Source organism: Meriones unguiculatus, chromosome 11 (assembly GCF_030254825.1).
Source record: "Meriones unguiculatus strain TT.TT164.6M chromosome 11, Bangor_MerUng_6.1, whole genome shotgun sequence".
NCBI classification, from domain to species: Eukaryota; Metazoa; Chordata; class Mammalia; order Rodentia; family Muridae; genus Meriones; species Meriones unguiculatus.
In genome coordinates this window covers 15,269-144,132 of record NC_083359.1, presented here as the reverse complement: position 1 = coordinate 144,132, position 128,864 = coordinate 15,269, and the positions used below count along the sequence as shown (strand labels likewise).

Sequence of the window (128,864 nt, the reverse complement as noted above, 5' to 3'; positions counted from 1 at the left end):
GGACGGACGTGCTGCGCAGCCGGCAGTCTCCGCTTCAGGCGCCAGACCTGTGGACCAACTAGCTGGTGCCATTTAATGGAGGGAGATGAGAATATAGAGAAGAGGGGACATAATCCTGCCAAAGGAGAGAGGCATTCATTCATTCATCTTGCCCTCAACAGAGCTATGTTTAGTACTTGTTGTGCTAAGTGCTGTTTGGAGCACCAAGACAGGAGGGTGCAAGGACCTCATTCTCAGCTTCCTTTGGGGAGTCTTATCCATGCACCACAAACTGCTTCTTAGATTTTATGTGAGACGTGGCTGAGTCCAGATTCCTGTACAGTCCGCTCTCCCCACCCATGCTACCTTGCTGGTCATGGTCAGGCCTAGGATGGCTGCTTCTGTTCCAAACATGGAAACCATCAGTACACTCTGCACTATACAGAGACCAACTCTTAACGGCATTTACATTGTGTTAGGTGTTGCAAGCAATCTATAGGTGAACTAAAGAATACGGTATATGCAATTACAACAAATTATATGAGACCAACCTCTGCTCCCACTTCTGCATGCCCAGCCCTGCCACCACCACAGGGAATTACTGTACGTTCCACCTTTCTCAGCCTGTGCTTGTACAAGGCCCTAAAATGGAGCACACATTTGTACAAAGATCTTGACTGTGTTACCTTTCTCTTAAGTCTGCAACTGCCTTCTTTAGGCCTTCTTTTTTGTTGTTGTTTTCATTTGTATGTATGTGGCCTTGGGCCCTTCAGAGCAATTAACACTAGACATCTTGCTTTGGTTTTTGTTTGTTTCAAGATTTTATGTGTGTGAGTACTTGCTTGCATGTATGTATACGCACCATTTGTGTGCCTGATGACCCAGAGGCAGAAGAAGGTGCCAGAGCCTCTGGAACTGGGGTAATAGACAGTTGAGAATCACCATGTAGGTTCTGGGAACTGAACCCAGATCCTCTGCAAAGAGCAGCAAGTGCTACTCTTAACCACTTGAGCCAGCTCTCAGGCCCCTTGGAGTTTTTATTTAATCTTGGTTTTATTTATCACAGTGTGTTACTCAACATCCTTTAGTAGGCCTTATCCAGGGCTTGCACTCATAGCTTCCTCTCCAAGACACATGATGTAAGTCAACCATTCCGTTGTAATTCAAGTGCTTTAAAGAGGGTATAATGTGTGCTCTGAGCTAGATGCCTGAATCCATATTTTGTCACTGCGTTCCTGTTGTCTTGGTGCTATGTCTGAGGTTTCCATTCTGGATTTATCTTCTCATAAATGAGAGAATCGTACCAATTCTGAAGACCCCCTAGTCAATGCTCTGAGAATTTAACAAAGTGCTGTGGCCTACAGTCAGCAATTATATGGGACACACTGTGAATGTCCTTGGGTAAAAGATCCTGCAAGTGTGCCTACAGCTTCATAGAGGAGGCAGCATTTGAGTGGAGACTTCAAGGCAAAGAATTTGCCAGAGAGCAGAGCAAGCTAGTCAAAACCACCATGGAGAGTTCTCTCAAACATGGAGTTCAGATTTAAATTATATATGTATGTGTGTGTGTTTACATATAAGGGGCTGTGAGACAAGAAAGACCCTGTGGAAGAAAGAGTAACATAACATGACATAAAAGTAAAAGGAAGAAAACCCATCAAGGAGACACAAAGAAGGCCAGTGGGAGAAGGACAAATGAAAGCACACCTGCATGAAGATGCATATTGAAACCCATTACTCTGAATGCTAACCTAAAAATTAGTCAAGAACAAAAAGCAGTTGCCCAAGGTAACTCAGCACTATAAAAAAGTACAGTGCCACAACAAAACACAAATGAATGAATAGTTTATAGTGGGTACATGGACAAGAAGACTACCTATTATAAAAAAATGGCTATCCTCAATCTATAAATTAAATTCCACTAGAACTTCAGTAAGATTGTGTGTGTATATACACGACAGAGTTAAACTGTAAGTATCATTCCTTAGGAACCATCAAACTTGTTTTTGCTAGTAGGCTAGGCTGGCTAGTCTGAAAGCTCCAGGGCTATGCCTGTCTCCATCTCTACCACACCTAGCTTTTACAGAGGTACTGTGGACCAAACTCAGGTCCTTATGCTTGCACAATGATCACTTTACTGAGCTATATCCCCAGCATCCCATACCTGTCCCTGCAAAGGACTTTTTAGAATATTCAAGCAAAATAGTAGTCAAGAATGAAGATAATTTTAGAAAAGTGGATTTTATAGAAATCTATCTGAATCACTTGATTCAATTTTAATCTTAAAACTATTAAAATTCTGTACAAGAGCTTTAGAATGATGTGTTTCATCAGTAGTAGATAGAAATTGACAGATTTCTATCAGATTTCAAGAATAGCAAAATATAATAACTTGTAGAATTATTAACTATTAGACTAATAGACAATAGAAAACAAGAGTATAAATAAAATGAACTTTCATGGGAATGATAACAGGAGAGTACAGAGATAGCCTATGCCTCCATTCAGCTGCTTGATTTAGTAGGTTTTTAGCAATACATTCTTCCTTTACAAAATGTGCTAAACGCACATAGGAAAACTTGACCATGATTCCTAATAAGATAACTTCTGAGGTTTTTTCTTCATGAGTCCTAAGTATTCCCAGAAGTGATCAGGGACTTCATCAATTAATGTCTCTCCATTTCCCAAAGGGCTGCTCCATCCTGTCCTGTTTCACAAATAAATCTGGCTGTTCTTTATGTTGCCGCCTAACAAAAGCAGAAATAAAATGGCTTTTCATGACAATTTATAAAATGCATAAATTACGTTGCATCTCTGTTGAGATTTGATCTGATGCTGTATTTTCATGCTGATTATTGGTTACTGCCTGGATACACCTATCCTTGTTGTGTAAACCTGCCTAAGACATTATATCTAATTGGTTGATTAAAAGCCTAAAACCTGGGCAGGACAGAATGAGGTAGGCGTGGTTAAAGTTCCCTGGTTTGGGGAAGAGGATGGGAAGAGAGGAGGAAGGAGGATGCCATGATGGGTTAGTGTGGAGAAGGAACCACGTGGGCCAGGAGGAAAGACTCCAAGCATGGCATGGATGGGAAAAACACCAAGTACAAACAAGTATTCATAAGATTATGGATAGAAAGTAGCCCAGATTAGGATAATTAAGGCAGATGGCATTGGATGGAGCTTGGGAGGTAGACGGTGAGGTTATTGAGATGGTGTAGGTAGAAATATCTGCCCAGCTCAAGGTAAACAGACAATTATAAAATATAACAGGTGTCTGTGTCAGATTACTTGTAATAGCAGGTTAAATAATACCACCACAATAATTATAGGGCTAATATTATTAGCCCTATAGCCAACACCATTTTTTTAAAGATGTATTTATTATGTATACAGTGTTCTGTCTGCATGTACACCTGCTCCTCAGAAGAGGGAACCAGATCTCATCTTAGGTGGTTGTGAGCCACCATGTGGTTGCTGGGATTTGAACTCAGGACCTTTGGAAGAGTAGCCAGTGGTCTTAACCTCTGAGCCATCTCTCCAGCACTTCTTAATGTCATTTAAATATTTTATATTTATTTTAAATCATATGTACATATATGCTGGCCCGTGTGGGTGTGTGGACATGAGTGCAGTACCAGAGGAAGCCAGGAGACCTGGAACTGGACAAGTGGTTGTGAGGCACCCAAAGTGGATGGGAACTGAACTCGGGCTCTCTGAAGAGTAGCAAGCATTCTTAACTGCTGAGCTATCTCTCCAGCCCCTCACTCTCAACTTAAAAAACGTAGTCCTCAAAATATGATTCAAAATTAAGATGAATTTATTGAACTCACAAATAAATTATTAACTGAAAATAATGTTCATGATGCATTGTTTAGGGATATTTAGTTAATGATTATACAGAGTGATAATTATCACCCCACCTGAATTATTTTAATCTTAAAACTAAGATATCAAAAATCTACTGTTAGCACAAGAGCTTTAGAATGAAGTGGTCCATCGGTTTGGCTTCAGCTTCAATGTGTAGTTTTTACTCTATGGTCAAAAGAAAATCAACATTAAGTTTTTGAAAATGTACTGGTCAAAGTGTGGACTTCTTATAAATAGGGACGGTGAAGAAAACAGAAAGTAGGATGCTCTTGACACGGTAAGGCAGCAGATGGACTTCTCCAAGGCAATCTCCAGACTAGACACACACCCAACAAAAGCTTTCAGCTCCACAAAATACCAAATACAAAAAAATCAAACACAGACACTCTGCCATCTAACAAAATCGCTAGCATACAAAACCATCTATTGAACAGAAGCATCAAAGCATGAAGCTGTCTCTAAAACGCCTGCCTGTTGATTTTACATGGGGAGAGTTGAGACTCTCAGCAGAGTTAAGAAAGCCTGATGTTTCCATGTGGCAATGCAAGTCTACTTTGGGAAACCTTACAAATTAACATCGCTGCTGGAAGGATCATGATACTTGATTTCAAGCTGTACTGCAGAGCCAAAAAAATGACATGGCAGTAACACACAGACATACAGATCAATGGAACATTATAAAGGGCCCAAATTAAAAAAAACAAACAAACAAAAAAAAAAACCGAAAACAAAAACCCATGCAGCAATTAGTCACTTTGTTCTTGACAAAATTACCAAAAACATCCCTTGGAGAAAAGGTAGACTCATCCACAAGTGGTGTTGGGAAAAGTGAGTATCAACCTGTAGAAGAATGAAACTAGACTACCCCCTCTCTGTATAATAAGCAGACGAAAATAGACTAATGTAAGACCTGGTACTTTGAAACTATTAGAGCAGTGGTTCTCAACCTGTGGGTCAGGACCTCCTTGGCAAACCTCTATTTCCAAAAATATTCACAATTCATAGCTAGCAAAATTACAGTTACGAAGTAGCAACATAAATCATTTTATGGTTGGGGATCACCGCAAGATGAGGAACTTATTAACGGGCTGCAGCACTGGGAAGGCTGAGAACTAGTGTGCTAAGAGGGATGTGGGAGCAGAGGAGACCCTGAGTGAACCTGCGCTGCTGGTTGGGTCCAAGTGTGAATGTTGAGAGTGTGTGCAGAAATGTCCACCACAGCTTTTTGCCCCCAGATGTTTATGAGCTGAAATCTGATCCCCTCAGGGGCTGCTCCTACCCACATCAGCTAAACCTTTCTCCTCCATCCAGATGTAGACCCTGAGTGCTGCTTCCTTGTTTCTCTGTATGTAATAGCCCAGCTACCTCACCCAGCTATAACCGATAATCTCGCTCCTCTCTCTGCAAGTTTATATAATAAACACACTGAACTTCCAGAGTGCTGAAGCTTCTCCATCAGAGAACCCAATCTCCCTGATCCCATCTTTTCTGTGTGTCCACATGGCTGTGTTTTCCTTCATTTTCTCAAAGCCCCAAGCATGACTGTCCCTGGAGCTCTGCAGGATTTAGCAGAGGAAAACACAGGGTAGACATCCTAAGAAACAGGCTTGGGTAAACACTTTTCTAAGAAGACTCTAACAGCTCAGGAAGTAGTAGCAAGTGCTGACGAAAGGGAGTACACAAACTTAAAGTTTCTGCACCATACAGGGAGCATTCTACCGGTCTCCCGCTCCTGCAGACTTGCTGCCGCTGGGAATGTAAACTGTTACAGATGTGCTGAAAACTACGTTGGCAGGTTTCTCAGGAGGGTAAGCATACACTTACCACGAACCCAGCCGTTCTTCTCTTTGCAAATCCCACATAAACCTCTGTCTGAATGTTGTTGCTAGCTTATTTATAACAGTTCCAAAGTAGAGCTAGCCCAAAGGTCCCTGTCAAGGGAGTGAATGGGTAAACAGGCATATACACATTAGGGATTTCCCAGCCATGAAGGGGCACATGTGTATGGACTGTAGCAGCCCTGAAAAGTACAGAACTGAGTAAAAAGGCCAGTTTCAAAGGGTTACATATGATGTTCTTCCATTTATAGAATGTGCCACAGGTGACAGAATTAAAGGGAGGCAAAACAGAGCAGTGTTTGCCAAGAGTGAGGTTTGGAGGAGAATATTAAAAAAAAAGTGTGGGCTTTTTGTTTTGTTTTATGAAGGACAACTAGAGAGGGACTCTGTGGTAACCAATCAGTATTATGGCCTGATGGTGGTGACCAATACCCAAATGGGTATGTGTGATGGGATTCTAAACTCCCACGCACACTTACCTGCTGCATATGGAAAATCATCAGATCTAAGCATGACCCTGAGATGAGTTGTAGTATTTTATCAGTGACAATTTTGGCTTTATTTTTAAATTAATTTTAACCATTACAGAAAACATTAAAAAATCATATATTCTTCTGGAGTACCATGTAAAGTTTCAATATATGTACACATTTTATGATGTTTAAATAAGGCTACATATATTTTTTATTTTTTTTATTTCATCTTAGTGAGGACCAAAAATAGACCTGCTAAAAACTGGTATACCCTTTAATACCCAAAATATCTTCTATAGTAAAATTGATGTAGTGACTGAATTTTTTGACAAACTGCTGCCAAAGCTTCATTAATTATCACTTATTCACTATGTGCAAATGGGCTGTTAATGAAGGGGGATCTGGAGACTGGTGTGTGGGAATCAGTGTATTATATTTTTACTCTTTGGGCGTCAAAATAAAGTGCTTTTTTGTCTTCATGAATGAATAAGCTTCTGCATGATGAGTCCTTTTCAGTTTATAGTTTGTGTTGACATCTGGGCCCCAATGATAAGCCTCATCTTATCGTTGATGAGACTGTGGCCTGTAAAGACACACCAGGGAACATAGCAGGTAAGTGGATTCTCCTGTACCTTGGGTGTTTTATTTGTGCTAGTGTATGCCTGCTTGGTCGTGACAGCTTGAGTATGTGCATGGGTGGACTGCTATAATGGCTGGCTGTCTTACTACCTCTGGGCTTTAACTTGGAAATGCTGTTATTTGTAAACAAACTCTTGTTGCTTGAAAGTCACACACTGGACTCAAAGAGAGTATCTGTCTGTTTTCCCCAGGCTAGACCTGCAACAGAAAATGTTACATAAAAACAGTGTTATTAGTCAGGTGGGGTCTAAGACGGTGCTCTTGGTTGAAGGTGGTTGAGGAGCAGCTCCAAATCCGTCTTGTCCTGGACAGTGGTTGGGCTTCACCCAGACAGAGCAAGGACTCAGAGGACAAGTGCACAGGGGGAACTCACAGGCCTCTAAAATCCTGCACTGCCAGCAAACACAGCACACGCTCGCCATCCCAAATCCACACTCTGGGGAAAACACCATCTGGGGAAAGGAGGCAAAGGCACTGTGAACCACTGGCTCCACCTACCATCCATGATAGATACTGAGTTCTGACCAGCATGCTTGCTCCTCTTCTGAGCGATGTGTACCGAAATGGGGCCAACTCACATGTGTCAGTTGGGTTCAGACAGTTGTCACAGGAATACAAATATACAGACATTCAAAATGGAAATGAAACTGCCCTACTTTTTCGATAGTCTGATTCAAATAATTAGACTGGTAATTAAGAGTAACTTGCCAATTAGGTTTTATAACCCATGTTTCACATAAATTAACTGAACTGTTTATAGCTCCAAGGTTCTGATAAAAGTGTATTTGTAGTTCATGATGGGAGAAAAATCGTTGTTATTCTATCACTCAGTCTCTGATTTAATGATCTATTTTTAATTATTTTGTGTGTTCCTATGTGTATGATTGAGTGCATATGCTATAGCACACATGTCTTAGTCAGTGTTCTGTTGCTGTGAAGAGACACCATGACCATGACCACAGCAACTCTTGTAAAAGAAAGCATTTTACTAGGTCTTGCTTATACTTTCAGAGGTTTATTTCATTACTGTCATAGCAGAAAGCATAGTGGCATGAAACCCCAAAGCCCACCTTCAGTGACACACTTCTTCCAACAAGGCCCACCTACTCCAACAAAGCCACACCTTCTAACCCTCTCAAATAACACTACACCCTAATGACCAAGCATTCAAATATATGACTCTATAAGGGCCATTCCTATTCAGAGTGAGGTCAGGAGACAATTTTGTGGAGTCAGATCTTTCTTTCCAACTTCACTTTGTTTATGGAGATTGCACACAGGTCATCAAGCTCACACTGTCTGGTGGCAAGTATCTATCCACTGAGCCATCTCACCAGGACACACTTCCCCACTTAACAATCTTAGCAAAGCCTTGTTGACATGTAGAATAGTCTGGGGGGCTGCCTCCCAGATTTTATTTGTTGTTTGTTAGTTTGCAGTACTGAGGGTGGGTCGCAGCACTCGCTGAACCCCAGCTCTCTGCTATGGGGCTGTTATTTCCATACTTTATATACTAAGATCCTAACCCCAAGGTGAAGAAGTTAGGAGGTGGAGCCATAGAGGTGACTAAGGCATAGGGTGGCACCCCTTTGGATAGGATTGGCAGCTTTACAGAAGACCCTAGTAAGCTAGCTTGCCCCTTCCCTCATGTGAAGACCCACTTAGAAGGTGCTATCTATGGCCCAGAAGGAAGGCTCCTACCAAACACCAGTTCTGCCTGCTTTGATCTTGGACCTTTGAGGCTCCAGTACTATGGAGAAAATATCGTTTTTCTTAGGATATCCATTTTATAGTATTTTGTCAAACTAATCAAACCATACTAAGACTGTGCTTCCCGAAGGTAGAATGAATAGCTACTTTGAAGAAAGAGCAACAAATACTTTTCCAAGTCAGGTGATTTCTAAGTATTTGTGAGGGAAAAAAAAAAAGGACAAGAACTCAATTGAGTTGCCAAATGGTGCAGTAAGAGAAAGAAACACACACACACACACACACACACAAACCCTCTGTGACTAAGCATTATGTGATAAGGTGTGTAATTTGGGGAAAGTTCAAAGATTTGAGAGATGATACTTTAAAAAGCATCTTCCACTCTTGTGTTTTCATTTACATGGAAATATTTCTCCAAGGGCACATTCACACCATGACATAGAACTGGGACAAGCTCAGAGTCCTGCTTCTAACTAGTGACAGGAACCACCACCCAGGACCTTGTGGAGATGCCCAGTCCCCAGCCCAGCTGAACTCCCCATCCAAACTAAGCTTATAGTTTATATATACTAATAATTTGTCCAAATATGTGCTGCTACATCTGTGTCACTTTGATCAAATACATGCTTATGCTACTTAATTATGACAGCTCAAAGCACAGAAATTGTTCAAACTTAGATCCTTGTTGTCACGAAAAGCTTGAAAAATTAATATTCAGTTTATCACATAATTTTACTGTGAGAAGATATGAAGGGGTGACAGTAGAAGATTTTAATAAAATATACTAATGGAGCTATTGATTTTTTTTCTTTAGGGATCCAATTCAAGCTCTCATGCTAAGCTTTGAGATGCCCTCCCAGCCATTAACAAGTTTTATGAGTTAAGTAGAATAGAAATATAAAATAATGAGAAAAAGATTAAATTACCATGCTGTTTAGGGTTCTTTGGATACATTTTAAATGGCAAAATATCTAATTTATGTTCACTTATTTTTAATTAAACATTTTTAAATTGCAGGCTGAATGTGGCCATACACATCTTTTGTTCCAGCACTCAGGAGGTGGAGGCAAGCAGATCTCTGTGAGTTTGAGGTCAGTCTGGTCTACATAGAGAGTTCCAGGCCACTACAGAGCTCAGGCTACATAGTGAGACCCTGTCTCAAAAATTTTCTCAAATTGCATTAGTTATATATGTTGTGTAATTATATATGTGTGCATGTGCATCCAAGTGTATGCATAGAGCATGTGTGGAGGTCAGTTCTCTGCTTTTACCCATATAGGTCCTGGGAATGAACTCAGCTTGTTAAGTGGAGCCATCTCACTGGCCTTTTAAGTTTATTTTAACAGTTAGGTAAACACCTTAAAAAACGTGTATCTGTATTAGTCAGCATTCTCTGTTTGAACCAATAAGATATAAAGAATTTATTAAGTTAGTCTGTTAGAATAACAGCTGTTTCACACCTGCGAGGCAGAGAACCCGGTAGATGCTCAGTCTTTGAGGCTGAGTACCTCGGCAGTTGGAATAGTCCCACAGTGGCTGTGACACACTGCAGTAGTTGACAACCTGCTGGTGGCTTGGTTCACCAGGCTGAGTGCCTTCGTAGTTCCAATGCGATGCTGAAACCATGGAAGGTTTCTGGACAGTCACTAACCTTTAGTCCATGAAGGTACTGATACCAATGAAGAAATCAGTAGTGGCCACAGTAAAAACAGCTCAGAGGAAAGAGGAAACACAGACTGGGCAGAGCAAAACGTGAATGATCTTCCTCCTGTGTGTGGAGCCATAAAATGGCTGCTTGATTCTAGCCTGCTTGGAATCCATGATGCACAGTGTGCCCAGCATGACATGGTGATTTTTCACCCCTGGACCACAGGTGTTCTTTGTTCTTTAGATGTGTACTCAACCATTTAGATTTGGCAGGTATCCGCATGAGAACTTGCCTCCTGCTTACCTGAGAACTTTTCTCCTGCTTTTAGAATTTCCTTGAGAATATCCTGCTTTTTTATTTTCACTGAAACTAGTTCCCCCCCCAAATTGCCCATTCTTACCCCTTATAAGCTGTAACCTAAAGAACAATAAACAAAGACTTGATCAGAATTTTGTCTTGTCTCCATTCTTCAGGTCTCTTGTCCCATCCCATTCTCACCCTCTCTGTTAGGGTCTCGTTTGACTGGCCTGCGGGATGGGTCACTCCTGCAGCATCCTCTTTCCACCTGCCATGTCCTGTCTCCACTGGCCTTTCCACCTGGGCCTCTACCAGAAGGTGCTACCCACACTTGAGCTGGGGTTTCCATTGTCAAGGCAGTCAGGACAGTTCTTCAGGTGAGGCTTCCTACTTAGCTGATTCTAATTTGTGGCAGGCTGATATTGAAACCAACTATCACAATATCCTACTGGAATGCAGTGTGCTCTTTTCTTATGTGTACATTTTATTACAGTGAAACATTCATCTGCTCAAACATTTCTTTCTGGTATAAACTTCTGAGACACTTCTAGCTTTGAAATCCGTGCCCGTATCTAGATACCACATATGCAATAGCCCACCAGAAAATGGCTGCTGTGTTTCTGTGTCATGAATGAATGGCTTCATCTCTCCCCAGCTTTACATTTAAATATTTACAGTAATAGGAAAAGACAGTCACCACACTATCAATCCAAATCATATAAAATTGTTAATTTCAACCTGTAAATATCAATTTAATGTGCTCAAACTAATACTTAAAAAAATAAAAAATAAAAATAAAGAAGTTGGATCTCCGCAGCAGCTGCAGCAGCTCAGTTCTTCTGTAGCTCTCTCTATCTCCCTTTCATTTCCAGAAATATGGCCTCTGGTGTGGCTTTCTCTGATGGTGTCATTAAGGTGTTCAATGACATGAAAGTCCTCCATGCCAGAAGAAGTGAAGAAACACGAGAAGGCAGTGCTCTTCTGTCTGTGTGAGAACAAGAAAAACACCATCCTGGAGGAAGGCAAGGAGATTCTGATAAGAGATGTGGGGTAGACTGTGGATGACCCCGATACCACTTTTGTCAAGACACTGCCAGATAAGGACTGCAGGTATGCTCTCTATGAGACAACCTTTGAGACCAAGGAACAAGGAGGAGGACCTGGTATTCGACTTCTGGGGCCCTGAGGGTACAAAATTATCTATGCCAACTCCAAGCATGCCATCAAAAAGGAGCTGACCATAAGCATAAATTATAAGCAAACAGGGACTGCTGCACCCTGGCAGCTCCATCATCTCCCTGGAGGGCAACCCTTTGAGAGCTGCCTCCAGCCCCCTGCCTGGAGCATTTAGCAGCCCCTGACCTGCTCTTGGGTATTGCAGGCTGCCCCTTTCCTGCCAGACGGGAGAGGCTGGGAGATCCCATACAGAGAGGACAATCGCTTCACCCCAGTTGCCACATGTTCCTCCTACCCCCTCTTCCCTCCATCCCTGATGGTTCTGGCCTTCCCAAACTGCTTCTGATCTTCTTAGTCAATCTCTTGGGTTTGAAGCAGACCAAGTTCTGTTTCAAGCACCCAGTTTGGAGGGGGAACCTGTGTTTTTTTTAACAACACCCCTACTCCTCATCCCTCGCCATCCCATGCTGCCAATTTCTTAACACAATCATGACCCTCCACTTTTTTGTTTAGTTCTGTGTATGAGTGAAATGTGGAATTGACCCTCCCTGTGCTGGATGGTTGTCTTCCCCTTTTCCTTGATTTTGGCCACTCATGGAAGCAGTACCAGTAAAGGACCTTCAATTAAAAACAACAACAACAATAAAAGACTAACAAAAATATTAGAAACAAAAAAGCATTTTAGATACTGTTGAAAATAACCACTGAAAACACATTTTTAAATTTTTTAATGATTTTTGTATGAGTTTCACATCATACACCCCAATCCCACTCATCTGTTCATTCCCTCATATCTGCATTTTGCCCTTGCAACCTCCCCCACAATATAAAAACACAAACAGCAGCAACAACAAAAGCATAGAAAACATCTCATTGCGGAAGCTGTAGCATGTCACAGTGTGTCTCGCGTTATGTCCCTTTGTCCACACATCTTCACTTGCAATTGTTCATTGCAATGAGTCATTGGTCTGGTTCAAGATCTCTGGCTTCTGTGACCCCATCAATGTTGGTTCCTCACTGGGACTCCTCCCAGTTATCGCACTTCGCCCTTTATCATGGAGATCCTGCAGCTTTGGAAAAGCAGGACTGGCCCTTTCACCAACCGTCTGCAGATGATATAGATTTTGGGATGGGCCAATTCAGAGCTCTGGATCTGGACCAGGGTAGCTGAGCTGATCAGGGTGCCAGCTCTAACTTATCTGTACCACTAGGGTGAGCTCTCCAGTGCTGCTCCAACTAGCCCACCCACAGCCACCATCTGCCTGAGGCAGGGCCAGCTCTCCTGTTCTCATGCTCTCGGGGTGGCTCACCAGCACTCACACCTCCAGAGCCAGATCCACTGTGCTGCCAAGTTAAGGTTTGGGGCCCACTCTCTTCTAAGTGCTTCATCATGTGAGGGTCTGGGATAGCTCTCACACTCTTGGGGCTGGCTCACTGGTCATTGCCATCAGGGCCAGCTCCACTATATTGCCCAGGCCAGGTGCAGGGCCTGCTCTCCTGAGTGCTACAGCCAATGAGTGGACAGGGCTAGCTCTCCCACTTTCATGACCCCAGGATCCGCTCTCCTAGCTGCAGGTGGTGGAGGTAGGGGGGACACAGGAGTGTCCCACACCTGTGTTCTTAAATGGCAGATGAGTGGCAGGGCCAGCCCTCTCATACTCTCATCATCAGCGCTGGTTCACCTGTACCCCATCCACCAGGGTGTGCTTTACTGTGCTGCCCAGAGGAGGTACAGTGTCCACTCTCCACAGTGTTGCATTGGGCAAGGGGTAGGGCCAGCTCACCCACTCTCATGCCCCAGGGTCAGTCTTCCAATTGCCTCAGGTGGTGAGGGTCAAAGGGGCAGAGGGCATCTCCTCCTCCCACCTCATGGCAGAGGGGCCAGCTCTCCCACATTCTTGCCCTCCAGTCCAAATGAAACTTCAGGGAAGCAGGGTACAGGGCCCTCTCTCCCAAGTGCTGCAGCCAGAGAAGGCAGGCCAGTTCATCCACACACATGACCCTAGGGCCAGTTCTCCTGACTGCCTCAGGTGATGAGGTGGGGAGGGAGGAATGCATCACCCCACACCCAGTGTCATCTCACAGCAGACAAATAGCAGAGCTAGATCCCCAAAGCTCTCAACTTACCTACCCTCCCCCACCCCCAGCCACCAGGGTCAGCTCTGCTGTGCTGTCCAGGTGAAGTGCAGGACCTGTCCAGGTGAGTGCTGAAGCTGGTGAGGAGCAGGAATAGCTCTCCCAAGCTCATGACCCTGTTGGCATCTTTTCTGACTGCTGGAGGTGGTAAGGGGCAGGAGTTGGGCATCACCTCTGTGCCAGTGCCACCCCACAGCAGATAAGTGGCAAGGTCAGCTTTCCCACACTCACATCCTGGGGGCTGGCTCACTCAGGCCCCCAGTACCAGGACCAGCTCTACTGTGCTTCCTAGGTGAATCACAGGGCCAGTGCTCCCAAGTGCTTCCATGGGTGAGAGATGGGGTCAGCTCTCCAGAGAGCTGGATCCAGTGAGGGGCAGGGACAATTATACACAGCCCCTGGATGTCTACTTGGCCCCTGGTGGCTGCACCAAGCAGGGACATTCCCATGTTCTCTAGTAAGCCACGACATCAACACTGACCCTGCCAGTGCATGGCCACAAACTCAGGCATGGCCCTCAGTGGCAGCTTGGTCAGGGACCTCACCATGGCCTTAGATGGTGGTGTTGGCCACTCATAACAGACTACTCCTCTCCACCCTCGAGTGTCCAGTTCCATCTCTCTTCATAATGCTCAAGCTACTCCACTTCCCTTTTTCTCCCATATGATCACTACATACTTGCACATTGTGGTGGCTCTCACAATGCAGGCTGGCCATGTGACTGGCAGGGCCCTGGGCAACATCCTCCATTGTGCTAAGTGGCATGGTGGACAAGCAGGTGTCTACGGCCCCCGCCTGTGCCATTTGCTGGAGGGCAGGCTTGTAGGTGGCACAATAGTTCAAAGGTTTCTGTCTTCCTCCTTCTGGACTGTGCTGCCTGGATTTGATTTGATTTGACTTTTATGAGTCCTAGGCATAAGACAGCTTTGGCCACTAAGCCAGGCATCAAGTTAGGATGAAAAAAGGACTGCCATCTGCTCTGCCCTGACTGATATAAGAACAACACCAATGACAAGGTATCTCCACCCATTGCCTGGGATGGAGGGTGTACACACACACACACACACACACACACACACACACACACATATATATATATATCTTTAGCCATAAATGACAGCCAGGGCTGCATAGAGGGATCCTGTCTCAACAAGAAAAAGAGAGAGAGAAAATTGGCAAAGAACAAAGACACTCCTTTTATGACTTTTTGGTCATGGTGTTTTAACACAGTAAAGAAAAGGAGCAGCAATACCCCATTCCCTGGTACCAACTTCCATCTTGGTTTCTACAACTATGAAGAGACACCATGACCATGAAAATTCTTATAAAAGAAAGCATTTAATTGGGGCTTGCTTAGAGTTTCGGGAAGTTAGTTCATTATTGTGTCAGGGAGCATGGCAACACTCAGGCAGACGTGGTGCTGGAGAAGTAGCTGGGAGTTCTACATTGAGATCTGCAGGCAGAAGGAAAAGTGAGATTCTGGGTTTGGAATGGGCTTTTTGAAACCTCAAAGGCCAGTGACACACTTCCTCCATTAAGGCCACACTTCCTAATCCTTTCAAATAGTGTCATTTCCTGGTGACCAAGTATTCAAATCTATGATTAATGACCAAAAAGCATGGAAAATCTAAATCTTAATTCATAGAATGGATGGATGGCTTGGTGCACAGTTGTATAAATTATACCTTTCTAAAACTTTGTAAGATTTTTTAAAAAATGTGTGTCTTTTGCCTGCATGTATGTCTGTGCCCGACATGTATGCAGTGCCCTTGGAGACCAGAAGAGGGTACAGTTCTCCTGAAACTGGGGTTACAGTTGGCTGTTAGCCACTATGAGGGTGCTGGGAATCAAATCAAGGTCCTCTGCAAGAGCAGGCGATGCTTTCAGCCACTGAGCCATCTCTCAGCACCTAAATGGATATCTGACAGAAATTAAAATGAATAAAATAGAGTTCTAGGTCCAGATGTGGACAGATCTCAAAAACTTAAAGCTGAAGAAAGAGGCAAACTGCAAAGAGATGCAAATATTTTCATTTCATTTACAAAAGATTGAACCATACGCAAGAATGGTATTATGTAGTTAATGAATCCACACATATGAAATAAATATTTTAAGCCATATAGAATAATAAACTCCAAACTCAGGAGAGTAATTAGATGTGGGGAGGCAAAAATACTGAAATGAAAAACATAAGCGGCTTTTATTACAAAATTTTGTTTCTAAAGCTACAGGTAGATAGATATTTTTATATTTTATAATTATATTTTTACTTATAAATGAGAATAGTTCAAAACTGTAGTTAATAGAAAAATCGTGTTTTACCTATTTTTTTCTCTTTTAAAATTTTTTATTCACTTTACATCCTTGTTGTAGCCCCATCCCTCTCAGTCCTATCCTCTCTCCATCCCTCTCCCTCTTCCTCCCCTTTTCCTCATAAAAGGGGAGCTACCTTTCCCATTCAGCCCAACTCACCAAGTTGCATCAAGACTGAGCATGTCCTCTTCCCCTGTGGCCTGGCAAGGTAGTCCCGCCAGAGGAAGTGATCAGAAAGCTGGCAAGTGAGTCTGTGTCCAATGCAGTTCCCACTTCTCTTTCTAGAGGACCCACATGAGGTCTAAGCGGCTACAACTTTGTAAGGGGCCTAGATCCAGTTTGTTCATGGTCCTTGGTTGTTGCTTCAGTCTCAGCAAGCCCCTCTGGGCCATGGTTAGTTGGCTCTGTTGGTCTTCTTGTGGAGCGCCTGTCATCTCCAGGTCTTTTTCTCTTTCCTCCCACTTTTCTACAAGATGCCCTATGCATCGCCCAAATGTTTGGCTGAGTCTCAGCATCTGTTTTGAGGACAATTCTGTCAGGCTTCTGTCTGCAAGTTTAGCAGAGCCTCATTCACAGTGTCAGGGGCCAAGTACTTTCCGATAGGATGGTTCTTTGGCTGGGCATTCCCTCAGTCTCTGCTCTATTTGCTCTATCTATATCCCTGCACATCTTGTAAACCAAAGGTTTTGTGGGTGGTTTGGTGTTCCTCTCCCTGTCCTAAGAGACTAGTCTAGGTCCTGGGTGTCCTCTTCAGTCTCTATGGCCTCTGCAATTAGGAGTCTCTGCTTGAGAACCCCTCATAGTCTCCCAAAAGCCTACCCTGACTTAGACTGTCACAGAGATACCCCCATCCTCAGTTTCACTTTTCTTTACAGTCTTTCTGTCTTCTTGCCCTTGTTCTCCCCCAGGTCCATTCTCCACCCTCTTAACTCTCCCCTCTCCTACCTTGTTTCCTCTATTCAGCCACTACCTCTGCCTATTCTATTTCCCCTTCTGAGTGAGATTTATGCATCTTCCCTTGGATCCTCTATGTTACTTATCTTCTTTGAGTCTGTGCCTCATAGTATGCTTATCCTGTACTATATGGCTAAAATCTACTTATGTATTTCTTTCTGGGTCTGTGTTACTTCACTCGGGATGATCTCTTCTATCATGTTTTATTTAAAATAGAAAAGAACTCATGAAAATCAGGTCTCTGCTTAAATACATTAGAATAAAAGTATAAGGATAAAGGAGAAGATATCAAAATCCAACTTCCATTTACAAGACATCAATAAACACTCTAGTTTTGCTTAAATTTAACCAAAAAGGACATTGGCCTGTACAAGACTATACACAGAAAAATAATCAATAATAAATTGCAACAGAAAGGGAATTATGCAAGCAGGAGGCAAGATTTCCTAATAGGCTAAAATGACTTTTCTTATAATTCCAAAAGGATGATATTTGACTGGTGTGCAAATTGACAGGTATGGTATACAACATCTCCCTGGGATTGGCAAGCATGGTGAAGGAGGTAAGGAAGGTAGTGTGGGAGAGTTTAGGATTACACATCTATCTGATAATTCTCCAGGATTCTGTGATTGTTCTTCCTGCCCACCCAGCTACCACTGAGATAAAATAGGCCAACATGGCCTGCATTGCCTCACTTGCTGTTCCCATCAGCATCCTTATGTGCAATGTCCCTGGAATGGAAGATGGTGGTCTCATCTGGCTGATACAGGAAATCACCCAGGCACCCTGTTCTTTCCATTCCACTTGAGTTAAGAAGGTCTACACCATACCACCCTGACCATGCTTGTCTGATCTTGGAAGATAAGCAGGGTTGGGCTTCTTTAGTACTTGGATAGGAAAAAATTGAGATGGCCCCAGAAAGGACTCAGAGGTCCTTCAATAACCTTCAAAGCAGGTTATTATAACAACAAATGACTCCCTTTTCTCCCCTGCCTCTTTCTACTCTTCTCCAGAGGTAAGCACTTGCAACAGGGTTTTCCAGAAGGTTCTTCCAGTATTTATTTACCTGCATGTTTCAAAACAAAATAAACTGTAATTTTGCAACTTCTCAACTTTAGATACTGTTTGTTAGCTTCCTCTCATAAAAGACAAGCACTTGGTCTTTGCATTTCTCCTCCCATTTCCCTGCATCCACTCAATATATCTTACCAACATTTTCGTTAAATTCATGCTCAAATTCCTAGAACTGTGATCTGTTGAAGCAAGCACTGAGATACTGAGTGCTTTCCCGACCTTTACATTTTTCTTGGGGATAGTGCCTGTCTTCTACTCACTGAACTTTCCAAAGCACCTACTACTTATTTCTACTTTTCCTGCATCTCAAACAGCCTTTTACTATGATTTCCCACATGGTCTAAGGTAATTTATCACTGTTTCTTTGGATATAAAAGTAAATAAGTCCTTGAACCATCTGTTCTGCTCCAGTCCAAACCACTTGTCCTCTAGACCTGCTTGCACAACTGCTATCTGGGACTTCTCTTTGCCAGCAACCCAAAAATTCCCTTTGCTTCCCCTCTGTGGGGGTTCCTATTTCCTGAGCCTATGCTATATTCCTTCTCGGTTTATTTACTCATCTTATTGAGATGCAACCAACACTGGCTTCCCAGGAGAGTTAGTGGAGCAGGTGGAAATGCCCCCCGGACTCAGGTTGGGTATCTATAGGATACTAGATGGAGAATCAATATCTGAGACATTCAGCTTATAGGAAAGATTGATTTTGGCTCACAGTTTCAGAGACTACAATTCATGATCAGTTGGGCATATGACAAGATAGATCATTATGGCAGGGCAAAGCTACCCACTATACAGTAGCCAAGAAGTAACGACAGGGAAAAGAGGAGCCGGTCTCAACAGGGCATGCCTTTCCCTACAAATAAACTAACTTCCCTCCCAATAGATCTCACCTCCTAAGATCACTTCTCAATGGTACTGTCAACTGGGAACCAAGCATTCATATACACCCTTTGAGCAACATTAGAGATCAAAACATAACATCTCCACTTGCATTTTTCAAAGTACTCATTCTTCTATTTGGTGTTAGTGTCACTGTGACTGCTGCTAAGTCCTGATTTTTCTCCCAGAAAGCTTTGAGGACTTTTTTTTTAACCCATTGATTTGGAGTAACTATTACCTTAATACTGAACTTGGGATTTTGTCCAATTCATGCTGAGCACTATAGACCCTATCTGTAGATCTAGTTATGAGATATTTCTTAAATAATTATTGTATTTTTACTCTAATTTCAGTTCCACTGTAATCTTATAGGTTCACTATCTTATTATGTACAGCCCACTGCTGACCAAATGTCACTCTGTAACATGACTGTTTGAAAATGTTATCTACAGGATTTTTCACCCCCTCCTTTTTTTTTTTTTTTTGAGACAGGGTCTTCTTTTGTAGATCAGGTTGGCCTTGAACTTAGATACTTCTGCCTCTGCCTCCTGAGTGCTTGGATTAAAGGCATACCTAACCAGATTTTGTCATATTTTTTTCCAGCTATATGCAAGGCTGGAGATTGACCCCAGAGCAGAGTATATGTTAGGCAAGTGTCATACCACTGACCTATATCCTAACCCCCTTTTGTCATTGTTATTCATCTAACTAACCACAACCGGCTTCTTCCTATTAAAAGAGCAAACACAAAGAAACCAACAACCACCTCTTTTCTTCTAATTCCATTTATTAATTCTGGGCGTGTGTTGCCTTTATTGGAACTTGGCTTCTTTTAGTATCAAAGATTCAAGGACTTAAGCCAACTAATGCAGTTATTCCTAAATGCCTGAGGCTATGGGTACTTCCTCAAGAACAGGCATACATTGACATGATAGCAAGTTTTGCACACATATCTGGGAGCACCTAGACTCCTAAAAATGCTCCGGGGCCCTGGTAAGTTTCAATAAATAAGGAAACACAGAAGCCTAGAAAAGCTGAGGCATCTCAAGCTCCTAGTTAATTATACTGTCAGGATTGGAGAGGGCTCTTATAGAAGCCAAGACTGCCTCAATGAAGGAGCTCTGAAAGCATCACCTGGGTGGAGGATGTGGCTCAGTTGTAGAGCACTCCATCTACAACCAGTGTGTGTGTGCAAGGCCCTGAACAAAAACAGATAACTGAGTAAATAACCAAACCAAAACAAAAACCTTACCTGGAGAGGTAAGAGGGACTTCCTAATGACCCTGAAATGTCCTTGACATTGTGCTTGGATTGTAGATAGCCTGGGATGGGTAGGGGTGAATGACAATGTATTTTAACTAGGAAAAGGACTAGGAATATGCAAAAATCGACCTACCACAGGAGTAGATGGAAAAGCACTGAGTGCCTGGAGCTTCTGTGTCTAGCCCATGGTACTAATGACCAGGTTATTCTCCTGTGTTTGCCAACTATGCAAGATCTGTCAGGATATTCTCTGACTTCAAGAACCAGCCAGGCCTGAAGCCTGCCCCAAACATAGTCACTGATATCCCCAGGCTTGAATTCTATTGAGACTAGTCATTTGATGCAAACCACATGTAATTACGTGTTTTGAAAAATCAACTCCCCCTCAAACATGTTGCACTCAAGGAGACTGCAATCTCTATGATCACATCTCCCAGAATACAAGCCCACTCTGGCCACATGGCCCTTCCTTATAGCTGACAGGAGCGTGTGCAATTCCAGTGTGTAATTTTTGTCTTGGAAGTGGAACACCTCTGTCCTTACATGATTGTCCTTAGCCTTGAAAGGATTAGGCCTTATAAAGACTCCTATCAAGGCCAGATATACTAATGTTATTTGAATGTGCTTTCTTGTCCTTCACATTCTTGTGTTCACACAAAATTTTTTTTTATTGTCAAACCAACACGTCAAAGTATGTATTATTCCTTCATGCCAACCCAGAATTCTGGATCCCAGGAAAAGCTGCCACATAACAGCCTGTCTGAATCACATCTCAGGTTCCCTTTGCAAACCTTTACAAGTTCCCTCCCCTCTCCTGACCCACAGGCCTCACACAAAGTGACTGCAAGAAACTCCAGAAGAATGCCAAGCTGCTGAGCATGTGGCCACAGTGTCCTAGAAAGGAATTCTAAGTTCACAACAGAGTGATTCTCCAGCGTGTATATGGGACTGGATTGAGGAGGGTCAGTGACTGGCCAGAGATGGATAACAGAACAATTCAGTCACCCAAGCCCCCAGCTGGGCTTCAAGTTATGTGGGAATGGGGACAGGATTTTGTGTCACCCATATTATGCCTGCATCCACACTCTGGCTAAAAATAGTAATGGCTCAGGAACAGGTATGGTGGGCAGAAAGAATTTTTTTTTTATCTGTAACATTCCATGTTCTTAAAAAAGAACATATAGTCATGCATACTTTCATAATTATAAGTTGTCCTCAAAAAGTCAAAAGAAGATGGTTTTTGTTGCCACTTTGAGAACCCTTGCATTCTAGAGTGTTGTGTGGGTGGAGAAGATTCCTAACATACTATTTATCTCAAATACACAACCATCCACATCTATTCAAGTCAGCTAACGTGTGCCTGCCACTATTGTAAACCACAGTTAAGTTAACTGCCTTCCAGGCCCAAGGCACATGGTCTCTTCAGAAATGCAGGTTATAGACCAGCAAGGGCTTCGCTAGTCAGCTTCCTATTAATGTGATAAAATACCTGAGGTTAGCAATGTTTAAGCAGCAAAGGCTTTTTTTGGCTCAGGTTTTCAGGGGTTTCAGATCTTTGAAAAAGCCATTTGGTATCTTTGCTTGGGCCTGTGGTAGCACATGGAAGAGAAGGACTATGCATTTCATGATACTAGGAGGCACAGAGGTAGACAAAAAGGGGCCAGGGTTCTAATAAGGGTTCTAATTAAGGTCACACCTCAAGTGATCTAACTTCCTCCCACTAGGCCTTAGGCCTAAAGGGTCTACCATCTTCCCCCATAGTTCCCTAAGCTAGGGACCAACCCTTCAACACACAGGCCTTTTGGGGACATTCAAATACCAAACTGGAACAAGTTTGCTCTCAAGTCACCTACACCTGTGGTTGGTTGAGATGAGCCAGACAAAAAGTACAAAGCTAAAAAGAAATGGGTCCTGTATCAGAAACAGTAGAGGACTCCCTCATGAAATCCAGTTTAAATTTTGACAGTGAAGGGAGGGATAAAGCAGGACAGAGGTATTCTACAAGAAGTAAAAGTCTGGGAAGAAAAATGAGGTTATAGGTGAAAAACAACCAGAAACAAACTACATCAAAAGCTGCATAGTCAGAAGCACAGCAGGGGCTCTTAGGATAACTTCGTGCTGATCCCAGCTCTCCTCTTTACAGCAACATAACTCAGTCACCTGTGTTTTAAATGGAGTGACAATTGCAGTCATCAGCACTTAAGGACAGGAATACATCTTGAGAAAGGGGTCCTTGTAGGATTTTGTGGGGGTCCTTGTAAGATTTTGTGGCTGTTAGATTGTGTTTAACATTATCAGATGGTGGAGGTCAATAACTCAATGGGAACTTTATATAATCAAGACACACAGTAAAACACAGAAGTGAGAGGCTGCTCCAGGGGAACTTCCTTTTGATGTGTACAGAACAGAAGCATATCTGGAGAGACCCCCTACATATTCAAGAGTTTCCAGAAGACTTAAATTTCACCTACTGAAGCATTCTTGTTATCAGACACATTCATGTCCATAAACTGTCTGCCTGATTAACCTGGTAGGATTTAGAATCAACATGAAAACAAATCTCTGGGCATGTCTAGATTAAGTTGAGGTGGGAAAACACAGACTAAGTGTGAGAAGTAGCATCTCTCTCTCTCTCTCTCTGTATGTATGTGTGTGGGTGGGGGGGGTCCTGTACTGAATTTTAAAAAAATGAAAGCAATTAAGCACAGCACAGCATTTAATTTATCGCTCTCTGATCTTTGCTTCCTGACTGTTGATAAAATGTGCGAACTTCAGCCAGGTGGTGCGCGCCTTTAATCCAGCAGAGGCAGGCGGATCTCTGTGAGTTCGAGGCCAGCCTGGTCTACAAAAGCAAATCCAGGACAGCCAAGGCTACACAGAGAAACCCTGTCTCAAAAACAAAACAAAACAAACAAAAAGAATGTGTGAACTGCAGAACAGCCACTTCCATAGTGCCTGGCCATGATGGGCCGTATCTCCTGAAACTGTAAGCCAAAACAAACCCATTTTCCCTTAGGTTCATTTTGTCAGATATTTTGTTGCCACAGTGAGACAAGCCCTCGGTTTGAAGGGTAGGATGGTTATCTTGTCATTGTGACTGGGTTTGGAGTCACCTAGGAGATAACCGTCTGGCCCCAGTTACCAGTCAACTCTCCTACTGCAGATCTGGACAATCCTCTGCAGTGGGGTGGAGACCTTTCACATTCCTTTGCAGTGGGGTGGGTCTTGTCTCAACTCACCCGCTTCTCCTACCTTCTGGAAAAGTACTGGGAGAATTTAGTTTAACATAGGGTATAAAATTTATAAAGAAACTTGTAAAGTTAACTTGTTCCTTTCACCATCACGTGGGATGTGGTGACTGATAAAAAGAAGGAAGTGAGCTGAGCACCAGCACTCATCTGCTTTCTCACTCAGACTCATTGTGACCAATACCTCATGCTCCAACCACCATACTTTCCCCCTCTAGGACAGACTGTATCTTCAGTGAACCCATTATCCTTTCCTCTTCTCAGTTGTCAAGTGTTTTGTCACAAGGAGAAGGTAACGTACACAAAGGGACACTGACCCAATGTGGTGGGGAGGCATGGCAGAGAGCAGGCCACAGCTGTTTGTTATGTGGCACAGGGAGCAGAAAGGGGTCAGGCAGGAATCAGGGCTGGGCTATAAACCCCTTATTGACCTGTTTTCTCTAGTCAGGCCCTGCTCCCTGAAAGTTTCACAAACTCCTAAAACAACACAGTCAGCTAGGGGACAAGTATTCAAACACAAGTCTGCAGGGGACATTTCACATTCAAATGGTAACACCCCGTCCTTGGAGGACCATATTATTGGGAAATGGGGTGTTAACTTGTTTGTGCTCCTGGGGCATCGTCTTTCAAGTTGGCTCAGAACAAGCCAATTCTTCTTTCAAGATTGTCATTGTTTTATTTATATCAATAGTAAACACTGGAACTTCCTAATTATTTTCTTTTAACCATGCTAAGGATTGAATCTAGAGCTTTGCAAATGCTAAGCAAGTGCTGTACTTCTAACTATTTGCCCAGCCCTGAGAGTTTGCTTACAGATGGAGTATATATTCTGTAATGACAATAGGAAGTAGAGTAAGTTCTTAAGCAGGAAACATAGCTGTCTATTGTGATAGATACCTTACTGTTGGAAGTTGGTCTGATGCGGGTTACTGGCCCTTAAGATCTGGTTACACCTATCTTTTGTTTTGCAAACCTGCCTAAGACATTTATGATTGGTTGTTTAAACAGCCTATACCTGGGCAGGGCAGAATGGGGTGGGCGTGGCTAAGGTTCCCAGGTTTTGGAGGACAGAGAGGATCATGGGAGACATAGATGGACAGGAAGAGAGGAGGAAAGAGGCCACCACTATAGGTTAGTGTGGAGAAAAAAGCATGTGGGTGAGGAGGAAGGACTCCAATAATGAAGATGAAGAATAAAAACAAGTACCATGGGAATATGTATGGAAGGTGGACCAGATGAGGATTAGGTGGATGGCACTGGATGGGGCTGGAAGATGGTTGGTTAGGATATTGAGAAATGTAAGGAAATATCTGCCTGGCCCAAGGAAAATACGGCAATTATAAATTTAAGAGATGTCTGGGTCTTATTTGTGATAGCAGGTTAGATAATACCTGTGATAATTATAGGGCAAATAATAATAAACATTATATAGCCCAAAAGCCATTTTTTATTATACTACAGCACTGTACACAATATTCAAAACATTTACTTTTTGTGTGTGGAGGTCAGAGAACAACTCAGAGAACCTGAGTTGTTGGTTCTCTCCTTCTACCATGTACATCCCAGGGACTGGACTCAGGGTGTCAGGTTTAGTGGCAAGTGCCTTTATCCATGAACCAGCCCTGTACAAAATGTTGTGTGCTATATATTTTAGTTGGCATTTCAATATATGTTTATAATACAACTTGCTCATATTCACACACCCTCTGCTTTCTTGCATCTTGCATTCATGCCAAGGGCAGCACAAGTCCAAGTGACTCACTGCTGTGACACTCAAAAGGTGGCGCATCACTGGACGACAGGACTTCAGTTTTTCACGAGTAAACCTATGTGGCTGCTGCTTTATGTACAGTTCCACTGTTGACAAGGTGTCATTATTTGCTGCACGGCTGTGTTTGTGAATAGCTCAGTCACTGAGGTATATTATTTTGTGTGTGTTAGGGGCCAACCCCAAAGCCTTATGTATGCTAGGCAAGTGCCCTACCACTCTACTCCAAACTCCTCTTGTCCTTTTTATTCATCTAATGATGCCCTGCTTCTTTCGATAAGGGAAAAAAGAAAATGGACACAAGAAACCAGCAACTGTTCTATATCCACTTGATTCCTTTATTATTCCATTGTAATAATTTTGGACATGAGATGCCTTTAACAGAATTTTTCCTTGAGCCTCAAAGATTCGAAGACTTGAGGTCAGCTAGTATTGTCGGTCAATTGCCTGGGCCTGTGATCACCTACCTGAGAACAAACATATACGGACATGGCAGCAATCTGCCCTGCAATTTCAAGGAGCACCTGGACCTTAAAGCTCCCAAGGAGCCTTCATGTAACCCAGTCAGCCAGGAAATAGCTTCCAGAAGGCTGAGATGACTCAAGCTCCCCGGAGATCTGACTGCAGATTCTCCCCCACCCCCTAACCCCCTACACCCCCACCCCCACTGTGGGTGGCTGTGGCAGAAGGGTCACACCTTGGGCCATGTTGCCTGGAAACTTGTGTCAGTTATTCATGCCCTTGGTGCCTTCACTTTACCAGCTGAGGATGGGGTAACAAGGCCCCCTCATGGTATCTGTCACCTTGGGCTTATATCTGTGTTTGCCACCACTGTTTTTCAGTGGAGGACAAGCTCAGGAGACAGTTTTACCTGGCCACTCCCAAAACTTGCCTCAAAGCCTGTAGGCTAAGCATCCAGCATTCTGCACTCTCTGCCCTGTTCTTCACAAACCTTGTTTTCAAAGTCTAGCAAGGTGCAGGTTAAGCAGGAGCTGCTTCTTCAGGGCGCTGACTCAAGCCTAACAGGAGCGGGGGGGGGGGGGGGGGGACACCAGACAGAAGCAGAGTGGAGAAGTCTTGTCACAGGTTTAGAAAGGGGCGGAGACTCGGGTGAAGTAAAGCCAGTCAAGGCAGGATAGGGAGGAAGGAAGGAGCCTGGACGCCTTACCTCCACCCTGGAGGTCACAGTCACAGTAGCACAGGAACAGCACCAGATGAGAGACATGACAGGGGACCAGCTCATGCTGCAGAATGGCCTTCTGGGAGTGTGCAGCTGTAGGGACCTAGCAACCTCCCTGAGCTGAGAATTCTCCAAGTCCCCTCCTCCCAGCTGCTCTCAGTTTCAGTTTTGTTTTCTTGTGTGAAAAAAGAAGAAGAAAAATGAAAGTCTACAGAAGTACTCCAAGGAGCAGACCATGGAGGCTGACTTCCAGGTGTGCAGGAACTGGTAAGAAGGCATTTTCTCCAGGGCTGGCCAGAGAGGGGCAGAGCAGAAAGAAAAAAAAAAAAAAGCTTTTTGAGGTGAGAAGAATGAGGGAGGGACACTCCAGAGGGCACTGAGCCTATGGTATTGCATGGAAGGAGCCAAACATTCTACTGATCTATAGTATCCCCAGCTCTGTTTTTCCTTTTCATTTTGAGACAGGTTCTCACTAAGTTGCCCAGGCTTATCTTGAACTCGCTCTATAGCATAAGTCAGCCTTGAACTAGCCATCGTCTGGGCTCAGTCTTATGAACAGCTGGGATTACAGGCCTGAACAAGCCCAGCTAACTTGTACATGTTCTAAGTACACACTTTGACATGTTATCTGTGAAACCATCTCACAATCTAGGAAATTTATCATCACTTTCAAAAATTGCCCTGTTGCCCTGGTAATGCTTTCTTACCAGTCTTTCCTCCTACCTTCCTGGGCAGTGTGGTACTTATTTTATGATAATGAATTCTTCTTTTTTCACCAGCACAAGCAGGGTAGGAGGGCATGATAAGCATTAGTGTATTTCCCATGCTGCAGGCTGGGAATTGCTTGCCCTAGCTAAGCAACCAGGCTTCGTGTTTTATACCAAAACAATGAACCTTTCTCCCCCTACTTTATCCTGAAGCAAAAGAAATGTGCCCTCTCTCCACTTCACCCTCCATGAGGCCCACTGCCTGCACTTCCTGGCCCTTTGCCCAGAATGTGAGGAGCCCATCTTACAGTCAAAGATGAAGGATCATGTAGAAGCTGTGCACCAGCAGGTGAGCAGGTAGCGGGTGGGACAGGGGCAGGGGGCAGCAACTGGAGTTCAGCCCTCCCTGGCCCTGTGGGTAAGTTTTTTAGCCCCTTCATGTTTAGTCTCCTTTTGGGAAAAGGTATTTTTGTTTTGTTTTGTTTTGTTTGTTGGTTTTTTTGTTTGTTTGTTTGTTTGTTTGTTTTTGGTTTGGTTTTGGTTTTGATTGGTTTGTTTCGTGCTACACTGAGGCTGTTCCCGGTTTTTCCCTTTGTACTCTCCACTGAAGGACTATGGGTCTGGCAGGACAGCAGATCCATTTTAAGAAAGGCTAACCATTCTTCAGAGACTTGTAAGGAGGTGGCAAGCAGGCCCAGCTGAATCTTCTTTCCTACCTTTTTGAGTCAGTCTCTCTTGTGGCTTTATCTTTCTGAAAATTAAGCTCAGGCAACCACTTAGATTTAAGCTGGTCCAACAAACACTTCTTGATCCCTAGACTAGGTGCTAGAGGAAAACAGAAGCAGCCATTTTTGGTCTCTGCCCTCTAGGAGCTAATGGACCTGCATGTGAAGTATGGCTAGTGATGTAAGAAGAGGCCAGAGGCTGTAACCCATATTTCTGTATATAGTTAAGGCTACTGCTTTGATGAAACCCTGTGACCAAAGCTACTTGGGGAAGAAAAGATTTGGCTTACATGTCTGTATCACTGTTCATCATCAAAGGATGTTAAGACAGGAACTCAAAAAGAGCAGGAATCCAGAGGCAGGAACTGATGCAGAGGCCATGAAGGGGTGCTGCTTACTGGCTTGCCCCATGGCTTGCTCAGCCTGTTTTCTTATAGAACCCAGGACCACCAGCCCAGGGATGGCCCCACCCACGGTGGGCTGGGCCCTCACTCATCAAGCTCTATTTAAGAAAATGTCCTATAGCCATTTTTTAGAGAAGCATTTTCTCATTTGAGGTTCCCTCCTTTCAGATAACTCTAGTGCCTGTCAAGGTGACATAGCAGCCAGTGTAGTTTGGGTATTCTGTACTATGTCAGAAGCATTTTGTAAGCCTCCCCATGCTGGGGTTGGAGTGAATTCTCCTCTATAGGCAAGTGGGAAAAAGAGGCAGGGAGGGGAGGATATGCTAGTCATAAAGATTCCCCTAACCAGTTCCCTCCTGAGTGGCTAGGAGAACAATGAAGAACCATCCCACCCAGAGACGAAGATTCTTCTGCACATGTACATACTTGCATACATGGCATGTGTACATGCTTGACAGGAGAGAGTCCCTTGGTCCAAGAGTGGTTACTTTTTGTCAACTTGACCCAGGTTCTGGTCACCTGGGAAGAAGGACTCTCAGTTGAAGAATTCCATCAGCTTGGGTGTGTCTACAGGTGTTTTCCTGATTAATGTCTGATGCAGGAGACCCCAGCACATTGTGGGCAGTACCATGCCTGGGCAGGTGGTCCTGGGCTGTAAGGAAAGCAAGCTGAGTAAGCTAGTATGCAGTATCCCTCCATGGTTTCTGCTTCAGTTCCTGCCTCCAGGTTCCTTCCTTGAGTTCCTGCCCTGACTTCCCCCAGTGATAGGCTGTGAGGTAGCAGTGTAAGTGAAATAAACCCTTTTCTCCCCTGGTTGCTTTTGGTCATGATGTTTATCACAGCAACAGAGAGTAAACTAGGACAAGGAAACAAAGAGAATTACTAGTTCCCAAGGGCAATCTCTTGCCAATACTTTCTCTAATTGGCTTCAATTCCCTAGGGAGTTGGGGTTGTGTCTTCCATCTTCCCCGTGACCAAGGAGAGCCAACAACACCCTGCCAAGTGCAAGTTCTGTGAGCTGGCTGTTCATCTCAGCAATCTGGATATCCATGAGTCCCACTGTGGCAGCCGGACAGAGCACTGTCCACACTGCAACCAGCCCATTACACTCCCAGCACTGGCCCAGCACAAAGATGTGTGTCAGAGTTCAAAGGGCAGGCCTGAGGAAGGTGAGCAGCAGGGAGACACCAGGGCAGGATGCAAGGAATGGAATCCTTGCTGGCACTGGAGAGATGAGTGTCCATTCTGTATGCTTCCATTAAACTGGAGTAGCCTTCTTGTGTATCTGTAGTGGCCTTCAATATCTTAACCAGGGAAAACAAGAGGCCAGGAATGGGGGTGTTAGAACTGCACAGAAGAGGAAGAGAAAAACCATGGGGAATCCTAAATGTGAAGGGCTTTCTTTGCATTCCAATGACATAACCCTAGCCTGGTAAGGCACATCTGAATGATCCTATAGGTGAAAAACATACGGAGAGATTAGGAAACAAGACTGTACACTCCAGCTTCCAGCACTATACCTAGATCCTAGGCTATTGCTCATTTTTATCGTTCTGTGATTTAAAAATGACGCTGATAAGTAGCAGCAGCAGCTTAAGGAAGGAAAGGTTTATTGTGCTCACAATTTGAGGAAATAACAGCCTTGTTATGTTGGAGAAAACATGATAGCAGGAGTGTGAGGCACTGCACTGGCCACGCAAAGCCCACAGTAAGGGAACAGAAAGCATAAGATGTGGAACTGGGCTAAGAAACCTCTAAGCCTGCACCTAGCACCCCACTTCTTCCAGTGAGGCTCAACCTCATAAAGGTTCCATGACTTTCCAAAACAGCATTAGAAGCTAAATGTCCAAGTGTTCAAACACATGAGCTCATGAGGAGGGTGGAGGGTTTTCATTCAAACCATACCAATTAGCAATGGCCAGACGGGAGGCTGCTGTAACTCAAGACTGAGGTTTGTACTGTCAGCTTTCTAGTATCACTTCATATTCTCCCTCTCTCTTTCTCTGTCTCTCTCTCCCTCTCCTCTCTCTACATCTCTTTCCCTCTTTTCCCTCTCCCTCTTTCTCTCTTCCCTCTCCTCCCTCTTCTCCTTCTCCCGATTTCCCTCCTCCCCCTCTTCCCTCTCCTCTTTCTCCCTCTCCTTCTCCTCCTTCTCCCTCTCCTCCTCCCTTTCCCTCTTCTCTCTTCCTCTCCCTCTCCTCTCTCTCCCTTTCCTCTCTCTACCCCTCTCCTCCTTCTCCTCCTTCTACATCTCCCTCTCCTCCCTCTCTCTCTCCCTCTCCCTCACCCTCATCAGTTCCATTACTTTGAATTTGAACCTAGAGCTTCACACATGATGTACTCTACTACTGGTCTCTGTAGTCTATTGACCCAATTCAATGGCCTCTTTAGGAGTGTTTGCCAAGTTGTCAATGTAACGTATCTTTTGTTGACTACATTGGTTGTTTTGACAATGGGATAACATGTAGAGAAACTGTGAAATCCCTCAGTAAGTCCCAGGTCAGTACTCTACCCAGGGTCAAAACTGGCTGATGGAAAGCCAGGAACTATGAGATTAATGTACTTTTCCTTCATTCCATTATGCCTGGGCTCCCACACAACCAACAGTCTCCAACACAAGTCCATTGACAGCTTCAATACAACACAAGTTTGACGCAGTGATGTTTCAACCCAACATCTGGTTGGATCACATATCTTGGAAACTGGTAGAATAGCTCAATTAGGCAGGCTGGGCAACTGTGTATATCCCCTTTGATTGTTTAAAAGACAGTTTTGTTCCGGTCATCTGATGCCCTGAGGATCAGAGTAATACGAATGGCCATCCAGCCAAGCCTTTTCAGTATGGCTAAGGCTGCTGGCCTTAGCCAGCAGGTACAGAGAACCCAAGACCAGGCTAGCCTAGGGGTGGCTAATGCTCATGAGTATAAGCCATGGGAGCAACCAGGGGGGAGATAGGCTAGCCATTGCCAACAATCATTTGTGGTGTTTCTGTGTTTGCTCAGGGAAGAGAATTGTATCTCCTGGAAGAAAAATCCATTGTGATCATTGCAAACAAATGATTCCAGAAAATCAGTATGTCTCCCACATGGTGAGTAGCAATTACCACTCTTTAACTGTGCTAGTAGCCAGTTCATAGGCCAAAAAGGCACGGTGTGAAAAGCAGATTCTGGATAAACGTTGCATGGCAACAGTTATCAAAGGTTTGAATATTTGTTATTTCATTTTGTTTTGCTTTGCTCTCTTCCAAGGTTTTCTTTGGGCAAATTTGGCATGCATAGTAGTTTTCATTTGTGCCTAACCCATCAAGGAGCAGTCCTGATAATTCCTGATGACCCTGATCACCTCTAATCATCACCATCCTTCAAGGCCAGGACCCTGCAAAGTACTCAACTGGGTCTGCCTTCTTAGGCTCTCTGCCCACATGGTATTTAGGCTGTGAACTCCCTGATGAGACTAAAAGGGCTTTTTTTCATCTTTGCAAAATAAAGCTCACTGCACACTGAGTATAAAAGGGGACTCCAAAGAGGTCAGATGATGTAGTTGGTTGACTGACTGGTTTTACTCAGGAGCACTCCCAGACTGATCCCTCCGTAACCTTAAATGCTTTTTAGTGCATCACCAAACCAAGTTGCCCTCCTGTCTTATGGAGCTTTTTCCTCCTGAGAACTTCCTACAGCTTCTCTCCTAAGAACTTGCCTCACCCTCTAGGACAAAGAGCTGTTCATCTTTCTAAGCAATTCAGCTATTTAAAACAAACAAACAAAGAACACCCAGAATATCCCAGCACTCTGAGGCCATCCTGGTCTACAAGGTGAGTTCCAGGCCAGCCAGGGCTACATAGTGAGACAGCAGAACTAGACGGACCTAGCTCTTTGGTTATTGCAACAGCTGAATCATGCCATTCCTGGCAGTGTGGTAAAGTTTTTCCTTCTCATTCATCTTTCACAGCTAGGATTTTCCTCTCACTCAAGCCCCTGAGTTATAAGATCAACAACTCTTGGCTTCCAGGGCCTTGGTCCATTTGCACTGCTGTAATGGAAGACCACAGGCCGGGTAATTTCTACATGACAGAAATGTATTTCTCAATGTTCTGAAGCTTCAAAATCCAAGTTCAGAGTCTAGGGAGGAGGGTGTTGCTGCTGCCTCAAATGGCAGAGCAAAAGAGCAAGCTAGCAGCTAACTAGGCTACTCAAAGCCTCTTTTATAATCCCATTTGTGTGGGAGGAGCCATCGTGACCTTCACCTCCCAAACAAGCATATGTGTAACATACGGATTTTAATTTATTTTCTAGGAGACAAGGGGAGACAAGATTTCTCTACATAGCCCTGGCTGTGCAAAACAGGGTAGCCTTGAATTTACAGACATCCACCTGCCTCTACCTCCCCCTCCCCAAGTGCTTGGGATTAAAGGCATATGCCATTATGCCTTATTTTGAAATTTATTTATTTGTATATGTGTGCGCCTGCTTGTCTGTATGTGCACTATGTGTGTGCAGAAGAGTGTGTCATATCCTTTAGACCTGGAGTTGCAGGTGGTTGTGAGTTGCCTCACATGGGTGCTGAGAACCACCAAACTGGGTCCTCTGTGAGAGCAGCAAGTCCCTTTGTAACTTAGCCACCTCTCCAGCCCCCAAACCTGGAATTTACAGGAATGCATTCCAACCTCCATGCATGGAACCTGAGTCTTCTTTTAGCCAAGTCAGCTGTAACACTGAATATCTACCTTATATTATTCAGCACTGTATGTGTGTGTATTGTGTAAAGGCCTGTGAGGATAGGTCTTTTCTTTCTACTATTTGAGTTCTAGAGATCAAATTCAGGTCTTCAGGCTTGACAGCAAGCACCCTTACCCACAGAGTCATTTTCCTGGCCTTTATTCATCGTTTTCTAAGTGTATATAGGGGGAAGCCTTTTGGGTTATTTCAACTGCATTGTCCAACTATAACAGTGAAGTAACTGCTTGTTTAATTTCACACATTACTAGAATATGCAGAAACAGTCCTTGATATACCTTCGGAATGGAAAGCCAATAATCCTTCCTTCATCCCTTGCAATTATGGAGACTGAAAAGCAAACATCCACATTGAGAAAAGATGTTCGTCCAAAGACAAAAATTGGAAACAGTTCAAGAAAGCAAAAGACAAAGGATCAAAGTGACACAGCAGATCTGCCTTTGATGTCTGTGCTCCAGCAGGGGGCTGCTCTTCCTGCAGGAGATGAGGATGCCTATGACATCCTTCGAAGGTGTTGTCAGTGCGGAATCTTACTTCCCTTGCCCATTCTAAATGAACACCAGGTACCTTGCTCTCCCCTCACCCCTCCTGTCTCCTCACCCAGCTGGCAGCCTGCTGCACAGTGTCTCAAACTCACCCCACCCTTGAGGAGAGGGGGGCTTACCAGTGATGTGGCTGGGCAGCTCCTCCCCTGCCTCCTCCTGCTTCTGTGTGCCCATGCACATTCTCCCCAGCTACCTGGCTTGTATTACTTCTCAGTCACTGGGTCACCCTTGAGGGTAGAACTGGATCTCTGCTCTGTGTCTGCAGCTAGACCAGGCCCTGTATGTGGCAACACTCCAAGGCGGTAGAGCGAATGATCGAAGCCCAGGGCTGTCAACAAGATCCTAGTGGAGATAAAGCAGCTTTAGGCCTGAGAGCAGAAGGGCCTGGCTCGACCTGTGAAGGCAACGTGTGGCTTGCCTCTAACATACCCAGAGCTTGCGCTCTCATCCTGAGTTTTTCATCCAAGACTATCTTCTTTTTTGTTTTTGCTTTCATTTTTCTAAGACAGGGTTTTCTCTGTGTAGCTCTGGATGTCATATGGAACTCACTCTTTTTAAAATATTATTATTATTATTTATACAGCATCCTGCCTGCATGTGTGCCTATCTACCAGGAGAGGGCACCAGATCTCACTATAGATGGTTATGAGCCACCATATGGTTGCTGGGAATTGAACTCAGGACCTTTGGAAGAACAGTCAGTATTCTTAACCTCTGAGCCATCTCTCCAGCACCACTGGAATTCACTCTATAGACCAGGCTGGTCTTCAATTTACAGAGATTCATCTGCCCCTGCCTCCCCAGTACGAGGATTAAAGGCATGCAGCACCACTGCTCCACCAAATGTTTGTATTCTAAATGATTGTTTTTTTAAAAGCCATTTTGGAGAGAAAAAGGTTTATTTCAACTTACTGCTTGGGGAAGTCGGGGCAGAGACCTGGAGACAGAAACTGATGTAGAAGTTATGAAGGAATGCTGCTTACTGGCATGCTTCCACATGGCCTATTCAGCCTCCTGTCTTATTGCACCCATGACCACCAGCTGACTGGTGGTGCTATCCACAAAAAACTGGGCCCTCCCCACAGCAATTATCAATCAAGAAAATGCAACATAGATTTGCTACAGGCCAATGCGATGGAGACATTTTTCTCATTTGAGGTCTCTCTTTCCAGAAGACCCTAGCTTGTGTCAAGTTAGCAAAAACCTAACCAGCATACTCAGTGAGGTTTAGTGGTGAATTCCTGTAATTCTAGCACTTAGGAAAAATAAGGCAGGGGCTGAGGAGATGGCTAGGTGGTTAAGGTGCTTACCATGAGGATATGAGTTCAAGTTTGTAGCTACCATGCAGAAGCCAGGCACAATGACTCGTGCTGGACACCTCAGTGTGCTAGAGGAACAGAGACAGGTGAGTCCCAGCCAGCCAGTCTAGCCAAGCTGGTGAGTTTGAGGTTCAATGAGAGACTGTCACAAAACAAAGCAGAGACATATCAAGAAAAGATACCTCTGGTCTTTACATATGGGAGCATGGACCCTTACACACATATCTGCACATAGGTGCCAACACCACACAACTTTTAAAAAGGAAGGCTGAGACAGAAGGACCCTTGCATTTGAGAACAGCCTAGGCTACGTAGTGAGTTTAAGGCCAACTAAGTTACATGCTTAAGGCCTGGATTTAGTCTTCAACATCACACATATGCACAAGCTAATTCTCCTCCCCTGCTACTCCACTTCTCCAGCCATATCACTGAGAAAGCTATTTCAGCAGCCTGTGTTGTCCTTTCAAAAGTTCACCTTCTCAAACATGAACCCTATTGGTAAACACAGACCTGAATTGTTTGCCATCTGTTATCTTAGTTTATTTATTACCCTGTCATTTGTCATATATATATATATGACAAATATATATATATATATATATATATATATATATATATATATGACGTGCAGTCCTTTGTAAAAGGGGGGTTTAATTTTTTTCTAATTCATTTATGCATTAATAAGTTTTATTAAAATGAACTAATTTCCTCCTTAGTGGGGTCTTTCTTTCCACACTTTTCTCCATATTTGTCAGACTTACCAAGAAGAAATATAATATGCCCAATCAAATTTAAATTTCAAAGGAATAGAACTGTTTAATCTAAGTATGTCTGGAGGAATGTACAAAATCTACCATTATGGTCCATTTTCAGTATGAAAATGAATTTCAGTGTGAAAGTACATTTAGAGCTCACTACTGAATTGCAGGTTAGCAGGAGACATTGGGCCCCTTGTCTTCTCTGGCTAGCAGTAGGCACTCATTTGCCTGGGTGCTTCTTAGTTTATGTTAGGGTTGAAAAGTTGATTGAGCCCCTGTACTAGAATAGAGGAGGCTCTGAATCCACCACCACCACCACCACTTATGGAAAAAGGTGGGCAAGAATTTTTCACAGTCGAGAATTACAAAAACTACTGTTTTGTACCAGATGGGAGTGCTAGAGATTTTTGTCTTTTCTCTAGAGACCTTACAAGGTTTAAACTGCTTCAGCTGCTTGCTTCTGTTTGGCTGCTCCGAGTCTCGCCTATCCTTATTATGAAAGGAAGATCATTGTTGCTTGCACAGTGATTTTTTTTTTTTTTTTTGAGTCTGTGAAACTGAAAGTCAATGGATCATCCTGTATTTTACCCAACTGCCCTATGAGATACCCATATACAAACCGAAACATTTGGGAGTGTTACTACACAAATTCCTCCACCCCTCAGTTCTGTGACTTGGCACTAAACAAGTAAACAATGAGGCTCCCTCATTTCAGTGGCTACACAAAAGCCATTCATGTGCTTCTTCCCATTTGCCCATGATGCTCACCTCCATTAGCCACTACCACAAGTCTCCAGACACCCTCCTAGCTTACAGTTTCTTCTATCCCATCTCATCCCAGTCTGTCACAGGGCACCCACGCCCTTCCAGGCTCACATTTCAGAACAAGGGACAGCATCACCCAGAGATGTTTGGAAACCAGCAGCTTTGGAGGGATGTGGCTGGTATAGCATTCACACAAAGCACGAGCTTTGCTAGCCCCTGTTGGTGGAGTGGACAGACTACAGAAAGGTCAGGAAATAGCAACTTGCCTCCCACTTGAAGCTTTTTTTTTTCTAAATTTTTATTTTTTATATTAATTACAGTTTATTCACTTTGTAACCACTTGAAGCTTTTTAACATGTATTTTCATTTCTTTAGGAGAAGTGTCTGATGTTAGCTCATCAGAAGAAAACCTAATGAGGAGGGTCATCTGGCTCCAGAGGAAAAGGACCCTAGGAAAAAGAGCAGTTCACACTGGCTTCCCTGCTTCTTTTCATGATGGTTACAACTTTTCTTTACCAATCTCTGTAACTGATTTTTTTCCTTTAATTTTTGAGTTTCATGCATGCTTACAATGCATCATAATCATACTTATTCTCATTGCCTTCTCTCACCCTCATTCTACTCCTGTGAACCCCCTTCTTCCCAACAGTTCCCTGCTTTCACACCTTGATCCATTGTGGGCCAGTGCTTGGCTGAGTACACACACCTGCTACATTTGCAGGTCTTGTGCAAGGGACCACAGCTGATGTGTGCTCATGTATACAACAGCCATGGCCATGCTAAATCCAGAAGAGAGCATTTCATAGCACTTTATCTGAAGCCCTGCTCCTTTGGCTCTCACAGCCTTTCTGCCTTCCACAATGTCCCCTGGGCCTTAGAGGGGGATGATGTGTCTCTCATTCTAGCTCAGGGCAGGATACTCAACTGTCATTTACTCTCAGCACTTCGGGGTGGTCTTTATTTAGGAAAAGAGACAGCATTAATCTTTGGGCTTCAAAAGATGACTTTTCTTTCTTCTGAGCCAGACTCTGTAGGCTCAGGAGCTACATACAGACTTTCCTCTCTTCCACTGCACTCCTGACTAAGCACTTAGGCTCAATGGCTGTGTTGCCCAAGAGACCCCACTTTATCCTGACGAGGTTTCTTCTTGTCCTCTTTCTTTGCCTTCCTCATTGGTTTTCAGGGCAAGGCATATTAGAAGTGTGGGGCCTATAGAGGAAAGGAAGGATGGAGGGAGGCAGAGAAAAATGTGAAAGAAGGGAAACAGATGGGGGAGGGGAAAGAAAAGGAAGGGGTAGAGAAGAGAATTAAAGTCCTCAGAAAGTAGCCACACTGAACTGAGCATTCTACAAAGCCTGACTCATTATTAGAATGGCAGTGGTGGTGGGAAGTTAACATGTTGCCGGTCCAGCACCGACTATCTTGAGCTATCTTAGCCCCTTAAATAGCTGATTATTGTCCCCACCTGTGTGTGACCTAACATCCTGTGACTCTCAGGTAAAGCTTTTGGAACATATCCCAAATGCTAAGGAAGTTATTACGCACAGCGTAGCAAGATCTCCCGCTTTGCTGTAGCCGGCCTACCTGATGTATCACCGGCATTTGTAAAGGGACTTTCTTTGTTGTTACTATAAAAACGTCACAGAATGTATTTGTCAGAACACGGTTATTTGCAACCAACTGAGTCTGTATTTCTGGGCCGTGATCAAACATACTTGGCTCTACAATAAACTATTTCTTCGTTTTCTTTGAAGTGAGAACTGTTTTTCACGTTGGAAGGTTAAGTTCCCCCCTCCTGAGTGGGGTGACTGGCAGAGGCAGGGCGTGCAGGTGAGGAGGCTTTTAGCTGTAAGAGGTTGAGGCAGCTTATCTGGGGACAGACAGAACACTCAACTTTCAGCCTTGGCCTTCAGTACCAGGTAGGAAAGGGCAAAGCAAGGTTGGGTATGTTAGGGGTCATACCACCCTCCAGAAGCTGGGAACTGAGTTCAGGCTTTGTTAGATTCAAGTCAAGTCTGCTTGCAGACTCGATTTGAAACCCACCCATTGTGGGTGAGGTGTTAACCCATCTGAGGATAGGAGAGAAGAGGAGGTCCACGGCTAGCGTGGGAGTGGGAGAAGTCTTCATGGAAGTCAAAACTGTAGAGAACAGACCTAAGCGCAGAGCAAGGTCAGACATCTTGCCTGCTGCGCACAGAGGTAAGGCTATACGTGCGCCTCCCTACAGCCTCCGCCTGGGCGCTTTCCTGGTGGGTCTGTGCAGCGCCCTCTTCTTTTGCCATCAGTGGATCTGGCGACTTCGGGTTTGGGACCCTGTGACCGGCGGGCTCTAGCAGAGCCAGTAAGTGGCGGCGCGTCACAAAGGCGGTGGTGGCCTTGGCCGCGGCGGGCGCAGGGGTCGCCCGCGTTGCTCTCGGAGTCGGTGTGAGAGCAGCAGCGCGGGCGGAGGGGCAGGCGCGCTCGGCGTCCATGCAGCCCGAGCGGGGCGCAGCCAGCCGGTAACGGGCGGCCCGAGGCACCTACGGCCCGAGGCACCCACGCACCCAGAGAGCAGTGGTGGTCTCGCGCAGCCGCTAGGCCCTCGTGGGAGGGGCGCGCCGTCCTGGTGACGGGACAGCCTTAAGTTTCCCTCGCTGGTTGGCAGCTGTGTCATATTATAGTGGACCAAGCCCAGGTTTGGGAATATTAGCGTAGGTTCAAATTCCTCAGCCATACACTTCGAACACCATCTCACTAGGAAACTTTATTAACCTCCCAACACCTCGCGCCCCCCACCCACCGCGCGCCACCACGTTCTCTATTTGCAAAATGGGTATGTTCCCATCTTCATAAGGGAAATGCAGAGTACCTTGGCCCCGACTTATTAATGGCAGCTTACTCTTGCAGAGCACTTTCTGCTTTCCAGAATCAGCTCATTTAAATTCCCCAAAAATTAGGAGAAAGGAATTACTATTTCTATTTTCATATTAGACAGCAGGGCACAAAATAATTTACTAAGATCACAGTAACAATCGACAGGCCACCAAATCCACTTGCCTCCTGCCAATGAGAGAGATATTCTCGTTTATTTGGGGGAATCCTTGGAGGAGGGGGAACATCTCAAACTCAGGGACAGGGCAAAGCTCAAGGGGTAAAGCACTTGCAGATGTGGGAGTTATTGTCCCCAGGGCCCTTAGGATGCTGTAGCTGTAATCCTGATGGCCCTACATGTAAACAAAGAAGTGTACACAAAAGAAGTGTAAACAAAAGAGAAGCTGTCTCAACAAGGTGGAAGGGGCAAACGAGGGGCAATGCTGACTTCCACACATGCACACACATTCGTGCTTGCACACGTCTGTAACCCACCAACATAGTTTTCTAGCCTGTGTCTTTGCCGAGGTTTGATTTAGCAATGGAGCGCGCGCGCGCGCGCGCGCACACACACACACACACACACACACACACACACACACGAAGTTTGGGAGGCACCACATGTTTATGCATGCTGGGGATTAAACCCTAAACTTCAAGTGTGCTAGACAGCACTCTATTACCAAGCTCTACCCCAGATCTTGATTTGGCTCTTTTAATTTAATTGTTTTCATTTTCCCAGGTTACCTTTTGGCCTCTTGATTCACTCTGTCCCCAGTAGAGGCTCATAATCTTGGACAATTTGTTTACATGCAATCAAAGAAAGGTTTTTTTGTTTGTTTGGTTGGTTGGTTGGTTGGCTGGTTGGTTTGTTAAATAGAATTTACAAGCTCAGGATATACAAGCAATTGTTAGCTTAGCAGTGTGAGCACTGTTCTGGTATAAAAATAGCCACACAAACCACTCAAACTGTGGTCTCCGATATGGACGGTTTATTGGAATGCCCACTTCAAGCTGATCGCTCAGGACCACAGTAAGGACTAGAGAGCTTAACTGTGACATCTACAAGTTCTCACAGCAGGGTTTTTATAGAAAAAACCAAATGCAAAAGACATAGGGAGGGCAGCAACATATTTTGGCTAGCCGTGCAAAGCAGTTTTACATTTTAGGCTGACTAGACAAAGTATTACAGTTAACCTTTAAGCTGATTGCCCCTAAGTGAGGTAAGTGGGGCAGGGCCTAGAGTCTTTAAGAGTCCATCCAAAGTGTAGCCAGGTGTGTAGATAAGAAGGGTGCAACCAGAGTGTAGCCAAGTGAACAGATAATAAAGCATGAGTTATAACACTATTGAATCATAGTAAAATATGACGTCATCTTGACCATCTGACAGGGTCTGCTAGTGCCAGCTATGAACAACTGTTCTAGGAAGCAGACTTGAAGAGTTTAAATTTTTGAACTTAATTTCACCTTAGAAACAAAATGGATACAAAGATGGCTGCAGTTTTGTCTCAAATAGCTTGATACAACAGCACATCACATGAATTCACATTTCTGTGGCTTTGCACATCATGCTATTCCCTTTGCCTGTAATACAATCAGCTTTTCCTCTGTCACTAGGCCAGCCTGGTCTGGTTTGCATCCTTTAAAACTTAACTCAGACATCACCTTCTCTGAGAAGCCCTCAGCACTTCCTCTTTACATGGAAATTAGTCACTCCTTATTTGTGCTATCCCCTCTATATTGTGAGCATGCCTGGACCTCCTCACTTCTCTTGTTGTGTTAACACTCACTGGGTGTTTTGTTTTGTTGGAGACAGGGTCTTGCTACATAAGATGCCTGGGACTCACCGCGTAGCCTAGGCTAGCCTTGAGATTGTGCTCCTTCTGCTTCAGCCTCCTGAGTCCTGGTATTACAGGAATATGCCAGCACAGGTGGCTTCTCACTGTGCTGACACTGGGTGCTGATCTGGGACCCTAGATGAACTATGCACACTTCATAGGTGTATGGGGTGTTCACCGTGAGCCACATACATCTGGTATAGTGCCTGATACAGTTCAGTTGAGTTTGATTTCTGCTTGGGAGGTAACAGGTCTTCCTTCTTACCCCTCACAGAGAACACGAGATTGCATTCTTTCCCCATCTGGGGAAGCCCTGCTCACCACACCACTACACTGTACATCTGGGTCCTTTGATGGATGAAGAAGGTGAAGTGATCCAGCCCCAAGAGCAGAGCTGCTGGGCCACTCTGCCAGATGTGTGCCTGCGACGTGTTTTCTGGTGGCTGGGAGACAGGGACAGGTCCAGAGCTGCCCTGGTCTGCAGAAAGTGGAACCAGATAATGTACTCAGCTGACCTCTGGCGATACAGGACCATCACGTTCAGTGGGAGGCCATCCAGGGTACATGCATCCGAATTCGAGTCAGCTCTCTGGTACGTTAAAAAATTTGGCCGTTACCTGGAACACTTGGAAATCAAATTTCTGAACCCTTACAATGCAGTCTTAACCAAGAAGTTCCAGGTCACCATGCGAGGCCTCCTGTCGTGCCTTGGCAAGAGCAACAACCGTCTAAAGTCACTCTCCATCCAGCACCTGGAGCTGGACCGACTGGTCTGGAGAAACAGCATCAGGGGTTCCCTCATCAAGAGCTTGAGTTTTTTCTTAAAGAAAATGGGCAAACACCTGGACCATCTTAGCCTGAAAGGAGCACGGCTGACAGTGGAGCAAGGCTGCCACATCCTCAACTCCCTGAGCTACCTGCGGAATGAGAGCACAGCCTCAGAGCTCAACATTGAAGACTTCTTCAGCCACCACTTGGCAGTCTACGGCAGCTCCCAGTTCAACAAGGCCATGGCCACTTTCCACAACTTGACATACCTGACACTCAACTACAACTGTATCTCCGACGAGCTGCTCGAGACCTTGAGTGAGAACAATGCTGGCACCCTCCGGACCATGAACATCAAATGCCACGTTCATGACCCCCATGGACAGATAGTCTGGGGCATGTCCTGGGCCAAGCTGGCCAGGCAGGCCAGCAACCTGAAGGTGAACTTCTTCTTTGAGCGAGTGATGAAGTATGAGCACCTGGCCCGGATCTTGCTGCAGGAGATTCCACTTAGGAGCATCAGCCTAAGAAGCTGTTATTTCAGCGACCCAGACTGGTCTATGCGGCCCACTCTGATGGAGCTCCTACCCACCTTCCGGAACACCCTGCAGGTGAGTGGCAAGTTAGGCCTCCAGGAGCTTCTGAGAAGCTCTGGCTCATGGAGAAGCCCACTGCCCATTCTCTGTTGGGATTTTACATGCTCACTTCATTCTTTGTCAAAGTTCTAGATGTTACCAAGCACACACTCAAGCCTCCCACATGCTCGCAAGACCACAACAGATGACAAAGCCACTATCCACTGGCTGGCTGTCAAGCAAGAAAAGCTCCTTTATCTTTAGTGTAGCGCTGTGAAGCCTGAGCCAGGAGGTGCCTTGCCAGAGATAGGCAGCCTCTTCCCACCTTCCCATTGGCTCACAGCAGTACACAGGCAGCCCTGTGGTCCCTGTGGTCCCTGTGGTCAATACTAAGCAGGGAAATGGGAAGACCAAATTTGACAAAAAGCCAAATTTGATATAAGTCACTAGAGATCTCCAACCTTCTGGGCAGTCCCAGCACCTCTGTCCCCAACCTCACCTCCATCCGGTGCTTTTCTAGAAGTTAACATTCGAGTTCAACAATAACCACGAGTCACTAGATGAACAGCTGCATCTCCTCATCCTGGCCTGCCGGAAGCTGTTTTACTTCAAAATCTGGGCTTTCCTGGATGTTAAGTTTGTGGAGCGGATCCTGAAGAGCCAGGAGGAGGGGCAGTGCTCCCTGCGCACACTAAAGGTAAGGACCCTCAGCTGCTTGCACGGGCTGAAGCAGGGACGTGTAGACTTGGCACTTCTGCTCTGATGCAGGTTGGAAATTGAGACAGAGGATAGATATGAGACAGGCACTGACCCTGAATCTGTCCATGGGAGATGACCATCCCCATAGACAGGATCTGGCAGTCTCTTCTGCTCTGTCTCCTCAGGGTTCTACATCCATGAATCAGTTTTTATTGAAGATGTATAGTTTTTGTTATTCCCTAAACATAGCATCCATATTATAGTGGTTTTATAAACAACCCAGAGATAATCTGCACATACTGTTCCATTTTACATAAAGGGACTTGAACATCCATGTATGCATCTTGGTATCCAAAGGGGTCCTGGATTTAATCCCTTGTGAATACCAAGGGAGACTGTGCTTATGCTTTTTCTGATTCTACCACTAATTTGGGGTGTATAGATGCATTTGGAGGATTGTCAGATCCTAAGTGATGTAGTTTTACAGTGTGTGTGTGTATGATGTGTGGTGTTTCTTTATTGGCACAGGTGAGAATTTATACAAACCGATATGAGACAAATGAAGAGGACAGGACCCTACGTGAAATTTACCGGAAATACAGAAAGCTGATCGATTCAGAACTTAACTATTTTGTCATCGCCTACCCCATGATGTAAAGAGCGCCCTCCAGAGGAAGACATCTAGATGCACTTTGAACCTGAAAACCCTGTTCTCAGTGAATTACATTTGGGACTCCCATGCTCTCATCCCTTTTTCTTCTCTCTTTTTGCCAGTTCCACACCATCATGAAAAGCCTGGCAAAGGCTGAAATGCTGGTGATTGGAGAGGCCCCAAGCATCTTTAAAGTGCTATCTTTACCAACAATCCTGGATGACTTCTTTTTATCATTTGGTGTAGTTTTTTTGTAGTTGTTGTTGTTTTGGATTTGTTTTGTTGTTGTTGTTTTGTTGGTTTGGGGGTTTGTTTAGTTTAGTGAGTTGGTTGTTTTGTTTTAATTTGGGCATTCCCACTCAATCACAGAACAAACTCAAAGTAAGCTTGCTAGGGGAGTCTAACCTGTGCTTACCTGGACAGGTGTGACCAGCCAGTACACAAACCTTCTACCAACCAGCTTTACCCATTAGAAATGCTTTGCAGCCAGGTGGTTGGTAGCACACACTTTTACTTCTAGCATATGGGAGGCAGAGGCAGGTGGATCTCTGAGTTGGGAGTCCAGCCTGGTCTACAGATCCAGGACAGCCAAGGCTACACAGAGAAACCCTGTTTTGAAAAACAAACCAGCAACAACAAAGTATTTTGTATCCTGGCTGACCTTTATATCAGAGCCTCCTGACCTTGAGGTTGTCTGGGCCTGATCACATGCAATTAGAACCCACTAGTATGTCCTAGGATGAAGCAGGACCATTCCCACTATCAGAGGGGCCACTCAGGAACAGGAACTGCTCATAGAAGGAACTCGGTGCTATGTTATCAGCCCTGTGAAAGACTCCTGCCTCAGCTTAGCTACTTTTAGTTTTCTATTCAGGTGACAATCATGCTCAACCTGCTGTGGACAATTAGTCCTCATGTGTGAGGGCAGACTAGAAGTGACCATTACACCCATGTTTATTTATTTATTTTTTTCAATGCAGTTTATTCAGGAACCTTGAACAATCATCGACCCTGGGGAAAGCCAGCCCACAGCTTATATAGCCTCTGGGTAGCCAACCCCAGCATGCCACGTGGGCAATGCAGATAGGTCCACATACATGGAAGCAAGCCAGATCCTCAGCCTTAGCCAAATGTGGAGTTGTTTTACACCCATGTTTATAAAGAATCTGTAATGTAGTGTGTCCTAATGTCCTAATGTAATATAATGTGTCTATATTTAGAATTATATCTTATTATTATATAAACTACATCTAAAGACATGCTTAATACATAGAAGAAGTGTAACAAAATTGATTTGGGGTAGAATTTTGGTGGGTATTGTTTGTCTTCTCTCAATGACAGTGTCATGGTTAGTCACTAAGAACATGATCTAACATGTCTCTGATCCATGAGTAGCCACTGGGTCCTGAGGCTGGGTTGCCATTATTGCTTCTGTTCCATTGATGTCTTTTAAAGCTTCTTCATCTTTTAAAATCAACTATAAAGTATTAGGTATTGTTATGTCTCCTCCTCCCTTCCCTCTCACCATCCTTCTTGTAAATCCTTCCAGTCTTTTTTTTTTAAACATCATGTGTTCTTTTGGCCCCAACCTACCACTCACCCTCACCATCAGACATCCTCCCTTATCTATTTCTACTCTCCCTTCATCCCCTTCCTAATACCTTAAGTTTTAGACTCATTTGCCTTCGCTTACATATTCACATCTATGCATTGCAGGCTGCGATCTACGCGTGAGAGCATGTGGCTTCAATCGTTTTCAGTTTGGGTCACTTTGCCTAATATACTTTCCATATTCATTCATTTTTCTGAAAATTCCCTAATTTTAGTTTTTATTATAGCTGAATACAATTGCTTTGTATATGGGCCTGTACTGGATAATTTTATGTCAACTTGACACAAGCTAGAGTTATCAGAGGGAGAAGACTCAATTGTGAAAAGGCATCCATAAGATCTGGCTGTAAGGCATTTTCTTAATTGGTGATTGATAAGGGAGGGTCCAGGACATAGTGAGTAGTTTTACCTCTGGGCTGGAGGTTCTGAGTTCTAAAAGAAAGCATGCTGAGCAAGCCATGAGGAGCAAGCAGTAAGCAACACCTCTCCATGAACGCAGGCAGCATCAGCCCCTGCTTCCAGGTTTCTGCCCTGTGTGAGCTCCTGCCTGATCTCCTTCAATGATGAACAGGGATATGGAACTATGAGTAAAATAAACCCTTTCCTCCCCAAGTTGTTTTTGGTTGTGGTGTTTCATCACAGAAATAGTAACCTTAACTAAGAGCCACATTTTCATTATACATTCATCTGTTGATGGGCAGAAATGGGTTCCATTGCCTAGATATCATGAACAAGAGCAGCAATAAAGATAGATATGCAAGTGTCTCTGTGGAAGAATATTGAGTCCTTTGCATTAATGCCTAGAAATGGTATAGCTGGGTCACATGGTAGTTTTTAGTTTTGAGAAACCTCTATACTAATTTCCATAACAGCTGTACTAGTTTGCATTCCTTACCAGTAGTGAATAAGGGTCCCTCTCTCCCCACATTCCTGCCAGCATTTCTTATCAGATTTCTTGATGATAGCCATGCTGACTATCATGCTGGATGAGGTAGCATTTATTCCAAATTAGTTTTAACTTGCATCTTCCTGATGGCTAGGGTGTTAAACACTTTTAAAAACATTTATTGGCCATTTCTTCTTTTGGAAAGTATGTATTTCGTTGGCCTATTTGTCTATTCCTTTGAGACTTTTGTGTACAAAGTTGCACTCTGCTTTCTTTTTCAGTAACTATGGATGGCTACAGTACTGCAGTTCCCTTACTGGGTGGCTCATTTCAGAGTCCATGCTTTTCCCTGTCTTACTTTTGGTAAGATATATTTATGTTTGTTAGACCTTTGTTAAAGTTCACGTCTAACTTTTTTTCTCGAAGCACTTTCACAACCATGCTATGGGACTATTCTGGGATGCTGTTTGTTAGACACAATTAATGTTTACCTGACATTCAGAAAAAAAAATCATACTGGTGAAGGCAAAGGAGCTCCCACCTCTAGGAAGCTCCCAGGTCTGATGGAAAAGACACCTTACAGCATCATAATATGAGGAGGCTGGGGTGGCCTGAGGAGTAAGCCAGCCAGCCTGTGCAGCAATGAGGTCAGAAGGGGCTCTCAGCTGGAACCCTGACCACTGGGAAGACAGGCCTAATACTGCGATACTTTCCTCTGAAACACTGTCAAAGCCAGTGGCTTTCTACCTTCCTGATGCTGTCACCCTTTAATATAGTTCCTCATGTTGTGCTGACCCCCAGCCATAAAATTACTTTGTTGTTATTCCATAATCATAATTTTGCTACTTTTATGAATCATAATGTAACTATATGATATGCAGGTAGTCTTATATGATCTCTGTGAAAGGGGTCACCATCCACAGCTGAGAACTGCTGCTCTAACCATAGATAACTTCAGTTACACAAAATATGTGAGCATGAGTACATTCTTATGAACATGTTTTCTACAAAATAGTAGATTCATCTTACAGGTCTGTACTACTCAGTCATATCTGGCTGGATAGTAGAAGCTCCAGGCTCCGTTCCTGCTTTTGCACTGGCCTAATACCACATCTTATACCATGTTACCCCTAAAGACCTCCATAGACAATGAGAGCAAGAAATACATGCAAGAGCTTAGTGCGATTGTTAAAAATAATTCTTAACTCATGGCCCCTTGACAGAATGGTTTTACTAGATCCCCCAAATATAAGGAAGAGCTACTGTTCTGGCTCTCCTGAAAATTGAAATAGACTTAAGATCAGGAGAACCCTGTGGAAAAATACAGAGCCAGAGAGATCCCCAAATGCATATATTTTTAAGTATCTTTTCTAATGGTAACATTCTGCTGTTCATAGGCCATGTGCCCTGTGGTGCCTTGACCAACATACGTGGTGCTACATAGGCTTAATCTAATATGAAAACTGATGTCACAACAGAATTTCTTTTGGGAAGACTCTCAGGGCTCAAGCTCCAGGTCCCTGAGGCCTGCATTCTCAGATAATTTAGACCACTAATTTATGTGGCCCAAGTAAGTTGTTCAACCTGTTTAAGCCTTGGTTTTAGGTATTTGTACAGTGAGAGAAGCTGACAAATCCCATATTCCTAGAATTCTTAGGATGCAGATCTTGAGACTCAGATCTGAAATGCTGAGCATGGGTACCAGCAGCCACATTGCCCCAAACACCTAGCTTTGGAAGTCAGGTAGCGTGGGCTTGGGGTCTGATCTGCCGACTGCTGTGTGCCAGGTTCCCATGGTAAACTAATACAATACATGAATCTGACTCAGAGTTTCAATAATGCCCCCTTTTCTATTTAATCGGTGAGGAAATACTCTTATAAAAAGGTGCTCTGCCCAGAGTCACCAGCTTGTTAGCAGCAGACTCAATGCCCTAGTTTCCAGATTTAGAGCCCAGATCTCTGTTCTCCAGGTAAGCAATAAAGCAGGAAGGATCCATCCCCTCTCCCTTCCCCAAACACAGTTCATGATGGACAGATGACAACAATTAGCTGTTGAGTATGTGTCAGTGAAGAATGAATTTACACAGTTCCACGCACACCACAACTCCAGAAAGGAGAGATGACTACCCAGGTCACTTAGAAAGTGCTGGAAGTACCAAATCTAACCCAACTTCAGAGCAATGCTCCCACACCCTGAAGATTTGGAAACCATTATTTTGTCATTCAATTAATGAAGAAGGGATCAATGGAAACTCTGCAGTGCTTTAGCCTAGGAATGCTACTATGTAAGGCACAAAATACTGTTGAGATGTTGGGATATCAGGGCTGGAGAGATGGCTCAGCAGTAGAGTGTACTGGCCATCTTCTGGCCTCCTCAAGTGCCAGGCACACATGTGGTGCACATACATGCATTCAATCAAAATACCCACCTACATTAAAAAAAAAAAAAAAAAATGTTAGACTACCTTTATTACAAGAGCTGAAGAATGGAAGAGGGGAGGTTAAGGAAAATTATTCCATGAACATTTGTGGTCTAAACCAGTAGAGACAGTTTCACATGCTGAATGTATGTGAAAGTCTTGCCTTTAAATTCCCATCACATGGTGCCTAGAAAACTGCTTCTTTAAAAAAAAAAGAAAAGAAAAGAAAAGAAAGAAAGAAAAACTACTTCTTATAACCTGCCATCCTATCCTAAGCCTGCCCCTCTTCGGGTTGTCCTGTCGGTCATATCTCTAGCCAGCAGAATCACAAGACAAACAGTTCATGCTTTTCTTCTCCAAAGTTTTGTGATTAAAATATTCTTAGCTTGGCCTGGGAATGTAGCTTAGTTATAAAGCACTTTCTTAGTTGCATGAGGCCCTGGGGCCCATCCTCAGCACAGGAAACAAAACAAAATCATTAGGCCAGGAATGGCAGTGAACTTCTGTTGTCCCAGTACTCAAGAAGCTGTGACATGAGACTCTCATGAGCTCGAGGCCAGACTGAGTTATATAGTGAGTTTCAAAAATAAACACAACAAAAAGTTCCTAGCTTCAAGTCCAATGGGCTCCTTTTTTTTTTTTTCCCCAGCTGTGTTTTATCCCTGCTGCCAGCAGCTGCAGGAACTTGCCCCAAAATCTAGTTCTTTTCTTGTGGGGTCTCTAACTGCTCAACAAATACTTGGTCTCAAAGAGTTTTAGTTTAAGCAATGAAACTTTGTAAGTGAAGTATTCCAGTAAGATCAAAGATATGACTGTATCTTTATGGGTTTTTTTTTCCTGCTTTGTTATACTTCTCCCTTTGCTGACTCATGATTCTCCATGTTTATAAGGAACAGAGTGATGACTCAATCCACATACACAGGCTGTGACAAACATATCAGGACACAAAGTATTGCCATACTCTTGTTTCTCGTTCTTCAAATATCTTATTAGTTGCTATAGACCACAGACACCTTACCATCTCATCTTATTGTAGAAGATCATGTGAGGCATATCTATCTTACATAACCATATTTAGGTACTCACTATCCAACCTCTATTTGCTTCCACCTTTCCCAGCCTCTATCAATTTCTATTATACTCATTGTCTTTTAAGACCAACTTTTCCAGCTCATATTTAAATGACTGTATGTAATATTTATCTGTCTATGTCTGGCTTCTTTCACTTAACACAATATCCTCCATTTCCAATGATTTTTGCTGACAGTTATGATGCTTTTAGAAAGATGGAGTCACTGTTTCAGGAGCCGGGGAAGTTCACCAACTATAACTCAAAAAAAAAACAAGACAAAATATATCATATGCAAATAAACAGATATATGGCATACATAGATATGACAGAAGGGGAATGTTTAGCTCAAGCTTGGAATATACTTGACTGAGTGGCATAGAACGGTAGTGGTGCACGCCTTTAATCCCCGCACTCGGGAGGGTGGGACCTCTGTGTTCAAGGCCAATCTGGTCTATAGAGCAAGTTCCAGGACAGCCAGGGCTACACAGAGAAATCCTGTCAAAAACAAACAAACAAACAAACAAAAAAAGAAAAACAACCAAAGAAAGAAAGGAAAGAAAAGGATATAGATATATGAAAGATGAGTGTTAAATTCAAATAGGTCTCTCTGGATGTGAGAGCAACTGTCTCTGACGTCTGTCACTCCATTGATTGCCAGGGTTGATTCGGCTGATCTAGCTGGCTAGGTGGCTTCTTCTCTTCACCTCTCCCTGTTCATCACAACCTTTCCTGAATATAGGAGGGATGGTTTTCTGTCAAGGGTAGCTGCACTCCCCTGCTAGAACCTCCAAACAAGCTCTCAAACAGGTCTTTCAGGTTTGAGTCCTCAGCTGAAGGGTCGAGACATCCAGCTCCTCACTGCTTTTTACGTTGTTTTAAATCGACATTAAATTTCATGCTTTTGTTTCCTCTTATCCACCTCTATGGTTTCTTTCTATAACACAGACAACTCTAACTTTCCATTTCCAGTAGTAGTGCAAAGTCTTTCAAAATAAACATGCTGCCTGTAAAATAAATGTGTTTGAAGGTGGTGCATGGCTGTGTTAAAACTCAAGACCTGGGCACCAAATGACTGAGTGTCTGAAAGTGTCAGCCATTTGGTGAGTTCCATTTCAGCCAGGGCTACCCAGAGAAACCAAAAACATCAACAAACAAAAGAAATTAATAAACATTTATTTCTCACACTTTGAGCAAATTGCTAAGTATCATGAAAGCTTACTTCCCATTCGTAGCAGATGTCCAAACTGGGCAGCAAGAAGCAGCCAGCTCTCCAGACACTTTGAAAGTCATTAATGCCATGCAAGAAATCTCTGCCCTCATGATTCAGCTCAACCTGTTACCTCCCAAAGAGTCACTTCCTACCCTGTTTCACTTCCACCTGTGTTAACTGAACCATGGAAAGGTGAAACATTAATACTTTCTTTCATGTTGATTATGGTCAAGTTCAATTTAACTTTTGTTAAATAGAACAAACAAACTTTTGTTCTATTTAACAAAAGTTTAAGTTTAAATGAGACCTGATTTAAAGAATAGCATCTAAAAACATTTTTATTACCTATGAATAATGTTCTTGTTTGATTTCTACAGTGCCTCACTATGTAACTCAGGCTAGCCTTGGACTCACTATGTATCCCAGGCTAGCTTGGACTACCTGTGGACTCCTGAACTTCCTGCCTCTACCTCACAAGAAGTATCCCACTGCACCTGGCAAAAAGAAAGCTTATTTTATCTTGAAAGGATTTCTGGTTTAAGTGGGTAGAGAGGACTGCAACAGGTTGACTTTGTAGCTACAAAGATTTTAACAGTCATGGGCTACTTCAGATGCCCCCTGTAATATGGTGTAGAACAGATTTCTTGGTGAAATGTCCTCATTCCACATTAGTACCAACAAGTAGGTGAACAAAAACAAATTTGCCTTCTTGAAACTGTAGTGTCCCTAGATTTCATATTTATACACTGAGAAATTATTTCTGCCACAACTGAAATGTTTCCCACAATGCCTGTCCAACACTGCATTGAGTGACCTTTTTTATTGGACTGGCCTGCATTTTATTAGTCTCCCTTTACAGATGGGAAAACTGAGGCTCAGGAAGCTGTGAACTTATTCAGGGTCTTCCACAGGCCGACTAATGGATCTGCTCTGTGCTGTGTCTAAGTGCAGATCCTGGCACTAAACAAATCCCCAGCTTAGGAAAGGTTTTCCTATAATGTTGCTAGCCATTCCCTAGGATGTTGTTGTCAGACCCCATCCCTGTGTTGAGTCAGCTGAAGTTCTGAGGTCTGCCCTCTAAGCTGGAAAAGAAAATATTTTTGTCTTCCCTGGTCAGAGTAGCAGAGTACCCACAGACTTTCCACTGGGCCCTGGGGCAGTTCACAGGGAGAAGGCATTCTGGAGGGTGATGCTCAGGCCCTGAGTGGTTGGGTCACAGAGCACAAATAGAGATTAGGGCCTGGAGAGGGTTTTTCCATCTCAGCATGGCCACTTTCTGATAGCAAAGGATGAACGGCCAACGACCACCCAACTCCTACTACTAAGAGTTGGGTTCATATCCTGAGATGGTCTCATGCCACATAATACCAGAATTGAGGAGTGCCAGAGATGAGAAGGGCTCTAGGCTGTCTACTCCAATTCTTTCATTCTACAGGTGGCTCTAAAAGGGAGACAGACATGCCTGGCAGAGTCCCAACTGGAGTCCATGTGTCCTGGTTTTCTGGCTGCTGCTGTGAGCTCACCAACTGCTGCCCAGTAGGTTTCGGGGTACCAAAGTCAACATGGAGATCAAAGGCAGGTCACTTCGAGGAAGGGCACTGAGAAGGAGGAGAGCCCTTTCTAGTTAACAGGTGAGTGAGTGAGCAGTTCCCCTGTCTTCTTCTGACCACCACACAGACCTGATCCTGAGCCACTGTGACTCAGTACAAGAATCTGTCTACAAGCAGAGCTCTCACTGGAAGAGAAATGGCAAGCATGTGGGAAGTGGCTTAATCAGAACTTTTAAGAGGTATATAATCATTGCAGTAATGATCCAGCAATGTGAAACATGAGCAACATGCAATCTGGAAGAAAACAATTATAAAAATTGAGACTTTCTGTGAACAGTTGGAATTGCAGTGACATAGGGGTGATGTTCCAAATGGCTCGTAGTTGCTGAGAATTTGCTTCCTTCTGAGACAGGTTGAGCACAGGGCCCTCCCTATACACAGGCTATCTCGTTCCATCTACAGTAATGCTAGGTACCACAGGAGATTTCCCCCAGGGATGCCTCACTGCAGAACTTACATGTCTATATGCATACATGTATGTTTGTGTGTATGTGTGAATTTAAAAAATTTACATGTGTTAAACAAGAACTCCACTACTGAGATATACCTCCAGATCCAAAAATTTTGAGGGAGTGGGTGGGTAGAGAGAGAGAAAACCCATGCAGGCATACAGAGGTCATAGGTCAACATCAGAGTTCTTTATTGCTATTCACCTTGTTATTTTTTAAGGTAGAGTCTTTTGCTGTATTTGGAGCTTACTGGCTTTGTGGCTAGACTGGATGTCCAGTGAGCCCCCAGAATCATCTTGTCTCCATCTTCTAGCACTGGGCAAACTTCCGTGATAGACAAACACTGCCACGTATAGATTTTTTCCCCTTTTTCATTTTATCTCCATTAAAGGCATTATAATGAATTCTTTTAATATTTTTACATGTGTAGATTTTTTTACATATGTGTTGGGGATTCAAATTCGGGTTCTTCTACTCACACTTTACTCACTGAACTATCTTCCTAACCCTCTCCCTCCCAAAACTTATTCTCTAAAATGAAATGTCTTTTGTTAATTATATCATGCACACTACTTGCTTGAGGGAAAGGGCTGGGGGGCACAAGAATGCCATGGAGCAAGGGTGGACGTCAGAAGACAACTTGTAGGAGTCAGTTCTCTCCTCCCACTATGTGGGTCCCAGGTATCAAACTCAGGTCTTCAGGTTTGGGCCTGAGCCATCTTGCCTGGCCCCTGACATCTTTACTCTTAACTGCTAAGTGAGTCAAATCTGTAGCATGAATTTGACTCTGTAGCATGCATTCGAATTTTATTTTTCATTACTGCTACTTATATTTAAAATGAAAAATGTAACGAAATAAAAGCATGCAGTGAGTACTGAATAGTCTGGAATCAAACACAAAACTGGATTTCCCTTCAGGAAGGAAAAATAAGAGAGTAAAACTTCTTGCTGCCACATGGGGGTGCTAAAGGACGAAGGCTGGGCAGGAACCTGCTTTCCCACCCCAGACCAGGCTGTCAATCAGAAACTGCAGCAAACTGCGGCAAATACACATGACCACTGCTGCTTTCAGAACCTTCCCCTAGCCTTTGAGCTAGGGACATTTCCTCTCTGACCTACAACCACAGACACAAGTAATTCTGCTTACCATTACTCCTCTCCACCCCCAGACTAAACTAAACAACTGAGAGTCTTGGCCCTACCCTATCTTCTACTCACTCGAAGAAGGTAGCTTTAAGCTACCTTCCCTTTCATCTGTTTCTATGACACTTGCATAGACTTGTGATAAACTGCCACGAGGTGGGAGGGGTCATCTAAGCCAGTAGTCTTCATAATGCTTCCTGGGGTAAATGGATTGCATCCCATGCCATGAGAAAGAGGGGCATGCCTTGGATAGAAAACCCAGCCCAAGCATACAAGTAGGATAACAGCTCCCTCCACTGGCACCAAGTCCTGTAAGATCCCCATGGCTGGCGCTGAAATATGCATTGAACTGTGAAGTATCCACCTCATTAATAGCTACAGCAGAACAGAACCTTATCCCCAAGTCGCTGACCACAGCAGGCCTGAGCTATTCTGCCAAGAGTCTCTGGCAGGCTGCCCAAAGTTCTGCCCATCTGAATGAGAGTTCTGAACTACTGTTGTCTTTTTCCCCCCTTTCAAGACAGGGTTTCCCTGGTCTACAAAGTGAGTCCAGGACAGCTACAACTGTCTTAAGATGTGATTTAATGAATGGTTCCTATTAGCAGATGGCCTCAGCGTTGATGCCCCCCTCCCAGGCCCCATGTTCATCACCATCTCGAGGGGGTATAGACTGCCTCATTGTCATACACAGCACCTCATCGATATAGATGGTGTTCTCCTTAACCTGGATTTCCTCCTGCAGGGCCAGCTGCCTGCGGTACAATGCCTTCAGCTCTGTCTGAGCCTGGGCCAAGATATCCTTTAACCTGGAAGAAGGAGAAGAACATGAGGAATCATCATTCACTCTGTATCACTTTTTCTAGGGATAGAGGAATATGCTTAAATATTCAGTCAAATTGACAGTGCTCTTCCCCTTACTTGCTTTCTTGAAGGCAGGACTTTCTGGCTAGTGGCTACAGTCAGGCTTCTGACACATATTTGCTAGATGTAATCCCAGCACTCAAGGGATGGGTTAGACTTAAAAGCCAGCCTGGGCTACATATAAAGTTTAAGGCTAGCCCAAACTACTTAGCAAGAACTGGTCTCAAAACTAGAGTTGCAGCATGTTGCTCAGTGGTAGAGTTCTTACATAGTGAACCCAAGGCCCTGGGCTTTTTTTTCAACAGTAAAAAAGAAAAGCCAATATTTTAAAGGGCAGATATTATCTAAATATATGGATTTGGACTTCATAACAAAATGTCTTGATATTGAGATCTGCTTCATGAATGACAGCAGCTTTGTCCTGAGTTAGCAGGCTTGCCATCTAGGAAGGCATCCTTCCAATGTTACAGAGCCAGCAGTACCCTTTGCCTAGCTCCTCCCTACAACTTACAATGCAGGCTGAAGTCAAGGCCCAGCAAGGCATGGCCCACCTGGCAACATTATGGTTGATCTCCTCAATCTCCTTGATCAGCCGATACTGAGCGACATCACGACACAGTTCTACATTAGGCCGGTGTGTCCTGGTCTCCAGACGTGTGTGCGCCACTTTAGCGGGCCCTTCTTGGTCCAAGATAGCATTTTCAAGAGCCTCAATGTTTTTCTCCTGGGAAGCGATTTCTTTCATAATCTGACAGAAAGGATTGGAGTAGGTGAGGCTACTGTGGTGTGTTCCTTGAAAATCAACAGCACATGACCCATGCGTATGATAAGACCCAATTTTACATTCTGACATAGCAGAAGCCCAAACAGCCTGATCACCTGTCCCCCAAGTAGAGATGCTCCAGCAACTATGGAACCCAGACATGGAGTGGATCCGACTGGCTGCCAATCTGACACAGATGGGGTGGGTTCCCAGGAGAACACCCTCAGCAAAGGCTTGACCACTGAGTGTCTGAATGAGAAATGTCCCCCATAGACTAATGTATGGGAACATTTGTCCCCCAGGTGTTAGTGGTATTTGGGTGGTAATGGATTGTTTAGTAGATGGAGCCTGCTGGAGGAAGGCTTTGAAGGTTTATGATCTCATTCCACTTCCTGCTCTCTCACTCTTTCTACTTCCTGTGTAGATGAAAATGTGAATAGCTAGCCTCCTGATCCTGTCATCAAGCCAAAACTTCCCTGACAAGAGGGGCTCTATCCCTCTAACACTGCCAGCAAAAATAAATACTTTTCTTTCCTGAGTTGCTTTTGCCGGGGGGGGGGGGGGGGTTAATCACAGCAACAGTAAAGTAGTTGATACAACCAACTATGCCCCACATTTTTGCTCAAGGCCTCCTGCCAACCTAGTTACAAAGTACTTTCACATCAGGAACAGAAAGGTGCTGTTTCCTTGTACAGGTACATGTATACACACACACACACACACACACACACACACAAGCACCAGTCCCATCTCCTGGAATGCTAGGAAAAGAATGGCAGTGCCACCCGAGCTTTGCTGTAGTGCACATACATACATTCATGTATGCCTATGTGCACGCTTGTGTGTGAGCATGGAAGCCAAAGGTGAATTCCGATTATTGTTTTTTGGGTGCTGGCCACCTTTTTTATTTCCAGCAGAGTCTCTCATTGTCCCAGAGCTCACAAGTAGGCCAGCCTGGCTGATCTGCAAGCTCCAGAGATCCACCTGTCTCTACCAGTGCTGGGATTACAAGCACATGCTCCCATATCTGGCTATTTTATTTTCTGACCTTCTACAATAAAAAAGGGGGAGAGGAGCTGGAGAGATGGCTCAGCAGATAGGAGTACTGGCTGCTCTTCCAGAGGTCCTAAGTTCAATTCCCAGAACTCACATGGCACCACACCACCATCTACAAAAAGGGATCTGATGCCCTCTTCTGGCATGCAGGTGTGCATGCAGCAGAGCGCTCATACATAAAAGAAAACAAACAAACAAACATGAGTTCTGGTGATCAAATTCAGATTGAGATTGAGCCACAAGGAGAGGTCCAAGAAGCATCAGGAGAAGAGAACTGGAGTCAAGTGAAGATTAAAAAATCCAAGTATTGAGGGAGGGGACCATGATTGGGGTGTAAAGTGAATGAGTGAGTGAGTGAATGAATGAATAATAAATGCAAGTATTATGGGGATTCTGGCTGGGAGAAAGCTGGATTGGTTTGGAGGTTCAGGATGGAGTAATAATTGCTCAGTATTGTGCTCAAGGCTAATTAAATAGATCAATCTCCATGTGTCATTATTTGAGTGACTAGCTGGCTAAAGATAAACTGCCACCGTATTAATTTTATGTATTTATATCCATGTTAATAATCATATTACAGGTGCAAAGAGGATACATTTAAGCCCTTCAGCTCACTGCTACCACATTGGAATGTGGGTTAGGGTTAAGGTTAAGTTCAAAGCACAGCCTTATCCCACTAGACTCTACTTCATATCTCTGAACTCAGGATGTGGACTGGCCACCTGTGCTCAGGACTCCAGGCCCTAAAGGAAGGAAGGTGTGTGGGAGCTGGCTCCTGTGGGTTCTGATGGTTAAATTTTCAGTGACTCTGCCAGCTCTCTTTAAACAGGGAGTCTGAATCTGACCACAGTAGGAATATTTACACCATGGGAATCTGCAAGTTCTAAACCTCAGAGAATTTTTATTTTGGCAAAAAGCCATTTGCCAGTGAACTAGCAGGGACAGTTGACCAGAGACCAGAGCTAGATTTGGAGAAACTGGGTGCTTCGGCTCATATGAGTCCAGAGCCATTCTCCTCATGTGACATGAGGAGGCTCTAAGGCTGTGCACAGACCCCAGCCTCTGGGATCTGTCTTCCTGCAGACCTGTTTTCTGCAGCGCGTCAACAGAGATCTAGCACACATAGACATTTATGCTTCCATGTTAAGACCTCATGACTACAGTGTGTCCCTTGGAATCTCACCTTAGCCAGATAATCAGCCAGCTTGTTCCTGGCATCCTTGGTCTCCTTCAGCCCATTTACGAATGCTGCGTCTACCACATCACACTGTCTGCGCAGGTCATGGGCCGTCTGGGACAGGATTCGGTCCACTAGGGTTTTCAGCATCATAGAGTTGTTCCGCTGCTTGTCTGCCTTCTCCACGTTGGCATTGGAGAAGTCCAGCCAGTCCTCCAGACTCACTGAGCTGAAATACAGGTTTCTCACTCATTCACCCTAGCACATAAGGGCTAGGGTAGCCAGGGCAATTCCTGAGAATTACTGAAAACTAAGCTACCTCCACCGTACAAGTACATACACTGTGTTTCTTCCACTGGCCATAGCCAACACGAAGGTACTATCTTTGGAAATCTCTCATCTCTGACATGGGATGGCACCCTAAAGATGGCACCCTCACTTCATCCCCAGGAAACCTACTGAGCTACTTTTATGACCTCAACTTTACAGAGGTAAAAACAAGCTCAGCGAAACAAACTTAATCAAAATCACACAGCTAGACAATGAATATCAACATGGAATACAAACATAACAATAATTATAAGCTAGCTCACTGAATGAGAGGAAGCCAGGAGTTGAACAGATGGCTAGTTTGGTGAGGAACTGTTAGCAACCTTGATAAATATTTTTTAAATGTTACTTGAAAGTTTATTTTATTTTCTGTGTATGAGTGTTTTGCTACATGCATGGCTGTGCACCACGTGTATGCCTGGCTCCCACAGAGGTAAGAAGAGGACATCAGATTCTCTGATGAATTATGGACAGTTGTGAGCCACCATTTAGGTTTTGGAAATCAAACCCATGTTGTCTACAAGAGCAGCAAAGTGTTCTTAACTACTGAGCCATCTCTGTTTTTCTAAAAATGTTACACACACACAACACAGAATGATGTTATTTAATAAAAATCAGACAAACAACCTTATTAGAAGTCAAGAGAGTGTGTACTTTGAGAGAGTAAAAACAAAATATTAGGCAAAAGGGAACTGAGGGAGGCTGAGGCAGGAGGATCTCAATTTCCAGGCCAACCTGGGTTACAATGATTTGTCTCAAAGAAGGGGGGGTAGGAAGAGGGGACAGAATTCCCTCCATGCCTGGGAACTACCTGAGGATTGACTAGAGGCAGGCCATGGCTAGTCCCCAGAGATCCCTATCTCCTTTGCCTTGAAGATAAGAACAAATTTGCCAACTTTTTTCTCACAAGTCCAAAGATGAGATACCAGTTTTGAAACTGGGATATTAAAAAGCATCAGAGCAGGGCTGGAGAGATGGCCCAGTGGTTAAGAACACTGGCTGCTCTTCTAAAGGACCTGGGTTCAATTCCCAGCACCCACTTGGCAGCTCACAACTGTCTATAGCTCCAATTCCAGGGGGATCTGTCACCTTCACAGATATACGTGCAGGTAAAACATCAATGCACATAAAAAAAAAAAGCATCATAGCTTTTCTTATATCTCCCTCTCCCTCCCACCTTTTTGCCTTTCTTTTTCTTCCATCACTCCAGATGGGAGAAGCCAGCTTGCATGTCATGAAACTGTCCTTGGAAAAGTTCATAAATCTGGGAACTGAGGCCTACATCACCACATGAGTCACCTTGGAAGCCAACTGCTCCAAGTAGAAGTCGAGCCTTCAAGGGGTGCAGCCCCAGCACCCAGTCTAACTTCTTCCCAAGGACGCCTTGATGCAGGCTGACAGCTAAGCAGTGCCTGGCCTCTCAACCCATCCAAGGTCTGAGATAATAAACATTTATTATTCTGAGAGGCTAAATTTGGAGTACTTTATCTTTCTATTTTTTATACATAAAAAGATATTAATACGGGGGCTGGGGAGATGGCTCAGTAGTTAAGACCATGGGCTGCTCTTCCAAAGGACCAGGGTTCAATTGCCGGCACCAACGTGGCAGCTCATAACTGTCTATAACTCTAGTTCCAGGGGATCCAACACCATCTCACAGACATACATATAAGCAAAACACCAACACACATAAAATAATTTTTAATTATTAAAAAGATACTAATACAATGATATCATTGAACTGTGTATTTGTTATTTGTGTATGTATTTATGTATGCATGTTTAATTTTAAAAATCAAAAATGAATGAATTAGTCCTATGATATAATACAAATTGAGAATGCAAGTTAAGGGTCCAGTGAGGTAGTCCAACAGGTAAAATTGCCTTCCACCAAGCTCACCTACTTGAGTGGGAGCCCCAAAACCTGCATGGTAGAAGAAAGGAACCAACTCCCACAAGTTGCCCTCTGACCTCCACATGTGCACGAGTGTAACCACACATCAGTACACATATATGAATAAATGCCTTTTTAAAACTTAAAAACTACTAAGAGCACTGGCTGCTCGCTCTTCCTGAGGTTTTAAGTTCAATTCCCAGCAACCATACGGTGCCTCACAAGCATATGTTTGCATGGACCAACAGTTACCTGATTATCTTGGAAAAGGTTAGATATGGGGAATTGCAAACTCACCAATTACTATAGTTTTTACAGTCTTTCACTTGTTAAACTATAAACAGATGAAGGAATACACTGTAAATCTTTGGACATACTGTGCCAGTCTTAAAGTGAGAGAAGGCTCTGGGCGGGGACAAGGTAAAACACTCAGCAGATGCTTTGCCACAAGCCTCCTGGCTCCGAGGCCCTGTTAGATTGAGAGGACCTGGGGCATTTCCAGTTCAACCTATGTCAGAGGCAGCCCCCACTCACTTGGGCTCGATTCTCACAACATCCTCAGAATACTTGATATTTGGTGAATTATTGTTGAGTGAGAAGCAGATGTCGTCGATAGTTAGAGCCGTGAACTTATCCTTCAAATCCTTTTCCAAACTGTACTTGGCAGAGCGGTTGAGCCTGAAGGAAGAAGGTAAACAGCGTCTGATCACCCCTACAGGATCATGGGAGGCCCTGGAAGAGGAAGCTGAAACTAGGTCCTTTCAGCATGGCCTCCCCTTGAGCCCTGCTTCCATGTCCCCAGTGCACACATGTGCCATTTGATGCTTGGAGACCAAGCCTCAGCTGAAATCCTCTCTGCCAAACTGTACTGAGGTGAGGGGGCTGCGTGGTTGCAAAGGGCTCCAGTGAGTCACCCTGGTGAGATGCCGCCACCCCCCACCCCCCACTCCCACCCCCACCCCCCACCCCCCACCCCAACCCCCACCCCCACCCCCCACCCCCACCCCCACCCCCACCCCTACCCCCACCCCCACCCCCCACCCCTACCCCCACCCCCCACCCCCCACCCCCACCCCCACCCCCGGCCCAGCCGCCACGGCTAGGGCAGCACTTGTGGGCAAGGCAGAAACCCGGCCTCCTCACGCCAGTGTTCCACCAGGGGGCGCAGACGGACCGTCGTCCCCCCCCCCACCCCCCCGCTCAGGTGAGGGTCTGCAGTACCTGATCTGCTCCGTTGTCTCCTCCAGTGTGCGCCTAAGCAGGTCCATGACACCACGGATGATCTCGGCCTCCTTCACCAGCTCCTGATCCACCACATCGTGCACGAAATCGATGCCCATTCGCTTGTCCCTGACACGGAGGGGCAGGGGACACTATTTTATGCATGTGCCTCTTCAAAATATCCCAAATGCATGCAGAAGCCACTGACAGAGACACTTTGTTATTTCTACCCTGCTTTGGAGTACTGAGGTGGGAGATCCCCTAGCCACTTGCTGTGGGGCCTGAGGTGTGTCTTGATATCCCCTTCTGTAAATGGGGATAACTATGAGTACTTAATAGGGTGTGCCAAGGAACAGACATGATAGAAAGTGGTGTTTCTAAGCTGGCCTTGGTGGTGCACGCCTGTAATCCCAGCACTCAGGGGGGCAGAGGCAGGCGGATCTTTTTCAGTCTGGTCTACAAAGGGAGTTCAGGACAGTCAAAGCTATACACAGAAACCCTGTCTCAAAAAACAAAAAGAATGAAATAAAGGAAAGAAGAAAGGAAGGGAGAGGGGAAGGAGGGAGGGAGGGAGGAAGGAATGAAGGAGGCATGTTCCTGCCTTCAGTGCACAGTGCATGCTCAGTAATTTGCACCCTCTGCATTGCAGTTACCCTCAGGCTTAGGAGCACACTCAAGGCGTGGGGACCTGTCACTGCCCTTGCCTTCAAGAGCTCTCTGAATCTCTCTGGGGATTATTGCTTGCTTGCTGCACAGGATCAGGGCTAAGGTCATGGGGGAACTGGGCTTTCGCCTTAGAAATAGTGCCATGTATTTGGGACCTGCAGAGGGCTCAGCACTTCTAAGTTCCTCCCTGTAATGGAGATGAGATAAGGAGAATTCACTGGAGCTCAGTCATGACAACTCTGCTAAGCTAAGGATGTTGAAGCTTTTGGGACACACTGCTGTAATTACAAGGTTTGAAACTTGGGGTGACCTGTAAAACTCAAGATTTGGATATGTTCACTCAAAAACCAGTGTGGAGCTGGGAACACGGTTCAGTAGAATGGTTGCCTAGCACTCATGAAGCCCTGGGTTTGAACCTTTAGAGTTTAACTAGACATGTGGAAGGTGTGGGCAAGAAGATCAAAAGTACAAAGTTATCCTCAGCTAGTGAATGTGAGGCCAGCCTGGGCTATGCAAACCTCTGTCTCAAAACATTAAAAGTAAGGCCAGGCGGTGGTGGTACACACCTTTAATCTCAGTACTGTGGAGACAGAGACAGGTGGATCTCTGAGACCAGCCTGGTCTACAGAGTAAGAGCCAGGACTAAACAGAGAAACCCTGTCTTGAAAAAGTAAAAAATAAAAAAATGAAAAGTCAGTATTTTCAAATCTAGAATGCTGGATTGGAAAGGGCTCTGCTGGAGCAAAACCACCTATAAGAGACAGGTATGGAGGAACAGGACTGAGGAGGGTGAGGTGGGAAGATGTGGCATTCTCGACTTACATCAGTTCATCAGGGCTTGCCATCACCTAAGCAGAGCAGAGAATAATCCTATCCCTGGATTTATAGACCCTCAGAAGTGTGTCCTGGGTTTATAGACCCTCAGACGTGTGTCCTGGGTTTATAGACCCTCAGACGTGTGTCCATCTGTTCTCTAGACGTCAGATGCTCTGTGTGTCAGCGCCTGACTGCACCCACTAAAGACAGCCATTCCCAGGTTCTGCTTGTAGAGTCATATGAGCGTGTTCTGCCCAATGGGATGCAAGTACAAATAAGTGGTGAATGTCAAACTCTATTTACTCCTACTTGCTGGGCACATAGGCTGTATCGAGCTTAGGCTGACATCTCAAATCATGAGGCAGCCTAGGGATTGAAACCTGTGTTCTGTGAGGCAAAACAAAACAAAACAAAAAACAAAACCACGAAGAGCCTGGAACCCTAATACTACAGCACACCATGCCAATAAACACTGAACATTTATAGATTACTTAAAAGTGATGAGAAAGGTGGCTAGAGAGATGGCTCAGCAGCTAAGAGCACTGGCTGCTTTTCCAGAGAACCTGGGTTCAATTCACAGCACCTGCTTGATGGTTAAAAAAATGTCTGTAACTCCAGTTCCAAGGGGGTCTAGCACCCTCTTCTGGACTCCTCTGGCACTGCTACACCTGGCACATAGACACCCATGCAATCAAAACACATACACATTAAAAAAATAAATAAATCTCAAAACATTCTTACGTGACTGAAAAAAAAAACTACTTTAAGATTAATTTGATTTTGTAATTCTTTGACACTCACAGAAAACTAAGCCCTAACTTATATTTTTAGTTAGAGGAGAGCAGAGTTTAGGTATGAGGAAAATGTGGTATTCCTTCCACCGACACCATGGCCAAGACAGGTCTCATCTCAGCTCCAACAGACACCTACTGATTTGCCTGCGCAACACATCATTCAGCACAGTCAGCTTTTGCTAGCAGCACTGAGTCTCCTCCAGCAGGTGACTCACCTGTAGGCCAGGCACCTCTCTGTGATGTGTAGGGGCTCCTTAAAGCTCTCCAAGGATTTCTCCAGGCGAATCTTGTATGTGAGCAGATCGTCTGTCTCGTGCATAAGTTGTTCAAGTTTGTCATCTAACTCCTTCTTCCAGAACTTGACTTCCTCAAGTCTCTGCTCTGAAGACACAGAGAAGTCACACCTGGGTTTGTCTGCTCCTGGAGGAGCTGACTGTGGGGGGTGTGTGTGTGTGCAATAAACAAATGCTTATTAGCAAAATGGGAGATATTTCTTCTTACATTCTAAACTCTAATTCTTTAACTGCCTTCTATTTTTAAATAATCTATCTATCTATCTATCTATCTACCTACCTACCTATGATGCAGTCTTGCTCTGTAGGCCAGGATGGCTTTAAACTTTCCTCTTGTCTCAGCCTGAGTGCTAGAATTACAGGTATGCACCACCTGGATGATAACTCTTTAATTTTTTTTAAGATTTATTATAATATTTTAATTGTGGTTTTGTGAGTGTGTGTCTGCATGTGTGTATATGTGTGTGTGCACGTCTGTTTCTGTGCACTTGAGTTCAGGTGCCCGAAGAGGTCAGAGAGGTCTGACCCCTCCAGAGCCAGAGTTGTAGGTTGTTAGGAGCTACCTGGCATGGTTCTAGGAACTGAACTTGGGCTCTCTGAAAGAGCAGTATGCACTCTGAACTACTGGGCTATCACTCTAATCTTGTAACTTTTAAATTGTATCAAAGCTATAAGTGTGTGTTGTTTTGAAAGTCAAACAGCCTCACACAGTCTGGTGAGTGTCTGACTCTCTCCTACCATCGCCTCCTCTTAGAGCAACAATTTCAATACTTTCACTCTTTTTTTTCTGGCATTTGCTCTTATTAGTATCCATTTATCATCAATTTAATGCCATGATGAAGTATGACAATTTGCATTTTTTTTCAGGGCTAAGGATTGAACCTAAACCTAAGCCCTTAAGTACAGTAGGCAGGCTCTCTAATGCTGAGCTGTGTCCTCCACTCCAGGATTGCTTTTAGCCAACTCAAACAACAGCCTTCTGGTCCTTCCATCTCCCAGTATATGTATATCAACATTTTATCAAATACTAACCTACTGTATACTTACATTTTTTTAATATATAACATTATTTACACTTGAGTCCAGTAGCATATTATAATAAACTTCTTGCTTAACTTTCTTTTTTGATATGATTATAATCACATCATTGCTTCATATTCATTTTTATGATAGGCCAAAGAAGTAAGTTTGTTTGTTTAGGTAGTATCTTTCTCTATAATTCAGGCTGGATTTTAATTTCCTTTTTTATTTTATTTTATTATTTTGTTGTTGTTTTTGAGACAGGGTTTCTCTGTGTAGCCCTGGCTGTCTTGGAACTTGCTATGTAGACTAGGCTGGTCACAAACTCACAGAGATCCACCTGCCTCTGCCTCCCGAGTGCTGGGATTAAAGGTGTGTGCCACCAACTCTGGGCTCGTGGCCTTGAATTTTCAGTCCTCACACCTCAGCCTCTCAGGTACTTGGCTTATCAGATATGCCACCACACCTGACTAAAGGCAAGTTGATTAAGCAGTGCAAGTAAAAGATGGCTTATTATAAAGCAAACTGTATGAAAGCTAATGAATTCAGAATGTGTAGCTTCATATTTGAATCTTAAATTTATGAGGTATTGTGTAATTATCAATTTCCTCTCCCTAAGATAACATGTGTATGACTGTGTATGTTGTACTGGGCTGTGTATATGCACCTGTGGGGGGGGGGGTATGCATACACAGAAACTGGAGGAAGATGGAGCAGTGTCCTGCTCTATTACTCTCTGTCTTATTGCTTTGAGACAGGCTCTCTTACTGAACCTGGTGGGCAGAAAGCCTAACAATTCTCCTTTCCTTGCTCCTCACATTGCTTTGTCTTTTTATGTGGGTCCTGGGGCTCTGAACTCATGTCCTCATGCTTGCATGGCAAGCAGTCTTACACAAGCCATCTCTCCAGCCCAAATACTTTATTTCTTGGAGAAGAAACATATTTCTTGGAGAAGAAATATATCTAAGTATATCTAAGTTATAGGAAACATACAGATAGCAAGATGGTTACTATAGCAACCACTTCAGGGGCTGCAGAGATAGCTCAGTGCTATGCTCTAGCAAAGAAACAAGTTTCAGTTCCCAGAACCCAAGTTAGGTGGCTCAAAACTGCCTGTAGCTCCGGTTCTGAGGGTCCTCTTCTGGTCTCCACATGCACATATACATGCACATATACAGACACATATACAGACACATATACACACATGAAATAAAAATAAATTTTAAGGTAACCTGTTCACTTTATTTGTATTAATTACTAATGCTTTCTCAAACTTTCTGACAAGTATCCTGTCAATCAACTGATGATATTTCTCTTCCAGAAACATCTTTCACGGGGCCCTTTCTCCTCCTGCTGTGACCAGGTGAACACCCCCCCCCCCCCCAGACAGCACACACACAATAAACTCTGTAAAGGCTGTGTCTGCTTAGTTCCCTGTTGTCTTCTACTGAGAGAAAAAGACAGCAACCCTGGATTCGTCCATCCACACCCTGGGTTCATACTTCTCAATAAATCTCTTTTATAAGATTTGCTATCTGGTGTGATTCTCTCTTCAAAAGTAGCCAAGAAGCAATGAAGAGAAGAAGCAAATAAGTGGATCAGGGCTGATGCTCCTGAGCTCCTCAACTCTGCTGGGGATATCCTCCCCCAGGAGCTACAAGGCCTCTGCTGAGGAGGCTTCCTCTCAGAGCTGTGTGGTGTCTGGGCTCCCATGTCTCAGGGTGGCCCTCCACTGGGATAACTTTCCTCAGAGCTGTGTGCTTCCTGGGCTCCTGGGTCCCAGAATACCTTTTTGTCAGAGCAGGAAAGCCTACACCTGGGTTCATTCCCAGGACTTAAAATGTAACTCACAACTGTTTGTTACTCAAGATCTGGAGGATCTGGCGCCCTCTTCTGGCCTCTGTGGGTTCTTCCACACACTTGGTGTACATAAACTCACTCAGACAATAAAACAATAAAAAAATAAATCTGTCAAAAAGAAAGAAAGGAAAGAGAAGAAAAGGCTAACAGAGCCAAGAGCAAAACAGTCAAGAGTCCCAGTAAAAGATGAATGGAAAGAGAAGGGTCAACAATAAGAAAGGGGAAAAAACAGCCAGAAAGAAAGCAAGTGGACCAGATGAGATGCACACTACAGCTTCCTATCCTTAAGAAAGGCCAAAAGGGATAAAGACTAAGTGCCCCATGGATTAGAAAGTTGAGTGTCGCTAATGGTCTGTGTTTTGTCTGTCCTCCAGTCTGATGGTGTTTTATGGATCAAACACATCCCAAGTTTCTGTGTGTTGGACACACAAATGGAAACCCTGCAAGGACAGACATCAGCCTGATATATACACACCACCAAGGACAGCACAGAAACTTTTAAGTTTTATTTTACCTTTTTATTGAAAATGTATCTTTAGAAAACTATACATATAGCAAAGTGTAATGAGTGAGACTCCTAAGGACTGAATCCCTGACTCAGGAAACAATATTAAGAGCATCCAGAAAGGTCCCACTTGGCTCTTTCCAATCCACATTTTCTCACACACCATTGTTGAGTTCTCATACTATAAATTAATTTTTCTTTAATTTATAAAAATGAAATATTATGGTATGTGCTCATTTCTTGTTTTTTGTTTGTTTGTCAACATCTTCCTGAGTTTGTGAGATTCCTCTGTGGTGTTGTATCAAGCTGCAGATCTGCCCGCCTCTTTGCTACATAAGGGAGGTACTATTTACCCACCTTATTACTGATAAAGCCTGCAGCATAGATCTCTAGTAAACAGACATTAGGTTTCACAGATAAGTGTAGCAGCAGTGTGAAAGGTCACACACACCGGCTTTGGTAGGTGCCTCGGCCACTGTCTAAAGTTGTGCCAATCAACCCTTCCACCAGCGGCAAGGGTGCCAATGTGCCACTCACTGCTCCACTTCCTCCCCAGTACTTGGCGCTTTTCATTTCTTTTTTTCTTCCCTTCTGGTAGGGGAAGAAACTTTAGCTCTTTCTTATAATCCCAGGACTCAGCAGGCTGAGGCACCAGGATCACTGTGAGGTCAAGGCCAGCCCAGTCTACAGAGTGAAAATTACTTGAAATTTTTTAAATGTTTGGCTGATTACTGATTTTTTAAGTTTATTGTTTTATTTTAGATCGCCATTCTTTAAATGCTATTTCTCAGCATGCGATTGTTCAGAGTGAATTGTTCTTTATGAAAGACCCAGCTAAAATGTTTATCTTAAGGAACATCCAGTGCCTGCCCCACACCCAGCTTAGCTTTCTTCACTCAGCACCTATCTGGCTCTATGTTGATAAATGACTTTTGTATCTTTTCTCCTTTCAAGGTGGGAACCCATGAAAGCATAGAGCCTGCTCATGTGTGGTCTATACATGCTATCAATGGATGGGAATCAAATTGGAGAATGAGTGATAGATGGCTGAAAATCAGATGGTGTTATTGTGTCTGTCTTATTTCACTGGTCTTAAACAAACAGAACCTGCAGAATGAACATTTCTGCCCACTCCCATACTTCTAGAATGGTACATTGCCACAGTAAATATGGCACTATAGATAGCCCCCAATAGCCTCATCAGGATAAGGTCACAAGCGTAATAAGCACATCTCTTACCAAGTTTCTTGTTCACATCGCTCTGAGACTTCCTGGTGGACTTCTCAATTTCATCCACAAGCCTCTGGCTTTCTGACACCAGTCGTTCAGACTGGGACCTTTGGGTAGCTGCCCTGTGGTACTGTCTTTTGTTAGCAATATACCATTCCTCAGGAAGGAACTTGGATGGAGACTGAAGTAATTTGGCCATTTCAGATTTCCAAAGTCCTGATCAAATACAAACCATTTTGCATTAAATAAAAGCAGCAGTTTCTGCCATCATCACCATCATCAAAATGTGACACTCATACTGAAACATGAGTTTTCATAACCTAAACCAAGCATTTCTGTGTAGCTAGCTCCCAGATCAAAAAAATCAATATTACCAATACGCCAGACCCTGTTTTAGCCTCTAATTTGCCACTCCCAGCCGCACAGGGTGACCACCAACCTGACCTTTAATGCTCCATATAAGTTCCTCAGGTTTTCAATCATACTCAGTGTGCTCTTGAGCATCTGGTGCATTTATCTAACATTATCATAACAGTGATTGCTTATAGTGTAGCTTATCTATTCTCATCACTATGTGATGCACAAGGTAACTATATAAAAATCTATCTTTTTCTATTGCATATGATTACATGGACTAGTCTCACTTAGGGCTATCACAAGAATGCTATTAATATTCTCCTGTGCATCTTTTGGAGACATGGAGTTCTCATGGGACTTGCTGGACCAAAGAGTGGTGTGCTGGCTAGTCTTGTGTCAACTTGACATAAACTAGAGTTATCCACAAAAAGAGAACCTCAGTTGAGAAAATGCCTCTATAAGATCCAGCTGTAGGACATTTTCCTATATAGTAATTGATGAGGGAGGGCCCAGCCTATTGTGGATGGTGCCACCTCGGGGCTGGTGGTCCTGCGTTCTATAAAAAAGCAGGCTGAGCTGGGCAGTGGTGGCACATGCCTTTAATCCTGGCACTCAGAAGGCAGAGGCAGGCAGAACTCTGTGGAGTTTGAGACCAACTGATCTACAGAGTGAGTTCCAGGAAAGCCAGAACTACATAGAGAAACCTTGTCTCAGATAGAAATGGAAGGAAGGAGGAAGGAAGGAAGGAAGGAAGGAAGGAAGGAAGGAAGGAAGGAAGGAGTTGGAGGAGGAGGGAGAGAGGGAGGGAGGGAGGGAGGGAGGAAATCAGGCTGAGCAAGCTATGATGAGCAAGCCTGTAAGCAGCACCTCCATGGCCTCTGCATCAGCTCCTGCCTCCAGGTCCATGCCCAGTTTGAGTTCCTGCCCTGACCATCTTCATTGATGAATAGTGATATGGAAGTATAAGCTCTTTCCTTCCCAACTTGCTTTCGGATCATGGTGTTTTGTCGCAGCAATGAAAACCCTAAAACAAGCAGTGTTCTTCCAAATACATAAACCCAGACATGTGCTCTAGACAAACAAATGTGACAGCTATAAAACCGACATCTGGGCATTCTATGTGACAAAGTAGAGGAACTCAGGAGAAGGCAGCTGGTGGAGGCAGACAGTCATGGAAAGACTGTGGTTCCTCAGCTCTGAACGACCATCATCTGTCTTCCATAGACAAAGCTGAACCCCTACCCTAGAAGCCTCTGAAGTCTTCTCAAACAAGGATGGAGTCAGATCTTGACTAGGCTGAGCACCGGGGGCCCGCGCAGACCCCTCAGATACTCCTGAGCTCCCTAGTCCAGTCCCTCCTTTGGCCTCTTCCAAGACTGTCTTAGCCTGGCTCCCTGAGATGTAACTTTGCTACAAGTCTGAGTAATCTTCTGAGAGGGGACCTAAATCAGGGCTAATGGGGTAGGGAGAAGGGGCCACGGGAGTGAATCGGGGTTCACTTACCTCAGTACCTCAAAGAACACAAACGGCTAACCCCAACTGAAGCTCCGGGCTCTCAGAGAACTGGGAGAGAAAACTGCGGTCTCTATGGCAACTGGACACGGAAGGCGCCCTTGTTAGAAGACTGCGCAAGCGCGAATGTGCGCGCTGCAAAAGCGAGACCTGTGCAAAGAACTTGAGGCTGCGATGGGTGGATATTCCGCGAACTCATCCTGCCTCGGAAATGCCAGACACCGAGTAGCAACCGGGTCACTCGTGGTTCCCCGTCCCAGAGTCTCTGACTCTGCAGATGTATTGCGGAGTCGGTCTCGGTGGTGTCTGCTGCTCTGAGCCGAAGAGGAGCTTTGAGGAGGGCGGGACCAGCAAACCTGGCAGCACACACCAGCTCCAGACAGAAGGCAAGATGGGCTTCAGACTGGGATCTTACCGCGAAGGTGTAAAATTCACCAAGCAAAGAGCTTTTCCTCAGTCCAGAACTCTTGAAACTTGTGGATTGAGACAAAGTTACACTTTCGGGGAACAGCCATTTGGTGTCAAGGCCTTGAGTTTTAACACAGCTTTGCACCATCTTCGAAGTGTTCATGTTACAGGCAGCACATTTATTTTAAAAGACTTGCACTACTTCTGGAAATGAGAAATTAGAACTGTGTGGCACAAAGCAACCATAAAAGTGAATAAGATGAAACAAAGGCATAAAATTCAATGTTGATTACAAACAATGTAAAAGCAGTGAGGAGCTGGGCGTAGTGGCCCATGCAGGTCATCTCTGGCATGCCAGAGTAAGGCCCTTAAATTGAGGACTCAAATCTGAAAGACCTATTTGAAATTAACACTCACCTTTTATGTATCAATATTCTTAATTCTGGTAGACTATCTTAATTCAAAGACAGAAAGGAATTTTGAAACAGTAACAAGCTTTACATGTCCAGCTCAGGTTATTAATTTAGAGCAATGTTTAGACTGATGCCCTTAAAATTTTTTTACAGAAAAAAATTGAAATCTGAAATTATATACCTAACTAAAACATATCTTATATAAGAGCAGAATACTTATGGGAGGGGTGCTGGTACTAACATTGCAGATTTTGAAAAAAAAGAAAAAGAAAAACTAAAGCAAAGGTAAAAATCTCAGCAAGTCATGAGATAAAGGAAGCAGTGAGGCCATCTCAGGTGTGTTAAGAAACCTGAGTACAATAGCTGTGGATCTGGACAGGAAAATGACTGTTCCAGGTATGTTTGCTGGGTTATTATGTAGTCACTGCTCTACAGTGCATCCCTACTTGCTGAAAACAAAAGCTGAGTGTAAAGCTGTATGCCAGGTGCTGCTCACCTTCTTGCCTCTGCACCATTTCTATGGCTTTTGAGTCAGTCTCATGTTTTTCTGTCCATCATGGCTCTAGGAGCCATAGTATGTATGTGCATATCACACAGCCTAGCCCTGTGGTAGGTTATTCCATCTCAACTTGTATAAGTACATTCTGTGATGTCACACAATGACAAAATAGTCTAAGAACACATTTCTATAACGTATCACCATATGCCCTCATGTAGCTAGTGAAATAAATACAATAGGGATAACACTATTTGCCATGAAACAGTGGGCTTTATAAATTAATATGTGTAAAGCACATAAGTATAAGACATTGATACAAACCAAAATTTACTATTGTCTGCAGTTGCTGTTTAAACATTTATTTGCTATAAAGCTTTCTTGTCTGTTATATATTTGAATTTATGTAATAAATAACCCAGATCACGTTCATGCCTTTTGTATGTTAAAGCACTTCACAGGAATTCAGTTTTAAAACATTTTTAAATTATGTGTATTCATGTGTCTCTGTAGGTCTGTACACATGAGTACAATGTCTGTAGAAGCCAGAAGAGGGTGTCAGATAATGTGGAGCTGTAGTTACAGGCCCTTGTGAGACCGCCAAAGTGGGTGCTGGGGACGAAATTCAAGTCCTTTGCAAAACTTGCTCTTAACTACTGAATCATCAATTGGTACTGAGCCAGAGTAGACCTCTACTCTCCTGATGTTCAAGGAAGACTTCAAAATCGTTGATTACATCAGTTTAGTGGGAAATATGGGATGGCTATTGAGAAACATTTAAGTGATCTGGGTCCATCAAATGAGTGGACCAGTCCCTCTGAAGTTTGCTGTTCTTATATTGTCTACCCCTTCATCTTGTGGTTTTCAGAAGATCAAAAAACATTCCTGGGCTGAGGAGATGGCTCCATGGATAAAGTACTTACCATACAAGCATGAGGACCTGAGTTCAGATCCCCCATAGCCCACATAAATACAAGGTTGGCATGGATGTGAGCCTGTAATTCCAGCCTTCCAAAGGTGAAGACAGGATCTCCAGAGCAAGATGGCTAGCTAGACTAGTCTAGTCAGCAAGTTCTGAGCTCAGCTGGGACTCTACCTCCATGAAGAAAGAGGCCAGATATCAACCTCAGGCCTCCACATGCACTGATGTGCACCCTTTATACATGAACAAACACACACACACACACACACACACACACACGGCAGGGGTGGGGGTAATTCCTTTTTTTTTTTCCTTCCGCTCTGTAAGTTTGGTGCACTTGAAAAGGGAAATAAGAAATTTGAATGGTTTCCTTTGTAACTGAATGCTAGGACAGGTGAGGCAATAGCAAGTGTCCACTGAAATCTATTCGAATGTAAAACACTTGTTTCCCAAATACTCAACTAAGTACTTCTCAACTGTTAGTTCTTCGTCCATTTCATAACTTGAGTCAGAAGTGTGGAGAGTAAAGGGGCCCTTTATTTCCAAGTTCGCTCAATAAACGAGTGTTGGGCCTGGCCATTACCTCTTTGGAGAGAGGTGATCTACCCTTGATTTGAAGTCATTATTGTTTATAATATCATTCTTACTTAAGCTTTGTTTCTGGAAAAATTTGTGTAAAAGACTTCAAGGTGCCATTAGAATGGCAGCAGCAGACAGATCTGGGGCCATGCACAGTGAGGCTTACTAGTGACTTTCCCTGAGAGAGATGGTAAAGGGTAGTGACAAGATTGGTGGGACTTAGAGGGAGGGGGGTTATCTATGGTCAGGGCAAAGTGACTTTCATCCAAGGTGCAACATATCTGATTTATCTTAAACTAACATCAAAATTGCTAAGCAGGTTCTTGGTACTAGGGTCAGTCATAATGTACTACATGCTATGATGATAATTTTTCCTGTTTTAGTCTACTGAAAAACTATGTAGGAAAAGGGGCCAGTAGAACTCAGAGAAAATGACTAAAGGTGATTACTCACTCTCAGGCTGCATCCCTAAGCTTATAAGGAATAAGAAAGACAATTCTAGTGTTATTTATTTGCTTGATTACTTGCTATTATCTTTCAGTCAAGTATTTGCAGTGTGAAATGGTACTTGAATATGGTGGAGTTGGGGTATGTAGTTCAGAAAACAGCTTCTTGATCTGGAAGCGCAGAGTGCTTACTGTAGACTCCACATTTATCTCCTGAGCAGGATGTTAGTTGTGAAGGTGACCATGCTATGTGAATGTTGTACTAGCAAGTTAACAACTTTAGTTCCTACAGTAACTGTTGGAAGACAAACAAACAAGGATAATGTGGTTTATGCTCAGATTTTAAGTAATAAGGTTAGAAGTGGGAGGCAGAAGTTCAGGGAAAGAAGTAATTAAGAATCAGATAAACTTTGAAAAGCAAACAATTGAAGTGATAATGTAACTGGGAGAGGAACGTTGGGATACTGTTATGTTCCACAGATTTTAGAGATTATTAAATTTATGGAAATTTATAATTAAAAATTAAAACTAGAAGGGTATATGGATACGAGAAAGAAAACACAGGAAGAAGTAATAAGTAGTAGACCTGGAAAGATGGCTCAGCAGTTAAAAGCACTGGCTGTTCTTCCAGAGGACCTAGGTTCAATTCTCAGCACCACATGATGCCTCACAATTGTCTGCAACTCCAGTCCTAGGGGACCTCACACCCTCCTCTGGCTTCCACGGGCATTTCATATAGGTGGTGCACAGACATGCATGCAGGACCAAACACCCACACACATAAAAAAACAAAAGTTTAAAAAAGTGAAATAAGAGGGAGGGATGTGTGAGATGGGGTTGAGTATGGTGAAGAAAGCTTTACAGTAAACTCTGTAAAGAAAGATAAACAACAGTCCTACCACCTAACTGAGCAATCCAAAAACAAGAGGAAAACTATCATGCCTCATACATGCAAGAGTGGAGAATAAAGGATAGGTAATAAATAAAAAGAATAGAATAACACTTATAGAGTGAATTACTGCCACAGCTGTGCTGAGTTGAAAGACCAAGTTCCCTCTGCCTCTAGCTGGCTCCAGGTGGTGCTTTTGAGAACCTCTCCTGTATATTTTGAGACAGGTTCTTTCTCTGAACCTGGAGCGTACTGGCTGAGCTGGACTGCCTCTTAGCATTGCGATAATGGCCTGTGCACAGCCATGCCCAGTTTCTCCAGTAGATGCTGGGAATACAAATGGGGCTCGTGCATACACTGCAAAGACTTTACTGAGGGAGCCATGGCTCTAGCCCCTTATTATTACTATTATTTTTTAACAAATGTTTTCTCCATGTTCTTCAAAGTGAGCAGTTCTCATTTAGGTTCATTGTTTTTGTTTGCTTGTTTTTACTGCTTCCATTGTGTTATAAGTCCTGAACGACTTGATTTCAAATATATTCTAAGAACATTCAATTATTTTAAGTTTCTATTTCTGTGATGACATTTCCTATTTGTCTACTTACTATAAACGTAATTTCCTTTTATTTAGTTCTCATCCCCTCAACTGAAACAAATAATTTTTTTTGAGACAGGGTTTCTCTGTGTGGCCCTGGTTGTCCTGGAACTTGATCTGTAGCCCATATTCACCTCGAAATCAGAGATCTGCCTGCCTCCCACATGCTACAATTAAAGGCATGGGCCACCATTGCCGGGCTGACAAAGAATTTTTTAAAAGAACTTATATTATTATCTTATGTGTGTAGTGTTTTGCCTGTATGTGGACATGTGCACAATGTGCATGCCTGATGCCTATGGAAGTCAGAACCCCTAGGGCTGGAGTTACACATATCTGTAAACCATGTAGGTGCTGGGAATCAAACCCAGGTCCTCTGCAAAAGCAACAAGTGCTCTTAACCACTGCACCAACTCTCCAACCCAAAGTAAAGAAGTGTCCTTGCCAGTTCTATAGAGGAGGAGCAAGAAAAGAAAGGAAAGAATTCCTTCTAAGGTCTATAGTGGTGGCCACACCTTTAATCTTAGTACTCAGGAGACAGAGGCAGGCAGGTCTACAAGAGCAAGCGCCAGGACAGCCAGACCTACACAGTAAAATCGTCTCAGACAAAATAATAATAATAATAATAGATTTCTTCTGAAATTAATCTATTTTTTAATTAGTCCTAGGGAACTACATCACATACAGTCAATACATTATTTTTACTAAACATCGCCTTAGAGACAGTTAGGGTAACATTGGGAAGAGTACATGGCATAAAATAGACAGCTAGCAATGTTCTTAAATTAATGAGCCAATTTGAACACACACACAGAGAGGGGGGTATTAAACAAGTATATTTGGGGATTTTAAAAGACTTTTTTTGAGACAGGATTTCTCTGTGTAGCTTTGACTGTCCTGGAACTCACTCTGTAGACCAGGCTGGCCTCCAACTCAGAGATTCACTTGCCTTTGTCTCCCAAATGCTGGGATTAAAGGCATGTGCACCACAAACTGGCTAAAGACTTTTTTTAAAAACATGTGTTGTGTGTGTATGCCTGGATAACTTTACATGCACTGTGTTTGAGAAAGTTCCTTTGGAGGCCAGAAAAGAACATCAGAGACCCCATAGAACTGGAGATGTAGGCAGTTGTGAGCTGCTTGATGTGAGTCCTGGGAATGGAACCCAAGACCTCTGCAAAAGCAATAAGCGCTCTTAACCACTGAGCCATCTCTCCAGCCCATCTTTGTGTTTTGTTTTGTTTTGTTTTTTTGAGATAAGATCTCATTATGTTTCCTTGACTGGCCTGGAACCTTCATGTATATCAGGATGGTCTTGAACTCATGGAGATCCACCTACCTGTACCTCTCAATTACTAGACTTTCAGGCATGGGCTATTATATCCAGCTCTGGAGTGTATTTTATAAAGCAGATACCTGAAGCTTCCAGAAAAAGAAAATGGGAGAGCTTTTTGTCCCCCTTGAAGAATTTTTTTTTTTTACATGAAGTTTGTGGCTAACAGCTCCTAAAAAAGAGAATTCCACACTCAAAAGAGTGTGTCTGGATATAGAGTTGTCTTCATTCTTTATGAAGAAATTCTCTGGTACATTGACTAGACCCAAAGGCCAAGTTTGCAAGAGATCAAGATGGTAACGAGTCTTGGTGTGGCCCAAGCTTTCCTCCAAAGACTGAATCACAGCATAATCTCTAAAGTTGTGACAGGCATTTTAAAATCAGAATTTCGTAGTAAAGATTACATACTGATTACTGTCAGTCATCTTAAACTTTACAGACATGCTGATTGCATAAATCAGGACTGTCAATGTTTTATTTTAAAGCACAGCTCAGGGTGTTGAACACATGCTCTTAGTAAATACTTATCCCCTGGCACTCACATGGGCCAGGCAGTCTGTGGTCCAGACCATGGAAAATACAGATGTGCATCTTCTTGGGCTACCTGGCCTGGCCTTGTGTCTCCCGACAGCACTGAAAGGCCTACTGGTGAGCACTCACAGCATCTCTCTAGAAGATCTGCGTCCCAGCCCCCGTCTGCTTGGGAAAAGGTGCATCCCAGACCCCAATGCAACCTACCCAGTTGCACTCCAGAACAAGTGCTTGCTCTCTCCTTCCTGTGGCCTTCCTTCCCTCAGGTTTCACTTTCAGCAGGGAACAGAACACGAGTCCAAGTTTGTCTTTGCACTTGGACCCATTTCCTTTGCTGATGTGATTCAAGAATGGCGTTTTGTACTGTGACTTCGTGCCTGGTGAATAGAGCCCTTGTGCTCTAGAAGAAGCGCAGTGCCTGGTTGCTCATCGTCACTGCTGGCCCTGGCAGCTCAGGGGGAAATCAGCTTGGATTTCAGCCTTGGGGATTAACATCTCAGAGGCACATAAAGCTGCCTGAAAGTCAAGATGAGGTGGGGTAAGGGTGCACTGGGCTGCTTGTGTTATTGGTTTGTTTTTTGCCATTTATGGGACACAGCACCCGATGCTGATGAAGTACAAACAGCCAAAGCAGAGCCTACTGAGAGACGCTTCCCTGGAGAGTGGAGGCCACTGACCTGCCCTTCTCATGGTCAGCTTCACACATAATCAGATAGATACCTTCATGGAGAAGGAAGTTTATCTCCTTCCTTCAGTGACTACGGAACCTGAAAAAATTAAATTAGTAAAAGGAGAAGCCATGCAATTTGTTGATATTAACATTAATGTAATTTTATTGTTGCTGTTTTTTCAAAACAGGGTTTCTTTGTGTAGCCTTGGCTGTCCTGGACGAGGCTGGCCTCGAACTCACAGCTATCCACCTGCCTCTGCCTCCCCAAGTGCTGGGATTACAGGTGAGTGCCACACCGCCCAGCTAATGTTGATGTAATGTTACTATGCCTGGAAGCTTCAAATATAAAAAGCCAGAGCCAGATATGAACGTCAGCCCTCAGGGGGCTGAGGCAGAAGAATCCCAAGTTCAAGGCCTGCCTGAGAACTACATAGCAAGTTCTCACCCTGTCTAAGAAACAAAGTGACACTTGTCTCAAAAAAAAAAAAAAAATTCAGTGAATCAAGACCATGACTCTTTCTCTATTAAACACATACACAGAGAAATATCAAATAGCAATTAGACTCAGTCCAGGGGGAGCTTACATATCTTTTTGACAGAAAGCATTGCTTCTAGGAAAAGGTGTAGGAACCATTGGAAAGTGCTGGGAAACATACTGGGGAAGTGTGGAGGACAAGAGCTGTGTCTTTTGGCTCTGTTTATGCAGACACGTCTCAGGAAGGGCTCTGTCTGGCTGGTCAGGTGACACTCCTGTTATCCAGCAGAGAAGAGAGACATACAAGTTCCCTGTACTACAGCTGCTCCACATTTTTTTGGCTCAAAATAATCTGCCATGATGGTGTACTGGGGTGAGGGTGTATCCTGATTGTCTTCTGGGCCATTAGTACATCCAGCTTGAAGAGTCTGGATTAGCCCAAAGGGATATTTTGGGGAACATTTTGTTGGTGCTAACAGTAACTCTTAAAGAGGCCCGCTTTCTTCACTCCCACACTACTGGGGACTAACTAACGGGGGGAGGGGGGCTTGTGAACCTGCAGGAAACTAGAGTGATGTAGCCCATGGACCATGGACTTCCCCCCAGATGGAAGAGCTAGTTCTGCAAGAATGAACATTAGTGAAACTCAAACCCCATATTTCAAACAGCTGAAAATGAGGGCATTGTTAAAAAGTCTTGGTTTGTAGCAAAGCTGTATCTTCCAGTGATACTATGAATAACAAATGGAGTCCTGGTGGTTCACAAGCATCCTCATTAGTATTCAGCGGTTTAGAGTGAAGAGAGCAGCTTCTCTAAGGGTTACTGTTAGCATCAACAAAAATGCCCCAAACCATCCTTTTGGGCGGAGCTAGCTTCTTTCCAGCTGGTTATGCTAATTAATAATCCAGAAGAGAATGAGGGGGATGACTCTCCCAAGTGTAAGAAAATCACTACAATTCACTAGAGGGCAGTATGGTGACTAGTTTCTAACCCCTTTCCAAAGGAGCACAGAAGAAAATTTGTGTTCAGTGTTTTTGTGAGGAGAGCCATTCTGAGAAAAACAAGCATCAAATGCCATTTTTACCAGAACAGGTGTCTCGATGTGCTATGAAAGTAGAAGTTTCAGGAATGGCTTTTAAGTCTTTCTGATATGTTTTTAAAAAGCGAACTGCCAGCCTCGGGAAGCGGGCCAGCTGTATTTAGCTGTTGCTCTGTTGCTATGCAGTGTAGTAGAAGCTACAAACACAATCAAGATCACATTTCCTCTGCCTCAGCCGTTGGAATAGCTTCCCACACGTAGGAAGCCTCATCTCCTGTGGTTTCTGAAGCTCAACAGTTTGCAGGGGGTTTAAATTGGGAAAGAGGACAACAGTGGTGGTTAGCTTTCTTGAGCTCTGTACTGGGTTGGTTACCTCTTCAATCCTCAGGATAGCTCAGTGTTGGATGATATTAGTGTCATCTACATTTGACTGATGAGGAAACCGAACCCTAGAGGACTGTTTGCCTGCTGGACAGATAGATCTCTGGTTGCAGGGTTGATATTTAAATTGGTCTGTTGAGAGCTGAAGAAATGGCTCAGCAGTTAAGAGCACATAATATTCTTGTGAAGTATCAGAGTGTAGTTTCAAGCAGCCACATTAAGCAACTACCAGCCTCCTGTAACTCCGATTCCAAGAGATCCAGTGCCCCCTTCTGGCCTTCATGAGCATCTGCACTCATATGCATATACCCCACCCACAATTTTTTATAATAAACAAACAAACAAACAAACAAACCAGCAGGACGAAGCCAGATGTGGTGGCACATGCCTTTCATCATAGCACTCAGGAGGCAGAGGCAGGCAGATGGCTAAGTTTTAGGCTAGCCTGGTCTACAGAGTGAGTTCAAAAACAGGGCTACTACGTATAAAAATCCTGTCTGGAGGTGTGGGGCGCTGGATGGATGGACAGTAGATATTTCTAAGCAATTAGTAACAAAGACTGAATAGACCAGTTGCCTTTGTTACAAGTTAAAGAGATTTTAACCTTGTAAAAGATGAGCTTGGAGGAGAAGAAGCAAACTTTAAGGGGGGGGGGATGGAAAGACACTAAATGATGATTTGCATGGAGACAGATTCATGTCAAAAAGCAAGAACATTCCAAGTGAAGTTTAAGCCAAATAGCAAATGAAACAATGTAATAACAGCCAATACCCAGGGAGAATGTACCTTCTCCCTCACCAGAGGGCAAAAAGCTGCCTCTGGCTTCTGGGCTGAGTCTAGGATACACAGAATATTGCCCGAGTCCCCAGAGTTCTTATGCTCATCCCAGGATTTTAAGAATCATTATAATTACTGTCACTAGACCAGTCAGATGCCAGATGCTATGCAAAGCATTTCATTTGGATTAGCCTGAGTTGGCCTGATGGGCTGCTCACCATCTAGAATCCTTTTAGAACCCTGATAAGTGGCAAATAATGCCAAGAAGGACATATGAACCCATGAGAGAATAAAATAAGGAAAGTGATGAGTTTGGTTAAGAGCCTGTTACTCCAGCTCATGAACGTCTTGCACACACTGCATGTGTGTGTGTGTGTGTGTGTGTGTGTGTGTGTGTGGCATGTGCACATACACACAAACAATAAGAATGCTGTGAATGGGAGAGATAGTCTTCCCCAGGTAACCAATCAATTACCAATACCAAATGTTCAATCCCTGAAAATATACATAAAAGTGTCATTATACAAACTGAGATGTCTGTATTTAATTATTTGGGAACACACACATTTGTAAAAACAAAAAGAGGCCATGAATTTGAAATGGGAGTGGTTGGATGGAAGAAAGGGAAGGGGTAAATGATGTACTTATAAATGAAAAAGGTAAAACTGAATAAATAAAAATTTGAAAGCCAGTTTTCTATGTTGGGTTTGCTTCTTAATGCTCCCCCAGAGACTAATGTGTGGCACTGTTGAAGGACAATGGAACCTTTAAGGAGGTGGGACTTAGGGGATGAGACTAGGTCACTGAGGATGTCCTTGAAAGCAACAGTAGAAGCCTGGCTCCTTCCTCTCTCTCTTTGCTTCATAACTCATGAGTGCACCACTGTCATCATAACATTGTATCACACCTCCATGCATTTCCAATCACCACTGTTGTCATAACACATTGTGTTGCTCCTGGCCCAAAGTAGCAGAGTCCAGTGATCACAGATTGAAACCTTTGATACTGTGAGCCAAAATGAGCCTTTCTTCATTGTAAGTTTACTATCCCCAGTATTTTGTCACAATAACAGAAAACTGACCAATGTGATGTATACATCTGGAGTGGAGCTGTGAATATTAGACTGAATATGCTGTATTCAAAATGCTTAGACTGTTTTTAGAGTGTTTCAGGAGGGCTTTCATATTTTGTAATATTTGCATTGACTCAACATCCCTAATCTGAATTTCTAAAATATGAAATGCTCCAATGTCAGAATCACTTTGAGCGTCATGGGAGCTCTAGTGCCATATTTCTGACTTTCAGTCTAGGAATGTTCAACTTGTTACAACTGAAGAAAGAATGAAGAACTGTCCAGAAAGTCCAATTTCCAACTAAAAATATTTTAATAAAGAGAGAACAAACAAAAAATGAAGGAAGTTATAATTAAAAAACAATATTGTTATGAGATAATTCCATCAGAGAACACACAAAGACACTCTTGAAGCTGAATAGAAAGTCTGATTGCTGGCCAGTGAACTTGCCCAAATCTTGCAGCCCCCAATCCTCACTGTCCTTTGTATTTTATGCTCAAAGCTCCACATCTTGACTGACACACATTGATTAATAAGAACAGTGAGAAACATAACTACAGGAGCAGAAAGGTAAAGATAATACATTTCCAGGATCTAGGAAAGTCCCTAAATGTATCCTCTTTATTCATTTTAGTAGGTTTGGGGGTCTTTGTGCTGGGGTCTAATCAGAACAGTGCCTTGGCATCAGTTGTGCTGAGGTTTGGAGGCCTGTTAAAGCATCATTTCCCAACACTAAAAAAATACCCAGAAAACAACAGATTGAAACACCCCACTATGTGCCTGGCACTGGGAACTGGGTAGTGCTGGGCTTTTCAGTAGCCACAAAAAAGTTAGAAAATTATCCTTTCAAGAAACTCAAGTGTGAAAATTATTTCCAACTTAGAATACTTTCAACCCAATGATCAGTGTAATATGAAGTGTGCACCTGAGGCAGTGCGATAAACATGGGTGGTTTTTGATGTAATATGAAGATGGAATAAGACATTTTCAGGAAGCTGGAAAAATGGCTTAGTGGGTAACGGAAATTGCTGCTCTAGCAGAATACCTCGGTTCAGTTCACCTCACAACTGCTGGTAACTCCATCTCCAGGGGATCTAATGCCCTCTTCTGGCCATCACAGGTATTGCATGAGCATAGTGAATATACAAATAAGCCTACACACACATATTAACAAATAAAAAGAATCTAGTAAAAAAAAAACCTACTGCAGGATGTGCACCAACAAAATGAGAAAGTAAACTAAGAAATATTATATGGATTAAGGATTGCTGTACCATCACACCAGAGAGCAGAGAACTCTTAGGATGACAGCAGATAGAAAGCAACCAGTCCAAAGGGGCAAGAAGATAGCAAATACCAGGAGGGAAGTGCCCAGTCAATCAAAGAAAATGACCTGTTTGAGGTGTAGATAGTGTCCAGAAATGTTTTAATACCCTGGGGTAGAATGAGCAACTGACAATAGATTTCTAGGTTTTTGTTGTTGTTGTTTTGTTTTGTTTTTTAAGCAATAAATAATTTTGAGAACAGACGCTGAGGAACAGATTACCTCATACTTGGGACCGAATGAAACAAGTCTAGTGCATTCAAGGACTGCCAAGGGGGAGGGACTGGGGTAACTGGGGAGGAGAGATGAGACGGTAAAGTCAGAGCTCTGAGAGGCCTGATGTGGAGGCCTTCAGACCATTGTGAGGCTTTTCTATGAGATGGAAGCTGCTGCAGTTATGTGCAGAAGGGTGACCTATGTAACTCACCTATCAGCAGGATGACTATTCTTGCTGTGTTTAGAATAACACAGCAAGAGGGACTGGGATGCAGCAGGGTGCTGCTGCAGTTGGATGAAAGGTGATATTGCTTTTCCCAGTTGGAGGATGGCAGCTTGGACTAGCTAGTATTAGAGAGAGGAGTGACGACAATAGATTGCTGATTGACTTTAAAGGCAGAACCAAAGTATTTCTTAACATATCCAACGAAGGAAGAGTATGAAAGAGAGAAATCAAAAACGGTATGAACAGAAAGGATGACCCTGCAGCCATGTGAAACGGGGAGGCCATGGTTAGAGCTGTTCCTGTTACCTGTAAATGGAGTGGCATAAAATGGAATCAGTGATAGCTGTTAGTTCCTGTAGTCATGGCAGATGACAGGGTTCAACTAGGCAGTTATCAGGGGAAGCAGAGTCAGGTCCTCTCAGAACATTTCTCTCATTCCCATCTCTGGTGCTTCCACCAGAGCCTGAGAGCTGAAGGTAGGCCAGTAGGGCTCCTGGAGCACCTCTGTAATTGTATGTGATTTCCACCCATCACATCTTCCAGAGACCAGACTTCTTCCCAATGACTCTGAACTTCAAACCAACCCTTTTTGACCTAGTGCCCATTGGAATAGTGTTACTTCATTGAGAATCTGTCCCTCAGAATCCAGTGGCTATGTTGAAAGGGAAGGACTAGATTCCCTCTCCAGATGGAGAACAGGCACAGAATACGAGAATGTGTTTTTAAATCATCAGCAGGTTTGGGGGAGAAGATAAGAGTTCAGTTGTAGGACAGTTTGAGAACTCACAATAAAGCAGACGCTATCAGCTGAACCCTAGCCCTAACCCTGATAGGAGCACATTGTGGAGAGCTGAGTGGAAGGAGGTGATGAGGTCACAGTGTAGGAGAGCCAAGCTCTCATCCCCCACAGCAGGAAACCAATGGGCGTCTACAAAGGAAAAACTGAGAAACAGCATCAGTTGGACATAGGATTAGCTACAAGGGGAAACACATAGAAAAGGTGAGGCTGGCCCTTTCTAAGACCAAGATAGGAGAAGATGAGGGAAAGAGAATAAATCGGTATTGCTCAATGTCTCCTGGTACTATCTGACTTCATCTATATGCATTATGACTTTGATAAAAAGACTGTTTGTTTTATTTTATGTATATGGGTATTTTACCTGAATGTACATGTGTATGCCTAGGGGTCAGAAGGAGTTTCAGATGGTTGTGAACCATTGTATGGGTGCTGGAAATTGAACCCTGAACCTCTGGAAAAGCAGCCAGTGCTCTTAACCACAGAGACATCTCTCCAGCCTCCACATAATTAGTTTTGAAAGGATATAAAATTTTATCTCTTGAAAAATTAATGTATTGAAGCTATAGATGGGTGAGAGTTTTAAGAATGTTTCACATCAGGGGGCACTTGCTTAGCATGTGTGTGGCTTTGGGCTTGATTCCCAGCACTCAAAACAAAAATTAAAGTATAACAGAAAAAAGTGCCCCACCCTTAGGACAGGTATAATTTTTGGAGATGGCCAAATCTAGCCTCCTTTCCAACTCTGTTCTTTCTCTTTCGCATCTCTTGCCTGAAAGAGAGCTCAGACCACAGAGAGACCACCCTGCACACAGAAGGGACCCAATAACCATGTGGTCTCCCAGTGAGGACCACTGCCCTCCCAAGCCTCTGAGCATCTCACCAACACCCTCCCGCCAGTCCTGAGGGCTGGTAAAGCAAGGCTGAAGCTCATCACAGAGTGGAGGGAACTATGGCTTTGTGAATTTACACCCTCATTAGAAGCTGAGGAAGAGATCAGAAGCCTGGCCTCCTGGTTTAGGGTTTTATGGTTTTTCTGCAAGCAAAATGGTGGCTACCATCACCAGTGGGGCAGGCTGGGACGGTTAGGGAGGGTAACGTTTTAATTTCAGTGCTCTGTTTCTCCTGAATAAAAACACACCTGTCTTGAAATCCAGAGCACCAAAAGACACTTGATCCTGCAATGATGATGGCCCCTGGCTGAAAATACCCCCGTTTCCCTTAGTCACCCTCTCCAAGCAGCATAAGCCTGCTGGATAAAGTAACAGACAGAACCCAACAGATGTCCCATGGAATGAAACGCCTTGGCTAAGGGGAACCTTGGGGAGGGGCAGGGTACAAGGGGATGGGAATCTGAGCAGAGCCTAGAGTTTTTCTCTTGCCCTCAGTGTGACACAGCTCTGAGACCTGGAGAACCAGATGCTACTGGGGATAGCCTGGAAGGGCCAGAAGGGAAGCCTTGGCTGAGGCATTATCCCAGTGCTGTTAACCCCTTACAGACCAGGAACCACACCAACTGAGCCAACTTACTCTTTGATTTGTGGTTAGTTGTGCCCCAAATCCTGTTCTAGTTCTGACAAAGCACATTTAAAGTGATTTTGGTGGTCTGGCAGATGGTGTCTCACTATTGACATAGGGTGGGACAGTCTTATAGGTGGACAAGACAATCACACTTCAGTGCAGGCCCTTTGAGTAAACTATATTCAAGGCCCCAGTGCGCAGACATGAGCAAAGTCCCTACCCTTGCCACACACTGTGGACTCTATAAAATGAGGCACCACCCACATGACAGCAGTAGTTCCAGGTTGTGTGCTCTGAGCCTGTCATGTGACTCAGCATGGGATGGTCTTGTTTACTGGGCTAGGCAATGTTCTGTTCATGAGAAAATACTGGGGCTATAGAAATGGCTTAGCTGTTAAAGGCTAGACTCCCAATCAAAAACATAAGAGAAAATACTGGGACTGGAGCAATGGCTCAGAGGTTAAGAACACTGGCTGCTATTCCAAGAGGACCTTGGTTCAATTCCTAGCACCCATATGGCAGCTCACAATCATCTGTAACTCATCTCTGGGGTCTGATGCCATTTTCTTCGGACACTACAGGCATGTGTTGTATGGGTATACCTTCAGGCAAACATTGAAACATGTAAAATAAAAGTAAAGTCTTTTTAAAAAAGAAAGAAGGGAGAGGGAGGGAGGGAGAGAGAGAGAGAGAGAGAGAGAGAGAGAGAGAGAGAGAGAGAGAGAGAGAGAATGTTCTGTGGTTCCCTAAGAGGTGGGAGCCTGTTTTCTGGCAGACTGCAGCAGCTTTCTGAAAGGACTCTTACCATTCTTCTGTTCTAAACTGAACTTAATTCTCGTTCCCCCTCCAACCTCATAATAATGATTGATAAGAGCAGGACTGGTGGTTTCTGTGGTGATGCTAATTGTACCTCCTGTCCACAGCAGTGATGCTGTTGCCAGCAGGGGTCTGCTCATGCACTGAGCAGCTAAGTTCTGACCCTCAGCTCCTCTCATGGATACTTGCCACCAGGGCCATCGTCTGATTGCAGGAACGTCCTCCCGTGGTCTCAAAACTCTCTGGTGATTGGGCAGGAAGGAATACTGAACACGACAGTCACACTGGAATAAACAAAAACAAAAACAACAACAACAAAAATCTAAGTGGTACCTGATCAATTCTGGAAATAAGCACTTAACTTTCAGAAATTTCATATGAGTTCTCAGATAGTCAAAATATCCCTTCCTCCTGCTGTTGCCTGGCACCCAGCAATCTGCCAAGGAGAAAGCACTGGTTATCCACCACCCAAGGGTTGGAGAACTAAGCAAGTATAGGTGCTTGCCACCAAGCCTGATGACCTAAATTAGATCTTCAGGAAGGGAGAACAACTCCTACAAGTTTTCCTCTGACCTCCAGATGAACTCACTTACACATGTGAGTACACACAAACACACATACACACACAAACTGAAGGAAGGAAGGAAGGAAGGAAGGAAGGAAGGAAGGAAGGAAGGAAGGAAGGAAGGAGTGAATTAAAAGTTTCTAAGAGGCCAGCAAAATGGCTCAGTGGGTAAAGGCTGCTGTTGAGCCTGATGACCTTAAATTTCTAGAACCCACATGGTGGAAGGAGAAAACTGACTCACTCAGGTTGTCCTCTGGCTTCTATATGTGCCTTATGGTACATACACATGGGCACACACATGTGCAAACACAAATGAGTAAATAAATTTTAAAATGGTCTTTTTATAATTTATTTTATGTATATGAGTGTTTTATCTGAACATATGTTTGTACATGCCTGGCCAGAAGAAGGTGTCAGTCAGATATCCTAGAACTGGAGTTGAGATGGTTGTGAGCCACCATGTGGGTGCTAGGAATTGAACCTGGATCCTCTAGAAAACCAGGCAGTACTCTTAACTGCTGAGCTATCTCTCTAGCCCCAAGTGGGTTGTTTTTTTTTTTTTTGTTTTTTTTTTTTTGGTTTGTTTGTTTGTTTTGTTTTAAGACAAGGTTTCTCTGTGTAGTCCTGCCTGTTCTGGAGCTCCCTATATAAACCAGGCTGATCTCAAACTCTCAGAGAGCCTCCTGCTGCCTGTCTCCCAAGTGTTGCATATAAAGGGATGTACCACCATGCCTGGCTTAAGTATAATTTTTTTGAAAAAGAAAGTAAAGTTTTTCAAATTTGAAAACAAATTTCTTAGAATCCCTTACTAATATTTATAGAGAATTAGGCCACATTCTGCCCTCAACAAGCTTGGAGGCTTGGGATAAAACCCTGGAATGACAAAGCCCATGGCACCTGGAAACAGTGACAGAGGAATGAACACAGACCTTCCCAAGGATGTAAAGTTTAGATAGAGCTCTGAAGACCAAGTAGGAGGATTGAAAACTGGGGTGTGGGAGTTGGGGATTGGAGACACCTAGCTTATGGCAAGGACTTTCAACAGCCTGCTAAGGAATTCCTTATCCCAAAGACAATGGGCATCTATCTATTGGAGATGATACACAGATTAGTATTTTAAGATTATTCTTGATGCTATTGAGATGAATGAGCAGGTAAAGTCATTTGTCATCAAGCCCGGCAGCCTAAATTCAATCCCAGGGACCCACATGGTGGAAGGACACAACCAGCTCCCATACATGTGTTGTGGAGTACTCCCATACATGTTTGGGAGTACCTCCCAAATAAATATTTAAATAATAATAATGAAATCACTCACTCTAACCCCAACACAGAGCAGGAGTCAAGGTCAAAGGACAGGAGATTGGGGTGGGGAAGAAATAACCATTCTGCCCCATTTGAGGGGTGTTAATGAGCAAGATCAGGCGATAGCCAGTGTCTTGTTAGTTTGACTTCTTGTTTGATAAAACACTAACCAAAATCAAGTTTAGGGAGGACAGGGTTTATTTGGCTTACAGTTTACAGTCTATCAACTAGGAAAGGCAAGGAAAGAACTCAAGGAGGGAGCACGGAGGCAGTCACTGAAGCAGAGACAAGGGAGGAATACTGCCTGTTACCTTGCTTCCATGCTCACACCTTCTTCTGCAGCCCAGACCTACTTGCCTGGGAATGGTGCCACTCACAGTGGGCTGGACCCTCCCACATCAACCAGCAATCAGAAAAATGTCCCCCATAGACATGCCCACAGGCCAGTGATAGAGGTAATTCTTCAGCTGAGATTCCCTTTTTCCAGGTAACTCCAGGTTTGTGTCAAGTTGACAGCTGATGCTAACTAGAACAGGCAGCATAGAAGGGAGAGCTGAGCTCAAGAAGTATAGAACTCTCCATATATAAAAGAGCTTTGAAAATCAAAACAATGGACAGAAGCAAATGATACATCTTAAAGAGCAAAACAAAGTCTGCAAATATCTCATATATATGAAAACACACAAGGAGAAATGCAAATGACTATGCTGAACCACCCATTAGCAGCAGGCCTGGAAACAGCCACCATAGAGGGAAACAGACTATGATTTTGGTGAGGGTCCAAAACAGTCCAACTACTGTGGGGAGAAATTTGACAATATCTAACGAAATACTCAATTCTGGAAGCTAAACATGAAGGCTTCTTCTACAAATGCAAAGCAACAAATGCAGGAGGCTGTTCAGATTGTCTAAAAAACATTGAAAAACGGGGGCTGAAGAAATGGCTCAGTGGCTAAGAGCACTTGCTGCTTTTCCAGAGGACATAGGTTCAATACCCAATACCCACATCGTGGCTCACACCTGTAACTCCAGTCCCAAGGGGTCTGATGTCTTCTTGTGGTCTGTGTAAACATACATGTGTTGTACAGACATCACGCCCAGACAAAAACATTGGAAACAACCAACGGAGAGATTTTCCACGGGGGACTAGATGGCTAAACTGTATGCTGGCCACACACCACAACGCCATATGGGCATTGAATAGAGGTGAGATGCCATTGAGATGATCTCACTAATGAATAAGCGTAGAAGGGTAGTTGTTATTGTTTGGATCACATGTCCCGGCAGATCCATGGGTTAAAGGCTTGGTCTCCATTCTGTGACACTAATAGGAGGTGACAGAATCTTTAAAAGATGAGGCTAGTAGATCCTTTTGTCATTGGGTAGCTCTGGCTCTTACTGTCTCTGGGATGAGGGGCTCTTTTCTCCTCCAACTCATCTCTGCTGTGATATAGTGCCTCCCCACAGATCCAAAAGCAATGGTGCTCACTGGCCGTGGGCATTAACCGTGGACTAAAACCTCCAAAACTGAACCAAAATAATGTCTTTCATTTTATAAGCTGATTTATCTCAGGTAAGAGAAAGCTGACAAATACAACTTTAAGAATTCAGTTGTCAGCCAGGCGTGCTGGCACGTGGCTTTAATCCCAGCACTTGGGAGGCAGAGGTAGGCGATTGTTGTGCGTTTGAAGCCAGCCTGGTCTACAAAGTGAGTCCAGGACAGCCAGGGCTACACAGAGAAACCCTGTCTCAAAAAAAATGGAATTCAGTTGTTGGGGTTGGAGAGATAGCTCAGTGTTTAAGAGGACATACTGCTCTTCCAGAGGACCAAGGTTTAGTTACAGTTCCCATATCAGGTAGCTCACAACTGCCTGTAACTTAGGTTTCATGGGATCCAGTGACCTGACCTGGGTAGCTATGGCAACTGCTCCAATGAGCATACACTCACATGCAGATACACATTTACACATATAATTAAAATAAAACAGAAAAACCAACTATATCTTCGTGCTCCTGGGAGGCTGAATCTGTTCTCTTCAGATCAAAATCCACAGAGCCAGAAATTACTTCTATAAAATGAGAGTACTTGACTATGACCTACATACAGCCCCATATACTTTAAATTATCTCTAGATTTCTTATACTACCTAATATTATGTAAATCCTATGTAAATGGTTATATTGTTCAGTAAACAACAAGGTAAAAAGCTTAAAGACAGAATTTTAAAAATATTTTCCACCCATGTTCGTTTAAATGTAGGATGTAGGATTCATAGGTGTGGCCAACTATATTGCTATCCTGTTTTTTTAATAAGGTAAGAAAAAGAAAGAAAGAGAGAAAGGTGGAAGAAAGGGAGGGAGAGGAAGGGAGAGGAGTAAAGGATAAACCAGAGAAAGAGCAGAGGGTGAAGACAGATGGAGGAATGTGAATGCAGTACTCCTGATGGCACTCAGACTTTGCAGGGAATAAAGAATTTACAAATACACAAATAAATGACAGAAAACAGGTGTGGTGGCGCACACCTGTGATCCCATCACTTGGGGAGGCAGAGTCAGGTGAATCTCTGTGAGTTTGAGGCCAGCCTGGTTTACACAGCAAATCTAGGACAGCCAAGGCTATACAGAGAAACCCTGTCTTGAAAAACTAAAATAAATAAATAAATAAATAAATAAATAAATAAATAATAGATGTGACACAATAAATAGACACAAATGGACTTATCTGCATAACAAATTTATGATTTCCACGAGAAAGAAAAAGAAGTTTTTCTATTGAAAAGTTGAATCTATTATCCTGTGCACCCTTGGGGAAATAGTCTGAGTGGAGAGGCTGCAAAGAAACCCCAACCAACACATAGTTGTGTTGTTAGCAGCTTATTTGTTTAAAAGTTCTGACACTAAACCAAGTGTGTTGGTGCAGCCTATAATCCCAGAGATTTGGGAGACTCAGGCAGTAAGCCATGAGTTCAAGTCTCGCCTGGCCTACCAAACAAGTTGGAAGCCAGCCTGGGTCATTTATCTCAAAATTTATGACAATTTCAGACCAATGGGATGGTTCAGAAAGTGAGGATGCTTGCCACCAAGCCTGATGAGCTGACTTTGATCTTTACAAGCAGTGGGAAGGAGAAAGCCAACCCTTGCAAGTTGCCCTCTGACCTTCCACATGTGCACTGTGGCTGATGTGGGCACATGCATATGTGCACACACACACATAAATACAAAAAATAAAAACTTTTTTTTTACAATTTATTCACTTTATATCCCGATTGTAGTTCCCTCCCTCATCTCCTCCTGGACCCATTCTTCTTCCCTATTCATCCTCTCTCCCCTTCCCCTAGTCCACTGAAAGAGACTACTATCTGACCCTAGCCTATCAAGTCTCATCAGGACTGCCTGGATCCTCTTCCTCTGTGGGCTGGAAAGGTTGCCCCATCAGGTAGGAAGTCATCAAAGAGCAGGCAACTGGGTTCAGGGACAGCCCCTGCTCCCCTTACTAGGGAGACTGAGCCTTTGGGCTACATCTGAGCAGGGGTCTAGGTCCTCTCCATGCATGGTCACATGGTCTCATGAAACTGAAAACCTTATGTAAAGCAAAGGACACTGTCAACAGAACAAAACAAGAGCCTACAGACTGGACAAAGATCTTCACCAATCCTACATCTGACAAAGGGCTGATATCCAGAATATATAAAGAACTCAAGAAATTAAACACCAACAAAACAAATATTCCAGTAAAAATGGGGTACAAAGCTAAACAGAGAATTCTAAACAGAAAAGTATTGAATGGTAGAGAAATACTTAAAGAAATGCTCAACATCCTTAGTCATCAGGGAAATAAAAATCAAATAAAAACATTTTTTAAGGGCTGGCTATGTGGCTCAGTGGTATTTACCTAGCAAGTGCAAAGCTGTAGGTTCCATACCCTAATACCACTAAATAAAAATTCTAATACAATTGTTGCATATTATAACATAAGTTCATAAATATATTGGCATTTGGAGAATGTCAATATAGAAATAGAAAAAGAATAGTAAACTAATAAAATACAGGTGAAGCCCATGGTATTGGGTGTTGTTTTTGCTGGTCCATATGCTTGAGGTCTCTTTATATTAAATTTAAATGTCTTAGCTCTGTTCTCCCAAGAACATTTAACCCAGTGAAACTCTTCTAGGTCTTGGGTCTTAATTCCTAGTATGATACACTAGGACTATGTGATGAAATCACTGGTTCCAGGGAGGGGACAAAGAAAAAGCCAGCCTGAAACATCTTAGAGGAGCTCATAGTGTCAAGAGGACAGGGCAAAAGTGCAAGAGCTGTCTTCTCTTGCTGGACAAACTTTAGACATGTTTAAGCATCAAAAATAATTGACAACACAGTGAATTCAAAATAAATCCATGGGGTCAGCAAAATGGCTCTCCTGTTTAAAAAGAAAGAAAGAAAGGCTCTCTCTGTGTAAGCCTGATGACCTGAGTGAAGCCCAGAACCCACATAAAGACGAGAACCAACTCTACAAAGTTGACCTCTGACCTCCACATGCCTGTCATGAAATACACAAATACCTTCATAATAATAAAAATAAACCCACTAGAAAAAGCACAGAATTAAGTCATAATTTTCAAACCCCAGTATAACTATAGACTCAGGCAAACGATCAAAACTGAAGCTACTGGGTGAGAAGCTATTGGAGAAAAAGGAACAGGATCTCAGGGTGCACAGAGTCACAGTTCTAATGAGAGTAGGAAGGGTATAGGGAAGCAGGTCTGACCACAGTCAAGTGAACAGGCAACAGCAGGCAAATCTACCCTGTCTGTGCCGCACATCATACTGCCACAGACAGTAATGTGCCTGGATAGGAATGTCTCCAGCATCGTCACCCAAATCCATCTGATCTGGAGGAAACAAGCAAATACAGCATGGACAGTCCACAGGGCACTAGGCTGGAGTTGTTCAAAAAAACGGCATGGTGTCACACACCATTAATCCAGTACTTTGAGTTCAAAGCAAGCCAGGTTTGTGTAGTGAGACTGTATATATATACACACATATATACTTTTTAATATATAGATGTGATCTAGTCCAGATCAAAAGTAACTAAAGAGTTGTTACAACCAATGCATTGTGTACCCTCTGCTTGGATCCTGGACGTTCTAACAGCCACAGGTGCACATGGCAGAAGGAATAGCTGGAGAAGTTGTCACAATAGAAGACAGAGTGTTGGGCTAAAGAGTTTGTTCAGTGACCAAGATCACTGGTTTCTCCTCCAGGGGCCCAGGTTTCACCCCCAGAATTCACATGATTGCTCACAAGCATCTGTAATTCCAGTCCCAGTGGGTACAACACCCTCTTCTGCTTGGGGTGAAAACACACACACACACATACACACACACACACACACACACACAACCTCCTGTGCCAGTAGTGTCTCCTTGTATTTAAGAAACTAAGCAACTGTTCTTTTGTCTTTTTAACTAAAGGTTCTTTTTAATTTGAGCAATCTTATTTTTAGTTATATATACATGTGTGTAGGAATATGCATGTGTGTATGGTGGTCTTGGGAGGCCAAAAGAAGGTGTAGGAGCCCTTGATTGTAAGCCACCTGACATGGTACTGGGATCTGAATTTGTGTCCTCTGATAGAATAGTAAGCATTCTTAACAGCAAGGCCTGTTAAGAATCTATCGGACCCCAAACATTCTGTCTTTATTTTTTTTTTTATTTTTCTATTTTATGTATACGTGTGTGTTTTGCCCATTAACAGGATTAAAACCAGGGCCTTGTACATGCAAAGCAAGCACTGGATTGCTGAGCTGTATCCTCATCCCTGAGAATGTGGGTCATCTCCTCCTCCTCCTCCTCCTTTTTGTACTCACTTATAAGTCGATTTTAGTCATATAGCACACGATAGACATGCTACAATGCACAGATCCCAAGAGTACAAGTAACAAGGAGGACCCAGGGGAGGAGGAGTAAATTTCACTCAGAAGGGGAAATAGAATAAACAGAGGTAGTGTTTGAAGAGTGGAGATAAGGTAAAAGAGGGATCACAAATAGAAATAAGGGTGGAGATCAGACCTGAGGAGAGTAGGGGTGGGAGGGCAGAAGACCTGAAGAGAAAAGAGAAATGGTGGCTGCGGGCACCTCTGCAACAAGCTGCAGACTTAAATCAGAATAGGCCTCCGGGAAGATATGGGGGGGACTAGAGCTAAAACTTCTAGTAGTAGGGGCCATGAGAGTGAAGAGGATACCCTTATCTAGACAAGACTCCCACTCAAGGTTATCTTCTTCGACATCAACAATATGATGTCTGTATCTTACTCCCAAACAGCTCAGTAAAAACAGGCAAAACAACTGTATATTGAGAAACAGAATACAAATCAGAAGAATGTGAACAATGGGATAGAGATGTTTATGACATGATTCAACAGTTCACTGGAACTGTCACAATGAAGACTTTTAAAAAGATGCAGGTAGCTCGGATGCTTCAGGACTTTGGTTGCCCACCTCACAGCACATTGAGGCGAATGTGTGAACTGCCCTGGGAATAGGACCAAGATGCCCAGGTCATATCATGGACATCCAGGCAGTGATGGTGCTGCCATAGGCTGAAATAGTGACCCCCTTTGAGAAGCCAGGTTTTAGGTAGGATGGAAGGGAGAAGGAGGTAAAATATTCAATTTAGACATCCACAAACTCCACAAAGTTCACAAGGCACTGCACTATCAGCTTTTGATGTAAGAGAAGCACCAGCTTACTGACTCCCCTGTTTGTCCTCTGACAACCCCCTGCCACAGACATAATTTTTTAAAAGATAAATCAGAGAGAGAAATATAAGAAAATATGGGGTTTGTGAGAGCTATAGACTTTACCTCTACCTGTGTGGCAGTTAAAGTTGGATCTTGAGAGCAGGACTGAAATGCCCAGGTGAAAAGGAATCTCCAACATTCCAGCATGGACACCCAGGCAGTGACATGTCTGACATATGTCTGGTGCTGCCAAGCAGAGCAGTGGCCCATTAGTCCCCACTCCATCTGCTTGGACCTCCCCCCAGATCCCCTGGAGAGCACAAATGAGAGCACAAATGAGAGCACTCTTGATTTCATTCTTTCCACATTTCCCCAAATGTAGCTTGCCAGAGTGAAGCTTACCAGAGAAAGCCCTTAGGATATTTTAAATATATAATTTATTTATTTTATGTAGATTAGTGTTTTGTCTGCCTGTATGTCTGTGTGAGGGTGTCAGATCTTGGAATTACAGACAGTTGTGAACTGCCATGTGGGTGCTGGGAACTGAACTCAAGTCCTCTGGAAGAACAGTCAGTGCCCCCAACTGCTGAGCCATCTCTTCAGCCTTGGCCTTAGGACTTTTAGCATGCTCTTTCAAAAGTCAAGAGACATTTGGTGTCCAAACAGCAAGAGATAAGTGATCAAAGACTCTAAAGGCAAGTCCTAACCAAACATTAAAAGCAAGAAAGATCAGAAATGACCACATCGCAGACATCCATCACTGGGCAAAAGCCGATCTCAAAGATATGAGAGTACAGCTAAGAGAGAAAACTGGAAATCAAGCTGGCCACTCAAATGGGTATGACATCACCAGGATGAAGCCAGATTGTCACCAACTTGAGAAACCCAAACCACAGTGGGCCCTGCACCATCTGTAGATGTAACCCCCTGAACAGACCTGCATTTTCACCCTTCTATCAAGTTGCTTGCAGTCACATCAACAGATCATAATGCAGAAATAAAGTGTTCTCTCACGCTGGTCTCCTCCAGTTACAACTGACCACTGCCAATGGGAAAGCCGAGAACTTTTAATCATGGAACACATTTGTGAAACTCATTGGCTTTCACAAACTGTTCCCCACACACCTGGCCTGCTTGGTCTCCTCTGACCAGAGCATGCTATATCATATTCAGAAAGTGCTTATAGGAGCCCACTTGCACGGAAAAACACCAGCAGCTAACAGGAAAATGAAACCTCATCTTGGCTCTGGAGAAAGGGTCCCGCTGGGAAAACACGTAAGACTATTTGATCAGATTTAATAAGCTTTAACAAAATCCAGGTGAGGGGCTCTATCTGGAAAAAATAGAAAACTCTTATGAACAGCTCCAGGAAATCACTATGGAAAGGGAAAAGGATGCAAAGCATCACCACAGTAAGAGGCAATCAGGAGTCAGACTCCACAAATAGAGAATGCTTGTGTAATCCCAACTGAAGATGCCAGGCTCCAGTATCCTGCTTTCTCTCATTTGTGGTTACTGAATTTTATATAGTTACATAAAACCATGGACATACATATTAAATAAAGGCAGAAGTGAAACTGCCTAGGGAACTGATATGGAGGGGGACAAAAGAAAGGAGAAGGAGGAAGAGAGGAATACATTGAACATACAATATAGAAAAATACTTTTAAAAAATAGAAATTTCAAAATGTTTTGAGGTTGGAAGGACTCTTTCCATTTCCCTCCATTCCTTGACACCTCATGCTTTGTGTTAGATGTACTCAACTTTAAAACCCCTCTCCCTTTCTCTGAGACATGTTCTATCCAGCCTAAGCTAGATGGAAACTCAGAATCTTCCTTCTCCATCTCCTGACTGCTGGAATTACAAATGTGTACCACCACACCTGGGCCAAAACATTAGTTTTAATCCTACACAAACACATACACACATGGACATACACACACACACGACTGTAAACAAGAACATCACTGAGCCAACCCTAAACACATCTAGTCTGGAATACTCTGAAGGAGGAACACAATGGACACTGTTCCTGGAGTTTAAGAGAAGCAGTTCCTTGTCCCAGAAAGACCTGCTGTATTTTATATGCACAGGCACAAGGCCATGTCTGCCACTCAGGAGAGCTGGGTTTGCCATGTGTGAGTACTCTGTGACATATAGGCATGCTGTTTATAGAGCCCTGGTGTGCCCTCTTTGGCTTTAGTTTTGAAACCCTAAGCCCCAGTATGTGTCTCTTCTAAGAATAGGGCTCTCCAAGCCTACAAATGCTGTTAAGAGCCAGGAAGGGAATGGCTCCCACTGTGGGAAAACCCAAAAGATGGATCAAGGCCACAGCCTGAGCAAAGAGATCCACCGAAAACACTATTCACACCACGTGCAAGTTCTGCCATAGCTCTGGGGTCCCTGAGGACATTCTGTCCTAAATACCCAACATCTAGGATACAGGGGTGACCCCACAAAGCACACTGACAGAGAGGGTTGCATGAAATGAAGACCCCATACTAGGTCCTTCAAGGGAGGTTTTTAAAGTCTATGGCTAAAATCCAACTCAATTATAAAGTGAATCTTTCTTCTTAGGGAAGAATAAGCTAAGGGCTGCAGCTTTGTGGAATCTAATGTTTTTCTATTCAAATTCCACTGTCAAACACCTGTGAAATAAAACCAACACTCCTTGGTGGGCTTAAAGAAAGGGACCATCCCAGGGACAGGAGGTAGGGGCTCAGTGATGAGAGTGTGCCTACACATTGGAGGACCTGGGTTCTATCCCCCAACCCCTTGCATTGTAAAAAAAATAAAACAAAGAAACACACACACACAAGAAAGAAAAGAAAAAACAAGGATCACTCAAAACCATGAACTTTGGACCACTTTTTATCACAATATATTTGCCAATATCTAAGGGACATATCGGCAGTGAATAAATTTTCTGTTCATAATCCTTCAACAACACAGAGATGGCTGAGGGACAAGCACATTGGTAGATAGAAAATGTCATTTTCAGCCTCCCAGGCAAGTGGTTTTAAATACATAAACAATTAAGGATGATTTCAGTAGATCTTTGTTTGAATCTATGCAGTTTCTTATTGCCCAATCCTCCTCCCCATCTCCCAAACAGAAATAACAAACCCAAGCAAAAACTGACTCATCTTTTATGTACAAACTGGTCAGTGATACAGATGAAATCCTTTTTATAAATACCTAGGGCAAAGGGGAACTCTCTCAGTGCGAAGGATCTATCCTTCCTCCCTGATCCTGCCCAGGTAACCATTCCTTAGCTGGACATCTGTGGGGTCCCCCTGTACCAGAAGCTCCTCTGCATCTAGGTAGAAATCTTGCCACCTTCCCATGGAGAAGAGGTGATAGGAAGGTCATCTGCTGCTCAGGACCTATGAGTGACTAAAGTGTTTCTTCCCAAGAACTTGAGTCTATTTCCTGGCAGTGGCCCAGAGAGAGGGGACCAAGGGACCAACAATAGTGAGGAAGGAGAAAAACAAAAAACAAAAATCAAAAAACACTGGGCATTTTGATTTGAAGGAAAGGAAGGAAGGAAGGGAGGGAGGGAGGGAGGGAGGGAGGGAGGAAGGAAGGAAGGAAGGAAGGAAGGAAGGAAGGAAGGAAGGAAGGAAGGTAGGTTGATAATCAATGGAACCCTGTCAAGAAAATGTATCAAATTCACTAGAGGGAAAACCATTAGCATTCCCTGTAGAAAAATCATTACTTAGCACCAATTTCTTTGACTCTTGAGTTTTTCCTTTTCCTTTGAGCCCCTGGCTGTGAGAGGCTGTGGGGCTCAGCTTAGCCTCATCAATACTTTAATCAGTAACTGAGTGTAAAGGGTATGTGAACAAATAGCAGCTCACACCACAGAGGCAGCTCCCCTGGTGGGACATACTGCCATGGGGAACATGAGGGACCCCAGAGTCTCTTCTTGTCCTCTCCAGGCTGCCAGCTTTACTCAAAGCGACGAAGATGGTTGTAGAGTGACTGCACATAGGTGAAGACACACATGGGGTCTGGCTTGCGGCCCATCACCATCATATCCTCCACTTCAATGAGGCGCTCACAGTTGGCCAGATTCCTGAAACACAGAAGCCCTGTCAGAGCACAGTCCAACCAATGCCACAATTGAGTTATTATTGTTACTGTCCCCAAATAGAATTCACCCGGAACTTGAGGTGCTCAATTGCACACCAGAAGGGAATTCAAGTACTCCAAGAGAATCTTGGGAGCTGCTGAGTCAATGGGGCATTTCCCAGACTCGCACAGCCACAAACCACCTACACATGTCAGTATCACATGGCAAAATCGGCAAGAACTGTGAAAGCAAATGTAAAATTGAGGCAAAATGATAAATTCGCCCATCTGCTTCCTCAAACAGTATGCTTGTTTTTCTTTCTTTCTTTGTTCTCTTTGTGTAGCCCTGGGTATTCTGGAACTTGTTTTGTATATCATTGCTGGCTTCAAACTCACAGAGATCTGCCTGCCGGCTCTTTTTTTTTTTTTCTTTCTTTCTTTTTTGAGATGGCAGCTTGCTGTATAGCCCAACCTAGCCCTAAACTCATCATTCTCTTGCCTCAGCCTCTTAAATTATGGGATTATGATCATGTACCTTCATACCCAGCTATGAAACAGTCTTTTAAACTTAAAAAAAAAGAGATCCAGGGGAAATGAGAGGTGGCTCAGTGGTTAAGAGCACTCACTGCTCTTCCAGAGGACCTGAGCTCAGTTCCCAGAGCCACATCAAATGGCCCATGACCATATGTAACTGCAGGCTATCTCATCACTTCTGGCCTCCTGGTACCTGAACTCTTGGGCACATAACCACACGCAGACATGTAGACAAACATATCTACACATAATTAAATAAATAAAAAGACACAGACACATAAGCAAACAAAAACCATGATCCAGCAAGGCATTTTGCCCCGTGACTTGGAAGGCAGACACAGGTGGATCTAGCCTGGTCTACATAGTTTGAGGTCATTCAGAGTTACACAGTGAGACTCTATCTTAAACACAAAACAAAACAACAAAATAACACCATGACTCACAGGGCTGGAGAAATAGCTCATTCGGTGCTTGCCTTGTAAACACAAGAACCTGGTAACACCACTAAAATACACACACACACACACACACACACACACACACACACACACACACACTGTGGGGGATGGGGGCAGTCAGAGACAAGCAAATTCCTGGGGCTCACTGACTAGCCAGTCTAGCCTCCTTAATGAACTCCAGGCACCTGAGGAATGACACCTGTCCTTTGACCTACCCAAGCACATGGTTAGACACACACACACACACACACACACACACACTCACTCATGCATACACACATGACCCATGGTAAGGAAGGTGAGTTTAACCATGATTCAGCAAACACATACATCAACATGGTGTTGATCCGCTGTAACCGCAGATTCTGCATTCATGGATTCAAACTTTACGTCAAAAATACTAAAGACCTGATGCCCTCTTCAGTCCACCTGCATGTGAACATGCATACCCAGAGACACATACATACACATAAATAAAAATAAAATAAATTAGGCAGGCGTGGTGGTGCACGCTCTTAATCCCAGCACTCTGGAGGTAGAGGCAGGCAGATCTTTGTGACTTCAAGGCCAGCCTGGTCTACAAAGAGAGTCCAGGACAGTGACAGCCAGCACTACACAGAGAAACCTTGTCTCAAAAAAAATAAAAATAAAAAAAAATAAAATAAATAAATAAATAATCTTAAACATATATATTAAGGAAAAAGTATATTATTACTAAAAATGTAAACCCATATAGAACAGCTCCTGGGGAGATGGCTCAGAGGGTAATGCTGAGGACTTGAATTCAAATCCCCAGCACCCACATAAAAAGCATGGCCAGGCATGGTGGTGCACCTGAGTGCTCCTAGCCCTCAGGAGGCAAAGGCAAGAGGATCTTTGTGAATTTGAAGCCATCTCTGGTCTACAAAACAAGTTCCAGACAGCCAGGGCTACACAGAGAAACCCTGTCTAAAAAAATAAAAATAAAAAAGCTGATCATAGATGCACAGGCCTTTAACTCCAGCACTGCAAGAGCAAGGACAGGCAGGTCCCAGGAGCTCACTGACTAACCAGCCTAGCTGAAATGGTGAGCTGCCAGTTCAATGAGACCCTGTCTCAAGTCACTAAGGCAGAAAGCAATAGAAGAAGACCCCCACTGTCTTCCTCTGGTATCTGCATGCACACACATGGGTACACATACACTCATGTGCATACATCCATGCAACACACACACTTCAGAGCAGATAATGGGAAAAAGAAGCCTGGGTATGAAATATAAACTGCTAGCTCAGATGCCAACACTGACAATCCTTTCATCCCATTTCCTGGGCAGTCAGTCAGAATACAGCTCTGCTTACCCTTGACTCCCAGGTTTGTTGGTAGGCTATGCTTCCATATTGTCTTTATACACTTTGCTCCCCCAGAGCCCAGCCATATGGCAGATCCCAGCAGGCAAGCCAGGGATCCTCAGTCCCATCCCAGAGCTTGAAGCCAGCTCAACATGATTCATGGGAGCTGTATACTCCCCAAACAAAGACTGTAACATTAGCACTGCTGGGCTCTGCTCTGGAGGGCTGGCCAGAAACCAAATGTCAAGACGAAATGGAGACATCTGTCTCTGATTCCATCCCCGCCTCCTGCCTCCTCCTGGAGCTACAGAGGGTGACTTGTAAGGGTACCCAGAGGTTACATGACAATGACAAGTAGGTTTGGCACTCTTTCTCTCCAAAACAGACCAAGGTAGGGCTTGGTATCAGAGATGCCAGCATGCAAAGGTGCTCTGTGGCCAAGAATTGAAAATTCTTGAGTCCTTCAGAGGCTGGGGACCTGAGTTCACCTTCCAACACTATAACTTGTAATCTGGTACCCCATTCCCACATGGTAGGGAGAACCCCAACTTCCCACAACCACTCTCTCTCTCAGACCTGCTATTTAGAAATGCCCAGGGTCATCACTGACAGTGGTAGCTAAAATGGTCCCTTTGATGGTCTCTCATGTTAAATGAGGGCAGCACTAGAAGCTCAAGACCTCAGCTTCGGAAGAGAACCCATACACTACCTTGTGCCCATGAAGGTTCTCCCTCCACCTGTTCCCCCTCCCTCAGGTCCAGGACTGTTCTGACCCCTCCACAGGGGCTCTGGCCTCCAGGGAAGTCTCTCATGTCAAAGCTTTTCCTTGGCTTCCTTTATATTTTACCTCTTACTCCCATATGATTGTTCTCAGCTAACTTTCCTCCCATAAAAAAGCCCTTCACTTGTTTGAACAGAACCTTTGTACCTGTATCTTTCCTTAAAATGAAATCTGTTTCCTTAATTGCCCTCCCAAAAAGAGGACATTTCTCCCCTGTGTGCAGTCTGACCCCTCTTCTGGCCACTTCACGACTATTCAGAATTGCTTGCTTATCCCAGATGTCCCTGACCTGTACAGAAGACACCGAGCAAACCCCTCCTTCCTTCTAGAGGCTTCAAACATGGTCCGGCCCAGGAGCAAGCCCTCCAGATGAGGGTAGCCACAAAGATGGAAGCAAAGGCCTCATCCTGGTGAACCCTCCACTGCCTTGATAGCAAATCATGGACAAGGTACTGGCTCTCCCTGCAGGTGAATAGGGGACTGGCCCCCACCCTATCCCACTGTTGTTTCTAAGTTGAGCAGATGGAGTGGGATTGGTTACAATTTCTAAGAAAGAGAATCACAACATGAAACACGCTGCCAGCATCAGCACTCTTTCCTGGACCACCTCTGCCCTTCACTCACTTCCTTCTCTAAGGACCTCCAACCTCTCCAGCCTACAGGTCCAGTACTATCCCTGCCTTTTATGCCACTGTCTGGCCTACAGCAGACCCTTAGGGACATTTTCCTTTAATCCAGCTTGTTCTACAGATAGAACATGCTTCTTCAGAGACGCTGTGGTGCCAGCTACAATGGCAATAAGATTCCACGAACTGCCAAACAGGAAAGCATGAGGTCACTTGCTTGAGTGTGTTGCAGCCAGCCACCTATCTCCCAGGAGACAGAATGCAACACAGTGACAGGTACCACTGACTTTTATCAATAGATATGTCTCAAAATATTTGAAGCCCCAATTGGCCTTTAATTTAAAAAAAAATGCTTTTGTTACAATGATCCAGGCTTGCTTTAAATAATCCAGACTACATGGTGAAGTCCACAAAGTTCAGGTGACTTCAAATGTTACCCCCAGTCTGAAGCATGGTGACACTTGCTTACTACTATGCACCTTGAAGGGTTTCTTTTACTCTCTGTTGCATCTTCAGCTACCCCAGGCCATGGAGGAGGGGCTGGGGGTAATTTTTAAGACTTTCCTAAAAGCAGACCAGGGGTGGGACTGCTGCCTTCCATCTGGTTTTAGACAGAGACACATGAGCACTACAAATAGCACTCAAGCCCCTTCTGTTGCTTGTAACTGGAGAGCAGGCACATTCCACGCAGGGCAAGTAGGGAGCCTTGGGCTACACGTCCTGCAGCTTCCTGTGCTATGGGCAGGAAGGAAAAGTGCAGAAGGGTCAGGCACACACCCTACTTTGCCCCTTCCATAAAAGGAGCTGGTCTGCCCTTGTTCCAGGCCCTAAACACCTGTCAGGCAAGGGACAATTTTGCTGTCAGCAAGGCATCACTCACACAGATTAGGAGACAAGGAACCTCTGGGCCCATAAATTACAGAGGGGAGGGGAAGCATACACATTTACTCCCAAGGTTCCTGGTACATTTTATGCCCTGAAGATACTTGCTCATGGAAAGTTCTGGAAGCATTCCTTTCCTGGGTGCACAGATTGGGAATACCATCAATGGGTAATTTTTCTTCTAAAGGTCATGCCTTGGTTGGGCTCCTCTCAGCTCACTGTCTATTTCCAAAACTGTCTTTTTGAGACACCCTCTGCATTGGTGGCTCCAAGTGACTTCCAAGGGTACCATGTATCCACTCAGATGTTCCTGGCTAAGATGCTGACATTGGCTCCAATATCCTCAGGCAAGTGGCCAATGCAGCTTGTCTAGCCAGGATTCCAAGAAACCAGGGATTTAAGCACTGCCTTCCCAGGAGGTCCTGGGGAGCAAGCCCACCTCCACAGTCCTCTCTCCCTTGTACCTGAAAGAGAATCACACAGATGACTCATAAGGGGAGGTACCTTCCCAGGCTCTGAGTAAGCTCCCCACACAGACCTGCCTTTGATGGCCCTCCCTACTCTTTGCAGTCAGCAAAAAAGCCAGAACTCATCTCAAAGGCCCCATCACACCCTGCTCCCCTCCCCAGCTGGAAGCAGACTCAGGCCACAGGGAGGTAGGGCCAAGGTCCTATTCTGCTGTTTGCTTGGAGAGAGAAGGGAGCCAAAGCCTGACCCAATCACCACTCTCCCCCCCAGGTTGAGAATAGAAGAAACATCTGTGTGAAGTCTGGAGACTGTACTCTCAAACCTCCTGCTGAAAAAGCACATCCTGGAATCACTCTGGCCCTAACTGCACAGGGAAGCTATGTTCTTTAGAACATGGGGCACAGGGCCACCACCACATTGCCCAAGACTGTCCCTCTCCCTGCTACAACATGGTTGGATTCTTGGCTAAAGGTGACCAAGGTGGCCAGGGCATAAACTGGCATTGCTTAACTCTCTAGGCTTCAAGTCAAAGAATTCTATAAACCAAACCTGGCCTCTCTGACTGGGGTGAGTTTAGGGGTACCTAAGTGGGAGCCATGACCCCATACATTCTACTCTGATTTCTGACAGCTGCCATTTCTGAGTTTCAAGCAGCTGGGCCTCCTCGTATGAACCACCCCTCCCGACATCATGCCGCGACACTTGGCTTGAGTCCACCATCGTCTGGATCCAGTTGCATAACACACTCGTCCAAGCTGTTTCTGCTATTAGGATGACAGTTAATCCCAAGCAGCCAAGAAAGAGAAGGCTTTGAAAGTACACAAGGCATTCCTCTGACCCCCAAAGGGACCTAAAATCCAAATCGACATAACAGTCATGGACCCCTATCCCCAAGCCTCAGGTTGAGGAGCTCCAAGCCAGAGCCCCCATTCTGCCTCTATAGGGAGCATTTCTGCCCTAGAGAAGGACAGTGGCTGTGGCTCCTGGCAGGCTTCCAATGCCAAGCACGGGTTATGAGACCCTCTGTCTCCTATCCCCTCATTCCCTATCCAGGCTCAGGTCCTAGTGTGGAGGACCAGAACTGGGTGCTTGGGCTGGAAATAGAATCCAACCCAATAACTTAAGAACAAGAGATGGGGGACCTGAGGGCTCAACTAGGACAAACATATTTCCTCACAGGTGGCAACAAGAGGAACAAGGGCATAATGAATAGCAACTCTGGAGCTGGCCTTCCTTCTCTCTAGTATTTGGAAACCATCATAGAGTCCTGAGTATTACTGTCTGTATCCTGCTCTCTGCTTCAGGAACTGTGACGTGCTACCCTGTGGTGATGCCCTGACCATGGGGCTTTAGAAGGCCCTGGGGCAAGGACAGTTGGTGCAATGAAGTCAGAGCATTTGCCTGGGCAGACCCCTTCCAGCCAGTTCACAGTGAGCTGGCTGCATCCTCACGTCCACAGCTTAGCGCCTCTTAGGCAGCCTCAGTTCCAGCAACAGCAGGCCAGGGCTTATAGTGCCTTCCCCCAATATATCCCCCAGGATATAAAAAATGTAGGCCCAGGGTTTGAATATAGCTTGTATTCACCCATGCTGTGCTTGTGCACGCAACGGTGCTGAGAGGTAGTGTGGCTATTGAGACGGCACTGCCCACCGGTGGCACCTGCCCCTTCTCATATCTCTGCACATAACCTCAGAAAGAGTCTTTATAAGAAACACGCCGGGCTGGAGAGATGGCTTAGAGGTTAAGAGCACTAGCTGCTCTTCCAAAGGTCTTGAGTTCAATTCCCAACAACCACAGGGTGGCTCACAACCATCTATAATGAGATCTGGTAACCTCTTCAGGCGTGCAGGTATATATGCAGTCACAACACTGTATACATAATAAATGTAAAAAAAAAAAAAAAGAAAAAAGAAAAGAAAAGAAAAGAAAAGAAAAGAAAAGAAAAGAAAAGAAAAGAAAAGAAAAGAAAAGAAAAGAAACATGCCCTGTGAAAGTGACTGTTTTTCTCTGTTGTTACTTTACTGGATTTGGAATTAGCATGGAAGAACAGCTATGGGCATGGCTGTGAGAATGTTTCCAAAGAGGTTTAACTGAGAAGAGAAGACCCATCCTGAATGTGGGTGGCTCAGTCTTAGGGGCTGAGTCCCATGTACCAAATAAACATGAGAAAAATGCATGGTGCATCAGCATTCCCCTCCCTCCTCTTTCTTTCTCTGCTTCCTGCCTGTGATACAATGTGACCAGCCACCTGATATTCTGTTGCCTTCCCTCTCTCAAACTGTGAGCCAAAAATGCCCTTTAAAATTTTCCTTCCAGCCGGGCAGTGGGAGCAAACACCTTTAATGCCAGCACTCGAGAGGCAGAGGCAAGTGGATCTCTGTGAGTTCAAGGCCAGCCTGGTTTACAAAGGGAGTCCAGATGTCCACACAGAAACCCTGTCTTGAAACATCAAAATAAACAAACAAACAAACAAATTTCCTTCTTTGGATGCTCTTACCAGATAGCAATAAAAAACAGTAACTAATACACACCCCACCCACCTGGAATACACATCCTATCCAGCTGGAATATACACCTGTGTACATTCCTGTGTGGGTCCTAACAACACTCATGATCTGAGGGTTGCTCTTAGCAAAAAAACAGATCCCAAACGGGTTTTCCAAGCACATCCTGATCCCAGAACTGCACTCCCCTCCCCCATATCCTCTCCTTATGAGTGGGACATACAAGTGTCATGGTTTGAATATGGCTTGCCCCCACCCAAACACATGTTGAGGCCTGATCCCTGCTATGATGGTGTTGAAAGGTAGTGGGGCTTTTAAGAGTCATTCAGATCATCAGGAATCCACCCTTAGAAGGGATTAATGTGGTTCTCACAAGAGTGGGTGAGTTATCTCAAGAAGAGGTTGTTTTAAAGCACCAAGGCCCCTTTGTCCCCCCACCCCCCGACTGTCTGACATAGATGACACTTGGTCCTCGGCTTTCCATCATGAACTGAAGCAGCATTCAGCCCTTACCAGAAGCCAAGCAGACTCCAGCACCACGATCTTGCATGTCCAGCTTACAGAACGAGGAGTCAAAATAGACCTTTTTATGACTCACCTACCCTCTTATGTTCTGTTACACCAAGAGAAAACAAGCCTAAGGCAAGAAGTAATTTCACAATCTATGCTATGACAGTATTTAGGAAAATATAATCTACTTTAAAAATATACCAGGCAATCTCAGTTTCCTGCTGAGGACCGTGACACCAGCCCAAGAGGATGCATACAGTGCCCCTGCCCCACTGCCCCTCGGGCTCTGTGTGTGGCTGGTTTCCCACACTGAGCATCCAGCAAGGAGGCAGAAAAAGCAGTAACAGCTCCATCACTGAGTAATGTGTAACCCTGGGAGCATCCTTCACCAGCCTCAGTCTTCCCAGTCACATAAGGGAAAGACAGACTGGATGGCCTCAATGTCCCTAAGCTCACTGGAAAGCTGTCCTGTGTGTCCTGACCTTACCCAGGGAAGTTGTGCTCAGGGTCTGGGCTGGGACCAGTAGCCAACTGGAACCTGCCATACTTACTCAGCCATAGTGAAGGCCAGTTCAAAGTTCTTCTGCCTTTGTGTGGGGCTCAGGGCATTGTAGTCAAAGGCATCAGGAAAGAAGGAGTGCACCAGGGCACAGAAGGCCATCCCATCGCTCCAGCTAGAGGAGAAGTTCTGCAGGTCCACATGCTGCAAGCAGAGAAAGCAGAGATCAGCAGGAACCCTACTCCTGGCACCTAATTAACTCTCTGCGCAGATTTTCCAGGCCCAGCCCAGTGAGCAGCTAACTCTCACTGCTAGACCTCACCCCTTAAGACGCACTACAGCAGTCTGCTCTGGTAGAATTTCTAAGCATGGGTTATATCACTGAGAAAGCATGAGCTCCCTGGCTCCCATGACTCCCCAGCGTGGCAGGATCTTGCCCTGCCAGCAAGTCAAGGGCAGGAGAGATGCCTGGCTTGTCTCAGCCCTCTCACCTGGTAGCCCACAGTCTTGCTTCGGCACCATTCTAACAGGATCTGTTTGATGCTGCTGGCACTGGCCACACCGAAACTCTGTGACCTCTTCAGTTTGGCCCTGGTCTCACCTTTGCCCCTGTGAAGAGAGAGCAAGCCTGCAGTGGGAGCCCATGGAGAGAAAAATCCTACACCTCCTAGTCAGTGTTCAACCTACATACTATAGCTGCAGTCACAGCATAGTGCCATACATCAGACGTGCAGCCTCCTATGCACACCCAGCTTTCTAGGACCCCTGTGAATAGTCCCACAAGAAGGACGGATCACTGGGTAATCCTGAGACAGAGGACTTTAATGGTATGGACCCCTCACTCTCTTCCTGAACTCTCTTCCTTCCCATTCTTTTCACCCTGCCTTCCTTCTTGGCTCCTAAATTACCTAAAAGCAAGTTGCTGGGACAGTGGAAGCTTCCTGGATGAGATTCTTTCACTAGAAGCATGAGCAGCTGCCTGCGCTCAGGAGGCATCAATACCACAGGCTGCAAAGGAGGCTGTAATTGAAAGACCTCACCTCTAATAGGGAGTGACTGGTGAGCCCCTGGGCCCCAGTGTATCATTTCTTCTGTACTCAAGCAAGACCAGCCTGGCAGCTGAACCTCACCTGTCAGACTCCCAGGTAATGTAATGAATAAGCAACTATTCAAATGCAAGGATGGCCTGGAAGAAACTGAAGGAGCAGAAGATGGGGGGGGGGGGGGGCTATGAATACTGAGGGAAGCATCTCTCAGTATCCTGGCCCCGTCCCAAGCCCCACAGCCCTCTTCTCCCTACAAAAGAAACACCTCAACTTCAAACAGCCCTGTAAAAAGCCCTGACCCTGAGCTCTGCCTGAGAGACCTGACCTTGGGAACATCCCACTAGGAAATAGTCAAGAGTCCAGCCTTGCTGTGCTATGCCTGCCTGACCATGCCTGTGGTTGGGCCTGCTCTGGGAGCTAGCTCATCAGGTTAGTTTGGGGGTGAAATATCCATACTTGCTTGCTGTCTCCTGCTCCCACTTCTCAAACAGCGCCTTTCGAGCCTGTGCCCCTGAGGTACGAGGCAGCGTCTGTGACCTCACCAATTCTCTGCGACGCTCTCCCTGGCGAGGGGCTTGAGTCTGTGAGGATGGTGGTGACTGAGGTGGGGTCACCAATGGAGGGCTGAGGAGAAAATCATGAAGTCAGGAACATTGAACTGGCCCTCACTAGGCACTCCCCTGCACCCCAGGTGGAACACCCATACTGGGTGTGCACACAGACAGCCTATACCTATGACAGACCCCTAGACCTTGGAGAAGCAGTGCAGGGAGCAAGTCCCACCTGCTCAGGTCCCAACTGGTTTTGCAGGTTTTCTGAACTGAGCTGCAGTTGGTAGCATACTCAGCGAGCAGGTCCAACTAGGGAGGGAGAGTGGCCCCCTCTCAAGGCACAATGACCTTGAAAGGTGTCAGGGCCTAGGGAGGGCTGAGGGTATACCCAGAGCCAGGCCCAGAGCCCCTCCTCCACCATATCTAGAAAGGACCCTCATTGTTCTCCCCCTGGAACAATCTGCCAGAAAGTCACAATTCTCCTTTTATTATCTAAAAAAAAAAAATAAATCCATCTTACTACCCCGCCTCCATTCTCACATCCAGTCAGTCAGCCAAAGTTAGGCTTACCCCAAGGGCAGCTGTCTGCCCTAACCCTGGGCCTCTCTAGGCACCTGTTCTTCTTGTGGCAGCAAGGACCTCACTCAAAGGTCCTCCAGCCCGAATGGAAAACAAAAGTTCAAATGTCATCCTGCCCACCTTCCTTCCAGAGAGGTTAAGACATGCCACCCCCTAACACCAGCAACCTTTTAATGGACTTGTTTTGAAGGTCAGAGAAACCAAGCTGCAACCAAGCCTCTCCATACCAACCTTGGTCACCTCTTTCCCAGCTCCAATCCCTCCTACCAGCCCATTGATCTCTGCAGTGTCTCCCTAGACAGTCATCTAGAGAGAACCCTACAGATCATGTCCCAGGCAGAGCATAGCAGCCAGCAGAGGCATACACTCACCTGTCCTTCCGTTTGCCTGCTGTCGCTGCTCCATACCCAGAGCCAGACAAAGACCGCATGAAAGAGGAATTTTTCTCTGTGAGACCAAGGAAAGACAGAAATAAAAGACTTGGTCCGACTCAGCTTCACTTTGTAGACCAACAAGATCTAGGGCTCAGTAGGCAGTATCTCACGATAGTGACATCAAAGGAGTCCTTCAGACTGTCCTCTACCTGCTCTTGAGGGCACAAAGCCCAGGGTCTCTAACACTGTGTGACCAAGTACTGCTGCAGCCCCTCCTTGAAAGCCAGGACAGCACCAGCCCGAGTCATACACTGGGACAGGACACAGACCCAGTACAGACTTGCTGGTGCTGAGGGGACATTTGACTGTATCAAATGTACAAGGTAACCATGGTCTCAACCTGCCATAAAATCCCCATTTAATGGCATCTCTGGAGAGGAATATGGTAAGGGGAGGTCCCCTGGGACAGGGAATATAGTGGGCTGGGGTCTGACCTGGGTGTCCTGAGTCTCCTGCCAACCCCCACCCCAGAAGCCCTGTCCTCTCTCACCCATCCTGAGGTGGAGTCGGCCCTCATACCACCCTCTCATCATACCAGTGGGACTAGGAGTCCAAGGGCTGATGGTCTCACTAGGGCTTGGGCTGAAGCCCCCCAGAATGGCAGCAGATGTGGGTGATAGAGCTGAAGCTGAAGTCTCCCCAGAGAATTTCTCAGAGACTCGGGTGACAGCTGTGACAGGCTGGTGGGGCAACATCAAAGAGAGGCTCACAGGGCGTGGCCTAGGGGGCTCCGGGGATGAAGAGGTTTGGACCTCAGAGGACCCATTGGCTGGACCTGTAACACATGACCAACCAGGGGGTGTCAGCTATGGCAGCCACAGATGTCTCAGATTCCCCCACATTCAGTTCAGGAGGGCTCCTGCCTCTCTGAGCATTGATCCCAGCTCCTTCAGGAAGCCTTCCTAACCACTCCAGCATTCCCCACCTCCATTACCACATATCTCTTACTGCACCACTCAGACCTGATTCTTCTCAACTTCCCCTTTCACCAGCCTAGTAAATACTAAATTGCCTGTCAGTCCACTCTCTACCCATTTCTATGAATGAACAGTTTTTCAGCCTCTGCTTACTTTCTTCCAGAAACAGGGAAGATTACTTCCTTGAACTCCCATTTCTCTATGTATTTTAATTTATTTTGTTTTTTCAAGACAGGGTCCCACTGTGTAGCTCTAGCTGTCCTGGACTCAATATGTAGACTAGGTTAGCCTCCAAACTCACAGAGATTTGCCTGCCTCTGCCTCCTGAGTACTGGGATTAAAGATGTGTGCCACTGTGCCTTGCTCTCTGTATTTTAAAATTTCTACATACTGAATAAGGATGCTCCCCTGAAGCCTCTCTGCCTGGTGGGGTTCAATCTCAAGCACCTGCCCCCAAAGTCAAGAGATGGATGGCAAAGATGCCTGGCTGAGGCCCTGAGCCTCAAGCCTACCCAGTCACTTCCCTTCTGCCATAGGCACCTACCTGCACCCAGCTGGTGTCCATTCTCCATGATGCATGAATTTGAAGTTCGTCTCGCCTCTAGATCACTGGTTTCATCATTTTCCAGGCTCTGCAGAAGCACCAGAACCACTGAGCCAGTTGGGAGTCAGCTGCCCATCCCAAAGCCCCATCAGCTGCCTATCCTAAAGGCACTTCCCCAAATCCCTTCTGGTTCTGGTGGCAAAAACCTCACTCATTTGGGGAAGAAAGAATGCCCCAGAAGGCACAGTGGTGAGCAATGGTCCAGAGAAAAACAGATGAATCCACCTAACTCCAGAGACTCCCACAGCCTGAGAGGCACATCCCAGAGCCCAAAAAATCTGAGGATAAAAGTCAAGTTTGCAAGTTCTGAAGCAGTGTGTTAGGCACAGACACACACAAACACACAGGGCAAGGCTCCTGTCCCCCACAGCTAGGACTGTCCACATGAAAGAAGACATGGTGTTGTGCAAGGTCCTTTGGGGCCAAAGATAAACAAAGAGCCAAGTCACCCTGAGGCTTTTCTGCCAGACACAGCAACACTTCCCCCAGACTACAGTGTGTATGGCTCTAGTTGGCTCTACATACCCTCTAGCCACCCACGGCTACAGTAGGTCTGGAACACAGAAACAACACCAAGAGGAGGGCATCAGGGAAAATCCTGGGATCTTGGCTGAGCTGCCAGCCCACCAATGGCCTGAGTCATAGCCCATCTTCTCCAGTTCTTGTATCAAGAGCAGGGGCAGGCTATGCAAATGGAATTTGGTAATCTAACAAACACTGGGTCCATTTTACAGATGCTACCTTTGGGGCTCAGAGATGGTACCCACTTCCTATGGAAGTGATTGGGGGAAGGGGCAGCCAGAGTGAGAGGAGAATGGACCCTCCCCTTTCCCAGCAAAGGTGTGATGGGCTTAGAGTGGCTATGACACTAAGGTTAGGACAATCAGCCTAGCAAAGGTCGACAGAAGGTGTCCCTAACCTAGAGTTCTGCTAAAATCCCATACTGGGTAGCTTGAATGGTTGGTTGGCTGTGCAAGATCCTTGGGAGCAAGATCCTTCCATGCTGTTCCTCTGATCTACAAGCTTCCCAGAAAACAGTCTGTCCCTGACTACAGGTGAATTAGGTCTTTCTATACCAGGGCTGGAGGTGCCTGCCCACTCATCCAAAGTGGAAAATGGGCAGAACAGTTACTAGATGGTATTGAATCATCTTGGGATACCAGAGGCAAAGACAGTTCTCCAAGCAATGCACCCAAAGCAAGTCTGCACTGAGCTAGGTAGCCAATGACAGGAGCTGTTCTCAGGAGAATGACTGGAGGCAACAAAAGCAGAGAGGCATAAGGGCCCAAGTATTGTGATCCCACACGATCCTGCAGCTCGTCTGGGGTCCTTGGACTTAATCAAGGATCCTGTAGTGTGATTTAGGAGCATACTTCAGAAGCCAACAAAGATTGCATTAAAGGAGACAGATAACAAGTCAATCCCACAGTCCCTGAAGGAGAACTGGGGACAGGGTATGGGGCCAAGGGCAAGAGTTCTATGCTCTAGAGGAAAAGGAAACTGGCTGGCAGAGTGAACAGAGGTAGAGGGAGGAAGGATGCCAAACCTCTTTCAGGCTGCAGAATACTAGAGAGGGGTGGGCAAGGGTTTTGATTTTGGGCAAGATGATGTAAGAGGCACTTGGGACATCAGGTAGCATATCTGAGACCAAGTGTAAAACAAAGGAAGGGTGGGTGATAAGGAAACAGCTATGGCCTCTAAGGCTCCTGTGAGCCTTGCAGATAAGCACCTGCATCTCAGGGAGCAGAAAAGGCTGTCTGCCAGGAGAACAGAACACACAGCCAGGGAGGTGGGAAGAAACCCAGCAGGAAGTTGAGAGAGCCAGGGATGGAAGCATGTCCAAAGGGAGCCTGAGGTCAAGGAAAAGAAAGTCAAGAAGATGTGTCCATTGTATTTAGCTAAGGAGAGGTCACTGCTGATGGTGGTAGAAACAGAATCAGAGATAAGAAGGGCAAGGCAAGAGACAAGCTGGGGAGAAGTTGAGGGAGGGAATATAAGAGCGTCTGCTGCAGATGATCCTCCAACTGGCAAGCCCTGATTATGTGAGGAGCCAGGAAAGGGAACTCCAGTTTTCCCAGGATGGAGAGGCAGGGCCACACCGACAGGCTAACAGACTGGTGAAGTGAGGCAACCATCTGTACAGTGGGGTCCTGGGGAGGCAACAGAGGACTGAACCCAGAGCCCTGGGTTTTGGAGAGGAGAGCCCCCTCAATTTCTGATCTTAGAGAGGAGAGGGGAGAGGTAGGCCCACTCTCAGGATTATTTGATGTCTCTTGCACTCCAGAACTTGCAGGGAGGGGCACTTCTAGAAGCCTAGTGCTAAGTCAGCAGCAGAAATAGAACCAGCCTTTCCAGATGGAAGCCCAGCCTCCACTGTCACTGAGGCCAAGCAGTAGCTCTGGGGTCTCTGTATCACCCTCCCCCACCCACTTCACTCTTGTCCAACAGGTTCCACAGGTCTAGACAGGGGCGTCAAAGGACAAACTGGTAGTAAAATCATTTTCCCAGGAATCTACAACCCTCTACAAACCCTCTCCCTTAGACACCTGTCCCTGCATATTACAGGTCCCCACCCCCCATGGTACCCCAGGGGACAGGATAGAAGTAGCTCCTACATCTCAGTATTGGCCAGATTCCTGCTAAGGGGTCTCTACAAAGAGGAGGTTCAGGTACAGGGCTGAGCCAGGACTCCCAGGTTCTCCTGCCTCTGACTCCTCTAGTCCCAAACTTCAACTACTGGCCTGAGAAAGGGGCTCTGCTATGCTTCATGCCAAGGGTCTATTCTAATATGAGCCATCATCACACAGAGAGGAAAATGGGCCTGGTGTAGTAGAAGGCTCTCAAACTTACACAATAGCTGAAGACAGTGATCAAATTAACATTTGAGGCCAGACATCTCTTCTTGCCACCCAGGTCTCTGTCTCCAAAATACCCTGGCCTTGCAGAGGATAACCATGACAAGTGTTATATCCCAGAGGATGAGCCCCCACTGTATGCATCCCAACCAGATGACAGGAAGGAAAAGGCAGAAAGCCTGAGATGAACACCCAGTGGGACCTTCAGAGATGGCAGAGCCCCGAAAGGAAAGGGCTGAGTCCAGCTGGGCTGCAGCAAGCTCTTGTTCTCAGCCCTTGCCCTCCGGTCTTCCTATGTTTGGAGCAGCCTAGGCCAGGCCTGGTGTTTGTACCAGGGCAGAAATCCCAGAGCCTCCAAGGCTGGGGATAGGTCCTTTTGAACTGGCCTTCTATTTCCCACAGTCTCCCTTCTCTGCTCTGTTTTAGGGAAGGGGAGGTACCCTGTGAGGGAGCCCAGGCCTGGAAATTAATCAGGGGATGCAGGGGATGAGATAAACGTGGCTTTGAGGACTGAGAGATTTGACCCTCTTATTGGAAAGTTTTTGAGTTTGTTGTTTGTTATGTTTTTGAAGGGGTAAGGGAATAGCATTGCAAGACTGATCCATAGGGACACAGGAGGTCACATGTGGCTCAGCAAAACCCACACAGAACAGAATCCCCATCTAGGATGGTTAAAACTGCTGCCCCAACCCATCTCCACTGACACCACAGCTTCTGAGGACTCGATCCAAACTTCTCTCCAAAGCATTAAGCCCCCTTATCACACTGGCTCTGGGAAAGGCAGGCAGATAAGGTGAGTCTGCTTTCTCTCACCACGGGGCCTCTGACACCCGGCTCTTGGCAGTTATTACTGAGCGACTGTATTGCTTTGACCATGGGGAGCCAGAGGCTCCAGCTTAGCTGAGGATGACATCTCTAGGGAGCAATGTACTGCCAGCCTCCTGGGCCTAGGCCTGACCTCAGGCTGCAGCCATGCACTCCAGGACCTCAGCCTCCTGGCTCCCTCCTCTTAGACAGACAACAGCAGTGACTCTTCAGACAGTTTTGTTAACCAGATCAGCTAGGCAGAAAATTGCCTAGCCTGCTCATTGCACTGGGCCCAAAAGGGCTGAGCCAATCCCTCTTGGTTTAATTATATGTATGGGAGGGGGTGTCCCGTGCCTTCGGAGGACAAAGCAATTGGATCACCACCACCCCCTTCCCTGAGCTAGAGTTACCGTCAATCCTGAGCTGCCTGGCATAGGCGCTGCAAATGGAAATCAGGTTCTTTGCATGAGCAGCATGCACTCTAAACCACTGAGCAATCTCTCCACCTCTACATTCACCACCACCACCAACACTATCACTCCAGCCTCCTCACACCTTGGTTTAAATACAGGGAAACTGAGGCCCAGCTAAGAGCAGATGTCTAAAAGCTATTTCACCAGGCTGCTGTCCTCTTCCTCCTCCAAGGCTTTCTTGATCATCTCACCACTCCTAGTCACAGGTTTTTAAGGTCCATGTGCTCAAAAGTGGATGAACTGATCAACCCCTTCAGTGCATTTACATGCTGGGCACAACCCACCTCTAGTACCCCTTGCTTCCTATAAGTGGGGTGGTAAAATACCTCCACAAGGTCTGGCCACAAACCAAGAGGTGCAGCCACCATTGGCTTGTAGTCACAGGATGAGATCTTCACACAAAGCACGCCACACACACACCACAGACACAGAATATAAGAAACCACACATCCCTCCTTCAAGTACCCATCTGGGACTCTGTCCTTGCTCATGACCAAGCAGTACTCACTATTAGAAACCAGCTCAAAGCCTGTGTGGGTGCCCCTGCAGGGAGTACATCTGGGGGTCAGGCAAGGTGAAGTAGCCTTAAACCCAAAGAGCCAGTGACCAAGGTCTGTGCAGCCTCTGGTCCAATTGGAGAAGGGCCATTGTCCACCCATAATGTTCAGCTACACTTGCTTCTCACTATGCCAAAACCTTTCTCAGGACCTCAGACTACTCTGCAGCTCCTGGGCCTTTGTCCTCATTCCCAACAGGCTGGAGCATTCTTTGCTGACCCCACCTCCTCAAGTCTCCCCCAGCATATACCTCTGCCTCTGTTTCATGTCCAAAACGTTCCTTGTCTGCTGACTCCCACTCCAGAACTCCTGTCCCAGGCAGCTCACCTGACTCATCCTTTCTGCTTGGACCATCATAGTTAAGTTGCCTACGGGTCCTAATTCCTTAGAATTGAGACATTCCCTCTTACAGGGAAGGGGAAGGCTCAGAAAACTCACTGAACATAGGAGGCTTGGAAGCTCAGAAAGTTACAAGACTCACCAGGTCCTTCCCTGAGATTATATGGACAGTAAATAGCTGACGGAGAGACGACTCCCTGGTGGAGCTGCCTGCACAATGTGTGGGGAGCTCTGTGGCTGCAGCTTTCATGAGTCATCACCTTTGCTAGTGTGTGCTTTTGATGTTACAGCTGCCTTTGATTCACCCATGTGCCTGTAAATAACCCCAATAAACTAATTGGTTCACTGAGCCAGTCTTGGGTGCTCTCTGGAGTGAATAGATGTTTGTTCACATCTCCTGGGGAAAAGTCACAAACTCATCTCCATTCACCCTCTACCCTACCACCCATCCCTGAGGGAGGGTAGTAGGTCCAAGGAGGACCCTGTTCCTCCCCACCCAGCTCCCCCACTCCTGTACCTGGAGAATTATAGCAAATTCCCATTTTAAAAAGTCACAGCTGGAGAAACACATGCATACACATGTGTGGGCATGGGATTCAGATCATTTTTCTTAAAACTTGAACAGCTGCCTCCACAAGTTACAAAAGGGTGTTAAAACTTCAAAAGCAAATGATAGCACAGTGTATTAGGCACATGTGAGCTAGCACACTGGTATAGAACAGTAGCAGTTTTATACCAGGGGCATGCATATCATCATATGCATAGGACAGATTTAAGTGTGCATATTTCTAGATACTTCATGTGAAACACTGGGACACCAGGAGTTCACCACCTTCTACCCCACCCCCATCTAAGGTCATCAAAGGCCTTCACAACTTATGCCTCCCTTGTACACCTGAAAGCTCCACTCTAGCTTATGAGCACTGTTGGCCATTCTGAGGCAACGTGCACAGTGCCCATATTTGCAGCAAGCACAGCAAGAGCAGAGCCTCCATCACTAAGGCCTCCTCAAATACCCACTGCAAAAGGACCAGCAGGGCATCTCTGCTCACTCTATTGCCACTGTTCAGTCTGGGGCCATCTCTACCCAGACTGAGACCTCCAGGGACAAGGACCTCTCTGAGCCGCTCCTGCTGAAGGGCAGGTGCAATGTACTCAGACCCAGACCCTGAAAACCCACCCCCGGAGCACATTCCAGATCAGGATGGAAAAATCCCACCTAAGGGCCACTGCACACACCATGGAAACGTTCTAAGCAGGCCCTGCCACTCCAGGAGGCCGTGCCCAATGTAGTAACTTTGGTCCACACCGGCCTCTGCCCCGTCACTGACCCCAGAAATCTAGACACAGCTAAAGGCCAGTTTCCCCTCCTCGCTGTTTCCAGTAAAGGATATGCCCCCTACAAAGTCAGTTCCCAAACACAGTTACTGAGCAGCCTGGGCCAGATGCGCGCGCGGGCGCGCGCACACACACACACACACACTCACACACACTGCAATTCAATCGGGGTTAATCTACAACCCAAGCGCTCAGTGAAGCAGCAACACAGGACGTGTGAACAGGGTTAGGTGTAGGGGGCAGGTAGAAGGTGCTGACTATTCCAACTCAGGCAAGAGGGAACTATCAAAGACCAAACCTTGGCGTCCAAACTCTTAAAGTCATGGGGCAGATGGAAGAGGGCAGATCTCAAGGCAAAAACACTACCCGGCTCCAAGACAAGTGCAGCTGGCCCCGACTCAAACAATGTTTCTCCTGTTTTTTGTTTGTTTTTTTCTTCAGCTCTGGAGAGCTAGTGTAACCTCGGTTACCCAGCGGCAGGTGGAGGTATAGCTCTCAGACCAGAGGACGCCCGCCAGCGCATGCACTCGGAGCCGAGGGGCGGCACCAACAAACTCAACCCTACACCCCCCCAAGCATGCTCTTGCATGTTCACATCCCGCTCGCAGCGCCCCTGGGGCTCACCGGACTGCGACCCGACAGCGAGAAGGTGGCGTGGCTGGAGAAGCGTGCGGTGCCCAGGCGGGGGGCGCGGTCTGTAACTGTGGCCGCCGGAGGGGGACTGGGCGTGCCGGGTGCGGGGGACACACCAGTCGCCAAGCCCAGCGTCTCCACCTGGCGGGTCAAGCGTTCGAGCTGCGCTTGCAGCCGCTGGTTATCCCGCTGCAGATCGGCCACTGTGCGAGCCAAGGGGCCAGCCAGGCGCAGCGCCTCGGCCACGCGCCGCTCCACGCCGCGCTGCAGCCCCTGCATGTCCTCGTGCAGCGCACGCACCGCACCCTCCAGTGCCGCCTCGTAGCGGCCCAGCGCCTCGCGCACCGTGTGAGCCTCCTCGGCGTCGGGGGTCGGCTCCATGGCCGTGCCGCGCGCACTGGTCCGACAACAGGCAAAACTCGGGAGACCAGAGACCTGTAGCTCCTTGCTGCAACTGGAGGGCTATGGCTGGCTACGCCTGAGGAGCGGACGGAGGGGCGGGAGCAGGGCGGGGCAGACCCTGTGAGCCCCGGGACTGGGCGCTGCGTTGGAAGGCGGAGTCGGGGGGGGGGGCGGGACAGCCCGCTCCCGGACACCCCGCCTGTGGGGACTTGCCTAGCTGGTGCGGGATGCCTGGCCTCGGAGGCATTGGTGGAGAGCTCGCCCTCTCTCCTTTGCAGGTGCGCGGTTTCATGGGGCAGTAAGGAGACCCAGTCCCATCCCACTTAACCCGAGAGGAGTGGTGTGCAGCCGGGGGAAAGATCTGGGACGCACCGGAAGAAGACTGTCAAATGGATGTTACTCCAGGAACCACAACCAGGAGAGTTACGCATTCCCTCTAGGTTCTCACCTGGAAGGACATGGATTCTGCTTTGGTTGGGACCTCTCTCCTTGTTCAGGGAACCTTGGCAACTGCACTCCCCTGTATAACCGCTCTGACTCACCCTTGTATGCATCTCCAGTAGCTACCAGTACCATCCGGTTCGCAAGACTTTTTAAAAAATATTTCTTTTCTTTTATGTGCATGAGTGTTTTGCCTTCCTTTCTGTATTTCCACAGTATGTGTGCCTGGTGCCCAAAGAAATCACAAGAAGGTGATTCTCTGAAACTGGAGTTCCTGATTATTGTGAGCTGTGAGCCTCATGTGTGTGCTGAGAGTCGCTCAGGGGGTTCTCTGCAAGAGCAACAAGTGCTCCAAACAGGCCCCCACCTCAGAGACTTTTGCCTGGATTTTCTTGAACCCGTTCTGAGAGCTCAAGGAGAGGGAGACAGATGGTGAAGTGACCTCCCGTCCTTCCAGGCCGTGTGTGTGTGTGTGTGTGTGTGTGTGTGTGTGTGTTCCTCCATCAGCGGCCAGTGAGAACTTCAGGATGACAAAGGCCCTGTTAAGAGATCCAGAAGAGGCTGAGGGTGAACATGGAGGTTAGGGTCAAATTTCAAAAATCTTGCAATGAGCAGCTTTGGGATCAAAAGCCAATCTGTGCTGATCTCCCTCCCCACTCCTAAGCTCAGTAGAGAACATCTACCCACGTGCCAACCTTCAACCCCTTTTTATCCCCTCTTATCGTTAATTCCAGAGAGTCCCCTTCTAAGCCTACAAACCCCGAACACCACCAAAGAAGGAAGGATGGAGGCAGTTGTTGCTTAGGATAACAGTATGATAGACGTAAACATTTAAAATACAGATGAGAACATCTCATTCTTTGTTCGAAAAGGCTGTCTAATTAGCTTTCTCTGGGCCTGGGCTGTGGAAGAAGGCCCAAAGACTAGACAGGCTTAGGGAGATGATCCACAGGAAGAGGCTTCCAACAAAGTCTGGGAGCCTCCAGACCCTCCTAGATTGCCCTTTCCTTCCCCTTAGGAGCTGGGTCAGCCTAACAGATGCTAAGGGTTGATTCCCTCCCCTGAGTAGGGACAGGAAGGAACACTGGGTTACCTAATCCAAGAAGCTTTCCAGCAATTATTTCATGGGAAAGTCAAGTGCCAAAAGGCGTGCGTGTTGCACGTCTGTGTGTGTGTTCCAAGCAGCCGTCTGGACAGGGTGAGCCAAACCACTCCTTGCATTCTTTCTCCGGGTGGAATCTTTGATAGAGACCTGGAGAGGGGCCACTGCAACAGCTTATGTCCCAAACAGTGCTGACCACCCTACAGGTCTGAACCCTGCAGTCAGAGAAGTTCAACTTTTCCTTTGCAGAATTAGGGAAGCAGAGGCTGTCTTACAGGGACCCGGACAGGTTAGTTCCTGACCTCCTGGGGCAGCAGCAGAGTTGGAATGGGGTGTGGGGGAGGGGGGTTGAAGATGCTTAGAAGATCTCTTCCACACCTTCCAGGAGAAAGTGGGTGGCTGTATCTCTAGGGTGGGACTAAGGAGGAGTAGGTAAACAATGTAGAGATCTGCCAAGGGCCCAGACATACTCCACAAACTCAACTAAGTTATCTGGTCCCTCCTGAGACATTGTGGGAAGGCCTAAGAGCTGCTTGGGTGGGAGGGCAGAGCAGGACTTCCCCTGGGGCCAGAAATAGGGACTCAGTTGAAGGTAGAAATTAGGTCTCACTGTAGGTTAAGAGGGTGTAGGACTCAAACCATTCTCCTACCCCTAAAGTCTTGTCCCTTAGCAGTCAAACCACCTCTAAGTTATAGATAAGCCTGGGGTACTAGCAGAGTGAAGAAGATGAGGAGGAAAGATGAGAATGAGGGGGAAGGATACCTTGAGCAGAAGAAAAGACCAATACCACCCTAGAGCCTGGCTCCAACACAGATGGGGAGGCAAAGTTCTGCTCCCAGCCCTGGACTCCTCTCAACCCCTCCTTGGAGGTCCCTCTCTCACCCTCCCCTGGACAGCTCCTGGCCTGTACCAGGCTGTGAGGGAGATGAGCACAGACCAATCAGGCTGAACTCCTCTGCATTCACCAGCCCTGATGTCAGAGCAAGTGAACGGCAACCTCCCACGGAGTGCTCTGGCACCTGCCCTCCAGCTTCCCTCACTGACCCCAGAGCCTGCTGTTCCCTCCCTCTGCTCAGGTTCTATATTGCATCAAACTTTCTCCTGTCAGTCACCTCACAAAATCAAACACATGCCAGGCCCAAACACAAAGTAGGAGAAGTTAGAGTCATGGAGTTGATTGAAGAAACTGAGGCCAGGAGAGGGCAGAGATTGTCTCAAGGCCATTAGGCATGACACGTAAAAATAGAAGTAGAATTAAGAAGGGTGCTGGCCTAACTGGAGAACTTTCCCCTCTCCTCTCACTCAGAGTCAGCTGGTTTTAAGCAGTACTTCTTTTCGCTCTAGGTTGGCTAGGAGCTCAGATCCCCTGCGATTGCTCTTCTTGTTTCCTAGGTTCTGCCCACCCACCCGGTGGCACTTCTCTACCCCAGCTTCCATCAGTGTTCATGCATCAGTGCATGAACAGGTACATGGGGCATCAGGTTATGCTGCAAAGATACAGGTCTTGCAAACTTTCCTCTGGAAATGCCATAAACAAGTGCTTTAAAAGCATTGGATGACAGGATGTCTGGGAAGAGGGATCCCAACAGGACTGTTGGATGGGCGACAGTGGAGTGTGAGAGAGGACAGAAAAGCAAGGGTAGCTTCCAAATTCTGACTTTAGGGATACTCACTAAAATGAGTCCCCTAGAAAGTGCATTCCAGGGAATTGCAGAGGCTCATGAGCCAAATCTCCATGTTACATTCAGCCTTAGCACAGGGCCAGAGGCAGGGCTAAGCCCACTCCCCCTGAGTCCCCAAATCCATCCTCTGCCCCTGGAAACTGCCTTGTTATGTTATCCATAATGATGGGGAGGTGGGGCTTACATTTATCTTTTCCTGCCAGGCTGCTAGGTTCAGGAGCCAAGTGGAGCTAGATAAGGAGGGAGGTAGAGATGTGGAGGAACTAAAGTAGCAGAGGCCTCAGCATGGGAAAATCTTGGAGTCTCCAGGTCTTATCATCCTGGGGGCGGGGGGGGGGGGAGACTCAGGCACTACCCAGGAAAAAGATACATGAGTCTTGGATCTCTTCCCCTCCTCTCTACCTACCTAACACGAAGCCTTGGAGACTGAGTCTCCAGCAGATTGGGAAGAGACCCTCATACCCTAGCAAACCCCACCCCTTCCACCAAACACTGCTTAAACTTTGCTTCTCTCTCATGAGAAACACTGTGCTACACACTAATGAACACTTTTTAATTTTAATTTTTAATTGTGTGTGCTTGCATTCACACAATTGGTTTGTACACATGAGTATAGTGCCCTCAGAGGTCAGAAGAGGGCATCAGATCTCCCGGAGCTGAAGTTATAGGTACCTGATATGAGCGCAGGGAACTGAACTCAGGACCTCTGGAAGAGCAGGATGCACTCAAATGCTGAGCCCTCTCTCTAGCTCCTATTGGGCATTTTTAATGTTCATTTTTTTCCATATATCTGAGGGTATGTCTGTCTGTGTATGTATCATGGGTAAGGAGAGATGAAGGAATTATTGAGTCTACTATTCACATACAACTGCTCATATATGTGGTGGGTATGCATTTGTAAGGATACACGTTTAAAGGAAGAATTTCTTCTTTTTGTTAAGATTTATTTCTTTATTTTACATATGAGTGCTCTATTTGCATGTACATCTGCATGACAGAAGCGGGCACCAGATCTTATTATAGATGGTTGTGAGCCACCATGTGGTTGCTGGGAATTGAACTCAGGACCTCTGGAAGAGCAGACAGTGCTCTTAACCTCTGAGCCATCTCTCCAGCCCCAAGAATTTCTTTTTTTATTTCTTTGGTTTTGGGTTTGTTTGGGTTTTTTTTGTGTTGTTTTGTTTTGTTTTGAGACAGGGTCATATGTAGTCCAAGCTGGTCTCAAATGCTCCACACAACTGAAGATAACCTTGAATCCCTGGTCTTTGCTTCCTAAGTGCTGGAATTATAAGCATATTCCACCATGCCCACCTTTGTAGGAGATATTTGTTCATAGGTAGCCAATATATGTTGATCTGTACACATATATAGGTAGATTTACAGTACATAAACTAGTATAAACATCAGATGTTGAGGACAAATATGGCCTACATTGCCCATGTGCTTGGACATATGTGATATATATGTGTGTGTGTGTGTGTGTGTGTGTGTGTGCGTGCGCGCGCATAGGTTTACATTAATTACACATTCCTTGTGTATATCATCAGATGAGCCTGAGTTTAGACATACATATCACATATCCTACTTCTGGCTGACTCTAATCAGATCTAGAAGTCTCTCTGAAAGGCACAGGTTCTGAGTTCTATGAGAGCTGTTCTAAAGATATTCTGTTGTATCAAATTCTGAAGGAAAACCTTGTTTGGGCAAGGGGTGAGAAAGAATTGAGCTTCCCTGCCCTCCTGGACCAACACTGGGCTTCTTATCCCAGAGAAGGAGGAATTTCCTACAGCCTTGTGCTGAGGCCCAGGTTACAGTGAGGACAAACACCATCCATTTCAGCCTGAAGTGTAAGGATTGAAGTATTGTGCTACCCCCCCAACCCCCTGCCTCCCTCCCCCAACACACACAGAGGAAGGGGCTGCACAGGGTGTGGAGACAGCTGCTTCCAGCCCAGATAAAGCTGTTGGGCTCACATTTTCCACTTCGAAGATCCTCACTTGGTCCCAGCCCCAGGCCCTGGCTCCCTAGCTGGGGAGGTCCCTGTACTGACTTACCTCATTTCTTCACTCCCCACTCCCCGGAACACCAGAGAGAGCTAGGAGCAGAAAATGAGGTGCAAAGACAGCAAGTTTAAGCTAATACCTCAGCAAACAGGAGGGGCATGCACCTGCTATAAGTTACCCTGGGCCTCTGAGGATTGAGAAAAGGGTCTCTAGAGCAGGCCAAACCTAGTCTAAGAGAACCCACAGCTTATATCCATACTCAAGAAACCTGCCCAGAGATGGGATGATACTCAGCCCTCCTCTTACACCAACAATCTGAATATACATACTGCCTGCCAGGCCAAACTGGCTGCCTTAGCCAAGCGCCCCCACCCCACACCCAGTCCCAAGGACCAAGTGGTCATTGATTGAGATCAGAACTGAGCCTCAAACTTTAGGCTCCAATTTTCTCCTCAGCCTTGTCCTACCCCCTCCACAATGTCCTACAAAGAAGCCTGGCCCCTCTAGCCCTGCATTAGCCTGCCCTCCCCTCCCCCTTCCCAAGGAAGGGGCCGGGGGAGGGGTTATTTATAGGGTCTGGCTCAGTAGCTTCTAAGACAAGAGGAGCCAGGCAGCAGGGCAGCAGCTCACCAGGCCTTCCCTAGGGGCTCAGCAGGACTGCCAGTGTCTGCTTTCAGCCCAGCAAAAGGCCATGTCAGTCATAATGGGCAGTGGGGGTGGAGAGACCAAAACAGGGGGCTGGGCCTCAGCCTGGCAGGGTCCCTAGGAGCCCTTTATAGAGGGCAGATGTGCTTGGAAGCATTTGGGGAACTCGGTGGAGCTGGAAGTGGGGTTAGGAATAAAAGTCTTAAAGGATGCAGACCCCTCCTCAGGAAAGCCTGGAAATGCCACCATACAGTCAGCCATCTCCCCTACAAGCCATCTAAGAACCGCTACCCCTGGCTCATGCTTCTCTCTGGCTACATGGGCCTCAGGAAGCCATTAAAGACTTTTTCTAACCAGCCCCCAGTTCCTCCTCTCTCAGCTGCCTACGTGGAATTCTGTCATAGTTCTCTGTCTTTCTCTAAGCCAGCCCTTCTGCAGAAGCATCCCTTCTGCTTGTCAAATTGCTGTCCATCTCCAGGGCCCCAAGGCCTCTCAATTAACTGCCTCTAACCTGCACCCACACTCTTCTTGTCTCCCTACTCCTGTGTTTCTCTCTAGCAGTATGTCTGTTTGGGATGTGGATGCATGCCTCCACACTAGGATGTCCCTAAATATCAAGACCCTCTATCACTTAACAGACACCCCCCCAACCTCATGCTTGCCCAATCCACATCAGCCAGTGCTTGTTGGATGAGTGAATGAAGGAAAAGGAACAGAGGAAGGAGTGAATAAGTCAATGAGTGATGAATGAGTGACTTCAAGAACAAGGGAAGTTAGGAAAGCAAGAAGTCTCCCCTGCTAGCCCTCTAACCCATAGCAACTGCTCGGTGTCCCATGAGTGGAAGGACAACAGGGGCAGTCCAGGCCAGATCTCAGTAACACAGCTAGGGCTTGGGCAGCAGCCAGATCGGTCACTCTCATTCTTTCCAGATCAAAGTTCCCCCAGGGAACTGCCTGGAACCTGACACTGGCATGGGGTAGGGGGGAGCAGCTGGCCCTGCACAGGGGAGGGCAGAGAGAAACTCAGCACCTGTCCTCTGCCACAGGGATACCGGCAGACAAGTTCACAGTTTTACTCAAGCCCAGCTCCCAAAAGCTGGGTATGGGTGTTAGGATATATTTTAAAATGCCACACACTCAACAGATCTGGATATGAAGAAATTTATTTGGGGGAAGGAAAAGGGAGAGGAATTAGAGGAGAAAGAAAAGAGAAGCATGGTGGGGGTCCTGAGAGAGAAAAGTCAGAGAGGAGGGAAGGGGAAAGAAAATGGAAGCAGAGATAAAGCAGGTGGGAGTGGCAGAGGGGTTACATCTGGAGCACTTGGCCCAGGTGATGACACAGGACACAGGTGGTGACGTAGGCTGTTGTCAGGACCCTAAAGGCCCCTGAGGCCAGGCTAGTTGAATTGCCTGCACAACATAACAATGGGATCCTCAGCTCACAGCCTGAACCAGACTTGCAAGCCCCCAGTATCCAATGGGGCTCAGTGCCTTGCACTGGAACCCTCTTGTGTGAACCTTTATATCTCTTGGCCCTGTATCTCAGTCATCTCACTACTAAGTCACCCTCTAAACACTTTTCTGTGTCTCCCCAACCCTGAGTCTCTGCACTGTCTAACTTATCTGTATTCTTCATTCCTGTCTGGATCTTCTGTCCAACCATTGTTTCTCTGAGCACTGATAGGTGTGGTGGTGGTGTCTGCAGTTTTGGTTTTGGTTAAGCAGTTTATTGGTGTGATGGGGGGTGTTTCATGATGGGGAGGGCCCTGTGCAAACACAGGAGGGAAGGGTGCAGAGAGACTACCACAGAGCTACACCCAGAACATGAGTGTTTTTTTTTTGAGGAAGGAGCCACAGTAACCTGGTGTGTGCAGTGCAAGGAGTTTTTCAAATGGTAGGGTGTGTATAAGACAGGAAGGAGAGGGCAGAACCCAAGACCCCAGCTGCAGCCAGGTCTCCTTTATACCCTCAGTTAGGTAGGATTCAGACAAAGCTTGGAATAGGATGCAGGTTCTACTAGCTGTATAACAACACCCCACTGGTTTGGGGTTTTTGTTTCGTTTTACTTTTGCAGCAAGGTGTCACTATGCAGCCCTAGCCGGCCTAGAACTTACTATGTAGACCAGACAAGCCTCAGATTCACAGAGATCTATCTGTCATTGCCTCCCAAGTGCTGGGATTAAGGGTATGGATCACCACACCTGTCTCAGAACTTGATTCCACATCTGTCCCCACACGCAAGCTGCATGTGTGCATGCACACAGAGACACACACCACTAAGAGAAGTAGAGGTCTCTGGACTCAGATCCCAAGTTATGGCTCACTATTCTCAGTAAAATGGAAAGCATTGCAACAGCATTTGATCCTAAGACTGGAAAATTAAAGGACTCCATGATGTGCGTCGAGAACAAAGCAAGAAGGTTCCCCCGATTCGACACATGCAGTGCCCCCTCACCCATGGTTTTGATTTCCAAGGTTTCAGCTACCCACTGCCAATAAGAAAGTTGGGGCTGAATGTGGTAGAACTCAACTGCAATTCTAACACCGGGATGCTGAGGCAGGAAGGTCATGAGTTCAAGGCCAGCCTGAGCTCTGTAATGACGCACTGTCTCTAAGAAATGTTACTGTCTAGGGGTATTGATCAGGTTCATTTTCTCTGCCAGCTAAAGAATTAAAAGGCAGAAAAGAGCTTAAGCACAAAAAGTAGCAAGAGAGAGGGAGCCTCTCAGTCATAGCAGATAGTATCAGCTGGCAAAAAAAAAAAAAAAAAAAAAAAGCTTTTAATGGGGGGAGGGGTGAAGAAACACACACTCAAAGTAAGGCACACAGAGAAGGAAGACCCTTTGTTGGGGCCTCAGACAGAGGAAGAGGAAGAGAAAGAAGAGGAGGAAACAAACAAAAGGGCAGTTACCATACCATAAGATATTTTGAGAGACCACATTCAGGTAAATTTTATTATTTTTCTAGTTTATGACTAGTGATTTTCGTTAATCTGTTACTGTGCATAACACAATCTATACTTCATGAGAAGAAAATAGGACACAGAGGCTGTGGAGATGGCTTGGAGTGGTAAAGTACTCACCGTTTGGATCCCAAGCACCATGCTAACCTAGTGCTTTGGGGAAGAGGGCAGAGACAGGCAGATTCTGGGATTTGTTGGCTAAAGTGGCCCAGTAAAAGACTCTGTCTAAAAAATAATAGTAATAGAAAACCTGATGTTGACTTCTAGCCCCACATGAGCACAGACACAGATAAGAAGAAAACTAGAACACAGTCCAGGTGCAGGAGCTCATCCCTGTAATGCACTTAGGAGGCTGAGGTAGGACGAATGCCATGAGTCCAAGGCCAGTTATGCTACATGGTGAGACCCTATCTTAAAAAGAAAGTAGACCATCTAAAAGTCAGTACAATTCATGTGTTTTTACACGTAAAACTTCGATATACACATGAACTTGAGACTGGGTGCAACTCCGTAGTTCCCTAGTGTGCCTGAAGTCCAGGATCTAGCCCCCTACACCACCCAAAGCAGAGGACCTGTTGCCTGGCCTAAGCCAAACCCTAGACAACAAGTCCAAACAGACTTGAGTTATGATGACAAAATGTTGCAGGGGTGACATCAGCTTTGGCATTAGCAGAAGCTGAATCACCTGTAGAAAAGTCATATTGATTCTAGTCAAAGACTACTGAAGCCAACTCCTTCTGCAAACACATAG

General features: G+C 45.2%; 4 protein-coding genes and 1 pseudogene across 7 annotated transcripts; 3 read left to right on the top strand and 2 right to left on the bottom strand.

The window, feature by feature from the left end:
• Window positions 1-11,137: 11,137 nt before the first annotated feature.
• Window positions 11,138-11,805, top strand: LOC110551225 (cofilin-1-like; annotated as a pseudogene).
• Window positions 11,806-26,370: 14,565 nt separating this feature from the next.
• Xaf1 (XIAP associated factor 1) lies at window positions 26,371-36,937 on the top strand. Of its 3 annotated transcripts, XM_060363339.1 has the most exons (7): window positions 26,371-26,712; window positions 27,366-27,501; window positions 29,222-29,450; window positions 31,284-31,369; window positions 33,266-33,577; window positions 36,478-36,647; window positions 36,777-36,919. In XM_060363339.1, exons 1-7 carry the CDS (start codon window positions 26,681-26,683, stop codon window positions 36,787-36,789), a joined length of 978 nt encoding a protein of 325 aa, XP_060219322.1. In that variant the 5' UTR covers window positions 26,371-26,680; the 3' UTR covers window positions 36,790-36,919. The 3 variants fall into 3 exon arrangements, with proteins under 3 accessions (XP_060219322.1, XP_060219323.1, XP_021497334.2); XM_060363340.1 differs by lacking the exon at window positions 36,478-36,647 and having other exon boundaries at window positions 36,777-36,937; XM_021641659.2 differs by lacking the exons at window positions 36,478-36,647; window positions 36,777-36,919 and having other exon boundaries at window positions 33,266-35,451.
• Window positions 36,938-41,262: 4,325 nt separating this feature from the next.
• Window positions 41,263-46,090, top strand: Fbxo39 (F-box protein 39). The gene is made up of 3 exons (XM_021641654.2): window positions 41,263-42,468; window positions 42,953-43,129; window positions 43,660-46,090. The coding sequence occupies exons 1-3, from the start codon at window positions 41,443-41,445 to the stop codon at window positions 43,786-43,788; spliced, it is 1,332 nt and encodes a 443-aa protein (XP_021497329.2). The 5' UTR covers window positions 41,263-41,442; the 3' UTR covers window positions 43,789-46,090.
• A 4,909-nt stretch (window positions 46,091-50,999) lies between these two features.
• Tekt1 (tektin 1) lies at window positions 51,000-70,884 on the bottom strand. The gene is made up of 8 exons (XM_021641671.2): window positions 70,531-70,884; window positions 68,680-68,886; window positions 63,978-64,143; window positions 61,487-61,615; window positions 60,800-60,943; window positions 58,048-58,270; window positions 55,597-55,793; window positions 51,000-54,990 (listed from the first exon to the last, which is right to left on the bottom strand). Exons 2-8 carry the CDS (start codon window positions 68,867-68,869, stop codon window positions 54,783-54,785), a joined length of 1,257 nt encoding a protein of 418 aa, XP_021497346.1. The 5' UTR covers window positions 68,870-68,886; window positions 70,531-70,884; the 3' UTR covers window positions 51,000-54,782.
• A 27,047-nt stretch (window positions 70,885-97,931) lies between these two features.
• Smtnl2 (smoothelin like 2) lies at window positions 97,932-119,375 on the bottom strand. 2 transcript variants are annotated; one of them, XM_021641650.2, is made up of 8 exons: window positions 118,867-119,375; window positions 111,814-111,901; window positions 110,888-111,127; window positions 110,290-110,365; window positions 109,245-109,412; window positions 108,234-108,351; window positions 107,795-107,946; window positions 97,932-99,156 (listed from the first exon to the last, which is right to left on the bottom strand). In XM_021641650.2, the coding sequence occupies exons 1-8, from the start codon at window positions 119,254-119,256 to the stop codon at window positions 99,030-99,032; spliced, it is 1,359 nt and encodes a 452-aa protein (XP_021497325.1). In that variant the 5' UTR covers window positions 119,257-119,375; the 3' UTR covers window positions 97,932-99,029. The 2 variants fall into 2 exon arrangements, with proteins under 2 accessions (XP_021497325.1, XP_060219320.1); XM_060363337.1 differs by having other exon boundaries at window positions 119,221-119,363.
• Window positions 119,376-128,864: the final 9,489 nt, after the last annotated feature.

Coding starts and splice junctions, on each gene's coding strand:
- Tekt1 (XM_021641671.2), bottom strand. CDS start 68,869: ATGGCCAAATTACTTCAGTCTCCATCCAAGTTCCTTCCTGAGGAATGG. Junction 61,616..63,977: donor GAGAGGTGCCTGGCCTACAG/GTGAGTCACCTG, acceptor CCTCCGTGTCAG/GGACAAGCGAATGGGCATCG. Junction 58,271..60,799: donor GTTGTGAGAATCGAGCCCAA/GTGAGTGGGGGC, acceptor CCTGTATTTCAG/CTCAGTGAGTCTGGAGGACT.
- Xaf1 (XM_021641659.2), top strand. CDS start 26,681: ATGGAGGCTGACTTCCAGGTGTGCAGGAACTG. Junction 26,713..27,365: donor TTCCAGGTGTGCAGGAACTG/GTAAGAAGGCAT, acceptor TTTATCCTGAAG/CAAAAGAAATGTGCCCTCTC. Junction 31,370..33,265: donor ATCAGTATGTCTCCCACATG/GTGAGTAGCAAT, acceptor ACACATTACTAG/AATATGCAGAAACAGTCCTT.
- Fbxo39 (XM_021641654.2), top strand. CDS start 41,443: ATGGATGAAGAAGGTGAAGTGATCCAGCCCCAAGAGCAGAGCTGCTGG. Junction 42,469..42,952: donor CCTTCCGGAACACCCTGCAG/GTGAGTGGCAAG, acceptor GTGCTTTTCTAG/AAGTTAACATTCGAGTTCAA. Junction 43,130..43,659: donor GCTCCCTGCGCACACTAAAG/GTAAGGACCCTC, acceptor TTATTGGCACAG/GTGAGAATTTATACAAACCG.
- Smtnl2 (XM_021641650.2), bottom strand. CDS start 119,256: ATGGAGCCGACCCCCGACGCCGAGGAGGCTCACACGGTGCGCGAGGCG. Junction 110,366..110,887: donor TTGGACTCCTAGTCCCACTG/GTATGATGAGAG, acceptor TTGGTCTCACAG/AGAAAAATTCCTCTTTCATG. Junction 109,413..110,289: donor GCAGGCAAACGGAAGGACAG/GTGAGTGTATGC, acceptor TTTTCTCCTCAG/CCCTCCATTGGTGACCCCAC.